The 143,062-nt window shown below is 46.5% G+C and overlaps 3 protein-coding genes across 5 annotated transcripts; 1 reads left to right on the forward strand and 2 right to left on the reverse strand.

The window, feature by feature from the left end:
* Window positions 1-11,813: 11,813 nt before the first annotated feature.
* On the forward strand, window positions 11,814-61,632 carry AGPAT5 (1-acylglycerol-3-phosphate O-acyltransferase 5). 3 transcript variants are annotated; one of them, XR_009047710.1, is made up of 9 exons: window positions 11,814-12,345; window positions 23,680-23,749; window positions 28,830-28,945; window positions 31,562-31,651; window positions 37,436-37,526; window positions 50,694-50,855; window positions 56,831-56,954; window positions 59,090-60,772; window positions 60,886-61,632. XR_009047710.1 is itself a non-coding variant. In XM_057696958.1 (8 exons), the coding sequence occupies exons 1-8, from the start codon at window positions 12,127-12,129 to the stop codon at window positions 59,313-59,315; spliced, it is 1,098 nt and encodes a 365-aa protein (XP_057552941.1). In that variant the 5' UTR covers window positions 11,814-12,126; the 3' UTR covers window positions 59,316-61,632. The 3 variants fall into 3 exon arrangements, 1 of the variants encoding a protein (XP_057552941.1); XR_009047709.1 differs by having other exon boundaries at window positions 59,090-59,913; window positions 60,359-61,632; XM_057696958.1 differs by having other exon boundaries at window positions 59,090-61,632.
* A 38,428-nt stretch (window positions 61,633-100,060) lies between these two features.
* On the reverse strand, window positions 100,061-121,673 carry XKR5 (XK related 5). Its single transcript, XM_057697412.1, has 7 exons — window positions 121,616-121,673; window positions 119,174-119,357; window positions 112,262-112,446; window positions 111,268-111,477; window positions 109,273-109,442; window positions 104,393-104,504; window positions 100,061-101,196 (listed from the first exon to the last, which is right to left on the reverse strand). The coding sequence occupies exons 1-7, from the start codon at window positions 121,671-121,673 to the stop codon at window positions 100,061-100,063; spliced, it is 2,055 nt and encodes a 684-aa protein (XP_057553395.1).
* Window positions 121,674-126,411: 4,738 nt separating this feature from the next.
* LOC130830500 (zinc finger protein 596-like) lies at window positions 126,412-130,625 on the reverse strand. The gene is made up of 6 exons (XM_057697753.1): window positions 130,614-130,625; window positions 130,051-130,212; window positions 129,354-129,480; window positions 128,555-128,650; window positions 126,949-127,274; window positions 126,412-126,864 (listed from the first exon to the last, which is right to left on the reverse strand). The coding sequence occupies exons 1-6, from the start codon at window positions 130,623-130,625 to the stop codon at window positions 126,412-126,414; spliced, it is 1,176 nt and encodes a 391-aa protein (XP_057553736.1).
* Window positions 130,626-143,062: the final 12,437 nt, after the last annotated feature.

Genomic DNA, 143,062 nt, shown 5'->3' on the forward strand with positions numbered 1-143,062 from the left:
ACAAAAGAGCCTTCTACTCTGTCAGCATCCTGCAGTGTGCGTGGTGACCATAAACTATGTATATCAAAGGCAATCGTGGCCAATGTTACTTACTACCTGTTTATTATTGTCAGTCTAGTGTTAACTGTGACGAGGACTGGTACTTCTGTGTATTCGTGGCTCCAAAAGCCGAGAGCCTACCTCAGGATGAGGCTGTGGTCTCATCACAAAGAGGCCTGCACAGCACCAACCTCACCTTGCCATCAGGTACCCACCTCTCCTCAATGTTCTCATTACTTTTTCTATTCTGCAGGCATCACTGTAAGTTGCTGCCTAGCTTATTTGTAACAAACTGAAATGTACACACAACTAATGAAAACAAGTTATTACCATATGTCAAGTTCAAATCCTTTCCAAAGAGACAAAATTAGAAAGGAAGAGTCACAGCTGAAGCGCCCCGCCAACAGCATGAGTCATATCTGAAGCGGAATCCAGGAGAAACAGGTGGCCGGATGTTACTGTCCACGGAAGGGTTGCTGCTCGCAGGGCGGCTGGGAGGCAGCTGTGGGGCAGGCCAGTGCTCGGGTATAGAGCCAGCGACCTCAATGGTGCTTGGCACAGCTGCAGAGCATGCGGGGCCAGACTGCGAAAGGCCTTGGAGACCATGAAGAGTGTGATTTTAACCTTAGAAAAGAGGAGTCACTGAAGGCTTTTCAGAGGAGGGAGAATGACGTCAGATTTCTTTTAGCGAGGTGGCGCTGGCAGCAGCATGGGAAGCATTTGAACTAGGGCGGCAGCACAGCAGTCCAGGTGGGAGCAGGTCAAGGGCTCAGCGAAGTCCCTGGTACCCGTGGAGAAGACGGGAGAAGTGACAAAAGCCATGTCTTAAAAAAGGAATTGGAAGAAAAGCCCACCAGCCAACTGAATAATATATAGGGTGGGATGTGCACCAATGAAGCTGAGGGAAGACTGAAGCATGACTTCAAGTCTTTTAACAGCAAACTGAGAGGATTCAGGGAAAAGAGCAGAGTGGTGTTGTTGGAGATACCTTCTGCTAAGAACATTTTAAAATTCTTGGACCTCCCTGGTGGTGCAGTGGTTAAGAATCCCCCTGCCAATGCAGGGGACACAGGTTCGAGCCCTGGTCCGGGAAGATCCCACATGCCACGGAGCAACTAAACCCATGTGCCACAACTACTGAGCCTGCGCTCTAGAGCCCAAGCCACAACTGCTGAAGCCCATGTGCCTAGAGACCATGCTCCGTAACAAGAGAAGCCACCACACTGAGAAGCCCGCACACCACAATGAAGAGTAGCCCCCGCTCACAACTAGAGAAATCCCACACACAGCAATGAAGACCCAACACAGCCAATACATAAATTTAAAAGGAAAACAAAACTATAAAATAAATAAATAAAATAAAATTCGTGTAGAATTTCCAGGCTCGGATGTCAAGAATGCAGATTTTTAAAAAAATGTTTGTCGCTCAGGAGAAGTAGTCTGTAGACTTGGGGGCCATTAGCAAACAATGGATGAGCCAGACCCATAGATGGAAATGGACTCACTCAAGGACATTTACAGAACGAGAGTGGCTGCTGTGGAGCGACATCTTGGTAGGCAAAGGCTGATCACAGACAGGCTTAAGAAGGTTGAGAGAAGGACAGAGCATCTGACACATGGGGACGAGGGTCTGGGCGGAGGCTACAAAGAGGAGGAAGAGATGGCTTCAAAAGCACCTTCTGGGTAAGAAAAGCACCAACAGGTATTTCAACAAATTGCAATAACTTAGGGTAAGTCCTATGATCGAGGCACTCTCAAGGGAGTGTTGAAGGGGAAGGAGGAGGGGACAAGGTCTGGGGGTTCTTTCAGCAGAAAGAAAACTTGAGCTAGGTCTGGATGGGTGAATTAGAGAGGAAGAACATTCCAGCATAAATGATGGTGCTTACAAAAATGCCAAGGTACGAAAGAGCATGGCTGTTTTAGACCACGAAAGGGGCTTGTGTGAATGCAGCTTAGTTCAGAAGGCGGCAAGCCACAGAATACGGTGGCAGAAAGGCAGGCCTGGACCAGACTGGGAAGAGCGTCACAGCTGTCCTAAAGATCACATACCCCAACGAGATGCAAGGAGGCTTAGCAGGATCATCCCTAAACAACGATCGATCGCAAACCTACTCAGAGTGGATTAGGTAGAAGGGAAGTTATCATGAAGAATCAAGGAAGTTTCATGAACCCAGTTGCTGGAAGTCAGCTGGAAATCACAGGAGAGCTGGGATGCAGCTTGGCTTCCTTCTCTCCGCCATTCTTGCAGGGCACATGAGCTGTGTGCAGCCTGCATTGGTCTCTTTGCAGGTTCATTTGTTCTTCTCCCAAAGCATCAACACATGTGTTTGGGGTTTCCATGGCACCAATTATGACCGCAATGCCACATGACTTCTGTGCTCCAGTGCTGAGTCCTGTTTGGCTTGTAATCTGTACCTGAGAGTCTGACTTCATTACCTTGGATCCAACCTTGGAGGCTGGAGAGGGGGTTCCCTTGTACAAACCCAATTCTATAGATCTGTCTCACTTAGTCGTGCCTCTGGGGAGCACTGCCAAAGAAGGGGGCATGGGTTAGGAAAGCACCCCCTATGTTCCTACATAGTGGCAGTGTGCTGGGGGGATGTAATCAATCCTAGAGAAAAAACACGGCACGTCTTCCTGGAGTGCAGATTGCCTCTTTAATTCATCCACTTTTTATTATTTCTACAGCCTGGATCAATGCCTAGCAAGTAAAGTAAAAACACAAAGTCCTACCTCTCCAGGAGCCTACCTTAGAGTGAGGGGGAGACAGATATTACATAATATGTCACATAGAAATAAATGTTACAGAATATAAAGCAGAGTAAGAAGAATTATATTAGGATCAGATTTGGCTGCAAATAACAAAAACCTAAAACAAGCTTAAAAAGAAGTTAAACGTTGTGTTTTTGTTTGTTTTGCTTATTACTTATTGGAAGTAAAAAGGCCAGGGCTGGTATGATGCTCCAGAGTATCAGGAATTTGAGTTATTTTCATATGATTGTTCTGCCATGCATGCCTGCCAACATGGCTGCTGGTACTCCAGCCATTGCATATGCTCTCACCCAGTAAGAAAGAAGGGTACACCATGCATCTTATACTCCACACACATCACTTCCTTTTACATTTCATTGGCTCGTCAAACCATCCAGGTGCAAGAAAAGCTGGGAAACAGTAATTTAGGCAGCCATGTACCTAGGTAAAAATTAGGGAACTAATTATTATAAAAGGGGAGTGTGGATATTGGGGAAAGCTAGCAATGTCTGTTACAAGGTGAACAAGTAATAACAAAGGGGCACGTGTTATTCAACATGGTTAAGAGGCTGTTTCTTTGATGCCATTTAGCAGAGACTGGGAAAGAGAGGACAAGCATGTCCATATATGGGGAGGAAAATTCTAGGCTCTGGGAAGGCCTGTCCTGCTCGAGGCACAGGAAGAACAGCAAGAGGCCAGGACGGTCGACTCTTTAAAACGACCAGAGTAACTCATGGATCAAGTGAAACCAGCTCCTGACTGCAGTCAAGAATATCATCTTCCAGGTGGGAGAGGAGAGGGCATTGGCAGGGTTGGGGGTCTGGGTTTGAGAGGTTTTGGGGAGGCCTTTCAGTCAATGTGGGGACCTGATTGGGATTGGGCAGTTAGCGATGGGGGTTCCCGACGGGTAGACGCAGCCAGGCAAGGGCCCCGAGCAAGTCTGAGGCCCAAGTCCCTCTCTGCTCCGCACACTGTGGAGGGACCCACTGCCCTGGGAAGCTGTCTGCGGCTCTGACAAGGGGCTGGCCCGGCCGCCCATCCCCTGCATCAATGGAATTTTGAGAGATTTCTGGAGACAACGACCGAGTTACTGGCTGACAACCTTATCTTCCCGGGACAAAAAGTAAAGTCAGGTTGAGGAGGGCTCAGTCCTGACAGTTACTGCACAGCTGAAGCTTGGCGTCCACGGCACAGCTGCGGTGCCTGCGGTTGGGGGTGGGGGGTGGGGAGGAGGGGGGGCTGGGAGGAGGGGGGGCACAGGCAGGACTCAGACTCCGAGATGGGAGTACAGCTGACCCTTCAACAACACAGCTTCCAACTGCAAGGGTCCCCTTATTCTTGGACTTTTTTTGATGGTAGATACTACAGTACCAGCCTTTCTCACCTTCTGAGCTGGCCCACACTCTGCAGAGCTTCTCTCTAAATAAATCTCTAAATAAACTTCTTACCTATCAAAAAAAAAAAAATTCTACAGCACCGGAGGAACCACCTTTACGTTATACTCAGATTTTCGACAGCAGGGAGCCCCAGCACCCCTAGTTGTCCAAGGGTCAACTACCTCGTGCAGAGCATTAACAGAAGGAACACCTGGGGCTGCTGTTTCTGTTCGCTCAGGCTGCTATAACAGAGCTCCAGCGACCAAGGGATTAAACAACAGACGTTGTCCCTCAGCTCTGGGAGCTAGAAATCCGAAAGCAAGGTGTGGGCAGGGCTGGTTCCCCGTGCTGCTGTGAGGAAGGCTGTCCCAGGCCTCTCTCCTTGGCTGGGAGGTGACCGTCTCCTCCTTGTCTTCCTTCCCATCACCTTGCCTTTTCGTGTCTGTGTCCCAACTGCCACTTCTTACAAGGATGCCAGTCATGCTGGATTAAAGCCCGCCCTCAGCACCTCATTTTACCCCACCCATTGCTTTTAAGACCTTATCTCCATATCCAGCCACATCCCGAGGTGTTGGGGTTGGGACTTCACCACAGGGATTGTGAAGGGGACAGAGTTCACCCACAGCAGCTGCTGTGCAGAAGACAGTGACAGGGAAGGTGGAGGGGGCTCGAGGGTCAAAAGGACATTCGAGGGAGGCTACGACATTCCCACAGGTGAGACATGAGAGCACCTGGATGAGGTGGAGAGGGGATGGGATCTGGGTGACTGTGATGGTGAAACAGTAGTTTACTGAGGGATTGGATGTGGGGTGGGGCAGAGCAGAGTCAAGAAGGACCGAGGATCTTAGCCGCTGGGAGATTAGACCTGCTGCTCACCAGCTCCTTCCTTCCTGCCTCTGGATCTTTTCACTTGCATCCTCAGCTTGATATGCGCTCATCTTCCTTCTGTGCCTCGTTCTGTTTTTAACTTAAATGTCCACTCCCTAGGGGACATTTCCTTACCTTATGATTTAAAGGAGCCACTTCACAACCCTCTATCACATCTGCCTATTTTAATTCAGTGCTTGCGCTTGTAACTTGGTCCATCTCTCACTACCGACATGGAAGTGACACTGAGACAGGGACCTCATCTTCCTGTGTTCCCAGATCCTAGACCAGGGCCTGGCACGTAACAGGTGCTCGATAACTAGCTGAATGAGCGAGGGAGCGAATGAATGGCCTAGTGCCAATGGGCATAGCAGGTGAGGAGCAGGAAAGGAGCAGGAAACATAGAATAGCCTCTAGGGTTCCAGCATAGAGGACTGAGTGGATGAGATGAGAGAAACCCACCTCAACCTGGCTTTAATGGAGGCTTGTTTGCTCATTAACTAGAAGGTTGAGAGTTGGGCTGTTGAATCCGATCAGCTGTGAAACACACACCAAGGATTAAGTCAAAGGCTTCTTGTCCTATTTCTCGGCTCTGCCTTCAGGTTGAAGCTGACTTCCTGGCTGTAGGGTCCAAGTTTCACCCCAATATTAATTCATCAGCCCCAAAAGAGGAACACTTCTGGTAGCATCTTTGGTAGAGTCTTAACAAGCTGTGTTTCCAGGACCCCCAATAATCTCCACTTGAGACTCAGCAGCCCTAAGAGGGTTGGTTCATCCCTAAACCGATTCTCGTGGAAACAGAAGTAAGGCTACTTTGGTTGTCCTGCAGGAGTGGTTCAGGAACCCTTTACACAAGGAGTTTGGTTTTGTTTTTTTTAAACCCAAGTTACACCTATTGCTGTTTACTAAATTGGAAATTAAGGTGAGAAGTTTAAAATATTTAGCAATTTCTTTCAGAAAACAGTAATAAGCCCATTGTATGTTAATATATTTTTATGGAAAAAAAATTCAAAACCAAAGAATTTTAGAAGAGTGGCACTGCTTTACATTTTTTGTTAAATCTCTTTAATGTCTGGCTTAATTGAATACAGCTGGATTCTCTGCATTCGGTCTGTTGCCATGTTTGTTTGTGGGTTTTTTTGGCTGAGGCATCTAAAGAAAATCCAGCCTCAATCAGATATGTGATTGGAAAAGGGAAGGAGTTTAATAGCCTTCAGATAATGTGAATATTATTTCATATTATACTAAAACTCAGGAACTGGTAATTTCTTAAAGGATGTTAGCAATGTGGAGTTTGACATAGCAAATTTTTGTGCCCTGCTACATTAAAATCCATTGGTCTACCTGGCACTTTGAAATAACCACTTACCCATGCCTGATGTTCAGACCCCAAGCACTCATTTATAACATATTGCTTCACCGAGTTACGCAGAGCTTCTAAATGTTGGCACACAATACTGAAAGCACAATGATTGGTATCACCACAGAACCAAAGAAATCCAATTACTGAGAACGTGTCAAGTTCATGAGAGCAAATCTAGGTTTTCCAAAATTCTAGTTTTCATTGAAAAGCTTGAGTTTTATTATCAGAAATACTATCAGTTGTTTTCCCTTGAAGTGACAGAGCTGGGTTGTTTATTTTTGATAAAATATCTGACAGAATAACCATAGTGTATCTGTTATTCAAGAAAAAAAAAAATATGTTCTATGGAAAAAACTAGCTAACTTAGCTCACAAATCACTTTCTCCTCTGAGAACTACTGTACATCCATCAGGGTGCACACATGCTTCATGCCTTCTTACGCTTTACTCACACAGTGTTAAAAGGATATGCACTCAAGGGTCAGGATTTCATAGAATTAATGTTCATTGCTTCGTCAAGGATATTCATAAGTGAAGTGAGTGGTTTTTCACCAAGAGTCCATGGTGACGAACACATGGCCACCATGCACTTTGGTATCGCTGCCTCGATGCCAAGGTGCTCGCAGGTTTACCCACCAGCATTACTCCAAATTCAACCCAAATAATGTTTCAGTGTCACTGCAAATATATTTTTTGACTTTGGACCACCCGAAATGGTCTTGGGGAGCTTCAAGAGGTCAACGTCCACACTTCAAAACAAAAACAAGAACACCCACGGGAAACCACTGCCTTACACCCAGGATCACGGCCCATCCTGAGGGAGTGGATGGAATCAACTTTCCCCAAAGTGCACGAGCTGTGATGGGAAGCGGTGGATGTCTGATCTAAATGGAAATCTTAGAGCTCAAGAAGGGAGCAGTGCAGGGCATGCACAAACATCCACTAACAGAAGGACGAGAAAATAACTAGCAAGTTATTTATTACAACCATAACCTGTAGGTGAGCAAGTAGGATACGAGACAGCAGTGAGGACGACTTCATTTAATATTCAAAACAGTGTTTAAATCTTTTAGAACAAGAATGCCTTCTCGTTTTTACAGGTAAAAATAAATGAAAGCTTGCATGGAGGCTGACCAAATAGAGGCAGAGTACTGGGCTATGTTCTGAGTGTTAGTGACAAGAAGGTATACCCATTCCATTCTTTCACACGGAGACAAGCTTCCCTTTGCTTCTACGTTCAGACAGCATCCTTCTGTTCCGCTTACTGCAGTCACTTTACAACTAATCACCTTACAGCTTCCTTCAGTTACATTCCACACCTGAGTTCATCCAGGATCAATCTGGGTGTTTCAAGGCCCTCAGACACACTAGGACCTCACAGCATTCAGGACGAACGTTCACAGTTTTGCATATAAACACAATTAACACAGTGATGTTTATTCAACTCTGCTCCCTCAGACTGCTCCCTGGAGACGCCAGGATGTCTTGAGAACTAATACTTTGTTGTCTTAGTATGATGCCAAGTTAAAAACAAACAAAAGACCTCCACGTGAGGTTTATAGAATGATTACCCTGTATTTTTTCTAGTATGTTTTTTACTTTTTAATTTTTATGTTTAAATTCTCCCATCTGGCTTTTATTTTGGTGTAGGTTGTCGTGTTTATAACAGTTTCCCAAAACACACACAGGTACTAACATTCTTTGACTAATTCATTCTCTTCCCCCATAGTTTAAATGCCACTTTCATGAGACAAAATACAAACTCACACGCGCAGCAGTACCTGAGTTTCTAGACTCTTGGTTTCGCCGCACTGAGCCATCCGCTTCCTCACTAGCAAGTGCTGTCACTGTAGCCCTACAGTATGTGTTGGTACCTACTGGAAAAATCCCTCGCTCAGTGTACTAGTTTCCTACTGCTGCTATAAAAATCACTGCATGTTTAGAAACTTGAATAAAACCAATTTATCTTACAGTTCTGAGGTCAGAAGCTGGAAACAGGTCTCACTGGAGCCGTCACGGCACCGAGCAGGGCTGTGTCCTCCTGGGGGCTCCGGGGGACGGTCCGCACCCGCGTCTTTTCCAGGTCCTGGGCTCTTCCCTCCTTCCAAGGCCCCCTCCCTCCATCTGGAAGCCAGCCAGGGCGAGGCGAGCCCTCCTCCCCACGCACATCACTCTGGGCTCCTTTCCTGCCGCCCTCTTCCACTTTTAAGGCCCCTCGTGACCACATTGGGCCCACCTGGATAACCCAGGATTCGCTCCACAGTTAAGATTGGGACTGGCAATCTTAATTCCATCTGTGCCCTAAATTCACCTTGCCGTGCAAATTAACAGGTTCACGGTTCCAGAAATTACGTGGACGTCTTTGGATGACCATCACTCCGTCTGCCATGCTCAGTATTTCTCCTTTTCAAAAATTTTTGAGTTCTTCCCCTACATGAATTTTAGAATGCATTTATTGAGTTCATACTCTTTTCTTCTTTGCACCTCCCCCCTCACAAAATAAACCTAGAGTTTTACTGAATATGTATTAAAGTCATGGTGTGAGGCTGAATATCACGCGTCCTAACAACAGACGGTGAACACCAAGCTTACATTTATCACGCTAGAAAGGCGGGTACTTTTCTGTGTAGAAAATATAAAATGGTTTTTATATTCAAAAAAAGGTATACTTTATCACCGATTTATGATAGTTACATAACAAAGTATTTATTTTTCTGAATATTTTATTTTTGTGGCTTGTAAAAATTTATATACTTAAAAATTATTTTTCTCATTCTAAATAAATATCCATGTTAAAATCCAATTTTGTATTCGTAAACTTGTGTCTTCCTTAAGCTGCTCTCCACTGCACCAGCTGATGAAGCTCTATGCTCCACAGAACCTGTTTCCACCCCTCCTAGATGAAACCAGATTCCACCTGGTTACTCAAGCCTGGAACTGGGGAGGCATTCTTCACCCTCCCTCCCCTCCTTATCACCAAGGTCAAGTAACTCTGTAGATCACACATTCTAGCTATCTCCTGCAAGAGTCACCTCTTTGCTTATTTTTCTCCATTTTTATTTGCCTCTGCAATAAATTAATCCCAGTGCCCCACCCAGACCGCAAGGGTCATGACCTCAGTGCCTCTATCCGCTCTCTCTTTATCTCTGACACCAGCATGAAGTGGTGTATGGAACGCTGGATACCTATTTGTTGAATCAATATTTCTTTGTAAAAACTTTTCAATATAGGAGGTCCAGCTAACTTCGTCTAATCTTACTTCCCCTCCCCCAAGAAAACCACTGTCATCAGTAGTTTTTAGACATTTGCATCTAGAAACTTATCGTTTTAATTACAGAAATGGGATAATAGTGCACGTATTATCCAGCAACTTGCTTTTTTCACGTAACGAGCTCATGTATGATGATACATTTGGGTCTACTTGTTTTTTTTTTAACTGTTGCATAGCATTTCATGTGTCATCTTCGCCCTATTCAGGTAACCACTCTGCTACTGACTGTTCATTTAAGTAGATTTATTGATTCAAAGGTATCTGTCCATTTGATCTGCCTGAGACGATTCCTGGAGTCCAGATCCACTTTACACTTTACAATGGTCCCGCCCATTTGCCCCCCACCCCCAATCTTAGCACACTGTTCTGCACTAGGTGGGAAAGATGTAATAACCTCAGGGCACCAAAGGATAACTTGACAATTTCTTTTAATTAAGGTGCCATTAAGACAGACATTTCCAATCAATGCCTGATTAAATTAATATTGCTATATTTTAATTAAATTATATATTGCTAACAACAGGCAGTTCAATCCAGGAAGTAACGTATTTACACATATCACAACACGGACTGACTTCATGTGTACGGGCTGTAATGTTAACACGGAACCAGCTTTCTCTCTTTATACATTTTCCTAATTGTAGAGATGCCAGGTCTCGATTAGCTTAAGGAAGCGTGAGCAGCACTGGCTGGGCACACTATCCACACCCATGGCTTTTTCCCTCCAAAAAGAAGCTCGTTCCCACAGGGCTTTACTTTCCGCAGAAAGAGGTGCCCGGTGAAAATCTTTCCACTGCGTAACGCTTCCCGTTGGCAATGTAGCTGTCCAAATAATTGTTCCTTGAGCAGTCTCCATGCACCTGGACTTGTCCCTCAAGGGGCAATCATGTTACACGACGTCAACCATGTAGAAATAGTCAAATCAAGTAGCCAGCGTCCTGGCCCTGATTAGAATCTTCCACTAACATGCCTTCCTGCATAAAGCTACACCACAGGCGTGCATTCAGGGGAAAAAAAAATTTTTTTTGTTTTTCACGTAAAGCATTCAGCACTCTTTTGACGTGCAACTATCCCTGGAAAGGATGACGCAGTAAACCACACTCACTATAGCCAAGGGGCAGTAGAAGGATTCAGGAGGCCTCGGGATCTGTTTCTACATCAATCCACAGCTGCCCTGACTTGCCAGGTTTGGGGGAAGCTCAGAGAAGGCTGCCAGTGCTTTATTCCTCGCGTTTACGCACGCACCTTCGAGAGCTACACACAAAAATGAGGCTCATCATAAACGGTCAGAGAGCAGCTGAAGAGAGAGCCAGGCCGGGGGAAGTGAAGCGAGAGCGAGCTTGGTCAGGCCTGATCAAACAAACGGCGTGTGAACAGCCCTGAAAAAGGGCGTCCAGCTCTGCGTAACCTTCGCAGTGATGGGAAGGCAGGCGCCTGCTTCGGAAACACGCCAGCGGGCGAGGGAAGGGCGGGAAAGGGGGCGCCGCGCCCCGGGCGGGGAGGAGAGGAAGAAGCCGGGGAGGCGGCGGCGGCGGGGGAGCCACCTGGAGACGGTGGGCCCGGCGCGACCACCCAGGGCGGCGGCCCTGGCAGCGCTTGTCGCACCGCCGCGCCTGCTCCGACCGTGTCCTGCCGGCGCTCCCACAGCAGGCCTGACACACCCCGTGGGCCGCACCAGGCCCCTCAGCCGGGAAGCCAAGGTCTGCGGCAGCTGCGGGGCACCGCGCGTCACCTGGGCGCCCCACGGAAGGGGATGTCGCGGCTTCGGGGCGCGTCCCGGGGGCCAGGGGCCCTCAGGTGTGCAAGCAGGAGGCGAGGCGCTCCCTCGAGCCAACCTGTGCCCAGAGCCGGACCGACGGGCACGCGGCCGCCGGGGCCCCTCCTCGGCCCGCACCTCACCACGCCCCGCTCCGCCCGCCAGCCGCTGCCTCCCTTTCTCCTCAGGAGCCGGAGCCAGGTTTGAAGCATGCGCAGAGGCCACAGCCGGGCCGTCCGCGCGGCGGGGCGGCCGTTGCGCCTCAACCGTCCGCGGCACTCGACCAGTCAGCAGGCGAGTTCTTGCCTCGGAGCCACGCCCCCGCCGGGGGGACTATGGTAACGGGCCACCAGTCAGGAGGCGCGTTGTTGGCGCGGAGCCCCGCCCCCGGCAGGGGCGCAGGGAGACGCGCGGGGGTCATGGGGCGGGAGCGGTCCTGAGCGGCCGAGCCCCCGAGGGCCGCGGCGTCCCCGTGCCCCGCGGCCGGGATCAGCGCGCCGGACGCCTCGCTCGCCCGCCCGCCCACCCTCGGGCGGAGGCCGGGCCGGGCGCGGGCAGGGCGTCTCAGGTGCGGCGGGCGGCGCGGCGAGGCGAGGGGGCGGCGGCGCCGGGGCGCGGCCCGGCCCGGTGATTGGCCGCCGACCGAGGGCCCGGCGGGGCGGGCGAGAGAGCCGGCGGCGCCCGGGGCGCGAGGAGCCGGGAGGATGCTGCTGTCCCTGGTGCTCCACATGCACTCCATGCGCTGCGTGCTGCCGGCCGCCGTGCTCCTGGGCACCGCGCCCACCTACGTGCTGGTCTGGGGCGCCTGGCGGCTGCTCTCGGCCTTCCTGCCTGCGCGCTTCTACCGGGCGGTGGACGACCGGCTCTACTGCGTCTACCAGAGCACGGTGCTCTTCTTCTTCGAGAACTACACCGGCGTGCAGGTGAGGCCCGGCCCGCCCCCCGCGCCCGCCCCACGCCCGCGCGGTCGCAGGCGCGTGTCCCCGCTGCCGCCCACGCGGCGTCCCCGGCTGGGCTGGCCTCGTCCCTCCCTGCCGTGCGGAGCCGGCCCCGCCGCACGTGCCGCGACCCCATCCTCCCGCCGGGGGCGAGGTTCCGCGCTCTCACGTGCGGGGACCCGAGCTCGCTCAGGCAGCCCGTCCTCCGCCGGCCAGGGGGCTCGCCCGCCCCCGCCTCCCCCTCTCTCGTGAGTACCCGTCACGGGGCTTGGCCAGGCAGGTGCAGACGGGCGTGTAAGTAGGGCGAGCGGTTGACCAGTTTCTGGCGTTTGGTCTGAGAAGGTGGGAGTGTTGGAACTCAGAAAGTGCGCTTTTAAAAACCGGAGACCTTCTCCTGAAACAGAGGGATGTGCCGCTTTGGACAAGAAGTACAACTTTGTTCTGCATCCTTCCCCAAGTGTGAGAGCCGGGCGAGGAAATTAATACGTTCGTTCCTGTAGAAGCTTTACCGGAGATAAAATGCTTGCCAACTTTGACTAGGCTTAAATGTGTGTCTGCTTGCTTTCTTTCTTCCTGTTACTTTCTTTCAATGTAGAGATTGGATTCGTAGATTAAATTGTAAGACAAGCAAAAGTAGAAGGCCCTCTTTATTTAATTATTGAAGTCTTACACAAAAATAACAATTGAGAATTTTCCTTTTGTTCCCCAGTTTGGGAAAAAACAACTTAATTTTTGGTTTTTCTCATATTCAGTTAGACCTCTTCGTTTTTTGGTGAGGATGGGTTGGAGTGATGGGATGGCCTTATTGTGTCTTCTTGTCATCGTCCCCCCCCCCCCCCCCCCCCCGTCCCCAGCAGCTGCTTTCACCCTCTTGTCTACCAGCTACTGTTTTGCATTTGCAGTTGCAATGCTGTTGATCTCTGATGACTGAGTTTGCCCCAGTTGGAGATTTGGGGGAAGGGAACTGGAAGCCAGGGCCTCTGCTTAAATCAGTATCTGTAAGTGTTTCCTAGAAAAGAGAGAAAGGAAGATCACTTTTCCAGACGCTGGTTTCCTAATAATTGACTTTTACACTGGGCCACATTTAAACTTTTCACTAATTCAAACCAGTCATTTCCCCACTCTGTTCTTACTTAGCCACATTTGTTTAAATGTGTGGTTTTGTCATGATAAGTATTTAATTTCACATCATATGACAGCTAGCCTGGGCTAGGATGCAGACTCAGAATATATGACAAAGTCATTTACCCTTAGAAAAAGAATTCCACCTATGGCAGGTTTTAACATTTTAGTTAAAAGCATATAACATGTCCCATACAATATAACATATACCATTGAAGTCATTTGTGTTTAGCAAGTTTTTTAATTTAAAAAACATCTGTAAAATTTCACAGTGTTTCTGAAATTGTCTATTTTACCTTATATGTGTTCAGTGTTGACCTCCAATTTATTGTTTGAATTCTCAGCACATGGTTTTTAAAAAGTGTAATCTGATGATGATCAGTGGGCCCTCAGTTCTAGGATTCCTAACAGACTTCGTCAAGGGACCCGCATAAAATAAAATTTTGAATTGTACTTGTGGGCCATCAGACATCCTTTTATAAAAACAGCAGAAATCAACACAACATTGTAAAGCAGTTATACCCCAATAAAGATCTGGACAAAAAAAAAAAAAAAACATGAAGAACCAGCATCCAGGGATAATCTTCTAAATGTCAGAATTTGTTTTTCTTTGTTTATGAAAAATTTTTTTTATTTTGCCCTTTCCCCTCCTTCTACTGGAATACACCAAAAATTGATCATTGATGTTTGCAGGCCGGAATATCTAGTGATGTGCAGCATGCCTCCTCCCTGAAACCCTCTAGGTATTTTAGTCACCATTTTCTTCCAGCTTAAATCAGCGCTTTAAGGTATATTTTACACTAATGACTGTCTGCTCATTCCCAATGACTGTCTGCTCATTCCCACGTCCCCAAATGCTGACATGATACATTATAACAGTCAAATGTGAAGTTTGATATAAAATAAATTTAGTTTTTCTGCTAACCTACTTTAAGTAACACTAGAAGCAAGACATAGAATTTAAGTCTAAGATTTTGAGGTTTATATAATGTGTTCAGTTAGAATATGCAGCTTCCCTAATAGTTCATACATTCACTTGAAAGATTTCAGGTTCCTCAGAAGCCCTCAAGGCCTTCATGTCTAGAGGCCATGTGTAACTAGTGGTTTCTTTTGTAGCACTGTGTCCCCCAAAATAGTCCTAAACTCTTAACGAGTTCAATTTGTATTCTGTATCTTGTTGTAAAAGCAGCGAAACTATTGTATTTGAATGAGACATGTTTATCTAGAATCAGAGAAGGAACCTTAAAGGTCCAGCCCCTTTTTAATCACATATGGATTCTTTCTGCATTTCTGCTGAAATGTTGCCCAGATTCTTCTCAAATATCAGTAGTTCTAAGTAGAATATAAATTGTTGCTTGTATCCTTAATTTTTTTCCCCTCTACCTGTTTATCTTCCATGTGAAGACCTTTAAAGAAGGCCTTGGATTCCTTCCTTCAGTTTAACTGGGAGTCACAGAGCCAGGCAGGTCTGGATGTGCTCCTGCATTTGCTTGAGTAGAACGACACAAACCTTTGAGAGAGGGAATTAAACATTGCTCAGTCTAAATATGACTCCAGACAATTTAAGTCTGGCCAGGGAATACACTTGTGAGAAAATCTTACAGAAATGTAATTAGAACCTTGTTTCTATACAGTCTATAAATATAACTCCTGGACTGTGGGCAAAACAGTTATTTTAGGTTGCATCCACATGAGATTTTAAAAAATACCTTATTTTTCTGTTGTAAGTCACAGGTGCAATAAAATATTCAAACACTGCAAAGATATTTTGAGAGTTAAAGTTCCCCTTACCTACTCACACCTTTCCCAGGCCTGCAGCAGTTTGGTGTGTAACTGGATTTCTGCCAAGAGCTTTTAAATAGATGTATGAATTGTGGGAAGACTCCTTGTCCATTAAGTTAACTTCTTAGATGGGCTTTATAGTAGCACTAAATATACCATACCCTGTGGGGACACGTCTTTGCTGTTATGATGGAAAGCGAAAGAAGGTATGATTCTCTATACACAATTTACTTTCCCTCTTTCATACACTTGTCTAGTTTTGTAGAACTGAGTACACTGAGAGTTGGCTCTTAAATGGAATTATAAGTTAATTTTTCCTTTAATATTTCCTCATTTTGCTCTGGTTTCTTAGCAGAGGTTAATATTAATAGACAATCCAAAACTAAGTAGTGACTTCCCAGGACCCACTTTTTATTCATTCATCTGATATTGGAGTGTGCCCCGAATTCCAGGGTCTGTGCTGGATTCTGTGGGATGGAGTGAAGAAAAACATGGAGAAGGCCCCTGTCCTTATGAAGCACACATCCTAGTGGGACACAAAAAAGCAACCAGAAAATTAAAATGTAGCTGTACTCTGTGACTTTGTTAACCAGTGGGTGGAGGTTGGGGGTTTGGGGAGACTTCCCCGAGCAAGTGACATATGCATTGAGCTCTGAAAAGGGCCAGTTTGGGAAGTATTGTCATAATCTAGATGAGAGATGATGGTCAGAGTAGTGGGAAGAGTGGGCATGGAAAGAATGGAAAGAATCCCAGGAGTATTTTAAGGTAGCTGATGGGGTTTGGTAATCGGATACAGGGTGGAAAGGAGAGGATGGCGTGAGCAACAAACCTAGCATCTAGTGAGCGCTGAGTGTGTGCCAGGTACTCTTTGTGAGTCATGTCATCCTTACCAGATAGGCATCGTTCTTCCCAAGTTACAGATGAGAGAACTAAGGCACACGGAGAGCACATCAGTAGTGGTCAAGCCAGGATTTAGTCCAAGGCAGTCTAGCTTCAGGGTCCATTTTCCAGAGATGCTTTGCTAGGTGGTATGGTTATATTGGTTGAGATAAGAGCCCTGCTCTCAGGGTATTCATACTAGGAGAAACACTGGCGAACAGGTACAGCAGAGGCTAATACTGAAAGTGGAGTGCCTGTGTTTATTAGCTTTGTGACACAAAGAAATGTGACTGCTGGATTATTCGGGAAGGCTGTATCAGTTGTTAGGAACCACTGTGAGTTTTTACTTCAAGCACGAGTAAGCAGGTGTGTTTAGGGAAAAGAGGTTCTCAATGGCTAAGTGAATAAAAATGAAGACTCCTAAGCGTGGCATTCAAGGCTGTCTAAATTCTGCCTTGGCCAGCTTTTTCCATTCATTGCCGTCCCTGTAGTCCAACTGCTGCTTCCTCCCGTGCCCCCCCCCCCCCCCAATTATCAGTGCATTCTCGAGAACATGCTCAAGTCCTTTGGACTGCTCTTCTCCGTGTACTTTCTTCCAACACGGGCAGCTTTTCCTCATCTGTCATGATCTCACCCCATCTCAGTGTCAGGATCACTTACTTGTAACATTAACATCACATAAGCATACGTTAATGTATATGTTGTCCCTTTTACAAGATTGTAGCCCCTCGGAGGTGGCAGCAAAGGGGAGCGCAACTTGACATGATCGTTCCCTTGTAGTAAAAGGGCAGAGCGCTCAGCAGGGGACACTGGTCTGTGTTTGTGTGGAAATGTGGATGAATCTCACGTGTAAGGCATGGATGGGGGCTCTTGAGAGCCCCTACTAGTTGACAACTTTTGATCTAACAGAGTCAACAGGTGGAGTGAGTCAATTTGCTTTCTTTACTTAATAGATGAAAGAAGAAACATGCACTCTGCCCACAGAAGGAAGACTGGGAATAAGGTCAGAGACCTGCTAAAAGAGAGAATTCTGGAACAGCCAGTAATACAGAGAAACCTTTGTTTGCTTGGCAATAAAAACCTGTACTTCTTGCAGTTTTTAAAGATAAGCAGTTCTGTAAGGTTTGTTTCCTCTGCTTCTTTGCATGAACTAGCAATGAAAACCCCAAATAAGCAAGTGTTGCATGGGGATTTAGAGGGCTGTGTATGTGTGTGTAAGTGACATTTGGAAGCAGAAGGAAATGAGGGGGTTGCTACCTGGAAAGGGGAGTCATGTTAAGTGAGAACCACATGCGAGGTGCCGGCCTTTCCATTGATAAAATAGTCTCTCATCTCAGCCCACAATGTAGCAGTTAGAAAGAGGTCAGTTTGTTTTTTTTCTTAAACTGAATGTGTAATGAGGTGTTACAAAATAAAATGAGCGAAGAGCTGAGGAAATATAGGTGTACTACAACTGAATACAAGTGGTTGCTTAACTGGGGGCAGGCGGGCGAATGTAAGGCGGTGACTCAGATGTGATGTAGTGAATGCCAGCTCTTTGTGTGCTTACATGGTGCTTTGCTCCCGTTCTTAATTTGTATATATTTCTGTAGGAAAGTATTTTATGTCTGTTTTCAATTTTTTCTCAGTAGTTTCTTAATCTCCTTGTGGTTAATGTTCAAAGTGAAAAACTTACATAAGCTTCTGATACATGGGAAGCCTTCTCATTTAACATTTTTTATTTGGAATTTTTGCAGATAATAATTTTGTTACAGTCAAAAGATTTTTAGATCTTGGCTGAGAAACCTGGGGATACTTCCTAGGTCTTTGCCCATTCTCTGTCAGCCTGAATAAATCAGCTTTTCAACTCAATATTCTCATTCTTAAATGGAATAGTTACTGTCATGTTATTGTGAAGACTGAGATAATATGTGAAGCTGCTGAGCTCAATGATGGTGCATCGCAGATCCTCAGGAAAAACACACTCTGTAAATAAGGACAGCGTGAGAGACAGGTGACAGATGTGTTGTGTACAAGGAGCTTTGTGATTTGTAAGGTTCCATTTAAATGTTGCATAATCATTATTTCTGTATACTGAGTATTAGACAAGTGACTGTTTATATTTTAACCTTGCTTCAGAAGGGCATCATACTTTTCCTATTCATGGAAATGTTTCAGATTGGGCAGAAAAAGACCATACTTTTGTGTGTATTATGGTAGAAATCTTGTACTTGATCTTGAAATATTTTGTTGGCACAGAAATACATTTAAAAATTCATTTCAGATAATTATAAACATCATAGAGTATGAATTACATATGCAAACTTATTTATGCTGAAATTCGTTATAACTGCATTTCTACATAATCAGGGACCATTTTTTAAGGAAGATAAACTAGATAGATGTTTCTCTTATCCACTCATCATTCAACACAGTTCTGAGGAAACAATTTCACTTTACTGGATGATAATAGTAACAGTTAACATTTGGGGGATGGTTACTGTGGTCCAGGAATGGGGTGAAGTAGTTCACATGGTCTCATTTATTTCACCACAACCTGTGGGAGCAGTTACTATCATCACACTCATCTTAAAAGTAAAAAAAATAGGTGTGGAGGGGTTAGGTACTTCTGCTCAAGTTCATATAGTTAATCAGGTGGTGGGCTAGGATTCAAATCCAAGTCTTAACTGAATTATTTCTGCCTGTGTCCTTAGTGACTATTACATTGCAGCATAAAGGAGGTAAAACTTTCTGTCGCTGGGCTTGCAAATTAAATTGACAAAAGCCAAGTTAACAGGAGAAGAGGCATACAAATTTCATTGATGTCAATATTTTTAAAATATTTTAATATTTTACATGTTAACCTTTTTACTGGGGCCTCACAGAAAAGAAGTAAAAACTAGAAGAGGCAGTTAGACTCAGCCCAGGGGGTATATATCATTGTAACAAAGGGCAATAAACTGTGGAGATAACTAGATAGAGGAAAGGTGGTCTTGGGCTCCTGGGGCTGGTGAATCATGGGAAGGTCGCTAGGAAACATATGGTAGATAAGGACTGTGTATAAGGTTTGCTGACTCATCTGGGCGCGGTCTCTGATCTTCCTGGTCCTCTAGGAAGGAACACCTTTATGAGTGGAGTTGAATGTCACCTTTACAAAGGGAAGTTTAGGTCTCCTTTTGGCGGAAAGGGGGAGGGCAGAGAGCTCAGTTGCCTGAAGCTTGAAAGGATCCTCCTGTCAAAGTGGCATGTCATGGGGTGGCATATCCTGATTCCCTTCTGCAGCATCATCTGTATCTAAGGACAGTGAGGGAAGGTTTTTCAAAATATCACATTTTGCTTTGCATGCTGAAAGTCAGTGAATGTTACTGAGATAAATGGAGAGTTTTTTTTTTTTATTTGAAGGGAAAGAATGCTGTACTTTGTGCCCCCATGGCATCGTTGGTTAGATGGTCCATTGTGCTAGACATGGGATTACTTTAGATTCCATTTTACCACCTCTTTTCAGGATACAAAAGAGAGAGTCTTCAAGTAGTTTACAAATCATGGGAGCAAATTAAAAACAAGGTGAAGGTGAGAGCCAGGCGAGAGGGCGGTGTCTACATCTAAATCCAAGTCTTCTGAAAGCCGTTTGTGCAAGATAAACAAGCTTGTTTGACTCAAGCAGAATTATAACCAGTGTGTCAGTTGCAATGAATATAATCATTCAAAGAGCGTTTTCATTGTTTCTGCATTAATAAAACAGAGAGAGAACATTGTTATTTTTCTCTAGAGGGACTTTACATGAGTTTTTTAAAAACGGAGGAACCCCAGGTTGAACAATGAAGATGATCTAAAATTGCTTACGAGAATTAGGAAGAGCTGTGCCTGCCAGAAAAGCGATGGTGACTTGAAATACAGGTACTCGTACTAGAAGACTCACAGAATGTTGCCTTTAAGAAGTCACTGATAACCAGCCGGTTTGCAAGGCAGAAATAGAGACACAGATGCAGAGAACAAACGTATGGACACCACGTGGGGAAAGCGGGGAGGGCTGGGGGGAATGAATTGGGAGATTGAGATTGCCATATATGCATTACTAATAAGAAAAAGATACCAAATTGTACACCCTAAATATATGCAGTTTATTGTATGTCAATTACATCTCAATGAAAGTTCTAAAAAAAAAAAAAGTCACTGGTGCATTTTAAGTATTTGTTTATTCCCCACCTCCTTACTTTGGAAAATACAAGTGCAGCATGTTGATTCAGTGGACATCTGTTGAAAAGCATCTGGGTGCTGGACTCTGGGAAGAACAAGGATGAAGTCCCTGCCACTGAGGAGTTTGTGGGCCTTGAGGAGGGTGTAATGTGAGTTGGAAATAAGGATGCACTGCCTGACCAGGTTTGTTGTGATGCAAAAGGCGGGGAGATTAGTGTGATACAAAAGGGGTCTGGGTTATTAGATGGCAGTGAGGAGGTAAATAAATGGCACGGAAAAGCTGATCTCCGATGACTACAGTGAGAGGGTGCAGGTGGCTTTTAGATAATCAGTCATTTCATAACTTATATGTATGGGTATTTTGTAAGTTATTAATTTTTTAAATTTGGAAAATGCTCCAGTTATTAATCATATACTTGTTAGTAAGACAGTAGTAACTGTCCTATTAAGTATTTTGAGAATCTGCACTCTTGAAACTTTCACTTCTCCTCCATGTTAGTAAATTTAAAAACAAATAACCTTTTCACTTCCATGAACAGAAAAAATTTGATAATTTTAAGTTGGAGTGAAATGCTTTTTCTTTGAAGCCTGGGAAATAAATTAAGTGAAGGACCTTAGAAATTGCATATATTTGGTACATAAACATTGTAATCAGGCATTCCTTTCTTTGGCTAATCAACATTAATTTGGAGTTCTTAATAATTTGTGTCTATTGCAGTAAGATTTGCAGTTCGTCATTTCACTTACTTTGCTTTTAGACTTTTAAATTTTTTAATATGAGGGCTAGTCTTTGTAACTTTTTATTTCTGTTGAATTCCAAACAAGTTATAGTGACAAATAAAAAAAAATACTAACGAGGCAATCAATCCAAGTATCTACTCTGAGATCCTAAATTATGTTATGTCGGAAGCTTACCATCTTCTTTTGCATCTCAATTGGAGATAGCTTTTATTCTTTAAAAGTATGAACTATGTATTTAGTATTTTCCTTCGATGGCTGTGAATTAAGATTTTTGTTCCTTCCACATTTCGCCCATCTGTTTTGCCCACCAGAATTCATTACTTATCTTACTTTCTTTTAAACACTGGGCATGTTTAACTTTGTTATTGAGATAATCAAACTAAATATTGAAAATGTCAATTGTTTTTGAAGCCATTTAGGGATGGGGAAAATGAGTGAGTCTTACAGGGATTGCAGAGATGGCCTTCCTGCCGAGCTTTTCGGTTCGTGTTTGTGTCTATAAACAAAAGTAGAAAACTGTGGCGTTTCCAGGCCAGTGTGGTATGTAGTATGTGGACTAAGCCCAAATAGTGCAGTGGTGCCGTTAACTGATCATGGGTCACTGAACAAGGCAACTTGGCTGTTCTGTGCCTCAGCCTGCTAAAGTGTAGAATCAGAGAGCTGAACTGTATAGTGGCCAAACGCTGCTCTAGTGCCAATGCGTGTGTTGTTTATATTCACTGTTGGGAATTGTATGTCATGACATTAGATGATGGTGCTTATTTTTGTGGTTTCCTTTTCACCTTGCCATGCTTGCTTTATTTATTTGTTTGTTTGTTTTAAAGTGGGATATATTTGGTTTTATAGGAGATAAAGTTTGTAACGCTGTTTCTCTATATGATCGATACTGTAGTCCTGTGAAAGATGCCCATTATTTAAACTTTTAATTTATTTTTGACAAATAAAAAATTATACATATTTAAGGTGTTCAATGTGATATTTTGGTACAGGTATGCATCATGAAATGAAGCTCAGAGCAAGAAAGGGGAAGTGGAGTCTCTTGGGTGTTTCGAGCACTGCCTTCAGCCTCAGGGCAGGCAGGTCTCCAAAGAGTGGTATTCAGCTTGAATCAGTTAAACCTCAGCCTTTCATTGTGAATGTCCTATCTTATCCAGGGAGGTCAAGCCAGAAGTACTGTGTTGTGTAGCTGCAGTGCGTTAAACCCAGTGCATCCTACCCAATGGTGTTGAAGCAATTCTGGCTCGTTGATAAGAAGGGAGATTGCTCACAAACCAGGACTCCACTTTATAACCCTGCATAGATCAAGTTATTGATTTTGGTATTTTGTTTTGGCATTGATATGCTTTCTTAATAAAAAATTATTGAGCAAAGATTTAAACACATATTACCTGCATAGCAGTGTTTAGTTTTCTGAGGAAGATATAAGAAATCTCAGTCTGAGTCCTTGGTTTCTAGAACTTTGTCATCTAGTTCTTTTCATCTACAGAGAGGTTGGCTTAATGTCCTTTTCTTTGTCCTATTGTTAAGATGTTAATGAGTAGTGTGTGATCAAAAGGTCATCTCTGTGACTGTCTAAAAAGATCGATCTGTAGCTAATTCATAATCTTGAATCATCCATGATGACAAGATACAGAAACAAAAAAGCCCTGAATAAAAAAATATCACTGTTAGGAGTCATTTCCTTTTTCTGTCTTTAAAAATATACTCCCAATTTCTTTAAATAATTCATTATGAAATATGTTAGATGTAGAAAACTACACAGAGACTCATATGAGGAGCACCTGTGTACCCACCACCCAGTGCAAGACAAGAGACGTGACTGCTAGAATGGAAGCTGACTATGTACCCCCACCCCGTCTGCAGCTTCCCCCTCCTAGAGAGCACTGATCCTGAGCTCCCGCTGTTCTGTAGGGAGATATAAAGAGTCCTAATCGGGAGGCCGAGTCGCCCCATTACTTACAGAACACAGTTTTAATCTCTAGCTTGGTATTCCGAAGACTTCTTACATTCTAGTTCACCTGTCCCTCTGGTCCACCTGCGCCAGCTCACCAACTCTGGGTGCAGCCTGTGTTTGCCCGTGATCCCGCCAGGTGCACCCTTGCTGGCCTCAGACACTGCCACTTCCATGCCTTTGTGTCTCTCTCCATGAACATTCCTCCCTTCATCCCCTCTGCTGAAATCACACCTCATGAATGCTGCTACTGCCTGCAGTGGACGGTTCTTTAAATAGACCGTACTCTCAAAATATTTGCATTACATCTCATCACAATTATCGTCTGCACGCCTGTCTCTTCCACTGCACTGGAGGCTCTTTGAAGTACGCTGTACCGTGTGAGCAGCGTTTCAGGTGTTCTGAGCAGTCAGTAGAAGTTCAGGAGGATACTGATCATTGTTTTCCCTTGTGACCATTGACCCCCCACCGCCCTCAACCGCTTTATGGACAGGAGCTGCTGACGGCCTCTGAGGCTCCTAGGAGAAGTCTGATAGCTGTTAATCGTGCATGGGGATATTCACGACATCACGTATTTGTCAGTCTTTCGACACTGTCATATTTTATATGTTACTCTAGTACATGTTTTAAAATATCAAAGTAATGTTTCTCTTTCTTTTATCTTTTAGATATTGCTATATGGAGATTTGCCAAAAAATAAAGAAAATATAATATATTTAGCAAATCATCAAAGCACAGGTTTGTATTTTATTTGCATGAAACAGGTTTCTCTACACACAGTAGAGACATAATTCAAAGTAGTGTTCTGTTGATAGATTTAAACGGATTTGTTCTTGTTAAAACATGAATTTTCAATGCAGATATTATATGTGACCTTATATTTTTATGATTTTACTTTTTTTGGAAAGTCAGGCATGTGAAAGCTATAAATTTTCCTTTTCCCTCTGCTGGGTGTATATAAGCTATTTTCTTTCCTTTTTTTTCTCTTTCTTTGAATATCTCTTTAAATAATCTCTGTATTCTTCCTTTTTTTGTTTTTGGAAGTGGAGTTTGTGGATCATAGTGTATAAACATTTTTTTTTTGATAAGCTGCAGAAAGGTTGTAATGATATTTGTGTACTCACTCGTTTCCTAAACACAGTATTAATTTCTAATGTCTGCCGTTGCTTTTGCTTCTTCAGATGTTTTGGTTTAACTATAGCTTGCTCTTCTCACAAAGGAATCACGGAAAACTCTGGTCTCCAATATAGCTCAGTATATACTTTAAATTAGGTCAGGGTACTTTTAAAAAACCTTTTTATATTGAAGTAGTTATAGATTCACAAGGATTTGCAAAAAGAGTATGTAGAGTCCATTGACCCCTTTGCAAAGTTTCTCCCAGTGATGGTGTCTTGTATAACTGTTCTACAGTAACCAAACTAAGAAAGTAACAGTGGCTAAGGTACTTTTTGTTCTCCAAATAATTCAGTCCAAAAAAATCCCACTTCATATTTTCTCAAAGCTGTAACTGCTTTTGGTGCACACTTCCTAAATTCCATTTTTATTACTTTAAAAAACGTAGTGCCCAGAAGTTCAAAGCTAAAAACAAGCTGATGAGTGGTAATACCTGATTGGAAAATCGCGAATGCCTGGGACTGTCCTCTTGTCTTCCTCCTGCCAGCACTGTTTCTTCATGGTTACTTTTATTACTGCCTGTACCTTTGGGAAGGTACAGAAGTTGAAATGTGTCTTTCTCAACTTATCTTGCTAATGATCACACTCAGTCTTCTAGGTCAAGAGTTGATGCTGCAAAGGGTGGGTAGGAATTTGATGTATCTGTATTTCCCAAACTTTATTACTGTGCCTGCTGTGACTGATTTAATTACATTTGACTTTCTAACTCTGGCCTATAAAGCAGCCTGACTTCCTCCTCTATTTTGACTGTTTCTCCAATCATATCGGGCTTTTTACTACTAACGCAGCCTTGCTATTCCTGTCCTGTTGCTGATGGCCTATGTCTACCAGGGTTCCGATATCCAGATAAAAAGGATTTGTGGGTCTAGGGCAGGGAGTGGCTCATGTACCCCAATGTCCTTTATATTTAGCCCCTGGGTAATTTCATTGAGAGTTTTCTTTTTGTTTAAAGGATTCTCTCTTAGAATTCCTGTTCAGGTTCCCTACCCACTTTTCTTTTTTCCAGGTTTCAATGGAAATAGTGTTCTAGTAGCAGAGCTTTGGTATGAGTACTCTCTGAACATTCCTGGAGGTGGGAGGAGTAGTAATAATAAGGATGATACAAAACCTATAGCCACTGCTGTTATTTGTGTGCTTACTGTATGTTGGCCTTTATATCCATTACTTCAGAGTGAGGACTTCTGGGAGAACTTTGGAAGAACACAGATTTTTCAAAATTCTTCTGTGTTTGGACCTGAAAGGGTAAAATGGGAAGTGTGAGCTCCGTAGTCAGCCCACTGCTGACGTGAAAACCTTGTGTCTCATCACAGAGAACCAGCCCGCATCCCCGTCCTCTCACCTGACCTCTGAGGGCCTGGACTTTCTGGTACCGGCCTCGCACCAGTCTGTCATTAGGAGTTGAGAAGACTACTTTTTGAATGCTTTAAGAAATCTGTAATTTAGGAATATAACTAGATAGTGATTTTAAATTACTTTGGAATTGCGGGCTTCATTTAGAATATGATGGAGGACACATAGCCTTTTCCCAAAGAAATGGGCACATAAAAATTTGCCTAGAGTTTGAGGTTCCAGAGGCTCCTAAAACTTATCCAGGGATGTGGGTCGTTGGCCTGTTGTGTCTAGGTACCGTTTTTAAAACCCTTTTGAGATATTAAAAACCACAACCGAGTAATCTGAAAATGTCCATAGCAGAAAGAGCATTTCAAGGACTGCTGTTCAGCTTAGGCCTGCTCACTCACCCTCTAGGAGGCCTGCCAGGATACAAGAGTCTTTTCTTGGCCTGGCATACTAAAGAATTGGCATTTTAATTTGTCCCTCTGTCCGCTGTTTTCACTTGATGTGCCCTTGCTGTCTCTGAATTCTTAGTCTCTTCACTTATTTCCCTCCAGAGTCAGCGAGGCTGCAGCAGCCATTATTGCTTCCTTGGCCTCCTTAACTCTCTGCTTTGGAACTCAGTACCTTGTTAATCTCACGAAGGGTTCCCTTTTCTTGGTTTAGGTGACATTTTTATTGACGAACAACACGTGTGGTGAGGCCTGGGCTGTGGCGTCAGACCCGTGTTCATAGGCTGTTCTGCAATAGGCTGCGTGACTGTGGGCAAATAACGTAGCCTCTCTGAACCTTATTGGTCAGGTGTGAGTCATGTCTGCTGGTCAAGGCGTTTAGGCAGTTTCCATAGGCTCGCTCGGGCAGCGAATGGTAGGAGTGAGGATGGCGATGGTGACGGCTAATCCCTAGGGCATGTCCCATCCATGTTAGGCAAGTGCTCCTGTGTAGCGTCTCCTTCAGCCAACACTGTGCCCTTAGGCGTTGGGAGCTGCTGTTACCTGATGAGCACAGATGAGAAAAGCTGTGTTCTACTCGTGCTGCCTGTCCTCACTGCCCTCCCCTCCTCTCTTCCAAGTTACTGGGAACAAGGGCACTGCTTGGGCTGGATCACCAGGGAAGAGTTCTTACCCTGCCACATTTCTTGATCTCGTAAGTCATTCATGCCAGAACACAAAATGTAAATAGCTGTCATGAAGGTAATACATTAGCCTCTCAGCTGTCAGTAACTCAGCTGTATTATAGTGTCTCCTATCTGAAACCTAGTTGAGAATTTTAAAAAAGTAAAAAAAAGGTAATTGAGTAGCAAAAAGTGATGACACAACTACTTAAGTTAGTTCTTAAAACTTTTCCACAAAATATTGCAGAAGTCTAAGGGTATAGCCAGGACAATTCATTACAACATGATATACTTTGTAAATTTTACACTTTCTCTTAAAAGTTATTGGAAGTTGTATCCTAAGCCATGATGCAGCCATGTGTGTTTTAATATAAAAATGTATTCTCAAATTCTTCCACATTTTAAAAAATGATTGTTCCAGGAAAAGATACCAAGTCTTGTTTTTTGGCCTTGTACCCCAAATATGTTCCAGAATGTACTGTAGCCTGGAAACCATACACTAAGTTCTCAGAATTTATTCTGAGTCTGTTTACTTTTACATTAGGTACAGTTATAACAAGCTTGGTTATTCACTTTCCAAGACGTGGTTAGAAAGAAATGATTTGAATTACAGGGAAGGGGAGAGGAAGAGGGCTTCTGTAGGAAGTTACACGCTTTATTTAGGGAGAAGTGCTAATTGCTAGTTCCATAGGGCAGGTGTCGCTGATGGATAGACACCACTGCTGAGGATCCTGCACTACAGGGGAGATCTTTGCATCCCTCTATTTAAAGTAGACATTATAGATGTAATCATCGTACCTCTTAAATCGTCAAGAGAGAGTTAACTTATGAATGATTTAAAAAAAAAGATTTAAGAGATTTATAATAATTGATAAAACGTTTTCCCAAAAGGATAATTTTTAACATTTAAATTGGCTAAATCTTCTTTAGGATATTCTGTCTAGTATGGTGCATTGCCTAAAGAATTTCACACAGCTAAAAGTTAGTCTCCCTGTAATCCTGTGGAAAACTGTCCCTTTTGGTTGAAACTTTATTGTAACTCCTTTATTTTCTTGGCTTTTATTTCCTACAGGTTTGTTGTTTTTGTGGGTTTTCTTTTAAACATTTTCCTCCTCGAATTTGCTCTTCTGTTCTAATTTCCCTGGCCCTGAATACGCTTGTGATCCTATGACTGAGTCCTTTCACAGACTCTTATCCATTTTTTTCCCAAGTATCCCATCTTCCACGTCATCTGTAGATACCAGAAAGGTCTCCCTGACTTTTCATTTTTATCATTTTCATTCTTATGAAGAAATAGGGTAGTTTGCAGCCATTTATTTTCAAATCTAGATCTCTGGTCCTCAAGACCTTTACCATTTGCTTTCTTAACTTCATTTTATTTCCTCTTAATCTCTTTAAACCATCTCTTCTGTTTGCCATCTTCTGCACCGTTTGCTACTCTGTTTCTTTGCTTTGTCAGGGAAGGGCTGCTCCCAAGGAAGGGCTGGTCCCTCTGTTCGAAATTTGTTCTGCTTGGAAGATCAATTAACAGCTTACTTCTTCAGGCTTTTTGGGTTTGCTGTTATCAACTCACTCTTGCCTTCTTATCTTTGTTTTGTTTTGTTTTTGACCTTTTAGTAATAACATATCTATGTAATTAGAGTTATAAGCAGCCTGGCTACATGTCCTTTGATTATGTAAAGAACACGTATGTGCCCAGCATAGCTGTAAGCTTCGAGAGATCTTTGTTTTGAATTCCATTATAACCTGTTACTGTGTCCTAAAAGTCATTGGTCAAGATAAAAATGTCCTTGCCTTTTGTTGCACGTATTGGTATATACAGAATATTTACTTTAGCCATTTTTTGCTTATAATTTCTTCATGTTTTCTAGACTTTAAGAATTAGAGGAGCTTATTTTATTCTTTGTTCATACTGCTTTTGGATTACTTTGATGGTTTGTGACTTTTGCATTTTATCCCTGAAATAAGCAGCTTTTCAAGAAAAGTAAAAACAAAAACCAACAAAAAACAAATCTAAAACAACCCACAGAATTTTTTTTTCAAATGTCTGGTGTTGTTTTAAAGTAATTTAAAAATTCTAACCCTAATATTTTCAAAGCGTATCCTCATAGTCTTGTGAAGAGGCTTTTTCTGTTTCTGAGAAGGGAGTGCTGGGGTCATGCAGGGTCACATGTGCACTAACGGGCTCTGTCTTTGCAGTCGACTGGATCATTGCTGATATCTTGGCCATCAGGCAGGACGCTCTCGGACACGTGCGCTATGTGCTCAAAGATGGGCTCAAATGGCTTCCATTGTATGGGTGTTATTTTTCTCAGGTAAAGTGCCTAGCATGAGTGTCAGTACATAATAAATATTCAACATATGTTATCTTATAAAAGTCCTTTAAAATTACATAATAACCATCAGGTCATGAAACTATATAGCAGGCTCTTTAATATTCAGAAGGGAATTACTAGCATTTTTCTCTTCCTTTTCTGAATAAAATTATTTGACATATAATTTTCTAAATATTAAGAATGAAATTTGTGTGGAAGACGTGCTTGTTAATAAGGCTTTAATAATTGATTAAAGAAGAGAGGCTAAAGTACGGTGAGCTGTGAAAATAATGTAATTCTGAAAGTCTTCCCCTGGACAAAAGAGATGGGTACCACCGACCCGAGCTGCCCGCCAGTCCTGTGGTCAGCGTTCCTGTGGTGTTGCAGGTCAGCGTGCTTACTGCCTGTCTCCTCTTTCGTTTTTTACTTACTTTCTTTTAAAAGAAAATAAAATTCATATATATTTCAATGAAGAGTATTTTAAACTACTGGGTGCATGTATAAATGGGAAAAGATTAATAAGTGGTGGACTTTATACTAGGAAGTGAAATTTTCTTTTGTTTAAAAAATTGTTTAAGAATTTTTCCTTTTTTTGTTTAAAAAACTTTTTTACAGTTGTTATGAAGCAGAAATAATGCTACTCAAGAAGTTATTTACAAGCAAAATATGAAGAAACAGATACTCCAGTTTTGTAATTCTAATTATTGTATTTATAAAGTATTACGTATTTTATATGTGTAGAAAAATACCTATGAACGTACAGATGTTCAGAAAACTAAACAGTTCCAAACTGCCAGCTTGTGAGCATTGTAACGTGTAGTTTAACTTTAGAATTCAGAACAGAGATCTCTTTGCTCCCTCGTCCCAACCGACGCAGGTGTTTTGGGAACCGTACTGATGTGTTAAATTTAAAAAAATAAAAGGGACAATGGAAAGTTTTTGCTCATTTAAGCCCCATGAGTGTAACTAGAGATGTGTGTGACAGCTGAGGTTGACCTCCACTCTGTACTCTCTCCTCCACCCTACTTCCATTTCTGGCTGTCTTTATTATAATGCTTACCAATTCTCTATATCACACGTGTATGTATTTTGCGTGGTCTTCACTTCTATAGCTTCCATATACCTAGGAAAGAACTCAGATGTTTTCTAATTAAAATAGACTTTAATAAGCAAATTAAATGACTGGGAGGAAATAGTATGTGAAGAATAGACAATGTCATTGAAAGCTTGGGGAGCTTCACATTGCAATATGTGCATTCTGTGGCTTGATTCTAAAGAGTTAGTGAAGAATGAGTTGATTTTCATTGGTCCCTTCAGTTTGGGTAGATGGTGACGTACGTTCTGCAGAGCACTTTGAGCTGCTTCTCTGTGCTCAGGCAGGCCCTTTCATGTGTGGGAGGAATCATGACCAGAATCTAAGGCCACCGTTTTTCTCTTTATCCTGTCCCCTCTTTGCTTCTCTTTATTTCCTTTTACTCGTATTCTTGTTTAAGACAAAATCAAATTCAGCCAGTCGGTTAATTTTACAGATGAGTTCAAATTGGCATAGAGGAGTCCCAAAAAATAGCTGACCTGTTGCAAAGTTTCAATGAAGTGCACTTAGGAGCTTTAATTAACATTACCTTAATTTTTATGAAGGTACCTGTATTAGGCTGCTAGGGCTCTCATAATAAAATATCACACTATGTGGCTCAAACAACGGAAGTTTGTTTGCTCACAGTTCTGGAGGCTGGAAGTCCAAATCAAGGGATCAGCGCAGTTGGTTTGTCTTGAGGCCTCTCTCTTTGGCTTGTAGACGGCTGCCTTCTCCGTGTCTCTCCTTTGCATGCACTTGTCTCTGTCCCAGTCTCCTTATAGGGCACCATTCCTGTTGGCTCAGGGCCCACTCTTATGACCTCATTTAACCTAATTATTTTCCCAAAAGCCCCATCTCCAAATGTAGTCACATTGGGAGGTTAGGGCTTCAACATAAGAATTGGGGAGTTTAGAGGGGTGGGGTAGGGAGGATGGGAAGGAGTTGCGGGAGGGAGGGGATGTGGAGATTTATGTATAAATAGAGCTGATTCACCTTGTTGTACAGCAGAAACTGGCACAACAGTGAAAAGCAATTATGTTCCAATAAAGAGCTTAAAAAAAAAAGAATTGGGGGAGGAGACACAATTCAGTCAGTAACAGTGCTGCATGAATATGCGTAGCAGGGTCTGTTTCCAGAATCTCAGAAGATCGTGTTCATTGAAATTTTAAGGAGATTTTTTAGTTATTCCATAACAAGGCAGTGGAGAAATTGAGAGCTAAGAGCCATCTGACTGAATTTTTGACTTTAAAAAATGTATTTTTAAGAAAGAAAGCATTTTTAACTGCCAACAAAACTAAATGTTCATGTATTTTCCAGTAAAATGTCACACAGTTTTATTTGAATTGTGTTGAAAACATAGGAGAATTTTCAGCTAATGTTCTCTAGCTGATATTTGAATGTATTAAGTATATGCGTAATTTAATTCCTAAAATGTAATTTTATTCTTCACTCTTTGGGAATAAAGTTAACCCTTTTGATGACTGGCCACTGGGTATTTTAATCATAAATACTTTTCTCCCCTCGTGTTTTTTCTGTCCCAGCATGGAGGGATCTATGTAAAGAGAAGTGCCAAATTCAATGAAAAGGAAATGAGGAAAAAGCTGCAGAGCTACAGCAACGCAAGAACTCCAGTAAGACTATGCTCATTTTTATTACTTTTCTAATCAACTCTCATTTTTTAATTTAAGAATTAAATTAGCATTTAAGAATTGTTTTGAAAATATATTATCCCATGTGTAAGAAAGAATTCAGAGTTTTGGAGACAACAAAAACCCTCTGAATATAGATAAGCAGTTATTTTTGGCCATCAGTCAGAAAAATTGCTGCAGGCAAGTAGATCCTTTGCTGGTGGTTGTCAATATTGACCTTAAAGAGGACTAACAAGAATATTTGGTGTCTTTAGTCTATAAATAGAAAACAGACCTGCGCTTGTAACCTTACACTTCAGCCACTTAAGAGCTCCTCTTCTTTAGTGTCAGATGGAGTTTTAGAAGAACAGTTGTTTTGTCAGTTTAAATTTGGATTTCTTGTATCTATTGAGTTATTTGAAAAGTCAGAAAAATGTGAATATCGACAAATGAAGAATCATTCAGTGCAAGTTGCTCCCCCCAAAAGAAGTCTCGATAGTCTCTTTGAAGAATGCTGACCGCTGCTCTGGGGCTTTGCCTGGCTCCCTGCGAGGACAGAGCACCATCACAGCAGGGGCTGCCTGAGCTCTGCTCCCCAGTGCCTTGCGTGGCTTTCTGTCCTGGTGCTCAGACACTTAGCTCACAGTTACCAGTCCTTTTCTTTTTTCATCCCCTCTCTCCTTTCCTCCCCTTTCGCCCTCTCTCTCCACCTTCACTTCGTCTCTTCTTGCTCATGGTGTCTTCTTCCCTTGTGTGCTGGGTGACCTTTGTTTGCTCTTGATGGTGTCTGGAAGATTAAGTGCAGAAGTCAGCTGAAGCATAAGACGGCAGTGCCTGCCCCCAGAGAGCACTGGTATTTGTTTTAGTGGGGGCCCTCGAGGCTCCCCTCGTCCGGGCCCACCCAAACCACGTTCAGAGCTCGAGGCTAACCGGACCACCAGGCAGTGCACCCGCGGTGGCGAGTCCACGTGAGAGCTGGGCTGCCTGCTTTACTTTCACACTGGGAGCGTAGCCTTTGGTGGTCCCTTCACTTCCGGTTCACTCTTACTGTTTCTAACAGAAGGTCTGTGGCCTTAGATTTTTGTTCCCCTCACCTTTTGAATCTGTTAGAACAAAAGTCTTTTCTGGGCTTACTTCTGCTTTCCTGTGTTTGCTTTAAGTTTGGTCTCACCATCTTGTCAGCTCTTGGATGCTTATAAGATGATGTTATATTCAGCTTTTTACGTTGTTTTCAGTAGGAAATTCAGTTCAAATAACCTAGTCTTGGGCTCCCAGGGAACATTTCTGTTTGTCAAGGGCAAGAGTCTAGTGTTTTGATGTTCACGCAGTGGTGCTGAGTAATAGATGCACAGGCTTGTGAGGGCTCTCACTTCAGGTCACTGTGGGTCCAAGCCGGTTTCTTAGAATCTCGCTGGTCGCTTCATCTTTTAGTATTTAAGGCTGTGAAACAGATACTTTTTTCTCAGAGTCTTCTTTATGCTCTTTTGTTTCTGAACGTTAATCACATAATTGACAAGGTGGAATATATTTATCAACTTCCATATGGCTTAGTATTCCTCACAGAAGTCTATGATTAATCATTAAATCAACTCTTATTATTCACTGTATTATTTGAGAGTGCAGAATTTTGTTTCCAACAATATATCTGAATTATAAATTACTAAGAAATACATCTCAATAAATATTGCTGAGACAAATGTGAGGCAGCCTGGTAGATAAGATATTGGCTCTGAAATCAGATTTGAGTTGAAATTCCAGATCTGCCGTTTAAACTTTGCTACTTTGCACATCACCTAACTTCTCTAAGCTCCTCATATGGTGAATTTGTTAATAATTACTTAATTTGGTAGGTGGGATTAAATAACATGTTTGAAAATTATGCTTGTTGTATTATTTTCCTATTGCTGCTGTAACAAAGTTTTGTACCACAAACTTACTGGCTTAAAATAACAGAAATATTGGATGTAACAGCAAAAGCCCAGGTAACAAAAACAAAGATAAACAAATGGGCCTGCATCAAACTAAAAAGTTTCTGCACAGCAAAGGAAATAACAAAATGAAACGGTAGCCTACAGAATGGGAGAGCATATTTGCAGACCACATATCCTATCCAATTGGGTGTTAATTTCCAAAAACTCGTGCCACTCACTAGTGAAAAAATGAATAACTGAATTGAAAATAGGCAAGAAATTTGATAAGACATTTCTCCAAAGAAGACATACAAATGGCCAGCAGGTACATGGAAGGTGCTAAGCATCACTTATCATCAGGGATATGCCAGTCAAAACCAGGGAGCTGTCTCCTCACACCTGTCAGGATGGCTGTTAGCAAAAAGTCAGAAGGTAAAAGTGTTTGTAAGGGTATAGAAAAGTTAGCCGATATTGTTGGAAATATAAGAATTCCACAATGGTACAGCCATTATGGAAAATAGAATGGAGGTACCTCAGAAGATTAAAAATAGAGCTACCCTATGATCCAGCAGTTCCACTCCTGGGTGTATAGCCAAAAAATGAAATTGCTGTCTTAAAGAGATACCTGCATCCCCATGCTCTTTCACAGCAGCCGAGATGTGGAAACAACCTAAGTGTCCTTTGACAGATCAGTGGATAAAGAAAATCCCCCCCCCCCCCCCCCACACACAGTGGAATCTTTTCAGCCTTAAAAAAGAAGGAAAATCCTGTCATTTGCAACAACATGGATGAACCTGGAGGGCATTATGCTAGTGAAATAAGCCAGATACAGAAAGCCGAATACTGCATGGTCTCACATGTGGAATCTAAAAAAGCTGAACTCATAGAACCAGGGGGCAGAATGACAGTTCCCAGGGCTAGGATTTGGGGGATGTGGGGAGATATGGTCAAAGGGTACAAACATTCAGTTATAAGATGAATACATTCTGGAGACATAATGTACAGTATGGTGACTATACTTAATATATTATGTACTTGAAATTTGCTAAAGGAGTAGATTTTCAGTGTTCTTACCATTAAAAAAAAATAACGGTAACTGTGTGAGGTGATAGATATATAAGTTAATTTGATTGTGGTAATCATTTCACAGTGCACATGTATATTAAAACATCACGTTGTACACCTTAAATATGTATGATTTTTGTCAATCATACCTCAATAAAGCCAGAAAAAATAATAACACTAATTTATTATCTAGATCATTCTGGAGGCCAGCAGTTCACAATGGGTCTCACTGGACTAAAATCAAGTGCACTGAGGTCCTTTTTGGAGATTCCGAGGGAGAATCCACTTTCTTGCCTTTTCCGCTTTGGAGATTGCCTGCCTTCCTAGCTTATGACTTCTTTCTGTCTTCAAAGCCAGCAAGGGCTGGTCTGGTCTCTTGTGCTGGCCATCTCCTAGGTTCCGACTCTTTTACCTCCCTTTTTCCTATTTAAGAACCTTATGATTACATTGGGCCCACCTGACAGTCTGAGATAATCTCCGTACCCTGAGGTCTTAAATCCCCCTCGCCATAACCTGACACACCCACAGGTTCTGAGATTAGGTCTGAACGTTTGGGGGAGGGCCGTTGCTCTGCCAGCAGCACTCGTGTATGCATTTGTGTGACTGTATCCTTGTTTTCTGATCGTACGCAGAGCACTTCACTCTTTGAGGAAAGAGCTGGGTGCTTTGTACCCTCCACATTTTTGTATTCTTGCCTCCATTAATGTATAGTGGGGTTTTTAATGAATTGAATGTTTCTGATTATAATTGTAGAAAACTTTTTAAAGAAGTTGTGCTGTGCTAGATTGGATTAATTTGGGGCGCAGAAGGCAGAGAGGAACTATCTTATTTATATTCTGTGCAGCTTGATATGAAATAGCTTTTTATTTAAAGAGAAAGCAAGTAATTTAAGATGTCTAGCTAATCAAAATTTATTACATTCTGAGATATTATTTCTATATAAATGTGCCTGCTTTGGAACTGTTTAGTAAACTAATAGGATTTTTAAAAACCCGAGGGAAAGGAAACTTAATGTTTTAAGAGCCTGCCACACAGGGCTTGACATTTTCACATATTTCCTATAATGCTCACAGTAACCCTGAGTCTTCATTTGGGAGTGAGAAACTGAGGTTCAGTTAAAAAGTTAAATTAACTTTTCCAAACCATAGAGAAAAGGCTGTTTTTAATAAGAAATAACCAGTTCAATAGTTGGTTGCAATTTAAACTCTTAAATAGCTCTTTTCTTTTTGAATAGACTGTTATTGTGGAATAGCCTGCTAATTTTCCATTAGATGTGAAGTTTGTGTGTTTAAAATGGTATAGCACATCTTGAAGATAGATTTTCTTATATGGAAGGTCATCAGTAAAGAAAAACAGACTCTCTGGTTCCTTCCAAATGAAAATTTAGCAGAATAGAAGTTATAAGAACAGTAGCAAAAATCTGGTACATAATTTGATTGGTTTGTGACCATTTGTCAGTTTTTTCCTGTCATCCTCACTGCTCCCCTGTCGTTGAGCAGGGATTTCACTAATATTTTCCTTAATTGAGAAGCAGGTCCAGAAATGTCAGACCCTGTGGTCAGTCTTCTCTTGCCCCAGTGCTCCACTTTTAGTCCCTCCCTTTCCTCTGCTGCCACCTTCTCTATTGCCAGGGGAACTAAAGAAGGGAGCAGGCTTTTTGTCAGCAATTTGAAAGCTGTAGCAAGGAAGTTATCAGATGAAAACACCTCTGTTGTGCTGGGCTCTCATTCCCGAGAGAAGCAGAACTGCTTTGTGTCATGGTCTTTTTGGAGGCAGTTGCTGAGAAGGCAACATGTAAAGCTGGTGGCGGGGAAGGTGGGTCCCCTAGGTCAGGGGGATTAGCTACTCGTGTCAGGTTTTTCTTCCCACCAGATGCGTCGTCATCATCATGGCAGATTTCTAAAGCAGGTCTGTTTTCATTGTAACAGCAAATTGCAGCATTATTTTCTACCAAGCGCTGTATCAAATAGATTATATGAATTACCACCTTTTATCCCTACAATATCTCAACGAGGCATAGGTACCCTGTCACTTCATTTTATAGACGAGGAAACAAGGTGCAGAGAGGATGAGTAACATCAGTTCTAAAGTTAGGAGTTTTTCAGTATACAGTTTCCTGTTTCTGTTTTTCCTTTCCCAAAGCAGGTAAGTGTAAAAGCTTAGACTAATCGATTACTTAGTAAACATCCAGCTTGATTTATAACTTAATTTGTAATTGATTTCTATAATTTATATAATTAATTTATGAAGCCGCCTGTAAATTGAGTCATTTAAAATGCATTAAGGGAGCTGTATAAAATAAGAGTACTGTGTGAATCTTTCAAAATATGAACACCTATTACCTTTTATATTGTGGAAATGTATGTAATTATATATGGTTTCCCCCAAATGAGATGTACTTATGGACCCTGATGTCTAAAATTTACACCTTTTCAAAAACCGTTTTGCAGAATTTTAAGGAGAAAAGCTCTTTCATTAACGAATTGGGGCTCTGTATGAGTCTGCATTTCGTCGCCAGTTTTTAAATTAGTGAATATTAACGTGTAATTAGAAACGCTGTTAGGTTCTTAGTAACTGACCCACAAATGAGTGTAGGACTGCATTTCAAATATAGTCTATGTTATGTTAAGACTTAATTGAATTTGTGCATTTTGGTTGTTCTGCTTGAAATGAAGGTCATAGGTCATTGAATATACATTTTTCCCCACCATGGGAAATCCTCTTAGGATTAATAGGGTTAGCATTGGTAAGTTAACAGCAGCAACGAAAACACTCACATAAAACAAACCAGATTTTCTTTATGGTTTCCCAGATGTATCTTGTGATTTTTCCAGAGGGCACAAGGTATAATCCAGAGCTAACTAAAGTCATTTCAGCTAGTCAAGCATTTGCTGCTCAAGAAGGTAAGTAAAAAATTAATTATATTTGAAAATATGATTTGATAATGACCTTGTAAATTTTTGTTCTTAGAGAAGATGTTTTATGTTTTATAACAGATGAATGTTTTTATTCCTTGAATGAATGTCTGTATCATCTCTTAGGAAATGAAGTTTCTTCTCATTAATTTATATGCATGTTATTACATATGTCTGAGAGATTAAACTCAAGTGCTTGCTACAGTACATATTCCAGTACCATGGATCTAGGTAGAATCTATCTAGGTACAAGATTCTCTAGATGGAACCTTTTTCTGCAGTGTGGTTTCTGTACGATAGATAGAGTTTCTCTTCTGTAGGTTGGCAGACCTAGAGTGGAATCTGGGTTCTGACGTTTGTTAGCCGTGGCTGCAAACTGCCTGGCGTTACTGGGCATCAGTTTGCTCCTCTCTTTAAAAAGATCTGTGGATTCTGCATCCATGGATTCAATCAACCACAGAAGGAAAATATTTTAAAAAATTTTTTTTCAGGAAATTCCAAGAAGCAAAACTTGAAAAGCAACTATTTACATAGCATTTACAACTATTTACATAGCATTTGTATTGTATCAGTTATTATAAGTAATCGAGAGTTGATTTAAAGCAGACCGGAGGACAATGCGTAGGTTATATGCAATGCTAGTTCATTTTATATGAGGGACTTGAGCATCTGTGGACTTTGGTGTCCAAGGGGTGTATCTGGGTTTGAGGGTGGTCTCAGAAGCAATCCCCTGTGGATACCGAGGGGTAATACCTACACCCATGGGTATGCCTAAATCTGCGTGAGAATTAAAGTAGAGGATAGGTGAAGTTCCTATTGGAGAATATTCCACAAAGTTGATTCACGGTACTTAAAAGCTATTTATGTCCCCAATAGTGAGAATGTTCTTAACATCCATGTTTTAGAAAATTGGATAACTGATACACCAGTAAGCTATACAATTTAGCCAAAATGGCTGTGTCCTCAGAGGCGTCTCTGCAGACTGAGTGTGGACCGGCATGTGGCCTGCAGGCTTGCTCAGCGGCACTGACTGAGCACACGCCTTGCTGCCAGGGCCTCTGCGGTCAGGAGAACCCACCGCGAGCTGCTGCTGTTGCGTCTGCTCCGACCCGCGTGCGAGTGAGCATTCGCGGTGTGGCCGGTGCCTCAGCAGAAATGCGTGTTTCGTTCCAGTTACTGTGAGTTAGCTCGCTGTGATCTGAGCAGGACGTCTCCCCCGAGACCTCCATCCGGCTGGTCTCCACTCCTTCCTCCCGTTCTGGCGCTTCCCTCCGGGTCTTCCCTCCAGGCGCCTCGTCTGCTTCACTCTCTCCTGCTTCACATGTTACTTCCAGTGTCTGACTTTGGTCTTTTTCATTTATTTCACTTTCTGTGGTTTTCACGGTGGCCTTCACCTGACTCCATAGCTGTCGCCACTGTTGATGTGACCGCTGATGCCTCATGAGCACTTTCTCCCACCCGCACCTCCCCACCTGGCTCGAGACCTGGGTTCACAGCTGCCCAGCAGAGAGCTTCACTGACTGGCTCAAAGACACATCCCAAGCGTGGTGTGTCAAATTCAGTGTTTATCGTTCCACTCATATGCTGTATCAGCTGGGCCTCTCTCCAAGTTCTTTCAGCTTTTCCTTACGGAATATATCAAGTATCCCTCTTGAACCAGCATTTAGTCTTAGATGAACATTACCACTAGCTTTGGGTTACATTCCCAAGCACATATTATTCATATAACCTTAGACAAGTTACTTTATTTCTTTTGGTCTATTTCCTTATTTGTAAATCAGGAATCATAATGTCTCCTTCATAGGGCTTTTGTGAAATTCAGTGACATAATGTTTATAGAAATCCTGGTATGTAATATATATTTACTAAGTTATTCTTACTAACTTAGAAGGTGGAGGAGAGGTACCACCACAGGTAAATCTATTAATAATGGCGAAAATTGATAGCCGATTCTGAGGGATAAAACAGAAGGACTAATAAAATTGGATATAAGAACCCAAATCATTGCCATTTTGGGCTACTTTGTGAAAGGCAAGCAAGGCTTGTGTCTCGTAACCGCATTCCTTTAAGAAATATTTATTACAAAACAGATATGAGTCCTTATCCAGATACTGGATAAGAACACAAGTATTTGATGTACAGAGTTGAGATGTGAGAAGCACAGGTGACACCCTGTGGGCGTTGAAGGAAGAGAGAACTAGCTGACACACGGGGTGTCTGAATGACTGCCAAGAGGAGGTGACATCGGAAATGTAGACTTAGGACCCACGCGTATGGTGAAGGCGGGGAGCTCTAGGTATAAGAAACAACAATACCAAAGAGTTAGATGTCTTCAAGCACAAGATGAGTGAAGAACAGCGGTGTGAGTTCAGTGTGTTGAGCTGGCGTGAGTATCAGTCACAAAGGCTCTGAACTCTAGGCTCAGTGGTCTGGACTTCACAGTCAAATGGAAGTCATTGAACAGTATTCTTGTTAATTCGTTCATTATGTTTTATTTAAGAAGTCACAGTCTTAATTCCACTTTTCTAAAAGCATGTTCTGTAACTGAGCCCACAGGATGTTTTGGGGAAAAAAAGGGTTTCGTGTGGAAGGGAGTTTAGAGAATGTTGCATTTTATGTCCTTTCCTTAGGGAGTTACAGTTCACACTTGTGTATTAGTCGCAGAAAAGATCTATTGTAAAAATGTCTTATTTGTTTAATGAACTGTTTTCTAGATTTATATAAGAAGGAAAACAGGGACCTAAAATTGTTACACAAAATTTGGGCTTTTCATGAAGTGAATGCTTAGGGTTTCAGAAAATTACAGCTCTCCTGAATTTTCCCTTCTCTAACGATTCCAGATTGCTGGGCCTGCCTTTCACAAAATATGTATTTTACTCTTTGAGGCTTAATAGTTTATAGATGAATTAGTTTGAGACTCTTCATAAAAACTTGAGTTATGAAGGCTGTAAACTATATAAATTTTCGGTTACTCTTGTGTGTCATCTCCTGTATCCACTTTAATTCTGTTTAGGAAATACAATTTTATGTTAGAGGAGATGAAAGGGAAACAATAAACTTAATATTTGGGAATTTTTTTCTTGTTACTTTTCATATCTTGTAACATTTGATGCATTTTGTTGTCATTAAATAATCATCTACATCTTGGAACACATGCTTTTGGTGAGTTGAACAGAGAGTTGAACCAGGGAGAAGTTGGCTAGAGTGCTTTAAGTCCTCGAACTGTGCTGATTTCACTTTTGATTTCTAATACGTAACACATCCGGCTAAGGTGGTACAAGTGTCAGTAGTGTCTTCTAGGAGTTTGTAAGTTAATAGGAGAGAGAAAACATGGTAGTCTTTGTTATCTGTTGGTGTGTAACACACCATCCCACACCTCAGTGGCTTAAAAAGACATTTATTATCTCCTGGTCTCTGTGGGTCAGATGTGGCTTAGCTGGCGGCTTCTCGCTCAGGGTCGGTCGGAGGCTGCAGTCAAGGTGCCGCTGGGGCTGTGGTCACACCCTGGCCCCCCTGGGGAGGAGCCCCTGTGCTCATCACACAGCTGTCGACAGGCCTCGGGTCCTCACTGGCTGTGGCCTGCGGTGTCAGTTTCTTGCCATTTGAACCTCTTGGCAGAGCTCCTCACAGCACGACCCTCGGGCGAGGATCAGGGAGCCGGTGGGGACAGAAAGAGGGAGAGGTCGTGACTGTGAGGGCATAGGGGAGGGGAGCAAGGCCGGCGCAGGCTTCTCAGAACCAAATCTCAGAAAGACACTTTATCACTTTTGCCAAATTGTCTTTGTTAGAAACAGTTCACTGGGTCCAGCCCACACTCAGGGGGAGACGACAAGGGTGTGACTCGAGGAGGTGGGGATTACCAAGGGCCATTTTGGAGGCTGCCAACCTCAATGATATTTAAATAAGAGTTTTACATAAATAGTAACGTTTAACTAGAATATGACAAGAAAAGAATAAGCACTTTAGAGTAAGCACACTTGAGGGTAAATCATTTCTGGATGGGGGTTCAGTGAGGCTTCCTGGAGGAGGAAGCACTGAGCTGGGCTGTAAAGAATCTCATTGGAAGAGGTGTTGGTTGTGGGGAGGGCTGCTTCTCAGTAGGAAAGGATGGCATGAGCACAAGCATGCCGAGTGCTCTCTCCGCTCAGTGGGTGGGGGGTGGGAGCCAGACGGTGAGAAAGGTGGGGGTGTCTCCGGCCTGAACACGACTCAGCAGGGGCAGCGGAGTCTTCACAGCAGTGATCAGACGGCCGGAAACTAGTACGCTGTTTCCAGCAGCTTTGCCTCTTACAGTGCTTTATGATGTGTGATGACTAATTCATTAATTTTAAATACACGAAGCAAGTGTCAGTTAGCCCTGGACGTTCTGTTGTGTCTCGTCACGGGTCAGATCACGCGTTCTTTGTTGAGGTGCAGTAAATTTGCCTGATGGAATGAGTATAATCCCGGATTATTGTCTGTGTGGAGAAGAACACAGAATTATTGTGTGTTTTAGCTTTGAAGGACTTCTGATTTCTTTTGTAAAATTTATCTCTGTGTGTGTGTGTGTCCCTATATAAATACTGGTGTGCTTTCTTCAGTTGGGTAAAACAAATGTTTATTTGCAAATAGATTTAATTACCGTGTCACATTTATTCAGAGGTGCCGTTTCAGTCCGGGTTTTAGGGCCGGGGCTAGTCCGTCGCCCCAGGCTGCCGTGACAAGCTGCCACAGGCTGAGCGGCTTAAACAGAAGGCATTTATTTTCTCACGGCTCTGGAGGCTGGACGTCCAGGAGCAAGGTGCCGGCAGGGCTGGTTGCTCCCGAGGCCCCTCTTCCGGGCTTGCAGACGGCCGCCTTCACGCTGCGTCCTCGCACGGCCTTTCCCTGTGTGCTCACAGAGAGGGGGCTCAGGCGCCTCTCCTCTTTTTATAGGGACATCAGTTCTGTTGGACTAGAGCCCCACCTCTATAACCTCGTTTAACCGGAATTACCTCCCTAAAGGTAAGGGACTTACCTCCCTCAAGGCCCTTCGTGGTTAGGGCTTCAGAATGAATGAATGGGGACAGGGACAGACACTTCAGCCCATAACAGGACCTTAAATTACTTTTCTGTATGTAATTACATTTAATACTAATGTTTCTAAATTTATTATTTTAAAACCAATGTAAGATGACTACCTTATATGAATACATTATATAAATATTATTTACCTGATAAGTTTAGTAGCTTACATATAGCTACTAAAATCTACTTACTTTTTAAAATCCACACTAATTTTGTGATGCTAAAACAAGTACTTTTAAGTAATTCTTAAAATAGCATAATAATGATATATATTGTAGCTTTCTAAATCTAATAATACCCTAGTCACCAATAGCTGACCATTATTGGTCTGTCATTTTTCTGTGAGTTATAAAGCTTTCTCAAAGTTACCAGAAGGGGGAAAAAATGAATAATGTGTCTCGTGGATGTAATTTTTAACTGCTAACTATTCTTTCTTTAAATTCTGTAACTGGGAAAACTTTCTGTCTGTTAGAAGTATATTTTTTTGTGGCTATAAAGGTAATTATTTCCCACCACACACAAAGGACACTGGTTTGTGAACAGTATAGCTAGAAAAAAATGTTTCCTGTTTTCTTTCCTCTTAGGTCACAACTAAATGAGATTGCTTGAAAATAAAAACAAACGAACTCGTTTTTCCAGCTGTTAAGCTAATTTTTCTTCAGGAAAATTGAAACTTAATAGCGCTTGTGACTGTGATATGTTTTGCTTCAAAACATTAATGATTTTGCTCCTAAAGTACGCCTTCATTTGAATCTGACTTAATAAACGAATAGAAAAACAAACCAAAACCAACCTTTTAAATTTAGGTGTTTAAAATTTGATACTTGTTTACATGTTTGTCATCATACCATATAATATTGACCATGGTGATGGCTGGTTTAAGAGGTGGGAGTGGTGGGTGTAGGTGTGTCTGTTTGTCTGTCTTATAAACCCTAAATATTTCAAGGCCCTGGTTATCACTATTTCCTAGAAGTATTTTGCTTCAGAAAAATATTAGCCAGAAAATATGTTTATTTATTCTTAGAGTTGTTGTGTAAGGGATGTCTGTGTTAGAGCATCATGAATTCTTAATACTGTCCTTCAAGTGTTGTGAGATTAATGATCCCTTCTTACTTGAAACTGAATGTTAGTTATTCCTTTAAAAAAGACTTACTCATATTTCCAATAAATCAGTCAGGATTTTGTTTAACTACAACCTCTCCGGGACAAAAATTAAGATTTTGAGAGGTCTGAAATATTGGTAGAGTCTTCAAGAAACTACCAAGCAAGGTATATATTGAAGGCTACTCAATTGTGTAATACTACATTTAGAGAAAAGAGAATTATTTTTTCAGAAATGCTAACATAGAACTTGTCATTTCAGAAAACTATGGTAAAACATCTAGTTAAGGAAAGCGTCAGCATAGTATGTAAATATAATAGGATTATATGGTAGAGTAGTATGATAGAAATGTAAATAAAATAGTATAAATATAATAATACTACATCGTATAATAGCATTCAATAAATATGAAGAAAATAACATGGTGAGTTAAAAACGATCTTTTTGTGTTTCTAAAATGTTTGTTTTGTTAAGTGACCAATTCGATTATTTTCATTTAAATCCAACAACCTATGATACAGTGACCTCTTCCTCTTCTGACTTCCCGAGGAAATTCATTTGGGGCCAGTCGCTGAGCAGTTCCTGCTGTTTTGTGTCGTCCTGTGTCTGTTCATCTTTGCAGTGATTTGCACAAAGCTGCCTGTTCCTAGAAAGGCCACAACATAAACCTCATGGATGTCAATTACTGTTGAGTCAAAGATCATAGATGGTTTGGGATATACAAACAGAAAAGAATTATGTTGGAAAGCCACACTCAAACCTTATATTCCCAGTCTGGAATGTTTTGTTGCTGTATGCTAGTCATTTCTGAAAAAGAACAGGAGTGAATAAAGGATGTTGAGAAGGCTTTCATATTATGTTTGTAGTGACGGTCAAGAAACCTGGGTTTTCTTTGCGTATCAGCTCCTCCGTCACCGTCTAAATTGCAGCCTCTTTATTGCACTTCTGGATCCTTCGGCCTCGAACTTCCTTTTTCTGTAGCGTGACTCCCGCTGGCACCCGGTCAGGTGGTCAGGTGGTCAGGTGGCGGTCTCTGGGGGAGTGGCGGCAGCAGGGGGCAGTGCTTGTAGATCTGGGAGAACTGGGCGGGGGGCAGGTCACCTGTCACAACACTCCAGTGGGGCGTTGGGCATCACAAGCGCTCAGGGATTTTGAGAGCTTTGCTTTACCTCCTCGAGGTCCTTTCCATACCATTTACTTAAACATTTTTACCAGAATGAATATTGCTGTTACTCCTCCTGCCTTTCGCACTCCTTCCGTGAATTCCGGATCCGCTCAAGCCTGGTCTGAACTCTCATCAGCAGTTCTCACATTGGTGCTGGAACCAGCGGCGTCAGCACGGCTGAGGCGCAGCCGCGCAGCTGACCCTGAGGCATCCCAGAGTTCTAGAACCACTGGTCTAAGTAAAATTAGTCATGTGGTCAACAAGTTAGTTGGGTCAGATTTTGGGGTTTTAACCCGAACATGTGGATCTAATACTTACTGGGAAACCTTGATTTTATACTTAAGTTTCATTAGGAAAAAGAAAACAATAATAGCAGTTCCTTACCCATGATAGGGAACAGACATGGGGAACAGGGAAGAGGCTTTCCATCGGGGTCCTGTAAGCATTCAGGTACCGTTTTCCTAATTTAACCCATTCAGTTATGTGAAGTGTTCCATTTGAACTCATTTTCCTTAGAAGCGCTTTAGATGTTTTGCTTTCCAGTGGTTGCTAGGAAATTTGGCCTCCTACATAACTTACTCTTCCCCCTGCAGCTATTAAAGTGAGCTCATAGAGGTCTTTACCGCAGCAGCCCGCAGGCGTAAGCTTTTACAACTCTAGTAGTAGAAAACAGGAGTGTTAGTGACACACCTACAGCAGCAAAACAGATGCCTAGAATTTTCATGTTATTGAGCAAGTTATATTATTGAGCAAGAGAGTTGTGGTTTTAGAACTCTTTAGGATTTGTGGAGTGCAGCTTCCATCCTTTGAATAGCACTGGCTACTGTATAGGTTTAAGGGTCCTTTCAAAACATAAAAACAAAAGGATTTTTTGGGTAGACTTCACTCAAAGTTATTATTATATCTGAAACATTATAGAAGCAAATTTAAGTGGCAAATGGCAAGCTAATAATATTTGTAAATATGGCATATTAATAAGCTTCGTATAGAAAGAGCTCTTGCTAATTATTAAGAAAAAGACATAAATGGAAAAATAGAAAAAGGACATGAATAGGAAATTTGAATGACCCACAAATGAAGAACAAAGAACAAATGTTCTTCCTCCCAAATAGTCAAAGGAAAGCAAGTTAAGTGAGCACTCTGAAACCAGCTTTTGAAGGTCAACCTGGCAAACATTAAAAAAGTTACCGCCCAGTGTTGGCCCAGGTTTGGTGGAAAAGACACACTTATCTTTCTACTGGGAGCTAAGATGGCATATTTGTTTCCCATGGTGCTGTAAAAAGTTGCCACAGACTTGGTGTCTTAAAACGATACAGGTGTGTCCTCTTATGGTTCAGGAGGCTGTCTCTGAAATGGGCCTCACCGGCTAAAATCAAGGTGCAGATGTAGTTCTGTTTGTAGGCTCTCAGGGCAAGTCCATTTTCTTGCTCAGGATCCAGTGCTGGTTTAATGCTCTTGCTTTTACAGTCTTGAAATGGCACTGGGTCCGGCAGATTGTGTAGCTAGTTTTGCCTCTACCTCTTCCTTGCTGTTTCTTCCTCTGAACCCTTTTTTTTTCCCCCCGCTTAATTCTGGCCTCTCTTTCCTTGGCCCTCCGTAACTCTCAAGGCCTTGTGGAGCTCCCCTGGGCCTCCCAGCCACACTCTGCTGCCCCCGCCCCGCAAGTCCCCTCCCCTGGCCTCGACATTCCTTGGCGGTCCGTAACCTGGTTGTTTTCTACCTTCTTCAGTAACTGGGAACGAGAGAAACATCCATGCTGTCTGCCTTCCTCAACCAGTCTGCACCGTCCAGTCTCACCTGAGCCAACAGTGCCGTGTTTAGCAATTCTTTATTGTTCTCTTGTTGACTGTTTGTTTTTCAGATTTCCCACCTCACCTCTCAAGGTTTCTTTGCCTTGAAGAAGTTATGTTTCTCTGACAAGATTGTGTCATACAATCATATTTCTCTCTCCTTATTTCAAAATCTTGATGCTGCTTCAGTAATTTCCTTTTGCTTACATCACCTGTACGCTCTTCTGTGCTAGGTTTGCCCCCAGTTTACAAGCACAGTCTGTTTCTCACATCAGTGGCGTGTGTGTGTGTGTGCGTGTGTGTGTACGTACATATATGTACACCCCACCTAAGGATTTGCTGTTTGCTCTCCCTCTTTGCTGCTAAAGGAGACGTGCAGGCCCCGTGCGTTCTCACATTTACTCCGGCCCCTCTCCACACGTTAACCCCAGTGCTCTCTGACTTAAAGTGTCACGTCACTCTCATCACTTCTGTTTGTTAACGTGCATGGAATATACAAAATCGTTGTTTCCGATCACCTTTTCATCTCTCCCTTTAATATTCTCAGACACTGCCATGACTTCAAGTGTCATGTCTACTCAGATGATTCCCAAATGTTTACCTCTGCCATCTTAAAGATCATGTTTTCAGCTACTCCTAGAGGGTTCTATCCAACTTCAGCTTCTGCTATACCACTTGACTCGGGTTTTCCTTCTTTATCTGCCTTCTGCTCTGCCACTTCCCCTCTTTTTGCATGGTGGGTACCTGCGCGCGCGCGCGCGCGCACACACACACACACACACACACACACACACACACACACACACACACACACACACACACACACACACACACACCCCCCCCCCCCCCCCCCCCCCAGCTCTTCCTCCTGGTCATCTCTTCCTGTTCATGGCGCAGCCTTGTCCATGTCTTCTAAGGCAGAAGCCTGGTTGTTTTTTACTCCTTTTTTAAAAAATTACCACATTTAATTTTTGCTGAATCAATGTATACTTGGTTTTTATAACATCACTCGACTAAAATTTCTCTTTTCAGTTTGCGTTACTTCAGTCTTAGTTCAGGACCTCATTGCCTGTGACCTAATGTCCTAAACTATTTCTGAAACCTAAACCGTTTTTCTTAGCACCTAGATATTATTTCTCCCTCGGCCAGAATCCGTGGAGTCCTGCAGATCAGTATAAGTACATCAGCCCATCGTTCTGAGCCTTCGGCAGTGTTGCCCAGTGTGCTTGTCCGTCTCACTCCTCACTGGCTCTGGACGTGTGCCCCACAGACCTTCCACACCCTGCTTCTCTATCTTGGTCCAGCCGTCGTCGGGCTTGCCCCCACTTTCTACCCTACGAGCCTCCCATGTGCTCTTTTTTCTGAGGGCTTTACCAATCAGGAGTGAGTGAAAAATATCGTTAAGTGTGAGTAATATTTTATATTCTGAGGATATTTTTAATCTAAGATATTCTGCCAGGAACTGTAGCTATTTGTTTATTTTATTGCCTCATTAACCTCTAACCTGGATGTTTATAGTTTTAGAGCGGTATCTTGTTAATATTTACTGAATAGAAAAGTACTGAACAAGACATTATAAAGGCTTGTGAGCTGTGTGACTTTGGGCTAATCATTTTATCTCTTTGAACCTTGGTTACTTCATTTGTGCGAGTCAAGTGAGATGATAATATGTGTGTGTGTGTGTGTATTGTGTATATATAACAGCTCCTCCATGGATCAATAAAGATTTTCAATGAGTATCATTTATTTATGTTTCCGAAATATAATACTAACAGCAAAATGTCCGTTATACCAGGCATCACCATGATGGCCCTCAGGGAGGCGCTTGGTCAGAAGGTAAGGTAGAGCATCCTTAGTACCAACTAGAAGTTCAGGAGACCTGGAGATGGACACGAGGCAAAGCAGGTGCTGAAACAGAGACTAGATATTGACCAGCAAGAATTAATTTAATTAGCTGCCACTTTCCTGTTTAGGGCTCAGGGGTTTTCTGTGGTTCCCTAGAGGCAGAGGCAGACCTCAGGGTGGAGGGCTGCAGCTCAAGCAGTTAATTCTGAATGCCTGTGTGGAAATTCTGATGGGTCTGTGTAGTGTTATCATGAAACGGATTTTGTAATAATAACCCAAGGTTTGGGGGCAGTGGAGCGGCCCCCAGCACATGCCTCCGTGAGAGGGCTTCGCCTTCACTTTGTTTCATGCGAGCCATGGGTATTACTTATTCATCTGCCACAAAGTTGATTATTCCAAACCTTCGTTATAACTCATTTTTAGGGATGTATTACTTTTCTGTCTTCTTATCTTCTTACCAACGTAACCTAGATTCTAATAATTAATTGTTCTTACTGAATACCATGGAGTAATCTGTAGAACTATGAACTTAATAAAATTGGGTGAGTTCCAATAGCAAAGAAGGAAGTATTAACTAATTTAATTGGCAAATAAATGTTTCCCAGCCTGGTACACTATTCAGATTTTTGTTATAAGTTTGTGAATAAATTAAGCTGTTTCTGCCCTAGGGACTTAAGTCAGATATGCGGTTGTGGGAATCTTTTTCTTTCCCACACCACTCTGCATTTTAAAAATTCTTCTGCAGGAACATCCCAACATACTATAGCTGTTCTTTCTTATGCAGCTAATTTTCCCTGGAGAGAAGCAGTAGAAAATCCAAATCAAGTGTTTTTCTAGTCTGTTTTCATGTCACTTCTTCAGAGAGCTGCTCTTTTCTGTTAAATTGTCAATAAATATTCTAATCCAGGAAAAGGGGAACAGTAGGAAATAGGAAGGGGAAAGGAACAAAGTCTTAGCATGAGCAGAGCACTAATGAATGTGTGATTAATTATTCTATATAAATTGCAATATTTTCTCAAAGAAGCTTTTAAAAGTATATGTGTGGTATAACTGATTCACTTTGCTGTACACCTGAAACTAACACAATCAGCTGTAAATCAGCTGTACTCCAATACAAATTTAAAAAAATGAAAGTGTGTGTGTGTGTATAATATACTCAAGAGAACTGAAATCCTGTGTTCATACGGAGACTCGTCCGTGTGCGGCATCCATGTGCAGTTTACATGCATGTCCATGCTGCATTGTTCATAATAGCCAAAGGGTGCAGACAACCCAGTCGTCTGCCACCTAGTCAACAGGTTAATAAAATGTGGTCTATCCGTGAAATGGAGCATTATTCAGCTGTGAAAAGTAATGATATCCACATGTTGTGATTTCATTTATGTGAAACGTCCGTAATCAGGAGATCCCTAAAGACTGTGGCAGTGGGGACAGGCGTGTGCAGGGGAGGGTTGTGTACAGTGCCTGCTGCGGGGAAGGGAGAGGTCTCCGGAGAGGTGAAAATGGTCTGGAATTTGATAGTGCTGGTGGTTGTATAGCTCTCTGAATAAACTAAAAACTACCGCATTGTATACTTTACAATGCTGAATTTCATGGTATGTGAATTAGATTTCAGATTTTTAAAATACTTTACTGAGAAACTAGATTCTTCAATTACCCTAAAAGCATCAGGCCAGTATTTCATGTTATATAGACCATATCAGCTCTTAGTTCAGATATTGTACACAGTGGGGGTCATGTGGATGGTCCTACTGCATCTCTATTTTAGTAGAAATAGAACTGAAGGAATTGCAGTCAGAAATTAGGAATTGTACTCCCAAATCTTGAGTGACCATGGGCAAGGTGCCACCCACTTTATTCTGTTGCCAGAAATGAGGATTGAATGTTTGCTCTTGTCAGAGTTTTCCAAATCAGAGGGTTTCTGAGAGGCCGTAAGCTTCTCGGCGGTGGGTTTTCCAACAGCTTACCACGGGGTCTTGTACATATAGATGTTTAATAAATGTGTATTAAATGAATGTTGACTTAAATTGAGAAGGTCGTGTGAGAGCACTGTCTAAACTTTCTTAATGTCCTACAGATATGAGGTTATACCACAAGTATATGCTGGTCTGTCTGTTAGTGGAAATGTAACAATTTAGATGTCATGTTCTACTGCCGAGACGTTTGGTAACTGATTTATGGCCACGTTGAATCCGCTTCTTTGCTAGGCCTTCCAGTATTAAGACATGTGCTGACACCGAGAATAAAGGCGACTCATGTTGCTTTTGACTCCATGAAGAATTATCTCGATGCGATTTATGACGTCACGGTGGCTTTCGAAGGAACTGTGGATGATAGAGGGCAGCGGAAGGAAGCGCCGTCCATGGTCGGTGAGTCGGTCTCAAGTGAGCCGTGTACGTTTACCAATGTACGTGTGTAGTTTATTTTTTAAAAAGGTACGTGTATCCTGGTGTATGACATGGATACAGTTTCCAAGTATATATTTGACGTACTTTTCACAGTTGACATTTCATTAGTCCTGCAAAGTTGGGTACTTCTTGGCTGTCCCACCAGTCCTCGGACTTGCGCAGTATCACGAACTCAGCCTCTTTCTACGCAAGGTTCACACACAGACGTGGAAAAGCTGCATACGTCACAGGACGGAGGGAGACGGAAGAGCACTGGCCTGTCAACACTAGTGTGCACGGTGCTCAGTGTCCATCTCCGTATGTGGTTTTCATAGACCATTTGTGACATCTAGTATCACTGACGAGAAGAAAGACCGTCATGTGTGACTTTTTCTTTTTTTCAGCCATATGCTAGGTATTAAGGACCTTTGAGCGATTGTTTACGTCAGGATAACCAGAAAAAGCTAGCGTCTTAAGAGAGCAGAATGTGTTGGTTAGGCACACGCACAGACACGCTTGATGGCGGGAGACGCCTGCCCGTGGGAATGGCCCAGGAGCCGTCCCCTCCCCAGGGTGTCGGTTGTCGGGGGCCTGTGTTTCACTTGGCGGCTGCTGGCCCTGGGATTGGCTTGCTTGTCGGGGCGCTCCTCTCAGTGGGAGCGAGCTCTCGAAGGTGGGTGTTCAAAACGTGTGCGGGGGGCACCGAGCACAGCGCCCAGAGCAGGAGGCTGGGAGAGAGGACAGAGGGTTAGACAGAGAGGGGCTGGAAAGTGGGAACACGGGTGGTGGCGGGAGGAGGTCAAGCCTGGAGCAGTCGCCTGTGAGGTAAGGCTGGCTGCGCTCAGGACCACCTTCAGCTCAGAGTCAAGCAGGACGCTCAGGCTTTTTTTTTTTTTTTTAATGTAATTCTTTGGCATATAGTATACATCAAACAGTTTAAAAATCAAAACTATATGAAGTATGTAGTGAAATGGCCTGTGTCCACCCTGTCCCCATCCACCTGGTCTCCCCCTCTCCCCCCGCAGGGGTAACCATTTGTCTCCATTCCTTGTGTATTGTATGTACAGAGTTACTGTCCGTCCCTCTCACAAAAAAGACAATAGGTCATACTTTTTTCTCTTTTTCTAACCATTGAAGGAGTCATTGACTGAGTTCTACATTTGAAGAGAGACATGCATTTTGTTATTCAACAGTATTCCCATTAGTTTGTCAAACATTGTGTAAAAGAATAACACATTTTTATTGTTTATGAAAAGCAGATACAATTCCCATATAACCTTTAAACATGCTGCCTTTATTATATCACCGTCCCGTCATAGGAACTCGCGGGCGGGCAGCGTGCACTCAGCCCGACGGCCCGGCCCTGAGCTCCTCCTTCACGTCGTTTCCTGCTCTGTGCCGCTCGCTCCCTGGATCTGGTTTCCTCGCTGTCGCTGAGGCCCTCCCGCGTCTCCATGCGGCCTCTGATGGAGGGCCGTGTGCAGGCCAGGCCACCTTCCCCAGGGAGCCCCTTCCCCTTGGCCGCCCCCATCCCATCTGCGACCTTGCCCCCGGGAAGGCTGCCCTCGCTTACGAGGCTTGCTCCTGCTTTCCCACTGCCGCGGCGCAGGCCGCAGGGAGGGCAGCGCTGGGCACGCCGTGGCTCGGCCTCCTCCCGGCTAGACCGCCAGAGGCTGCGTTTCCCAGGCTCCAGACCCAGCGCCTCCTCCCAGCGCTCCGCTTGGTCTGCACCTCAGCTGACGGTGGCTTTGTGTATTCATGACAGAACGTCTCTGTTTTTTCAAAGGTTGCCTTTTCTAATTGTCACACTCAGGAGCCATGTGGAAAACAAAATGTATCATTTCAGTCAAGAATAAATATTTCTGCAAGGAAAAATACACCAGAAGAAAACCAAAAGACTGAAGACAAATGGGGGATTACAGAAAAAAAGGCTCATTTCCTTCATGTACCAAATGTTCCTATAAATTGATGCGATCAGTAACTCAGTAGAAAAATGGATAAAAGAACAAACAGTTCACAGAAAAAATTGTTCGACCTCGTTCAAAATAAGAAACATTCAAATTAAATCGTACAGTGAGATACCATTGTTTACCACAGGCTAGCAAAGATCCCAGTTAACAGGTTCGGTGACAGGCCGTGGGTGAGACTGAAGTATCCCGGGGACTTTCATACTTTGCTGATAGGAGTGCAGTACAAGACAGCCTCTGCAGAAGTTGTCCAGGCACTGTCTGTCAAATTTACAAAAGCATTTACATTCCCACTGCCAGGGCACTATTCTGCAAATGCACCTGTGCACATAAGAGATGACATCAGTTGTGTGTGGATTTTGATTGTGAGTTGAGACCTTAGCTTGAAAAACTGCTCTTATTATTACATGAATTGATACTCTGCTCTACTTGGTCTAGTATAGATTAAGATTCACCTTAAATTTAAATTATGATGTAGGTCGGTTTAGGTATAAAATTCCATATTGTAGGCACCTTGTGGTCGAGTTTCATTAGTATTAAATGTTATCTCCATACACAGTGGGCTGTTATTTAATACTCGTATTTTATAGCCCAATTAAAAATTTTTTTCTATAAAGCTTTTAGATTGCGATATGCCAGAGGCCGGTGCCTCTCAAAGCCCTGTGGACGGATGGGGGCTCCATCAGAACTGATGGCTCCGTCTGCCTTGGGGGGCCTCAGCTGCACGGCAGGCTGCTCACAGGCTCGCCGCAGGGGGGGCGGAGCTGCGTGCTGCCGGCCCTTCTCATGGGGACCAGCGCCCGTGAGGCCTCGTGCCAGAGAGGGGGCGGCAGGTCGTGGACCGTGTCCTGCCCATTTCATGGTCAATTTCATGAGAAGGTGGTTTGGCTCAAAGCCCATCTGGGCATCCTCTTGTTCAACTGGTCTTTTCAACAGAGTCTGAGCCCTGTCGTGGGCAGTGTCCATTGGGCAGAGGTGAGACAGGGCAGTTTGCTTATAATTGATTTAGAAGTCCTGTTTCTAAAGTGGGTGGTTTACCAGAAGAGTTTGTGAGCTCAAGGACAACAATTGATATTCTGTTTAAGCATTTTGTGTGATTCTAGGTAACTTTTTTCTCTTAATATTTTCTTATATGAAAATAAAACATACTCAGGGGAAAATTACAGGTAACTCAGATGAAGGGAGGAAAACTCTACAAACTCACATGTCCACCTGCAACCCCGGTTAACCGTTCAGATGTTTTCCTCAGAGTCTTCTTTTTCATAACGTCTCTGTGTTGGCATGTGTGTGCCTTTATGTTTTTTTAATGAGATTTTGTATGTGTGTATCTTTCTTCCTGTCTTTTTTTTTCTTGCTTAATGGTATGTTGTGAACATCTTTACATGTCAGTATATACACTTACATAATTTTTGTTAAAGGCTACATAGTGTTCATTGGGGTGAATATACAATGATTTATCCACTCAGTGTTCTGTTGGATTTAGGTCATGTTGTTCTTTTTTTTTTTTCCCCCCACCAGAGGGAAGGGGGCAGGTGGTCAGGCAGGCAGTAGGCAGTGTCGAGGCTCACAGCTCGGCCCGCAGATGTCTCAGGCCCCGCTGTCTGTGCTCCGCCTTTCTCACCCAGCTCCCCGGGCCCAGGGCACACGGGACTCGGTTCCTCCAGAGACTAGACCTTGTGACATGTCTGGACACTTGGAAGACCTTCCGTATGGCCCTAGCATATCAAGATACTCCAGGGACCTGGTGGAAAAGCTATAGTTAGAGAAAAAATTACACCTTAATTTGCATACTTTTCCCTACATTCCCTAGATGTTATGGTTAATTTTTGCTCGTGCCCTGTGAAATATGCCCCAACTAAAATAGTTTTTACTAATATAGACACAAGAGCTTTATTGAAAATGGAGGGAAGTATTTGTCACTCATTTCCTGTCTTTGGTGGGAGAACCTCCTGGACATGCTGAGAGTTGATCTGGTGCTTGGATGGTCTGTGTTTGGGTGCCTGGGCAGGGCCTGGGCCGGTCTGGCTCCCCTGCCAGATGCTGGGCCTTGCTTGGTTCCTTCAGCCCTGTGCAGAGACGACAGTCCTTGCCTGTAGAGGTGCATGGAGGTCCAGTGAAGTGACGTGCACGAAAGTGTGTTAGCAACGCCACAGAACGGTGTACATTTTAGGTGGGGAAACCTGAAAGCGCCCGTGCGAACGTTGGGGTCCTTTTCTCACGCCGGCATCTTATTAGAGCGTTGCTGACACGCTGCAGGCGCTTTGGTTCATGAGCACGTCTCTCACGCCAGAAGCACAGTCGTTTCACTTCCTGGCAGACTACATCTGCACGTGGACTTGGAATAGCAAGGGTGACGCGCTGTCAGCTGGATGGCCACTTAGTTAACGGACGTGTCCAGGCCGGATGTAGGTAATTCAGTGAAGGTAGGGAAGTCAGTGTCGGCGCCTGTGTGCTTATGTATCAGAGATAGGAATAAGAGGGGCAGGTGAGAAGTCACGTGTGGCTAGCAGAGTCTAGTCACTGACACGTCGCACACGCGTGTGCGGCGTCCTGTCCGCGTGCTCCCAGCACCCTCAGGCAGGGGCTGCTGCTGTCACCTCCCTCGAACAGACGCGGGAACAGGCACAGGGCGGCCGACAGCAGGACTGGGGAGGGGTCCCTGTCCGTGCTTTTCGCCCACGCACAGGCCTCTCCTGAAGGTACTTCCTCAGCAGGTCCTTGATTTAAAGGAAAATGAAACTTGAGGAAAATTAAGAGAAAAATAATGAAAAAGTAAAATCTTCCCTGTGGCAGTGTTTTTGCACATTTATCATCAAAGCCAATTCACCCCTAAAAGTATATAAAAACTAAGGTAACTTTTTGATGGTTGAAATGCAGCACATTAGAGGCGGGACACCAGCAGGGAAGGAGCGCAGTTGTGAGCTCTCAGCAAGCAGGGGTGTGTGGGTCCAAAGGTGCAGCCTTGTGTAAGGACCAGCTTAAAGGCTTCCTCAGACTGTGCAACACACGAGTCACCGTGTCTCAGGACACGTCTCTGAACACACTTTAACTTGAGATAAAAGATGTCGGCCTCCGACTTGCGTACTCACCCAGGGAACATAGTCTTCTCTTAAATCTCGGAGCAGTATTTCCTTATTCTCCAGGAATTTAAATAAGTTAATATGTTCATGTCTCTGCAGAAAGCTACCTACAAAAAAGGGAATTTCTGGGCTCAAAGTTCTTTTTTATCTTGGAATAAATTCTGACCTCATCTCTTGTGCAACCCAGGCTGAAAAAAGGAGCGTCTACTTCTTTCAAATTAGTGTGTTTTAGGAACTGTAGTTATTTAAGGGCTCAGCTATTCCACAAAGATAAATTTGGTTCCCGAACCAAGTAGAGTATGTTAAAATGTGGCACGGATCAGGAAAGCAAGGAGCCCAGTGAGTAGAAACCACCAGCAAGTCACCGGGGAGGGGAGGCCTGTGGAGTGTGGCCTGGCCACGTGGAGTCCTGGAGAGAGGCCCTGGCCAGCTCAGCACTGGGGGCTGAGGGCTTAGGTACCTCTGTGCATCCAGTGGGAGCACCAGTGATGTGTGACGAGCTCTAGGCTTGGAACGGGGGGCTGGTGGCCCCATGCAGGTGATTGGTGGGTCTGATGGTGGCTGGCGTCTGGGGATCCCTTCAGAGGGCGGGTCCCAGCTTCTAGGAGAGGCCAGCCCCCTGATCCTGGGCTGCCTGTAGCATCTGTTAAAGACAGTTGTGTGAAAAGTAACATGTGGTTGACTTAACTCATGACCTAGGTAACTGTGGGATACTTGGAAATTATACTCCTTTAGCTTGAAACCCCAAACCACCAGTTTGTAATCTTTATTTTCTTCTAGTTTTTTTCCTTGCTAAAGAAAGAATCTGTACTTCATCATTTTTAAACTTTTTAAACCTCATTTTCATTGTTATTTTATGTAACTGTGAATTCTAAAATAATAAAAATGAAATATTTTTGTTTCTTGTTAGAATTTCTCTGCAAAGAATGTCCAAAAATTCATATTCACATCGATCGTATAGACAAAAAAGATGTCCCAGAAGAACAAGTATACATGAAAAGATGGCTTCATGAACGTTTTGAAATAAAAGATAAGTGAGTAATGGCAGTTCTAGCCCTTCAAAAACTTTGGCCGAACTAAATCACCATAGTAAACAATGTGAAACTAATGTAAACAGTTTTATTATCTTAAGGATGCCTTTTATAAACTCAAGTCTCATTCCATGCCTCACCTGTTCCTGTTTTAAACTTGACTGTTACAAGTCACTGTGAAAGATCTTATTATGGGAGGCTGTCCATTGTTATTTACCACATTTCAATAATTTGTGTGAGATGTAAAATTTTTTCAAAAAAGGGAGAAATACACAGAAAGCTTTGCACTGTTGAGATGCCCCAGACCTGCCCTTCTAGGTCCGGGGGAGTGTGTGTGTGCCAAGGACAGGCTGTCAAGCCGGCCACATATAGAGAATTGAGCTGTGGGCTGGAGGATGGTGTCCCATGTGTATGTGGAACTGACCTCAGTATATTGGTTGGAAAAAGAAGGGGCAGTTGACAGTTTCATGACCAAAGTGTCTTTTAGTATTTTGGGGCCTAAACAGTTTCTGGCGTTGACCTTGTGTTTCTCCCGCTAATAACGTGTCTTTGGAGCAAGTGTGGTTTTGGCCCCTGGCTGAGAGTTCCTGTGAGTCAGCTCCAGGCAGGGCCTCTGGGTGCCGCTGGGGGAGGCATAACTCAAGGTCAGATGAGGGGTGAGCATGTCAGTCTCCCTGTGATTTATGCAAATTTCCTAAGGTAGACATTTTAGAACTTTCTTTTTAGGAAGATAAAAACTGGGTTCTTAGGTTTAGATATAATACTTAGAAATTGAATTTTCTTGGATGAAAACTTCAGAGAATATTATTTATTTACCACTTGTTTGGCTATCAGTGGAAATTTTATCCTTTCTGTTTTTTGAAAGCTCTATTTAAACATCTATACTTTTTTCCCTCTTTTTGCAAAAAAATTGAACTATGAGTTATAGGAGGCACCATTTAAATTTCTTAAGACCACATTGAAAAGTATGATTTTTTAAAGCCTTTAAAAAATACTTCCAAAATTATGTTTATGTTCAGAAATTTTACCTGTGTTTCATTCTCCTAAAATGCTTCTTCTCAGGAAACTGCCATTGTTTCTCCTCTCCTTGCTGTACGGCAGTAAAATTCCTGTCATTAGTTAATTCCTAATTAACCCTCATAGAGTAACTTTAACAAGTGAAAGCTATTCAAAATGTACTATATTGAAAATGAAACTGGGCTTCCCTGGTGGCACAGTGGTTAAGAATGTGCCTGCCAATGCAAGGGACGTGGGTTCAAGCCCTGGTCTGGGAAGATCCCACATGCCGCGGAGCAACTAAGCCCATGCGCCACAACTACTGAGCCTGTGCCCTAGAGCCCGTGAGCCACAGCTGTTGAGCCCACTTGCCACAGCTACTGAAGCCCACACACCTAGAGCCCTTGCTTTGCAACAAGAGAAGCCACCCCAGTGAGGAGCCCGTGCACCACAATGAAGAGTAGCCACCATTCGCTGCAACTAGAGAAAGCCTGCATGCAGCAACCAAGACCCAATGCAGCCGATAAATAAATAAATTTATGCAGATTCTTAACCCCTGGACCACCAGGGAAGTCCTGTGTTTCAGATTTTTATATTGAGTATATTCTGCTATTATAACTTTACGTTTTTAAAATAAGACGGGAAAATGCATTAACTATGCTATTTTTTCCTTCGTTTACTTACTTTTATAATTCCATGGGAATCAGGGTTTTGGGGGATAGCTCTCTCCATGTTGTAAGAGCTGCTGATCTTTTCTCTGACTTCTGGTAAAACAGGAGCTGCAAGGAAGAGGAAGAGGAGGAGTAAAGATTGGGGAAGGCAGAAAGAAAGCCCACATGTGTGACAGGTTGCTGTGAAGTTTTAAGATACAAAGTTTAAAAAACAAAAACATCCCCATAAAATTACTTGAAACCATCTGTTTTTAAATATTACATGTAATTCATATGCATTAATCATAGAACATATTTTAAGATATTTTTAATGTCTAGAAACTCCAGTTAAACCAACTCTCTGGGTATTTCCTTATAAGGACCTAGAGTTAACTCCTTCAGCATAATAGCACCCAATAAATATTTGTTGAATTAAAATATTGAAATGGCTAAACCTGAAAGTTACAACGTTGTTTTTCATTCTGGCCATAGATTGCTTATAGAATTCTATGATTCATTGGACCCAGAAAGAAGAAACAGATTTCCTGGAGAAAGTGTTAATTCTAAACTAAGTCTCAAGAAGACCTTACCATCATTCTTGATCTTAAGTGGTTTGACTGCTGGTATGCTTATGACCGAGGCTGGAAGGAAACTGTATGTAAAAACGTGGATTTATGGAACCTTAATTGGCTGCTTGTGGGTTAGTATTAAAGCGTAAACAAGCAACTGTCTCCAGGCAGTGGGATGCGCTGCGCTGTTTACTGCTGGCCACTGCACATTACATCCGATTGTTCCTGCGTATAATGAGAAGTGTAAATAAAGTCTTGTTGATTGAACATTGGATAAAATAGAATTTCTGACTAAAGCCGATATGCCGTTGGTCTTGGGCAGACATACACAGTTTTACAACTTTAGTCCAGGAGCTGCTGGAAAGAGAAAAGATAAGCAGAGTTTGTGTTATACTTGGCGTTTCCTACGAACTGATGTCAGCTTTAGAAGGCTGTTAGCGGTGTATCATCTGCTATTGTGCTGTAATTCTGGTAGCTGCATTCATGAACTTTACTTTGCAGTATATTTCAGTGTATTTGTTATTTTCAGTTTTTTACAACTTGACTGGTCCAGACTCTTATCACTAAAGTATTTAGTATCTTGCAGCTGTGTAATATTTTGCCTTTTGTTTAATTCCCCCAAGCTGATGAAAGAAATTGTGGTTAAGTATCCAGAAGGACCCGAGGAGTGATCGTGGGGAGGAGCTCTGCTTGGCGTGGGCTTTCATTGTGCTGTGTTATTAGCTGACTTCACTTTTTATTTGCAAAGTAATTAACATCTCTAATATTTACTGAAACAGCTTCATTTGCACACCCTGTACTCTCTACGAAAGAATAATGTGTAAAATACAAGAATTAAGTTCAAGTTAAAATTGTGACCCTGATTCATTATAGCAGAACTTTCAATTGCTCAGCTTTTTGAAGATTTAAGCTAAATTCCTAGGACTTCATGACATTTGTGCCATAAGTACTTGAAAACCATAAGATTTCCTGTTATTTTTACATCAAAATAATCAGTGTGAACCTTCGTTGGACCTGAGTCCACAGGTCTTGGAGGTGACGGGAGCTCTCAGACACCTGACTAGATTTACTAGCATGTGCCTTTTGCCTGTTACTCTTGGGTTTAGCAAAATATTTAATCCCCAACTCATTTTTTATGTCATCATGGTCGGTTTCCACTGTATTTGATTCTTTCCCTTCGGGTCACCCGCAGAGGTGCTGTTCACGGCTGGCCCAAGGGCTCATGGGAAGCACTGTGTCGCCAGCCAGCGTCTGTCCTGATGCAGTTGGACCATTTGAGCTCCCGTGAGCCGGCCCACCGTCCGCGGCAAAGGCATTCTGTATTCGTCTTATGTCAAGAAATCACCTTCCTCAAGACAGTGAAGTACAGACTTAACCCATCAGGACGGAGTGAATGTGTTCCGTTCCCGTTAGCACTGATGGGGCACACGGTTCACATCAGCTGAAAGGAGGCGTGTGTTTCAGGAACCAGATCACACAATTCTCAGTCATGGAGCCATAAACCCCTGGATGAGGACCTTGTGTAAAGTGCGATCTGCTCTATTTTTATGTTACAATTCAGGCTGGATTGCTGGCGAGTCCTTTAAGATACCAATTCCACTTCCAGGTAATGGATATTTGTCACAAAATTGTATCAGTGCCCCAGATGAGACACAGCAATTAAATCATGAAAAACAAAATGAAAACAATAATAAAGGGAAATTCTATCTGATTTTCCAGAACCAGAGTAAGCCATTTCAAGGAACCGTCCCGAAGAGTTGGTGGTATGCATTGGTTTGTGTATATTAGTGTGTGTGTACGCACACACATGCCCACAGGATACAGTTGGCCTCGTTATGAATGGGGGTGCAGGTAAAACTTTTGTTCTCATGCCAAATTGCAATTTTCTCTTACCCTGTAAAGTGCAGTTTAGATCAATCCCTTGTCTTTGTTAAATACTCTTTTTAACAGTCCTAAAGTTAGAAACTATTTCTAATTCGATCACAATAAGTGAAGTTGTGTAACTTACTTTGAATGTCATGGATACGTTCTAAATTTAAATTTTAAGAAGCAGTACCATTGGAATTATGTTGATTATAACTGATTTGAAGAAGGCCAAGTGAACCGCATAAGATCACTTGAACAGCATGTTATTCTTATAACTATCCTTATATTCTTCTTACAAAAGGTCTATAAAATATTAGTTTAAAATTTTTTTGTATCAAAATATTTGGAAAATTAGAAGCTTCTTTTTAACACGTATTGATATGACTTGAATTATTATTTTATGGAATTAAGAGCCCCTATGAATCTTTTCCCATAATATCATTTAAGCTTTTGTTTGTGTTACTGTTGATTTACAGCTTAGTTGTTACTTGGTTTATCTTTAAAAGAATGCAGTCAATGTGCATGCTTTTCTGTTTTTCACAAAAGGGTGTGTTTGGATGAAAGTCAAAGAAAAAATAAAACCTTTCATTGTCTCTGTAATGTCTGTGCTATTTAACGTTTTGCGACCAAAAATTCACCAGCAGTCTGTTATTACATAAAATAGGCTTTGTGGCTGGCCCTGCGTCCTGAATACATATAAAACTACAATAATTTTTCTAAGTATCAAGCAAGATTTTTTTTTAATACATTAAAATCTTCAAAATTGTGAAGCGGTGTATTAATTTGGTTAACTCATCCATATATTGTACAAGATGTATGGCAAATATTAATTGCTTAACTGTTCTGTAATTATTAGGACACCCCACTGAAACATGTCAGATGCCTGAAGTTAGCCAGGTTGGCAAGTCAAGTGCGAACCTGACGAATCCCTGCCTCCCACGCACTAGTGACTGCTCTCCTGTGTGCCGTTTCCATGTGGCTTGTTTCATTTAGGGTGGCGCGCTCCTCCTTTACATCCAGACGACGTAAACTTCATTGTTTCCTTTGTAATGTTTTATGGTTTATCCTTATGTTCACTGAATAGGTCCATGTCAATAAACTGATCTCAGTAAATTGACCATTGAAACAAACAATGTATAAAATTTGCCGATCGAGGATAGGCGCAGAGTAACTGCCAGACATACGTCAGACTCACGTTTGAGAAGATGGAGAAATGTCTGTCTGGGATTTCATGTGCACAATTGCAAGTGTGTATAGTAATTAACCCTCATAATGTTTTTATTGAGGGTGTCAGATTGAGGAAGCGGTGTCCTAGGCACCGATTCCAGATTTCACCTTGTAGTAACTTACGTATCTTTACTTATAAGTAGGTTGGGTGGAGGGGCAGTTTTTATTATGAGTTACTCATACTTTGAGATTAAAGATTGGCTAACTTGGAATATTATGTTACCATTTAGTGTAACTGGCATTATAATCACACTAACTTAATCTAACCCCTAAGCATTCAAATGAAAATCAGTACTTGGCCAAACTGACATTTGGAAACATTCAGATATTTGATCATATATAGGTAAAATCTCCATTGACTGAATCTGAAACTTTGTATTCCGATATTTTTGGAGTGCCATGTTTGTAGTCACTAATTTATGTCAGTTTAGAGTTGTTACAACTTGACATTATACCTAAGATTTCATTGACAGAAGTAAATCCATTACTTCTCCCAACTGGGGAGTCATTCTTGGGGTATTCATGCCTGAGGTCAGAGAGACAGATTCCTGGTTCTTATCCTGAGGAAAAAAAGCTGTTTTACATAAAGCCACTCTAAATAGAAAGCTCAGTAACTTATACTGTGTTGAAGAAATCCGATATGTGGGGCAAACCTCTCAATAAATGTTTACTGATGGTGACAAGACAGGTCAATTATTCATCCAAATAAGCAACGATTCATGATCTTATATGTGACTGTGTAAGAAAGACATGTTCTACAATTTTATTTTTATAAATCTTTATACCAAAAAAAAAAAAAAAACGGAAGTAGAAGATGCTACTGGTATTCTGCATGTGTTCAGCAGGAGAGAATATTTACTAACAGTCGTCTCCTTATGGTATGTTCAGAATAAATCCTGACTTATATTCTTGGGTTTATTGGTGTTTCATTAGTTCAACAAAAGTGAAAATGTAAATCTCAAAAGTTAGTTCTTCAATGATGTAAGTGATGGTAAAGGATATATTTGATGATAGTTATATATATGTGATATGTAGGGATGTTTTATTGACAAGTACAGCAATAGAATACTACATATTATTTTAAAAGCTCATTCTGGTTTGATCCTTGCCAAGACTTGCTGAGTGCTTACTGTACGTCAGGCAGTGTGCTAACCCACAGGCAGGATCTCCTCTAATCCTCGAGTAGATCCCCTCATAAGAGATCCCGGGATCAATGGGCCGTTGAGAGTAACAAGTCTGCAGACAGACTGCCAGGTTTGGAATCCTGGTTTTACCACTCAGTGTCTGACCTTGGGCAAGTTAAAATTTAAAGTTTCTGTGACACAGTTTTTTCATCTGTAAAATGGCAGTAATAATCGTGTTTACCTCAAAAGAGTTGCTGAGGAGTCGGTCAGCTAGTGCACCTGAAGCACGATATGTAGTGCATGGAATGTAACAGGTGCTAAATAAGTCTCGCTCTTGGAAGGCCGCTCCTGCTCCCAGTGTTACAGATGAGGAAATTGAGGCTCTGAGTTCGAATAAAATAATACAAAGTCCCATAAATAATACAGAAAACAGTACTCTCCTTTTCTGCTCAAAGAAGATGTAACGCAGTATTTCCAACTACTGAAGTGCCTTGAAAGGTGGATGCTCACGGCTGTGATCATAGTTACTGAAAGGTTTCAGGTTTTGTTTTAAATCTAGATCAAATAATATAGGGATTACAAAAGGAAAGATTCTCCATCTTTCATAGGAAGATCTCACGGTCTCTCCACACTGACTCCGTGTCGGTCCTGAGAGCTGAGGCGGTGCTTGTCCCCTAGGTTGGCCGCACAGAATCCTTCCCACGTTGGTAGAGGTGATGTGCCACGGCACATCCAAAGGGCGTTCCTAAGAGCAGCATGGAGGAGAGTAATGTTTGAAATGATCCCACTTCAGGCGCCTCACTAAAGGAAATCCCAAACCGGGAAATAATCTGTGCTTTATCCCTACACATTCATAATCTCAGACCAGTTACCTTCCCTTCAAGCCGGCCTTTATCTATAAAAGGAGAATACTTACTTACCTCACAGAGTTTAGTGAGACTCAAATGAGATAATAGTTGTAAAAACGCATTCTTACAGGGACTTCCTGGCGGTTCAGAGGTTAAGACGCTGCGCCCCCAATGCAGGAGGCACGGGTTTGATCCCTGGTTGGGGAACTAAGATCCCACCTGCTGCACCGCACGGCCAAAACAAACAAAAAAAACAACATTCTTACATTAAGTTCATGAATGAGATCATTACAATTCTTCCTAAATTATTTCACCTTTACTTGCTGTCCATACTATGTGAATAAATAATTATTTTCTGATGCACTTTGGGACTGAAACTCATGATTATTAGGAATATTTGTCATTGAACATTTTTGAGTCATTCAGGATCATAGTTGTGTTGTGTCCACGCATCCTTGATTTACTTTCCATCTGGACAGTTAACCAGTTTTCATTTGTTCATGACTGTCCTCATTCTTTTCTCTCCCTCGCACCATCTTTTAAAAGGTCTTTGGAATTGAGTTGCAGGGAAGATGGCAGAGAAGGTTTTGTTTTTCCCACTCACCACCTCATCCTAGTGTCTCATCGCTGGTCAGAATGGATACCAGTAACCGCTGTTGGAGATCATTTCCTACCTGTATAATGGAAACCGGGATGAAGAAAGAAAGAACCCAACCCAGAAGGAAGAGCATTTGCACACTGAGGACAACTGGACGTAAAGGAGCATTTCCCTCTCGAGCTGCTGTGCGTGGGGCGTGAGGAGCTGACGGAGGGCGTCCTAGATCCCTGGGATGCGGCTGAAAAAGAACTACGGGGCTTTGTCCTTTGCCTGCTCTGGCTGATTTGATTTCATCCTTGGTGGTGGTGGTTACAGTTTGACCTTCTGGTTGACAGTCAGGCAATATCAAGAGCTAGTAGCACAGTTATTGTCACTTAAAGGTTTCGGGGGTTGTGATTTTCACTCTTCCCCAGATTTTCTAAGCCTGCAGCCGGCATCGTGCATTCACCCCACAAATAGTCACTGAGCACCTGCGAGGCCTGAGCTGACAGTTATTTCTGGAGGTGACTATGCGGGGTGTAAGGGAAGCTAGTGAAGAATCCAGCAAAGCCAAAGACACCGTAGGAAGTCGGTGACACTGGACATGGCCACTCTGCCACGACCCTCGTTCAGGTTTCAGCAGAGCGGGATGGTGCTCAAAGGACCCACGTGGACAGCAGCTGTTGGTGACGCCATCCGTTGCTGGCATGTTCTTCTGAGCGGCGACCCTCACCTGGAACCGGGAGGAGTAGAAGCAGCTGCTGCTCCGACCTCGGGAAGCTTGAGGATGCTCTGACCTCGGGTCACAGCACCAAACGCTGTCAGTCACTCACTGTGTGCCTCTTCTAAGGGTGGCTTTGCGTGGTTCAGATGGTGGAGACGAGGCTCTTTAGCGTCCCTTCTATCTTTTAATGCTTCTTGTTTGGGAAGAAGATTTGGGAGGGAGTGGGGTGGGGTGAATGGGTAAGAGCATGGATTCCGGAGCCAGGCCACTGGGGTCTGAATCCTTCTGCCCCCGCCAGCTGGGCGACCTTGGTCCACTTCCTAACCTCTGTGCCTCCGTTTCCTTAATTATAAAATAGTAATGATGAGGACGGTCCCTACCTCATAGGGTTGTTGTGAGGACTAATGAAATAACCCACGTGAAGTTCCTGGATAATAAAGTGCCCCCGTACAGCGCCTGTCACGTTCTAAGCACTCGGCATTAGCTGTTGTTATGACTAGTGTCCTGACACGTCAGAGCCACAACAGTGGCAGCCACCTCACTGCCCACGAGTCCCAGGATTAAATTGGAAGCTAAACTACCTGCAAGTCTGGTATAGCTGTGCCTTTTATTGTAAACCAGCATGAATACTTTGTCCATATGTATGTCCATACGCGGCTCTGCTTTATACTAGAACTAATAACATTCTTGTTTCAGGTTTTTGGTATGTTGGCCTCATTTGACATGTGACAAACTCAAACTTGACATGGTGAAATGAAATAAAGGATATTAAAAAGATCAACCCCTAATTAAAAAAAAAAAAATCAACCCCAAAATGTATCCCTCTCTTCTTATGTGCTAATGTCTTTATCCTTTTTTTTTTTTTTGTCTCTATTCTTTCCCCATTCTCTTTCTAGAAGTTGAGGTAAATAAAGGATTTTAGATCAGAAATGAATCCAGTACAGCGCATCCCTCCATGTGTCCTGTTCTCCAGTAACTCCTGGCTCTGGGGTTGTCTTTGACATGCTCTCCTTCCTGCACCCTGCCTGCCGGGCCTCTGCCTTTATCAATTGTGTCACCTCGTTTCCTGATATCGTTTATTACTGGCTGCTGGCCTCACTCCAACATGCGTAGTGTCTGGCATTGGTTTCTGTTGGACAGACTGGTCTACAGGATGACAGAGCTCGGGGCTGGTGGGTCCTGAGACTCCCCCCCAGTTCCCGGTATGTTAGGCGCTCAGCAAGGTTTGCTAAACTCCCTCAGTAGATACATATCTGAGGTCAACATTTTGTGGTTAATCATCATGACTTCAGATTGAATATCAGTGGAAGGCTTTTTAAAGCAGTTGTGTCTTAATTTTGTAGTCTGAAATAAATTCTTTTCAAAAGTAAATGGGGGCTTCCCTGATGGCTCAGTGGTTAAAAGTCCACCTGCCAATGCAGGGGACAGGGGTTCGAGCCCTGGTCCAGGAAGATCCCACATGCCGCAGGGCAACTAAGCCCGTGCGCCACAACTACGGAGCCTGCACTCTAGAGCCTGCAGGCCACAAGTACTGAAGCCTGCGTGCCACAACTACTGAAGCTCATGCACCTAGAGCCCCTGCTCTGCAACAAGAGAAGCCACCGCAATGAGAAGCCTGTGCACCACAACGAAGAGTAGCTCCTGCTCACCACAACTAGAGACAGCCCAAGTGCAGCAACGAAGACCCAATGCAGCCAATAAATAAATAAGTAAATGGCATAACCAATATTTAATAAGTGACAGGGAGGGTATGACTTGGGAGGATCACCCAGGAATTGCTGATGTTCAAGACAGTAAAGCACAACCAAGGAACAATCTGAGGCAAGTACGACAATATTGGACATATTCATTCTGCACTGGGCTTACAGTGGACGCTATATCACACCATTTTCTGTGCGGAGAGGGACGATTTTTTTTTTTTTTTGGTAGCTTTAAAGTTTTCTAAAATAAAAAATGTTGAATTTATCAATACTAGGCACATAGGTTATTTTGTTTAGCAATATGATCTGAACATGATTCCATATGCTATCATGATGACTAGTTAAATTTGTCAACACTTTTTCTTCATTACTAATCAGTGAAGTCTTAAAATCTGCAATCATTGAAAAATCCTCTTTCTGGTGTGTCTAAATGAATGTAATCAGTTACTGTCATGTGGTGCAGTGAGTCCAGATAGTTATTGGGTATACGTGTGCTATTGCATCTGCTTCTAATGAAGAGCTCAGATCTTGTTACTTCTGTCTGCTCCTTTCATTCTTCCCAGAGGGAATTACTTGGGATGAATCGTGTTGAAAGGCAGTGTGTTTATAGTGGCCTCGGAAGACATTAAAAATGCTGAAAACAAAACAACGAGATTTTTTAAGAAGATTGCAGTTGATTTCCAGAAGCGCATGGGAAACCAAAAAATTCCCCCTGAGCTGTTAGAAGGACAACCTTGTCATCTCGTGAATAATGTCACACTGCAGGTTAACACTAATAGTTACAGTATAAGGTCAGTCTCTGAATAGCTCAAGGCAGTAATACAGTTGAGAACCCTGAGTTGGAAAAACCAAGGAGAGAGAGTCAAGCGTCCCGGCTCACTTTACAGAAACAACGATGATGACCAGGGAAGCTTGAGGACTTGATCAGATCTCACAGGCAGAGGGGTGGGCAGCAAAGGGAACCAGAGCCAGTTTGAACTGTAATCGTCAAATGTCAATGGGACTTTGTTAGAAGGAGTATAATTTGTACAAAAGAATGAACCTGAGTTCATATTAACGACATATAGGTGTGTATATAGGTGCACATGTATAAAAACATATGACTCACAACCGATGATAAGGCTTCTCAGGCAATGCTGAGTTTCCTCTCTTCATCTTTAATGTTGAATCCAGGACCCTGGGGACCTTCTCTGAAGAGTCACGCATTTTGAGCTGGTGACCTCCTATTCTGTTTAACGGCACAATAAACTCTTGAACCGACCTCTGTCCTGGGGCCTCCTAGTTAATGTGGAGACGGCTGACTTTGATACACGACTTATCCTTGGGTTCTCTAATTTGCTTCCATGCCCAATTACTGTGTCTCTTAAACCCTCGTAGAAACCTTCACTTACTAAAGCATGCTACACTTCTGTGCATAGCCATGCGTACCTGTCTCTGCTAGACTAGGGCAGCACTGGGTCTCTACCCAACAATATTTAATCAATTGTTGTAAATAAAGCACTTTGCAGTTGACAAAATTCTCAAAGTATCAGCCGTACCCATATTCAAATGAAAGCTCTGTTTATGGTAATTAGAATAGCTCATTATTGAGTTTTTACTATCTGATAGACTTTGTGCAAAGTGCTTTTCATGCATTCTACTTAAGTTCTCCCAATAACCTTGGGAAGTAGATTGGGGTCCCCAAATGTCCCATTCATAAGAACGAACATTTACTACCTTTAAAAACTCTCATCCAAAAGCAGAGCTGGGTCCTAAGAGATGCCTGACATTTGCTTGTATGTCCATAGAGGATGAAACAGGTCTGCAGAGACAAGGCCAGTTGGAAAAACACCTCCCCTGCCTCTGGGAGGCCAGGAGTTTACCGAGTAAAAGAAGTTACCAATAATTTCTTTTGAAACTGTAAACATGTAAGAAAAGAAAAGGACTAGTTCATAGATAGCATTGAACAATACCTTAGATTTTCAAGTTAAAAGTTACTTTGAAGCCTACCTCTAGATCCCCTGAGGGTAGCGGTGGGTTCCTCTACAGTCACAGACTCTGGGGTGAAAGGGAGGCATCGAGGCAAGTGTATACAGAGCAGGAACCCCACCCGCGACTGTTTGACCCCGCCCCGGTGGCCCCTCAATGGCAGGAGCCTTGGGGGAGGCCACCACATCGTCCTTGCTCTCGCCGTCAGGGCGGTGAACCATGGCTCACTGTCTTGGTCGGATGTGTCTGCAGCCCCCACGCAGCACCTGGGGTCCTTTTAGGTGAGGGACGACCTCCTGAGGCCAATGGATAGACGCTCGGTGGACAAGGCTCCGGGGACCCCGCGGGGCCTGCTCAGCCAGACGTGGGGCAGACGGTGCAGAGGTGCCTTTCAGGTGAGGAGCCGGAGGCCACCTGGGTAAGAAGCTTCCCGGGGCACCTCCTCCGAGGGCCCTGGACCCCAGGTCCTGACTTCCGGTCCTGCGCCACGTGTGCCACGGGGACAGTGACAAGGGCGCAGAGGCCTCAGCCTGGCCGGGTGGGGGGCGCGAGCGGGTCTCCCCAGATGCTGCAGCGGCCAAGGGACAGCCATCCCGGGGCAGTGGTCCCCCTGGGCCAAGGCGGCAGAGTGCGGGGTACAGCGAGGGCATCCAGGCACGGGCATCCTGTAGCCCCGCTGGGTCCCGGCCTGGAGGGACACTCGGGACTCCATCTGCCGGGTCTGGGCCCCTCGGCATGGGCGCAGCTGTCACCAGGGCCCCAGCCGCCCTGACCAGCAGCCGCTCGGCCCAAGGATCCCGGACACCAGGGTGGGGCTGGGACCAGGGCTGCCCCACGCTCCTCAGCAGCCCCGGGTCGGGGGAGAGGTCCTTGTTTTCCCAGCGGGAGGACTCAGCTCCCAGAAGTCACAGTGTCACCCGAGGCCACCCCAAGACTGATGAGGAGCGTTCAGGCCTCTGAGCCCAAAGCCCGGCCCTTCCCATGCTCGGCGCCTGGGCTCTGCCTGCCGGTCACTGTCATTTCACAGCGAGGGACTGGGAGAGGTCAGTGGGGTCCGGGTGACGGGAACATCCCCGGGCCCCCTTACTCTGTGGGGAGCTGGCAGGACCCTCGGGGAGGTGGTCCCGGGGCCGCTGGTCAGTGCCATGTGCTTCTGCCCCACAGGCCCGAGTCTATGGCTCTGTCCCCTCCCCTCCAGCCCGTCCTGCCTCTCCCGGCCGGGTTGCCAGGCTGCTCTGGGCATTAAGGTTAAACTTGGGAGAGGGCAAAGGGGTATATGATGTGTTCTGCTTAATTCTCCACATCCCTGAGCCTGGACCTCACCCGATCCCCCCAGGGGAAGCCCTCAGCCAAGATTCCTGCCAACGTGAAGCTGCGCGAGTGTTTGGCATTTTCTTGAATAACAGGAGGAACCGCGCGACAGCCCCTTGCCAGACGTCAGTCCCACTTGAAGGGACAGGGATGCCTCTGGTGACACTTCTGGAGGACATGCCGGTGGCCATCGGCCGTGACGGCCTAGCCGTGAGGGTCACACTTGGTCCTCACGGTTCCCACCGGGCCGCCTCTGCCCCACGGGCGCTGTCACCACACAGCCCACGGGTGACCCGAGACCTGTGAGGTGTCAACTGTTTCCCGTTCCCAGGGAGCACTCAGGCCTCGCGGAGCAGATGGGTCTTGAGCTAAACTCGCGCAATTACAGCAAGAAACGCTGTCGTTTGCGCGTGCTGACAGTGCGGCTGGTGTTTGACATGTTCAATCCTCACCATGTTATGAAGCAGGCGTCACTGTTCCCACTTTACAGGTGAGAAAACTGAGTCTCGGGGCTGAGAAGGGACACGCCCAAGGCTGTAGAGCCGGTCATCAGGAGAGAAGCCTGAGGGGGCAGAGAAGCAGAGAGGGAAGGCCGGCCCGGCCAGGAGAGCACGCGAGGACAGGCCGGGTCTGCGGGTGGGGACGGCGTGGGTGGCGGGAACACCAGGCGGGGGGCGATGGAGGGGATGCAGCGGGTCAGGCCTGGGATGGAGGTGCGGGGCTGGGGATTCTGGGTTACCCTGCTCATCCCGTACAAAACCCCGACCGGACAGCTGTTCGTCCTGTTTTTACAGCTGAGGCAAACGAAGCCACACGGATTAAATAACATATGCAAAGTTCCCGAAAGAGTCGGGGCTGAGCCAGGCCCAAATCTCTGTGTCCGACCCCAACACGCCCCCCATCCCCAAGCCTCTGATGAAGCTGGGTGGTGAGGCCCCCAGAACCGCCGCCGGCTGGAAAACAGGAGAGGCGGCTCGGGTGCCCTGGCCTCTGCACGGCTTGGCCCGGCGCCCGTGGCTCTGGGCTGTTTCCCTCGACCATGGGAAAGTTGGTAGCTTGAGCTCGTTGGCATGGTCTCTTTCATCTGGAAAAGCCCTGCCAAGCCATGCCTGACGGAGAAGCCCTTTGGCTGTGGGCTGCACGGGCCTGGGCAGGGCACCCGGGTCGGAGCCCGCGCGCTGTTGTGAAAGCAGGCTGTCCTCCTTCCCTCTCTCCAGGACGGACCTGCCCTGCCCGGCGGGACTGAAATCAGCCTCAACGCAGACCTGCTCCTTCCTGACGTCAGACATCCTGCTTTCACGTTGTTCCTCCTGTTTACCTACGAAGTGTCTCCCTGCAGGGCAGCTTGTGGCTTGGACGACCAAGACCTCATTGTACCAGGTCAACCAGAAACCCAGCAAGGACAGGCTGGGATGTGCACATGCTCCTTCGGGGATTCTCAGCCTTCCTGTGCTTTGGTTTGGTGTCTGCAGAGAAGCTCCTGCTGTGTGTGGGGGTGTGTTTGCGGGGCTGGGCGTGGGGGTTACATGCACAGAGAGGAAAGCAAGTGAGGACAGTGAATGATAAGTTGCTTCTGTCCCGCTCTGCCACAGGTGACCCCAGGGGCAAAGAATGGATTGGGGGGGCAGGGGCGAGTAGATCCACATGCACTCCAGTTGGGTGTCTGTCTGCCAGGTGGTCCCATTCCGTAGGGATGGTCAAGGTGAAACCTGGGGAGAAGCCGCTGTTTGTCCCCAAGAAGGAGTGTCTGAGGGGCCCAGAGGCGCCCCTGACTCTCTCTTCCCATGCCCCCAGCTCTGCGCACATCCCCAGCCTGGCCCAGCCCGATCCACAGACCCTCTTGCTCTCAGAAAGCCTCGAGTGTCTAGTCTGTGCAAACCCACTGGTGACCTGTCAGCCCTATTTTCTAGGGCCTGTCGGCCTCCACTGGGAGCAAAGTGGACCCACCGGGTGAGCGAATGAATACGTGTCAACCTCCGCGCCCCCCACCCCCCCAGGTGTGCCAGCTGTCTGTGTGTCCGCGCCTGATTCTGGAATCCTGGGGATTGCTGTGGGCGGAACTGGGTCCCCCCAGGTTCGTATGTTCAAGCCTAACCCCCAGGATCTCAGAATGTGACTGTAGTTGGAGATAATGTCTTAAAGGTGGTGATTAAGGGAAAGTGAGGTCATTAGGTTGTGGCCCTAATCCCAGAGGCCTGGTGTTCTTATAAGAGGGCTGTGTGCACAGAGGAAAGCCCAGGTGAAGACATGGCTGGAAGACAGCCCTCTGAAAGCCAAGGACTCAGGAGAAACCCTCCCTGCCAACACCTTGATCTTGGACATCCAGCCCCCAGAGCCATGAGGAAGTACATTTCTGTTGCTTAAGTCACGCAGACTGTGGTACTGTGTTCTGGCAGCCAAGCTAACACAGAGATCAACAAGACAGCATCGCTGGCTCAGAGACTCCCTGCCCGCAGAGGCCACTGACACCACAGAGGCATCTGGTTCATCAGAAATGCAATGTGCTCCCCTCTGCTGCTCCACCCAGCTCCGGTGCTGCTGGGGCCGGGATACTGTCTCAGGTGGGTCACGTATGCACGGCACCTGTCTAGACAGAAGTGAACTTGAACGGAGATGCCCTTGAGGCTTTCAAGTCTCCCTTCCATCCAAAATTGCTGAGTTCTATATACTTTTTATTGTTGACATTCTAATAGCAACTCAACAACTCTCTCTCCGTCTTGAGATCCCTTCCGGTCCATTAGAGGAGAACAGTCACTCTGGAGATTCTCTGAGGACTGACTCCTGTGCTGCTCTCTGAGAGACTCCCCTAGGAGTTGAGTTAAATGCTTTTTGGAGGAGTGATATATTGGATGGATTTGTTGTTTTACTCTTTGAACAAGTGAGAGAGAGTGATACTACTTACACCCTCGAATGGGATTCTCCTTTCCCTTGGCCGATAATGTGCTTTATCCTTGGCAAACTCCTACACATCTCTCAAAACCCCACTCACGGGTTTGTCTCCCCCAAGTTGAGCTGACTAGTCCCGTCTTAAAGCTACCACTCCTTGTTAAACCCACTGACCAGGTTGCTACAGGCGGAATGTCTGCATCCCCCCAAAATTCATATGTTAAACCCCTAACCCCCAACGTGATGGTATTTAGAGGGGGAGCCTTTGGGAGGTGATTCGGTTACATGAGGTCATGAGGGTGGGCTCACGTGATGGAATTAGCGCCTTTAAAGGAAGAGACCAGAGCAGGGGCTCGCTCCACCATGTGAGGACACAGTGAGACGGCGGCTGTCTATGAACCAGGAAGCAGGCCCTGACCAGACACCTGATCTCAGACTTCCATCCTCCAGAACTGGGAGAAACAAACGTCTGCTTTTAGCCCCCCACCCCCACCCCAAGTCCGGGGCTTGGTTACAGCAGCCCAGGCTGTAAGGGGAGGTGGCGGATGGGGAGCCCTGGGGGAAGCGGGTCTCATCTCTGCATCGGGCATGGGCGCTGGAAGGATTTCATTCAACACAGAGCGAATTAATGAGCTGCCAGGACTCAAGGAATCCTGCCTGGGGGCCTGGAGCAACCTAGGAGGTTATGTTGTTTACACTTTAGGGCCTTATTGTTTCTGTTCATGTTACTTCAGAGGCAGAAGAAGCACACACACCAGTGATATATTTTAGGAGGTGAGGAAAAGCCACTATCCCACGTGTGATGAGAAGACCCTTCTCAGAAGCCATTAAGGTGATGTTGCGGGAAGCTGGAAGTGTTGCTTCTTCAGACCTCTGCCCAGGCCTTCCTGTTCCTCCTGGGACCGCAGCATCTTGCGGGCACTGAGGGCAGAGGATGTGGGAGTCACAGCCCCCCTGCGTCAGCTCCCTAGGTCCCCAATCACAAGTCACAGCCGAGGGCCCGGAAGCACAGTTCTCACGGGGTGAGCCACGCAGGCGGCAGCTTTGGGGGCCGGAGATGGTGCTTCTCACCGAGAGCATCCCAGCCTCTGCGCCCCAGGAATCGTTGTGGCCCCAGACGCTTCCCGGACTGGCTTCCAGATTCGGTCCCTTGGCACGTGGCTCCTTTCCTCGCTCCTTTTGAATGTCCCTCCCGGATGCGGCCCCGCTGCCCGCGCCTCGCCTCTAACCTGCGCCCCGGAAGCGGGAGCTGCCCCCCGGCCCCCCGCGGGCGAGGCGCGCGGGCCGGGCTGGGGCGCCCTCTGGTGGCGAGCGGAGAGATGGCTGTCCGGCCGCGCGAGGCGGAAGCGGTGCGGGAACCCGCGTGGTTAAGCGGCGAGTGTAAGAGCCTGGAGGCGGAGGACAGACAGCGGCAGCGATGACACACCGTCCTGTTAACACGCAGGGACGCCGTGGCTGCCCTGCGGCCAGACCGAGGTCTTGGGTTCTCTCCCCGGGCCCTCCCTTGGCCCAAGGGTGACTGGCTCCCTGCGGCACCCCCGTTTCTCTCCTGCCTCCCAGCTGCGGGGAGAACGGGACTGGGCTCTCCCATCCGATCCGCCTTCTGTGGGGGACCAGCTCCCCAGCTCGTACAGCCGCGGTCAGCCACCCCTGCCTCAGGGCCTGGGGAGAGATGGGGTGGCGGGTCCCTGGAGGTCTGCTCCTTAAACCTCCCTGGCCCATCCTCCGGAAAGTGGGTCCCTGGGTGTGAGAGGAGCCCAGAAACTCACTTTGTTAACCACCTGATTCTGCCACAGGTGGTGTTTGGATGTAGGAACGAGGCCCGTGGAGGAGGGGAAATGGCTCCATGTGGTAAACGCCGGGGGCAGGAGGTCCCCCGTGCACCGCTGACCTCATACTTTCAGCCAGAACCCCGCTGTCGCAGTCTCGCACACCAGTAACCTGGGGCCCACTCTCCAGTTAGGATACAGCCCTGCCTTTGGGGGGCTGGGGCTTCCTTACCTCCGGAGAGACCTGCTATTTCTGGGGTAGGTGGTGGAGCCCAGCCGGCACGTGCTGGAGAGACTGGTTTTCCGTCTGTGCAGAATACCTGTGAGTAGAGATGTCTGCTTTCTCTTTGGGCACCAGAGGAAGAGTATTCACGGCAGGGATAAAACTAGGGGACCGTTTCCGAGAGCTGCAGAGAGGGGAATCCCAGAGAGCCTGGCCTCGGAGGCCTGCGGTGCTCGGGGATTTCAGAGGCCAGGAGACACGGAGGAAACACCCTTCAGTAATTCCCCTTCCTCAGCCTAGTGGAAAATCGTGCCCCGAAATGCACACGGCAAGATCTGAAGAAGGTCTTGGGAAGAAATGCACTGGGGAATGTTAGGGCCCCATGTGGAACCTGCAACAGACCCTGGTTCTTGGGGTTACTATTAAATGTGTTCCTTTCCAGACTGAACAAAGCTGGCCTAGATGGGGGGGATCATGAAGTGGGGGCTTTTGCCCCCACATCCGGTGTCCGGTGGTCGTATGAGCCCGGACCCCCTGCCCTTACTAGTGGCTCGGGGGAGGAGTCTTTCTGAGTCCTGGTTTCCTCATCTGCAACCTGGAACAGGTAAGAGTTCCTTCCACGTCGAGTTGTTGGGAGAATCAAGTGAAACATGCATTGGGGCTGGCATGTGACTGTTTGATAAATCTTCGCTGTTATGACCTGAAGACAGTATAACTCATTCAAAGAAGTTCGAGGAAATCCATGTAAATTTTAAGCTGCTGTTTTTCTGTGACTGGGAAGCTATCATCTTTAGGCTGAAAAAAAAAAAAAAAAAACCAAAACCATGTTATTTTTCTTTTTTGGTTTGGTTTTCCATGAAAAAAACCCCAGCTCTCCCCCAAATTAAATGAGCAAATGAACTAAAGGAAATTTACAACTACAGGGAGTCATTAAATTTCAAGGCCTCCCTGGGGGCTGCAGAGAAGCCGTTGCTCCATTGCTGCCGCCCGTGGAATCATTGGAGAATGCCCTTCCCGGGACTGGACAAGATGATGCAGGCCGATTTTCCATCTGCAGTGCTGTAAGGACAATTCCCACTGGCCACTGACCAATCGGAGGCCTGTGACTCGGTGACTGCTTTCTTTCCACATGGAAAAACCGCATTTAATGGGAGAGACCACGGTCGTGGAATCCTTTGCGTCTCATGATGGGCAGAAGCATTTCCTAGTTCATGTCCCTGGAGTCTGACCACCAGCAGGCATGGATCCTGTCGGAAACACGAAAGTCCATCTGCTGTCACCAGAGTTTCCCCCAAACTGCCGCCCTTCACCTCCAGTTGGGAAGCAGCTTTCGCATCCTTCCTCCTGGGGCTGCTCCCCGGAAATGAACAGGAATGGCCTTCGCACAGCGACTCGTGGAAGGAGGCTGGATCCGGTCTTAAATCCTGCCGGTTACTTACTGCGTGATCTTGAGAAATTCTTTTTTCAGCCTCCGTGTATTCATCTGTAAATGAGGCAATTAAACTATCTAACAGAATAAAGCCAATGCGTAGGTACTAGTGGAATGTGAGTATGGGGGAGAGAAAGGGCTGACAGGCTGGTGAGGATCAGGGTTCAGAGGGTTGTGGAAACCAGAAGAGCAAGCTTGTGGAACATTTGTAACCGTATGTCAAAGGCATATAGTGAGACAGGTCAGCACCAGGCGTTCTGAACCTGCGCATCCAGGAGGCGGAAGTCTATTTCCTGGAGACGTCCAGAAAAGTCTCTGAAACATTAGACACGTTATATGTTAGAAATATATAGGTCCTCAGTGTGTTTCACGTACATGATGATAAACACGTGCAGCGGGAGGATGCTGTGAAGACACGCGGGAGACACGCAATCCTCCGTGTGAAGCTGGAGGACTGGAGATGGACCCCCACAAGCCGAGGGACGCCGGAGCTCACCAGCAAACCACCAGGAGGGCTTTCAGAGGGGGTAGGGCCCTGCTGACACCTTGAGTTTGGGCGTCCAGCCCCCAGAACTGAGAGACGATACATTTCTGTTGTTTCAGCCCCCAGTCTGTGGTACTCGGCTATACGAGCCCTGGGAAATGCACACAGGTTTGGGGTGGGAGGTTTAACGGATTTAATGAGGATTTCTAATTCAGAATAAAATTAGATGGAGGAGTTGAGATCTTCTTAGGTCTGATCAACCATTTTTTAATTTAAGCTCTTTATTGGAATATAATTGCTTTACACTCTTGTACCAGCTTTTGAGGTACACCAAAGTGAATCAGCTGTATATACACATATATCCCCACATCCCCTCCCTCCTGTGACTCCCTCCCACCCTCCCTGTCCTGGCCCTCTAAGGCATCACCCATCATCGAGTTGATCTCCCTGTGTTATACAGACCGATCAACCATTCTTATGGGTAGCGAAACTGTTGGACCAAAGAAAATCCTACTGCCAAACGCAGTTAACCCTACTTTCAGGGGAAGTTTCTAAAAACAGATACCCAAGAAAGCTGGCTGGGCAGACCAAGATCTAAGAAGTGATGGGATTCAAACGTACATCATTTTCTAGATGAACTAAAACCAATAAATTAGAAAATTATTGTTTGCTTCCAAAATACTAGCCAGCCACTCAAAAGATATAAAGAATGCCTTTAAATAGTAAGTTTGCTAAAGAATCAAGATTATCTTGTTACAAATAGTATTTTATCTGTATACATATTTGAGTTGGGTGTCTAGTATATTAAGTGCTGAACGAGTCATTCAGTTCAGCAGGGATTTGTCACAGTCCCCATATGTACATATATATATTTTACATGCATATATATAATATACATAATATATATATCTCTGTTGAGTTTCAGCTGCTCTCGTCTATAGAAAAACAGCAGAATTCCTTCCACATGGTAAGGCTAAAGCTTTCTGTACTCAGGAAACATAATTGTTCCAGTTATTATGAGTACCAATAATCATAAAACTTCATTTCCAAAAGCGTTTGATACAGACCGAGAAGAAATTCCGTTAGGACAGGCAATAGAACTGCTTGAACCTTCCAGCTGGCATGGTGAATCCTTTCCTATAAATCACAGAGAACAGAACACTTTGTCACCCAGTTATGACTTTTTCTGTGAAGACAGAATTCTTGTGTTAGATCAGAATTTGCCAACGTGCAGCAGGAAACCCCTCAGAAACGCCCCCCGCCCCAGATCGCGAGGCATCAATTTCTATTTAGTCTTCTAAAGCAAACTGAGGAGACTCAGCCTTGTCTGTTCTGTTCTTATCTGTGTCCATGCAGAGAGAAAAGTTGAAATAAAAGATTAGGAGGTCAGCTCTCTGCTCTTTCCACCTGGGTCATGTGCTGATAGTCAGCAAATGCTAAGATGGGATTTGGGGTGGATGGCCATATTCTATATGCTTCGGGGAGTTGATAAGGATGTGAGTCTATTGGTGTGTTCATCTGACATTCATTCATCCATCCATCCAATCATTCAGCCATCTGTCCATCCATCCATCTATCCATTCATCTAGCTGGCATTTCGTAAGCAATTTCTCTATTGTTCCTGGTACTATGTTACCATCAGATAGTGTCTTTCTGTCTGTCAGCACAGAAGGAAGTCCTTGCTGAGCACCTGTGGGCAAGAGTGGACTGTCCTTCGGCCAACGGAGTTGCCCACTCTGGGCCAGCCAGCTTCAGCAGAGATGTTTTTCCTCAAGTTCTCCACTCACCACCTTGAGTGGTTCTGTCTGGATGAAGGAAAATGGAACCCCCTCTGGTGTCTGACAAGGTTCTCTAAGTGTTGGCTGACAAGAGACTTGTGAGGCTGCTTCCAGGTTACTCATCTCCCAGGAAGGGCAGCAAAGACCACAGCTTTGTTACGAGGCGGCCCAGGAGGAGACGCACCCGTTGTGGAACGATGGTCTAGACGAAGCTCAGCGAGAAGGTGCCATCCCCGAGGGTGCCAGGGATGCTACCCCGTGCAGGACTCTTTCCCAGAGGGAAGCTAATGGAAGCTGAGACGGGGTGCGGTAAAGCCATCTTGAAGGTAGGTCTCCTGGTGCCTTGAGTGCCACAGGGACCCTGCCATGGTGCTTCCAGGGGCATTTGGATGTGCCTTTTGACGCTGCTACTTTGACGCAAAAGAGATGATATTTTCTTATATGTAAGCCACTGTGCGGAGGATAGACGGGACTTCACACAACGACAGAGACTGTGAAAGGGCTCACTTCTGTAGTGCTCCCCACAAGTGGTAAAGGCTATCTCACTCAATTGTCTTAGTAGTTGTTACTCTTTTCTCCATCGTTTTTATTTTATGACTTTAGTTTTAAATGATGTTATTGACATGTCATTTGCATATAAAGTTCTTTGTATATTTAAGGTGTACAGCTTGATGTTTTGATATACGTTTGTATTATGAGAACATCACCACAGTCAAACTAAAGAACTTATCCTTCACCTCTGCACAGTTACCGTGTGTGTGTGGGGGGGGGGGGCGGGGGTGAGGTGATGTAAGGTCTGTCTTAACCATCGTCACCATACTGGGGGATCTCAAGAACTCCTTCCTCCTGCATAACTGAAACTTGGTACCCTTTGACCAACATCTCATTCCGCCCCCCGCTCATTTTTTTAAATAAATGACATCAGAGAAGCTGTGAGAGATTAAAGACCTTGCACAAAATCACAATGTTACTAAATCTTAGAGCTGCCAAAGTCATTTTGGTTTTTAGTGTAAGGCGAGATGAGGTGAAACAGTTTCCTAGTTTTTATCCCAACTCATATCCAACCATATACATAAAAGCATTTATCTGTAGAGGTGGTAGAAAGGACTCGGAAACCAGTGCTGTACAGATTTCAGCCGTGGTGTGCCAAGCTGGCTGTCATCTAGTGTGTACCCTTAATAAAGCTCCCAGTGTCCTCCTCTTTGCTCTGTTTCCCAGGATGGGGAGGAATGGCTGCATAAGGAGGAAGGGGGTTGGGAGGAAAGGGACCACAGGGCACACACATCCCCGGAGGAGGCTGGTACCCAGATCCAGGTAGAGGGTGGTGCGTGGTGAGCTGGGGCTGGTACCACATTGAACTTTGCATGGCCTGCTGCCTGTGGTACGTGCTCTGGGAATGTGAGGAAGCCTTCCCCAAAGACCAGTGACCATGTACCTTTCTTTCTTTTCTTACTTACTTAAAAAAAATTATGGTGCGACATACACAACATAAAATTCACTCTTTTAACCATTTTCAAGTGTACAGTTCAGTGGCGTTAATTATATTCACATTGTTGTACAACCATCACCGCCATCCATCTCCAGAACTTTTTCATCTTCCCGAACGGAATCTCTGTCCCCATTAAACAAAAACTCCCCCTCCCCCAGCCCCTGACACCCACCTCTCTACCTCCTGTCCCTGTGGAACGGATTCCTCTAGGGACCTCGTGTAATTGGAATCATACAGTATTTGTCCTTTTGTGTCTGGCTTTTTTCACTTAGCATAACGCCCTCAAGGTCCATCTGTATTGTAGCGTGGGTGAGAATTTTCTTCATTTTTAGGCCTCATTAATATTCCATTGTATGGACGGACCATATTCGTTCACCTGTCCGCCGTCTGGTGGACACAAGTTGTTTCCACATCTTGCCTGTGGTGTATCTTTCCTAAGACCTCACTCACCCCAGGACCGAGTGCTGTCAGGTTTGTCATCCTTTTCAAAGATCACCATGAAAAATTTTGATCTAAAGTTGCCATTTATGAAATGATGCTTTTTCCTTAAAAATGATTTTAGTTCATGGAACTAAAAAAAATATGAAGAGAATGATAAACCCATCATTTGTGAGTGGAATCCTGTCTTGCGGGGCAGTGGGATGGGTGTAAGTGGGTGGTGATGACCTAGTTCTCGGGTCAAGCGGTGGCCTCACCTCAATCACGATTATGTACACACCCTTTTTTATATATAAAACACAAAAGCGGTAATTTGGGAAAATTTTCTCCAGCCTAGTAGTTTTCCACGTTGGCTCTGAGGGGAGGTGTAAATGGTGGATTTGGCTGAAGTTCACCTAGCTTTGTTTCAGGAAGTGACCACCCCAAGCTCAGCAGCAGGCAGGCGGGACAGGGAGGGCTGTAGGGTCTCTTCCCTCCCAGCTGTCTCTCCCCTGGAGACCACTGAGCCTCCAGGACCCGGCAGCCAGGTTCAGGTTCAGCCGGGGGCTGGGGTCCTCCTGGAGGGTCAGCTCCAGTCTCTGTTTGCTTCGGCAGGTGGCCTCTGGGGTCACCCGTCCCCATCCTGTGACTGCCCACGTGGCCCCAGCATCCCTCGGTCCCATCACTCTCGCCCCGCGTTCTTGGCCTCAGGAGAGAAGAGGGACCACCACAGCCCTGGCAGCACTGGGACGAGCACGTGGTCTCCGGCCCTGTCCTCCTCCACAGCCCAAGTGCCGGCCCGTGGGCAGGTGTGGTGCTGGCAGGAAGCTTTCTCCTTGAGGACACTCCTCACTCCTGCTTGCAGCTCTTTGTACAGCCTGCACCTCCTGCTCGCTACACCGTTACCATGTTTGTGGGCTGTTAGCCTTCTCCTTCCCAAGGCGGTGAGGTTCCGCAGATCCAGTCCTGCATGCCTTCAAATATCAGTCCCTCCTGTTGGTTATCTAGCCCAGGGACCTCTGCTCAGTATTCTGTAATAACCTCAGTGGGAAAAGAATTTTAAGAAGACTAGATACACGTATATATATAACTGAATCACATTGCTGTACACCTAAAACTAACACAACATTGTTAATCAACTGTACTCCAATATAAAATAAAAATTAAAAAAAAATCAGTCCCTCCTGTTCGCTCATTGTAGGGCTTTGGACTGTCTACCATGCACTCTCTCTCTCTCTCTCTCTCTCACACACACACACACACACACACACACACTCTTACACACACACACGCACTCCTAGTCACTCGCACACCCCATGGAGGCCTGCACTACCTGTTCTCTCTCTCTCCATCTCACACTCCTGACTGTGTTTCAGAGTCTGTACAAAACTCAACCCGGATCCCTCCAAAGCCAAGAAAACTGAGATCTGCTGAGCCGACTAGAATTCTCCTTGTCAAACAGATAGATTTTTAAAGCCACAATTCATTCGGAGGACTCACCTCCCACAGGTGCTGTCGTCATGAGGATGACGTCATTATTCTTAGGGACCAAGCGGTGATGTCCAGCGTCCTAGGAGATGCGACAGCTCAGCACTAGCCTGCGAAAGACCACGGTTCAAAACACGCGGTGCGGTTTCTGCTGAATGCCTGTCCCTGTTGCGCCATCGTAACGTCAAATAATTGGAAGTAGAGTTGGGGACCGTCTGTGAACACATCCGTAGGTAGAAAAATAGATGGATGAACGCTGTTCTTTCTCCGTTCATCCACTGAGGGACTCAGGGTGTTCATGTGTCTCAGCTGTTACAAATCCTGCTGCACTGAGCGTGTGGTGCATGTATCCTTTTAAGTTAACGTTTTCCTTTTCTTCGGATAAATACCCAGCAGTGGGATTGCTGGATTGTATGGTGTTGTGTTCAGTGTTTTGAGGAACCCCTGTACTGTTTTCCATCGTGGCTGCACCACTGTACAGTCCCCACAGTGAATAGATTCCCTTTTCCCACATCCTTGCCAACGCTTACCGCTGGTCTTTTTGATGATGGCCATTCTGACAGGTGTGAGGTGGTATCATTGTGGATTTGACTTGCAGTTTCCTGATGATTAGTGATGCTGGGCATCTTTTCATGGACCTGTTGGATATCTGTATGTCTTCGTCGGAAAAATGTCTATTCAGGTCCTCTGCCCATTTTTAAAATCAGATTATTTGGTTTTTTTTTTTTTTTGCTATTGAGTTATATGACTTCCCTTTTAACTATTTTAAGGGCACAGTTCAGTGGTATTAAATACATCCACGTTGTTTTATGTCTATTATCACTATCCGTCTCCCGAATTTCTTCTCCTTTTAAACAGACTTTGTATTTTAGAGCAGATTTAGGTTCACAGTGAAATTGAGGGGCAGGTACAGAGAGCTCCCACACACGCCCTGCCCCTGGGCTCGGCGAGTTCCGCGCGGCTGCTTCTTCTCTGCTCCTGCCGCCAAGGGTTTAACGCAGGCACCGCAACGGCCCCGCCAGCCGATGCCATTCTTCCTAGAAGCTGCCGTGGTCCCAGCTCACGTGGGGCTGTGCTCCAGCAGACACCCAGACCCCCGCCAGCAGGAATTTTCGGTTAGGTTTTGTGGGAGGTATTCAAAGGCCTGTTTGTGCGGTTATCTGGCAAAGATCCCAGACCCCATGGAGGCCTTTTAAACTGGGGAGCTGGTGGGAAATGAAGCCCTGAAGGCAATGACCTACCTGCAGAGAGTGAGACCAATTGATTAGAGAACCAAACATACAACTCTGTTTACGCCTTGTCTTGATGCTGACCAGGCGGGGCTTCAGGAGCCAGGGCCTCCGGGCGTCGCTGTGGAAGCTGTATTTTGCAGCAGGCGTCTGGCTGGCGGGGAAGACAAGCTAAAACCCAACGAGATGGGGCAGACTTTTCCTGCTGTGTAGGAAGGGGTGATGGGAGCTGGTGGTGGCTCAAATCTGAGCGCCTGCCCTGCAGTGAGAGCGGGGGGAGGTGGAACGGAGTTAAGGGCTGACAATCTAGAGAGGAAGAAACTAACATCCCAGAGCTTTACTGCTACAGTATTTCAATTTCGTTTCTTTCTTTCTTTTATTTTGGTAACTAATATTTACTGTGAACCTCACACGCCAAACACTGTGGTAGGCACGTTCCTTGTGTGACCTCAAAACTGCTTACGACCTCATGGCAAGACAGGCACTAGCGTTCAGCCCACTTCCTGGATGAGGAGACTGAGGCGTGAGGCATGGACCCCGGCCGAGGTCACAGCAGGCCTGCCTGACACAAAGCCAAGCATTGCCCTGTGCGTTTGGCTACCCCTCGTGGAGGTCGAGGTCCTGCCGCTCAATGATCCGTTTATTTTCCACCCTGAGTTTATAGATGTTGTGTACACTTCCAGTTAAAAATAGAATCTTTCTGGGAGACAGCCAAAGCATGATGAGAAAGTATCTTGAAAATTGCCAAGTGTCACAAAGAAGGTATTCGAAACAACCTCATTAGGTATTATTGCACCAAGTGTTATTGTTCCTATTATTAGGATGCAGTGGGCATGTCCTAGAATTGCTTTTTTTTTTTTCCCGAAGGACTGACTTGGGAATATGTGGGGAGGGAAAGAAAAAAAAAGGTTTCTCTGATTAGCTCTCCAGACAGAGGATGTCTAAGTCTTATGCAGCAGGTACCTGTGCTAAATCCAGATGCAAATAAACCTCGTTGAAAGAATTTGCCTTAAAAAAAAAAAGGTGCTACTGCCCAGGTGGCACAAGAATCTTGACCCTAATTTTCAAGCAGGTTGTACTACATCCAGTATGTCTTCTATGGGACAAACATACGGTGATGCTTTAACTCAAGACTTGAGACAGTTGCTAAAAGAATTTGATGAGGATGTAAATCTGTCCCCTGGAAAGAGAACTGTATTCTGTTTAAGGAAATTTTGAAAATATTCACATTTAACATACTGATCACTGGATAATAAATTATTTTAGAATGTCGTTTGCCTCAACCCTTTTCCCCACCGTTCAAGGAACACGGGGGTCTGTCTGTTTACATTATCTTCATAATTATTGCAGAAACGCAATGAGACGGGTTGCACTCCCCACCTCAAGAGCAAAGCCTGGAGAAGTAAAAGCAGAGAATTGGTTCCCTGTGTTGAATCATAGCAGAAAAGGAGTGATGGCCTCAGGATGAAGTGCAGGGGTTGGAAGGGCTGGCTATGGGGAGCTTGTGGGGAGGGAAGAGTTAGTGTCCAGAGGGCAGCATCTGGGCCTGGGGACAGGGGGGCACAGCCCAAGCAGGAGCTGCGGGAGAGGCAGGAAGAGAACCCGGTGAGTTGTGGGGGCGGGGCGGGACGTCAGCTGAGCTGAAATGTGCGTGGTCCCAGGTGGGGGTCCTGGGATGGGCACCGAGTGGGAGTGGAGAGAGCTCTGAATGGAAAGGGGTCAGGGTCCTGATGCTGAGTCCACCTTAACTCCTGCGACTCTGGGCAGGTAGAGTCACCTCCTGCCTCCAGGTAGACAACATCCAGGTACTTGTCTTTCAGCCTTGAAAGGGGAGGGTCGGGTTTGCCGGCCCCATGGGATCTTTTTCTAGGCCAAATACATTCTTTGTGTCAACTGGAGGCTGTGCGTTGGGTTAGGGTCAGGGTTAGGGTTAGGGTTAGGGGGAGCTTCAGGGGGAGCCTGAGGCTGTCAGGGGACAGAGCTGGAACTGGAAACGTGGCAGGGAAAGGAGAGAGGGGGGTGTGAGGAGGCGGCAGGGCCGGGGAAGGGTTGGAAGCAATGTTTCTTTGTGTGGACCCTCAGGTGTTTTTGGAATCTTAACAGAAGCATCCAGAGAGAGAGGTGGTGGGGATGATTCCTGGAGGAAGGTCCAGAGGAAGCAGAAAGTGATGGAGGTGCCAGGGTGGGAGATGGGATTTTATAAGGGACAGGAAAGGACCGGACAGGACAGAGAAGGGAGGCTGAGCGAAAATCGCAACCCTTTTCAACGGGAAAACATGGGAAATTAAGGGGGTTCCCCTCCGATGGGGTCCATCGGTGAGATGAAAGGGCGGAGGAGAGTGTCAGGGTCCGTGCTGTGGTCCACATCGCAGGGAGGAAGGGAAGGTGGGTGAAGCCTCTCCAAAGAAGCACAAAGAGCCCCACTGAGAGCGAGAGGGTGGATTTAGAGCCAAGCCGGTCTCCTGCTTTGCAGGTTTTCCCCCAGAGCCCAGGTAACGGTTATCCGTGTTTAAGGGTGAGTTAAAGTTGCCATCGTATCTCGAGTTTCTGAGCCACAGCCTGCCTGTGGGGACCTGGGGGCGGCGGGGAGGGGCTTGGGTCCCTCAGCAGCTGCACACGCTTCCTCAGGGGGAGGAGGAACACAGGGGGTCCCTCCCCAGCTGCTCTTCAGGGGCTTTCTCCTCAGGCTCTGGAGATGCCCACCGTGACAGGGGGGATCCGCTGGGGCCTCCGTGCTATTTCATTGCAAAGACAAAGACATGGACAAATCATTTATTCAATAAAGGTGTATGGAGTACTTAGGGTATTAGAAGCAGGCAGGGTTCTGAGTCTCGGGATGCAGTGCAGGGCCAGGCGGGTGTGGCCCTGGCCGCCTGGGGCTCACACTTGACCGGAGAGATCAGAGGCCACGGCTGTCACCTGTGCAGGGCAACGGCTCCCAGGAAGGAGAAGCTTCAGCGGCTCTTCCTCAGCCCCTGCTCTGAGAGTTCGTTACCGTTCCTTGCGGAGCAGGCACAGATTCCAGAAGAGCAGCAGATTCTCGCTCGCTCACCCGCTGGGCTCTGGCCAGGCTCTGCTCTGACTCCAGACAAAGCTGGTTTCCATCAGGGGGTGCTCCGCGCATCCAGGTGCAGCGGCTTTGACCCGCGTCCTTTCAGCTCAGCCGTGTGGGTGAGGAGGACAGGCGGGCAGGGGGTCACAGCGGTTTGAACATACACGCCACCGAGGGTGTCACCACCTTCCCTTGAAGAAACAGGACCATGGCTCCGCCCCAGGGCCTTTGCTGAGAGCCTTTCCAAATGTCGGGGGACTTGCTGGAGGTGGAAAGGAAGGAAGGCACCAGGCGCCCTCACCACCATAACCCCCGACAGGGCAACTGGGTAAAAGCAGAGAAAGCGGAGAGGGGGTCGCCTTCCCAGCGCGGACTGGAACGGGGCCTTGGGGACCAACCACAGCGAGGGCACCAGCCAGAGCCGGTGTGGAATCTCGACTGTGATGCCCGAGACCCCTTTGTCTGGGCAGCAGCAGCGCCACCCGAGCTGGGAGCGGGGATGCGGGGGAGGCTGGAGCCCCAGCCAGGGCCACTTGGACTTATCGTGTTTTCCTCTGACCCTGCTGCGGTCCCCACCCCCAGAGGCCTCTATTCTGGAGGCTGTGCTCTCTGAAGCAGCTCCCAGGGGAATAAGCTTGCTCCCAGGGCTGGAAGACCTTCCTCTGTGTGTGATGCTAGAAACATCCCAGCTGCGGCCGGAGGAGGCCCCCCCAGGGCTCGTCTGTGCTTCCTCGCAGACCCGTGGAGAGTGAGGTCCCTCGATACCTGCCACCCGGGCCCTCGGGCCTCTGAGGAGGGAGGGAGGAGAGGCTGTCTGCAGTGCTGGCTGAGGACAAAGCGTTTCCTGTGCACTTTGCTGGGCATGTTCTGTGAGACTGGTTTGTATTCAGTGGGTATTTTCCTTGGCCCGTCACCAAAACAGCTTGCCTGGGGGTGGAGGAAACAAATTTGTTAACAATTCTCAGAAAAAAAAGAGGCCAGGGCGGGCAGCGGGGAGAATCTAGAGGCAAAACCCCAGGGCAAAGGCCAGAGCCAGCCAAGTGAGAGGCCCTGGTGCAGGCCCTGCTTTTGCCTCCCATCCGGCCACAGGCCCTCAGGCCCTGCAAGGCCTCCTCCCCCAGGAAGCCTTCCTGCCGGTCTCCATCCTGTGCCCAGCACTCTTTGCCCTGCAGGACGCATCCTCCACAGCGGTCAGCCGGGTTCCTCGCTTTGATTGGCTTTTATGCTTAAGACAGTGCAACCCTGCTTCAAGGTGCCTGCGCTCAGGCCACTGGGGTCAATGTTCCCCAGGTCCGGGGCATCTTTGACTGGTTTGTTTTTCTGAATAGTCTTTATTTTTTTAAGAGCAGTTTTATGTTCACAGCAAAATTCAGTGGAAGGTGCAGAGATTCCCCATAGATCCCCTGAGCCCCTACACAGGGCCTTTCCCATCCGCCCCGTCCCGGACCAGAGGCTACATTTGTTTCAATCAGTGCACCTCCATCATCGCGTCATCATCACCCAAGGTCCATAGCTGACTCTCGGTGTCGTGCACCTTGTGGGTTTGGACGAATGCATAGCGACGTGTACCCAGCGCTAGGGCATCCTACAGAGTATTTTCATCGTCCCGAAGATCCTCTGTGATCCACCCCTTCATCCTTTCCGCCCTCCCAGCCTCTGATGAACACTGATCTTTACCGTCCCTATAGTTTTGCCTTTTCCAGAATGTCATAGAGTTGGAATCATACAGTATGTAGTCTCTTCACACTGGCTTCTTTCACCCTGTCCTGTGCATTTAAGTTTCCCCCGTGCCCTTTCACGGCTTGACAGCCCATTTCTTTTTATCATTGAATAACATCCCATTGTCTGGATGGACCGTGGTTTATTTATCCATTCACGTACTGAGGGACACCCTGGTTGCTTCCAAGTTTTGGCAACTGTGGATAAAGCTGATGTAAACATCTATGTATGTGCAGATTTTTGTGTGGACATAAGTTTTCATCTCCTGTGGGTAAATACCAAGGGGTATGACTGCTGGATTGCATGGTTAGAGTATGTTTATTGTGTGAGACAGAGCCAAGGTAAGGCTGCACCGTTTTCCACTCCCACCAACAATAAATGAGACTTGCCGCTGCTTCATGTCCTCACCAGCCTTTGGTGACGTCGGTGTCTGGGTCCGGCCATTTTCCTAGGCAGTGGGGTATCTCACTGCTGTTTTAATTTGCATGCCCCACATGACGTGCAGAGCATCTTCTTTCACTTGCTTATGTGCCTTCAGAGCATCTTTTCTCCCACGCAATGACAGCGTCGCACAGGGCAGTCATCGGGATCTGAGCACTGGCCACGCTCTCGCGTTCCTTATTCCTGAAATTAGAAAGAGCGCTTCCTGAGGGCAGAGTCTGTGTCTCCTAGCTTGGAGCTTGCCCCGAAGAGTCCGGGCACTGCAGGGCGAGGAAGAGCCCACCTGCCTGAGTGATCACGGAGAGGCTACTTCACCCACCTGAGCCTCAGGCTCATCATCCGTGAAGTGGGGAGACGCCTAAGATCTTCCTTAGAGGGTTGTTTCCAGTGGTAACTGTGCTGATGTATACAGTGTAGCTGGGAGCCTGGCACACAGGAGACCAAGGGAAGACTAGTGGATGGTGATGAGGATGGTTCAGTTCGCATTTTGGAGGAATGGCCAGATTCCATCGGCCCAAATAATAGCTGAGCTGGGACGGGGGAGCTGAAACCATTCTCCAGGGAATCTGAAGCCAGCAACCAGGGTCCCTTCTCATGTTGTTTCATTATGAATATTTTTTTCTAAAATGGGGGCCTAGGAGTTTTGGGGGGTGATGAGTAGATAGAAAAGATTAAGACAAAGCAACCAGGCCATGGCCAGAGCTCAATAACCTCCAACTCCCGAAGCAAGTATTTGAATGGAAAAACACAGTTTTGACTTGAGAAATAAATTTAGAGATTAAGAGAAATTACCTAATTTGGGGCCTTCCCCCAGGAGTCAAGCTCAGATATCAGCAAAAGGGTCAGCTGGTTCATAGAAAACTAGTTCCCGCGTCCCTCGCTCACTTTCTCGACTCCAGCCAAGGCCCGTCCTGGCCTGGCCTCCTTCCTCACACCATCAACACACAATTAATGAAAGGCTGGAACGGGCCCAGACAGAAAACTTGTTTAGAACACTTCCTCCCTACTTCACCAGCACAAACATCTATTCTGGGTTTGGGCTATTTTCCAAGTTGGGTTACATGATAATAAACAAGTTTTGTTTTGTGGTGAGTGAAATTTTAACTGGGTACTTTGCAAAACACAATTAAAAAAAATTATTTGGAGAAACTAATAAGTGGAAAAGTTCGAGACATAAAGAATTGCATGTGGTTATAAAAATGTTTTTCTCTAAGCTCTGTTTATACCTTGTCATTTGGAAAGACCTGCTTGGACATATTTCTAACCAGGAATATATGTTTCCCATAGATGTTGGGTCTTTCTTATATAGGCTATCAATAGTTATCTATCTTATTTTAAGGATAAAAATGGGAAGTGAAAAGTTCAAGAAATCAGTGAGCTGACTTAAATTTGCTGAGAAGTTCAGAATTCATGACCGAAATTTACAAAGTAAATCAACACACTACGAAGAAGTAAATTAACCCAGAGTGACAAAGTGAAAGGACGGTTCCCATGTAACCTCATAAATTTCCTGCCTGATGCATTTCAAGTCTCTGATTTCTAATAAAATTCTCATGAGAACATAGTATTGCTCCATAAAAACTCCTGAACTCTCCCCATGAGAACTGGCTGGTTTATAAGGGCACATGGGTTCAAGGCTGTGGTTTATTTATTAAAAATTTCTCAGTAAATATATCATGGTCCACTGGAGAGGGCCCCAAGATCATGGGGCAGCCGTGTGTCATTTCTGCTGTCCCCAAGTATGAAGAAAAACAAGATGAAGCACGTCAAAAGCTCTGAACCAGGAAAAAAAACTGTAATTTTTTTTTTCCCCTAAAGAAAGTTCTATATGAGCTGCTCTAGGCCTTTATCTTTGGCCCAAAAGGCCTCATAGGAATTTCACCTTTGCCTTACAAGAGAGTCTGCATGGTTGACAGTGAGCCTGCAAGGCACAGAGTGGATCTTGGTGTCCTTTCCCTGCCATGGGGCACCCCTCCTCAGGTATCCCATCTGGGGCATCCCACCTGGGGGATCCCTCCTGGGGCACCCCTCCTGGGAGCACATGGCAGACAAAGGCGACCAAGTGGTTATTGCACATTTCAAGAGATTTCAAACATCTCAGAGAAAAGACATATATTTAAATGTAGTCATGAGGATAACGAGCTCATGGCTTGCTCAGCTCTCCCCCCATGCTCACCACCTGAAAAATAATCTTTACTAACCTGTGGTTTTCATCTGTGCCAAATACTTGGCTAAAAGCTTTATGGGTCTTACCCCACTCGATTCTACACAAGATCCTTTAACAGGGACTAGTACCATCACCCTCATTTCAGAGAGAGGGAAACTGCACATGGAGAGGCTAAGTTGCAGGGATCACACAGCCCACAGGGAAGGAGCAGGGACTTGAACCCAGCTAGGCAGGCTGCATCGCTGACCACTAACCACCAGGCTGGACATGGAGGGGATGCCCACCAAGGAGATGGCATGATTCCTGGGAGACTTTCAAAGTTTATCCTACTCACTCCAAGATCCTCTTTAAACAAACTCACAGGTTCAGATCTAACATTTGCAAAGCATCTGTAATGGGTTAAAAATTGTGCTGACCTATTCACAGCTGGGCTGCATCTGACCTTCACAGCCAGCAAAGGAGACAAGCCCTCTGCCTTTTGTGTAAGCATCTTCCCCAAACTCCAGTACTCAAGAGCTGCACCTCAGGGTTCCAGCACCCGGCACACACAGGTGCTTGATGAAACGTTCAGAGAGAGAAAAATAGGTTTTGGTTCATGGCTAAGAAGAGAGAATAATTAAGAATTTTTAAAAAATAGACCTTGAGAGATGGAGTAGGAGGTTAGGATTAGCAGACACAAGCTTTTATATATAGAATGGGTAAACAACAAGGTCCTACTGTCGAGCACAGAGAGCTATATTCAGTGTCCTGTGACAAACCATAATGGAAAAGAATATAAAAAAAGAATGTTTACGTGTGTATAACTGAATCACTTTGCTGTACAACAGAAATTAATGCAACATTGTAAATCGACTGTACACCAATACAGATATATTAAAATTGAAAAAAAAATAGGCTTCTTTTAAAGTTTGATTCACAGCAAAATTGAGCGGAAGGTACAGAGATTTCCCACATAACCGCTGCCCCTACACGTGCACAGCCTCCCCCGTTATCAAGATCCCACCAGATGGTACACGTGTCTGACTGATGAAGCGACCCGGGCACACCATCGTCACCCAAAGCCCATAGTTTCCATTGGGGTCACTCTTGGTGTCGTACATCCTGTGGATCTGGACAAATGTGCAGTGATGCGTACCTATCATTATAACGTCATACAGAGTAGTCTCACTGCCCTAAATCCTCTGTGCTTCACCTAGTCACCCTTCCCTCTGCCCCCGTCCCTTGGCAACCACTGATCTTTTTACTGTCTCCATAGTTTTGCCTTTTCGAGAATGTCACACAGTTGGGATCACACAGTATGTACCCTTTTCTTTCACTTAGTTGTATGCATCTAAATTTCCCCCATGTCTCTCACGGCTTGATAGCTCATTTCTTTTTAGTACTGAATAGTATTCCATTGAGCGAGAAGAGCATACTTTCCATCACATAGAAATGAAAAGCCCTGGTAGGTCCATGGGATTTAGCCTGAACCTGGGAGCTGGGGACACCACAGAACCGGTGGCACATCCCGGAACGCACTGTCCCCGAAGAGACACAGAAATGATTTTGTTTTTCTTTAGTGACAGTAGCAATGGGAGCCTGACTCATGGGTCCGCATGATTAAAAAATCACCCCCTTGGCCCCATCATATAAAATGCGGGCGAGGAATTGTGTACGTACGTCTCATGAATGAACTCTGTGGATAAGTCATTTCACACGTGTTGACTTCAAATTTAAGGGCACTTGCTATCGACAGTGGACATTGGTTGTACTCCTTTTATGGGAAACAGCTCTGCCCTTAGCACTTAATTACCTCAATAAACCCTTAAGCCTACAACCTACAAGGGCATGGCCTCAGCTGCTGGTAACGTGTCATGAGTTAATCAAGAGAAGAAATGTAAAGGTCCTGCACAGTCTTTCGGAGCTGCTGGTGGCATCCACGCGGGGCATTTGTATGCATGCCTGAAAGCAACGGATTAAAAAAACCACCAACTAAACTTCTATTTAAAGGGATGAAAGATGGAGCATCGAATAGAACAGGGGCTCCAGGCGGAGATGCAGGCTCAGGGAGGGGCAAGGGCGCCACCTACTGAGCCCGTGCCGCCCTGCAGGTGCGGGGAGCAATGAACAAGTCCTCTTGTCCACTCGCTGCCCCTTGTACCCAGGGTAGAGGATCCTGTGAGATCACAACAGCATTCGCTCTTAAAACAGAACATGGATGTAAAGTATGCTTAACTCCATAACATACACCTATCGAAACAGTCCCGCACAGCACGTGTTCGTTATAAACGTCAGGAAGATCTATGGCCGTTTAATGCATTAACATGTCATGGGATGTTGATCTCTGCATCGAACGGGCTTTTTGCAATTTAGAATTATGGCTAAACTTTGTCATGAATTAAGCAAGAGAAGAAGGCTGTTGGCCATTCATTTCAAACCCAAGTCAAAACTAAGGCAGATTAAGCTTTTTAGCTGATAGTAATTTAAAATAAATGACTCAAGTCCTGAAGGTTTTTATAACCTTACAAAATGCAACTTGGACCTTTGTCTACCTAACTTCATTACTCAGATTAATCACATTGCTTCCTGACTGCTGGGGAAAAAAAATTATTGACCTCCAAATTCTTCAGACGTTTGAGAAAGGAAAGCGGGGTCTGAATGTCTAAGGAAAACTTTATCATTCACTTTGCAATAGCTGTGATTTAAAGCAAACACAGGACCGGCAACTGAATCAATCTCTTTCCCTCCAGTATTCCTAGAAGTTCTGGGGTTATAAGAGGGGAAGCCTGGGACCTAACGTTTTGGGGTTTCCTGTTTTGTTTGTTAGTCGTTTCCTGTTTTGTTTGTTAGTCGTTTCCTAGGGGCCATTTTATCATCGGTCCTGACGATCACCCGATGAACCTACGAGGCCCGAGGAGGGTCTCTGCTCCCACCTCGCAGGACTCTGCGGAGGTTTTTGCCCCTCGAGGCTTACAAGGTCACACTGTGGCCAGATGCCCCGAAATGAGTTTCTGACTTTGGAGCAAGTACTGTAAAACTTTTTAGTAAAAAAAAGCTTAAACCTCCATCAGGATGCAGGATGCATTGTTTCTGGAGTAAATCCGTATCCGGGAGAGGGGGGGAGAGGAGGGGCGTCTCCCTTCTTCCATGGTTTCAGGAACAGAGGACCCCCAACCTCACAGGTTGACTCAGGCTCCATCCTCTCTGGAGGGCGGCTGGGACACTGGGCTTGGGAAATGGGACGAGCAGACTGTCTTACCCCTGTCCCTTGGGTAAGACAGTTCACCTCCACTGGTTTTGAGGCCATACACAAGAATTCTGTCGTTAACCAGACCAACTGACAGTATCCCCGACTTACACAAGAGGAACCTAAGGCTCAGAGGGATGAACTGATTTCCCTACAGAGAGTTGGCTGGAAAAAGAGCCGGGAGAGGACCCAGGTCTCATCTCTCACTCCATCTCCCCACCTCAGTGCTTCCCTCAAAGGCACAGCTGGCCAAAGCTCACCTCTTCAGCAATTGATCAAACTTCAGGTATAAGAAAAAAAAAAACAACCAAATCTCTGTTCTTTTGTCGAATGTCCCATCTTTTCAAGTGAATTAAAGACAAAATGTCGCCTTGAAATCCAAAATTTTCAGGTCTGGATGACATTCTCAATTGACAGTGGATGGTTATTTTTTTTAAATTGGTCTGTGTTCTCTTAGTTTCAGCTTAAAGGACACACTAAGAACAAAAATCCAAATTGTTTATTCTGTTCCCCTCTTTCCATTCCCCAGCCCCAGCCTTGCCAATTAGTAAACAAATCAGAAAAATCCCCAATGGGCTGGAAACCTGTCCATGGTTTGCTCCAGCTGGAAAGAATTGTGTCCCACCAAGATTTAGACCCCATTTATAATGGAAACCCTGACGGGCAGTGTTGTAATTATAGTCTTGCCATAATGAATGTATCTCTGTGGTCAAGTCTTGGATTTTTCCATGGTGTTTTTCCATGGGAGATTTCCTCCCTCAGAGATGTTAACTTAAAATCTGGATTATAGCTTTGACTTCAGAGCAGGACCTCTCCTGGCATCAGCGGAGCTTAAAGTCAACCATCATGTTGGCTTTGGTCGTCAGGATTAGCAAGGGGGCCGTGGCTCAAATTGATTTCTGCAAGATTGATGGGGGTGGGGGTTGGGGTTTGGTGCTGGAGGACTTTATTTCGGGAAAGGTGCACTTTCATCCAGATTTTTACCCAGGGAATGTTTTTTCTCTGAGTGGCTGCAGAAAGTAGAAAAAGTGACTAGGGTGAACAGGTATCAGGGTGACCAGCTGTCCTGATTGGCCTGGGACTATCTGGTCTTAGCCCTAAAATCTCACATCCCAGGAAACCCCCAGCCTTAGGGAATGGTTGGTCATCTTAAAAAGTATGAAAAAGTGAATCAAATTCCGGAGGACGGAAAAGTTAACAGTCTATTTTATTTTTCAGCCATGCTGCACAGCATGTAGGATCTTAGTTTTCCAACCAGGGATTGAACCTTCACCACTGCAGTGGAAGTGAGAAGTCTTAACTGCTGGACGGCCAGGAAAGTCCCTACAGTCTATTTTAAAGAGACCAAATGGGACTGAGCTTTAAAGTAAAATCCTTTCTTGGTGCTTAAAAAAACTTGTGTCATCAGCCTTTAGCTTGAGAACTGATTCAGGGAAGGTCTCAGAAGGAATGCAGAAATCTCACGCTTGGCACAGCAGAAAATAATATGAAAAACCAAAGACACGCCACCCAGCCTAGCAATTTCTTACGCTAATCTATCCTCGGGTCTCTGGAGGCGTGAACAGAAAGAACAAGGCAGTTTTTTGTGTGCAGGCCATCCCAGGAGATGCTGCTGGGGCCCCCTTCCTCCAAGCCTGTCCTGCAGGCCCTCGACTGCTTGGCAGACACCCTTCTCTCTGCTGGAAGAGGAAAAGGATGCAGGAGAGAAGGAGCTCAGGGGCCAAGATGTGAGCTAGGGTTTCCCCTCTGGGCCCCACACAGGGCCCTGCCCCAGAGGGTGGCTTTCTAGGTCTTCTCTTAGGTCACTCTGATGGCCTTTCCAAGGACTATGAAAGCCTCTGACTTTCAGGAACAGGTAGGCTGACAGGGGTTGGAAGAAAGGAAGCAGTATTGAATCAAAACTAAGGCAAACATGGCCAACACAAAACCCCAAAACATTAGACACTTCTGCACAGGGGTGAGACCACATGTGTGTCAGACCTCTTTACTGACTTGTAAAAAACAGATGTCTCAGGGCACGAATATTAAACCCATCTTTGGACTTATAAATGCTGAGAACTCAGGGTATGAATAGAAGCTGTTTCTGGATGTATAATTTCAGAGCCTCTGGTAGGTGTGTGTTAACTCTTTCTGCTGTTACAGATCCTGTAGCTACGAGGTCCAGGAGTGTGAGATGGAGAAACAGGACAGGAGTGAAGGGAGGATTCTGACCTGCTGGGCAGATGACTGCTCCACCCTCACCCCACAGAACTTGGGCTTGGCTGTGTGATGTGAGCAGGCGTGGCTGTGGCCATGTTCCTACCTGCCCATCTGGGAGTTCCTGGCTGGTGTGTCTGCCGCCCCTTGACCCCAGGATGTGGAGCACATGGGACCTTGGCCTGCAGCCTGAAGAGGGGACCAGATGACCCGCAGACTCGAGCGAAAGATAAGTGCTTGTTGTTTGACGCTGCTGAGATGTCACGCTGTTTGCTTTGCATCCAAAGCTGACGAATACACCTGCTTTTAAAGAAGGCGTCTCATGACATCCTATCTGATTCTTTCCCCCTTGGACCACCCCCTGGGTGTTAGAAAAGGTCTTCACAGTTGTCAAAGGATGTCAGAGGAGGGCAGGAGAGGTAAAGCTTCCATTCTTCTTTTGCTTCTGTTGTTTTTTATTGAGGTATAAATGACATATAACCTTATATTAGTTTCAGGGGTACAACATAATCATTAGCTGTTTGTACATATTGCAAGATGACCACCACAGTGATACGACCCATCACCGTACACAGTTACACATGTTTTCTTCTTTTTTCTACTTATTAATAGAAGTACTTGCAATGAACTTTGTCACTATGCCTGCAAAGGCCATAGATAGATATGAACCAGCAGAATCTAAGTAAACTAGACAGAATCTAAGTAAACTAGACAGAATCTAAGTAAACTAGATAAAAATAAATTGTTTTATTTTCCTTTTGCATGAGGGGTGAGGAAAACAGTGAAAAGCAGACACATTTACAAGGGCCATGTCACGGCTTGGGGGCGCTTGGTTTAGAGGCAAGCGCTCTACAGCTTGTGAAAGAAGCTGAGAGCATCTCTGTGGGGAACCAGGCGGCTATCTTCAGTGCCCCATCCCAGGCTGGCCTCCCGCACTGCTGGGCTGGGGCGCCCACTTTTAGAGACTGCAAGGAGGGTCCGTGTCCCCTGCCTTCCCGGTAGGTCCGGCCCTGGAGTGCCAGTGGGGAGTGGGGACGTGGCATGCGTCCCCTGGGCCTCCTCCTGTCCGGTCACTGTGAGCTGGCGTTGGTCTTCACCAACAGCACAGCAGACGCAGGAACCCAGTGCAGCTAGAGGTCCCTCCTGGGTCTGGTGGCAGCCCCTCCGCTTGCCCTGAAGGGCAGGAACAGCAAGCTGCGGTGCTCCGCAACCCCTCCTTGGCTCTTGGATCGCCACCCACAACGCTGCAAACAGTGCCCATGTCAGACTGTCCATCACCCTGTGGGCGTGACCCAGAGGCACTCAGGTGCTGAGATATCCGAGGCCTCTGCTAAAAAGGCAGGCACGCGCAGTTGCTTTACAAAGACCCGCTCCCCAAATGGTTAAGATGCTTTGCTTATGAGACGTAAAATCCCCAGTCATTCAGAAACATCTAGAATTGCAATTCCACTTCAGGGTGTTTGTTGAATGTCTGCTGTGAGCTGTCCATCAGCCAGGCCTCACCAGGCAAACAGCTGAAGAAAACAGCCTGCCACAAGGTGCGAACGATCGTTACAGAAACATTCATGGAAACCAACCCTAACTTCCTGCAGGCTCTGGTTAGCCGGCTCTCCCTCTTTCGTGAAGGTGGCCGCGAGGGGACGTGCGGACAGTCTGGAGCACTGAGGGACACTAGGAGTCCTTTTGTTGCTTCCTTATGTAGCTTCATGGGAGAAGAAGGGAGTGAGGTAGCCTTTAAAAAATCAAGAAAAGCAGGTGTGACAGCAAATATAAGATAAATGCCCTTAGAGCACACACCGTGGGGGCAGTACACACTTTCAAAGTTCAGGGTGACGGCCACTTACTGAAGCATGAATGCCGATAGAATAGATCCAATATATGACCCTTAGCCTAACACGCAGCTCTTCAGCTACTACTGATATTCTGAGGGAGGAAAGAGCAGCTCCTGACACCCGGAGCTCATGTGATGCTGCAGCCAGGCCAGCGGTTCTGCTGGACACAGAGGACCTCGCAGAGTATCCGCCTCAGGGGGGTGACGTGAAAACAGTGATAGACAGAGACAAAAGCAAGGTCACCTCGCATCCCGCACCCGCGTCTACCCGAAGGGGCCACGGCGGCTCCGTCCCCAAATAGGGCTTCCTTCTCGCTCGGGTCCGCCCTCGCTGCAGGGGAGACGGGCTGCGATGCCCAGGCACGGAACTGCACCCGGTCCAGAGCGAGCCCTGCTTCCCGAGGTCCTCTCCAAATTCACCCTCCACCGCCCCCACCCTGGGTCCTTCCTCACGGCCTTGTCCCAAGACGCCCTGTGGGGTGCCTGCCCCCTGGCCGTGATACATCATAAATCCAGCTGGTTCAAGTGCAGGGGGGTCCTGGTGGTCCTCACCTGGGGGCACTGGCACTGCCGACTCCAAATGTCACTCTTGTGCTCCGTGGGTCCCGACCACGGAGATTCAGACGAGGAAGAGGAACATAAACGCTCCGGCCAACAACCCGTTTTCTCAAGGTTGCGACGAGCATGCAGTTCTTGGGGAGCCTTTGGGGTGGATGGGAGAGGCCAGACGTCCTGCTCAGACAGCTCTTCTCCTGCCCTCGGCACAGTCACTGATACTGTCCTCCCCATTCTCCCGACAGATTCTCTCCTTGCCCCGACCCTGCTCAGGCCCCCCTGAACTTTTCAACCAAGTCCACCTCCACGTTCCTCTCTGCGTCGTCCAATTTTTGCAGGAATCCTGCTAAGTCAGTGTTACCAGAGACTCCCCCCGCCCCCCGCCGCCCGTATCCGTATCTGATCAGATTCCTCATCCCCTTCCACCCCTCAGGTGATGTCTGACCTCCCTGGCCCACCTTCAGCAAGAATCCCGTTGGGTCAGTTTAGCCAGAACCCCCCTTTACCCCTGATGTGTCCTCTTAGAAATTTTCTATCCACGAAGCCCCACCTGCTCCTGGGCTGTAAACCCCATCTTGTCCAAGCAGAGTTCAGAGTCGAGCCGGTTTTATACTGAGGTCTCTTCCCCTGTTGCAATCGCTCCTGAGTAAAATCTATTTTCACCACTTTAACTCTGTCCAGCTCTGGTTTTTCTCTGACTCTCCTTCCACTGGGCAGAAGCCTGAGGGGTCCTCAGGTTTAGCAAGGAATATCATAAAGTAATGCAGTTAGCATACACGTTTAAAAACTTGATTAATAACCACTTAGTGTCAGAAGCTAGCTGTAGCAAGAAAAGCCAGAATAAAAGAGGACTCTGGGTTCCACCTCAGAGTTTCCTAGGAACCCCTGGGGGAGAAAGGATCTCGCAGTTTGTACACGGGAGCAGTCGATGTGGACTGCAAGCCTTACTCGCACGCCGCACACTGTGGCAGAGGAGGATGCCCACGCACGCGTGCGGCACGTGGGGTTTGCAGGGGAGCTTATCTAACCGGGCTCCCTCGCTCTCCAGCTGGGCGGACAGAGGTCCAGACGTGATGCACACCGGCTGCGGGGTCAGGGTTGGGACGCCTCCTGTCCAGACGCCAATGGCCGGCTTGACCCGCTGGCCTGTTTCATCCACTGTGACTGCGGTCAGATGGAGAAACTCGTCTCGGCCTTCAGCCTCTCCCTGCAGCTGCTGTCTCCGTGGGTGGACTCAGACTTGGGGGTGGACGTGAGGCAGGGCTCGTCTGCGGGCCGCGGGCTCACCCTGGGCCATGACGTCGGCGCGCCGGGAGCCGCGGGATGCCTCCGGTCCGCGGTGGACTCCCGCTGCTCCCCCTGCCCGGAGCCCCCCAGGGCTCTGCCCCGGCGGGGGACGCTTCTGCCGGGGCCGGGGCCCAAGATGGGGCTGATGTTGGCCATGGTGGCGGGAAAGGGCTTGGTGGCCGGCAGAGGCGCGGCGGGCCGGGCCGGGCTGCCCTCCCCCGCTCTCCTCCCGGAGAGGGACGTCGGCAGAGCGGCCCCGCTGCCTTCTTGGTGTGCGGACGTGGCCCCTTCGGCGGTGGCACTGAAGTACAGCGTGGCGCCCTCCTGTCCTTCCCCGCCACGCGGCCGCCCCCCCGCGCCCCTCCCCTGCACCCTGGACGCGGCCACGGCTCCTGCCTCTGGGCTGCCCTCCTGCAGCGTGGCTGCCGGCTTCCGGGCCGGAGCTTTGTCACGGTCATCGCCGGCAAAAGAGAGGTAAGTCGAGGTTTCCCACAGGTCAGCCTCTGCCTTGGGGACCACGTGAAACCCAGAGCCTTCCTCTGAGGTTAGAGGGTCGTGGGGTGACGATGGGGGCTCTTGCCGGGATGATGGGGGCTCCCTTTGCTGGTTGCAGCGTTGGCTCAACCCCCACGCAGGGGAGCAAAAGCAGCCAGGATTGTCCTCTCCAAAGACCGCGTTGATCTTCGACACGTTTCCTGTTTTCAGGGCAAGCTTCACCAACAGCCAGTGGTGGTGGCTGAGGAAAGAGGCCTCCCCGGCCATCTGGCTTTCCAGCCCAGCCTCTGGGGGACCCCGCTGTGGGCTGGGGGGCCTCCCCAGACCTGTTAGCTCCTCACTTTCCTCTCGGCAGGTCCCCAGGCTCTTGGGTCCCTCCCCAGCCGGACCTGAGGCCGGGGGAGAAGAGTCTCCCTCTGCTTTATCACCCCCTGCAGTGCCACCGGACTTCCTTACAAAGCCCTGCCAGATGTCTGTGGACTTAGGATGTAGCAGGCTGTAATAAATGACCAGCGAGACACTGCCTGAAAAAGAAGAAGGAGAAGAAGAAAAGGAGCACAAGGTTATGTTCTTTGAAGTCCTGCATCCTCCCTGTGGTTTGCAGAATCCCAGGTTCTGGAATTTTGAGTAGAAAATGTAATTTGGGATCTAAACCAGGACTCTTGTTGGAGCATCAGAACTGGATATTTGGGGGGAATTTAAGTCTGCTTCAGCTCCCACAGGCTGCAATTGTGTCCAAACTTGAAAATCTAAGAACAAAGTTTAAGTCCTGTGGATGCTGACTTCTTTCCTCGAGGGAGGCTCCAATTGTGTCCTCTAGATGTGTGTGTGTGTGTGTGTATGTGTGTGTGAGACAGAGAGAGAGGTCTGGTAGAAATGCTAATTTTACTTTCAGAAAACTGGGTCAAATATTCAGAATTCGACCATCCACACACTGGCTGATGGATTTCAAAGCGAGGGACGGGGAAGGCAGGGAATTACTTCAAAAACAAGACCCAAGCAGAGGCTAAACATGCCCATCAAAAAGCCCACAGTAAGGAATTTCCATGAGCAGCAGCAGTACTTCCTTTGTGCACAAACATCTTAATCACATTGTTGTCAGGTTCATTTATTTTGATCAGAAGTGTTGACTACGGCAATAATTTACTTAACAGAGCGTTCCAGTAATCCTCCCACGTTATTTCCAGCTTCCTGTTGTACTGGACCAAGCGCCTGGTTTCAGGGCGCTCGTTATAAACAGCATGAAACCTGACATAGGCGGGGGGTGAGGGTTAGGATTGGGGGGTGACATCGCAGGGGCCAGGAAGTCGCAGCAAGGATGGAGCTAGAAGGGACCTAACAGACGTCCCCTGGCATCTTCTCAGAGTATCTTCCGGGGAATGGAGATGGAATTCCTATGGGATGGGGGGCACGGCTCAGGCCATTTCTACACATTGTTCCGAGTTCTCACAGTCGGTGGGAGGAAAGTACTGTCACCCTTCTTCTGCAATGAGCCACCCGAGGCCAAGAAAGGGGAGCTGACCCCCCCAACCCCCGTCCCCATCCTGCAAGTCCCAGGTACATGTGTTCAAAGAGGACAGACTTCCCTTGAGGCCTGTGGTTCACTGGGTTCTTGGCTGCAGCCCCAGCCTGGCATACAGTAGGTGCTCAGTAAATGTTCATCAGGGGAGCTCAAGATGGGAGCAGGAGCTGCTGCTTTAATGCCTGTGCTCCTCTGACTATAATTCATGCCCCATCTTCCCCCTGAAGACTCCCTCCAGCGCCACTGGGGAGTCGGGGGTTCTGGCCGCCCCAGGAAGCCGGGGAGGAGGGCCGGCGGGCCTGGCTCCATCTGAGCCCTGCGTGCCGAGCCTCTGCCCTGGCTCTCTGCTCCCTGCATCCCAGGTCAACCCACAGGGAATGAAAACATCTTCTCCTTGGAGCAACACTGCAACCCAGCGTCACAGCTCCCAGGAGCACAGCACATGTTAGGAATGGAGTCAGCGTGTATTTTCCAACTGGCGTGTAAAAACATGTAAAGCAGATGGGGGGGCGGGGCGCCTCTTTAACTCCGACCCCGCTGTGTTCACAGGATTCAGGGACAACTGGAAAATCCAAACGAGTGGTTTGTCTGCTCAGCTTTGCTGTCCCTTCATCCCAAGTGTCACGGTGTCCACGCGCCTGGGAAGGACGGCCTGAGCGGTGCCGGGAGCACCAGACGCAGTGCCGTGGGAGAGAGCCAGCCTGGGCACCCGGTGTCCTCAGTTCTGTCACCACCTGCATCCCAGCGCCCTGGCATATATATCATCTTAAAAAGAACCGACCAGCTGTCCTTCAACGGGCGAATGGCTGGCCCGCCGCGCTTCCTAAACCACGCACCAGCCCTCAGCAACAGGGAGGGCCACGGAGCCCACGCCGGCCTGGAAGAATCGCCAGGGAATGGTGCTCCGTGGACCAAGCCGATGCCCGAAGCCACAGGTTGTACAATTCCAGCTACAGAATACGGCTGCAATGACACACTCGTAGAAGCGGAGGACAGGTGAGTGGTCGCCAGGGGTTACACAGGAGGTGGAGGTGGACGTGGTTATAAAAGAGAAGGGTCCTTACGGCCACGGAAATGTTCTCTCTGCGTCTTCAAAATGTCATGTCAATACCCTGGTTCTGATGTTCCGCTTGTGGTTTTGCAGGCCGTCACCACCAGGGCAGGGATGCAGGGACCGGCTTGCTTTCTTCATCTCTCCAAATGCTGCAAACTCCAGGGCGGGTCCTCTCCCTGCTCAGTTCTGCCCACATGGGCCAGTCCAAGCCCCAGCTGCTGGCCAAGGACCCTACTCCCCGACACCCCCACCCCTCTGTGTGAGGGGCCAGGGCTGCCAGTGGTGCCCCCCCTCCCCGGCGCCGCCTCCAGGATGCAGGAGAGCAGAGGGAAGGCTTTGGGGCGAGGGCGGTGAGTCGCTGCAAACAGCAGGGGAGCCTCTGCCCCGGACCGCGTTTCAGAAGCACAAGGACCCACATGAGGTGTTTGGTGCTGTGTTGGAAGTCTAGCAAAGGCCTGCAGAAGGAGGGAGCCGCCACCCCTGGGCCAGCGCACGCTGCGGAGGGCTGGTAGGAGGAGCAGGCCAACAGCAGAAGAGCCCACGTGGCGCTGTTAAGGCGGGTTAAGACGGTGGGCGGAGCCTGGACCTTGGACATTCACTCCTCATGAAACGTAACCGATGATCTTAAACTGCCAGGCCCTGTGCTAGACGCCGGAACTGGGGTGGCCGTGCATCCCAGCTCTGCCACTCCCAGACCGCCGACCTCGCGGCACGGCTTAACTTCCTCTGCGCTTCACACCAGGTTGGGGGGAGGTCAGCCCCCTCTCCTGGGGTTCTTGTCGAGATGCAGCACGTGTGTGGGGTCAGGAATTTCCCTGCACGGCCCCCCGCCCCCGCCCCATGCCTTTATGCTGGGAAAAGAGAGGGAGGTCGCGTCCTTGACCCCTGCCAAGGCTCCGGGGAGGGTCGCACGCCCGAGGCAGCCTCGCCTCACCTGGGGTTCCGGTTCTGAGCACGGCCAAGCAGGGCAGGCCAAGGCTGACCCAGTTTCCCGGGCCCCGGCAGTGCAGGGAGTTTCCCTGGTCTCCAGCCAACTGCTTCGGAGCACCGCTTCCTACCCTGGGAGTGAGCTCATGGTAAAGAAGCGAGTTGCGGTGGGGGGTGGGGCGGGGGGACGGGCTAGGAAGGCGACAGGGGGTCTCACCGATCAGAAATCCGGACAGGACTCCTGCCACGGCCCACAGGCGGGTCCACGACGCCCCCTGGAGAAAGTCCGTGGCCAGCAGCACAAGGACGGTGTTCTCAAGCAGCATCACCTAAGCGACCAAACGGGGAGTCAGTAGGCGGGCAGGTGCACGCGGCCTCGGGGATGCTCCTGTCCTGCGACCTGCTGCGGCCGCCTTCCAGGCTGGGGGCTCTGTCCTCGTGCCCCAGGGGCTGCCGCGGCTGACCGGGCCCTCCTGACAGCAGGGGCGGGGTCGAGTGAGCCTCTCTGGCAAAAGGGGGTTCTCCCTCTTCTCCGTGCAGCTCATTCCAATGTCTGCAGAACCGTAAACGCACAGGAAACGTTAAGGGCAGAGCTCACGAGGCTGCGGGGCTCCCTTTGGGGGGTCAGGCGGGGCTGACAGACTTTTATTTGCTACCTTCTATGTCTCATAATCTCATGTGAACTGTATGCACGTGGTAGTTTCATTGTTAGGACAATAATTAAAAGTATCTGCAGGGCCAGAGTCACAAACGTTCATAACTTCAGAATTTTTTTTTCAAATATTTGCCTCTTTCAAGGTAAATCTGGCCCCTGGCCACCAGGTGGCAGCAGGGAGGCACTGGCCCTGGCTGAACCGGGAGCCTTCCTCCTTGGTACCTCCCATCCAGGCGGGCTCATGAGCTATGGCTTCCAAAGCTAATAATTAAAAATATAAATATAGATGAATACAAAAATATTTTAATATAGTAATATAATATAAAATATATTTCTTAAAATGAGTAAACAAACTGGACGTAATACAAAGACAATGTATTTAAATACTGTATAGGAGACATTTTTAAAAACCCTAAGTTGTAATACTGTTATGCTAAAAGTCTTCCAAAGTTTGCCATAGTCATTCACTGGCATCATTTTAACTATAGACAGGTCAAATAAGGAGAAAACAAAAAATGACATTAGGGGCTGCTTAAAAATCCTAAGAATACCCACCACCCCGTGCCTTAGGCTCTGGGCAGCTGTGTCTCAAGGGTTCCGCAGGCTTCATTCAGGTACTAAGTGGCACTGCCCAGCAGCCCAGCCTGCAAAACTTGGAGGTGCCCTCTCTCTACTGCTTAAAACAACCACATCCCATCAGCCGTCTGGTCCTCTTGAGTCAAACTCTTAAGTTTGTATATGTAAAAACAAAACAAAACAATTGCAGACTGTGAAAAAAAAAAATCCATCTCCTTTTTCCTGTCCTTACTGCCAGTTCACAGTTCAGAACCCGTTACTTCCTGGCTGGGCCCGACTGGAGCCTCTGTCTTCATCCTCCTTCTGCAATTCCTCCTCCGCATCACTGTCAGGGGACCCACAGATCAGACCTTGTCATCCTCCCTCACACCTCTGGGAACAGCCCCACCTCCATTCCACTCAGGGTGGAGTGTCCACTCCCTGACAATGCAACAGTCCTGTTGACAACGTGTCCTGACTCTCCTGTCCAGGATCTAGGGTCATCTTCCTACAGGCTGCCCCCACGAGGACCGTGACTGCTGATTTTTTTTTTTTGTCTTTTTTCTCCCCCCATCTCTTTATTGGAGTATAATTGCTTTATACTGTTGTGCCAGTTTCTGCTGTACAACAGTGAATCAGCTGTATTTATACATATATCCCCATATCCCCTCCCTCTTGAGCCCCCCTCCCAACCCCACCCCTCTAGGTCATCACCGATAATCGAGTTGATCTCCCTGTACCCTGCAGCATCTTCCCAATGATGTTATGCGTAACTTGACTGGGTTAAGCGATGCCCAGACGCAGGTAACATCACTTCTCGGTGTGTTGTGAGGGTGTTTCGGGAAGAGATGAGCCTTTGAATCAGGAGTCTGAGTAAAGACCACCTTCACCCATGCAAGTGGGCTTCGTTCGTTTCTCCAATCTGTTGAGGTTCCGAATGAACAAAAAAGTAGAGGAAGAGGCAATTCTCTTTCTCTCTTCTTGAGCTGAGACATCTATCTTCTCCTGTCCTTGGACACTGAGCTCCTGGTTCTTGGTCTTCTGAACTTGGACTGAATGACCACTGGCCTTACGGGTTCTCCGGTTTGCGGATGGCAGACTGTGGGACTTCTCAGCTTCCATAATTGCATAAGTGAATGCCTGTAATAAATCTCCTCTTACATCTCGATACGCATCCTGTCGGTTCTGTTTCTCTGGAGAACCCTGGCAAGTGCAGCGACTTCCCACTGACAAAGACCCTCTTCTTGACCAAACAACTCAGACATGCTCCTCTAAGCCCACTTTGTGACGAGACCTCCACCTTGGCGTATAAAAAAGGCAGACTTGTAGCAGAAGTGACTTTGCCCACCTCCCCACACTAAGAGACCTGAACCAACACTACCGCAGTTTCCAACAGCTCAGGGCTGCATCGCTAGCGTGAATACCCCGCCCCAATGAAGTCCCTGCCTAAGGAAGCTCGGTGCTGCCAGAAGAGTTTACGGTTCCTTCCAGCCAAAGCCTGGTAATTGGCAGAGAGGCCCCGAACCCCCTCTTAGGGGCAGTTACTTTTGAAAGTTTGCAATTTATCAATCCTTTCTCTGCCCCTTTGAAATGTAAATCTTTTACCACCCAGGTCTGTCTTCTCCAGGACCTGAGAACCATCCCTGTGAAATACAAACATCCTAGGAGACAGCTCTCCCAGCCTGTGGGCATCTTGCTCTTACGTGTGTGAACACTGCCTCCTGTCGTGAAGATACGGGAAGTGTGTTTCTCATCCTGAAAAATGCCAATTAACACCCCAGATGGTGCAGTCACTCCCGACTCTGCTTGAGACCACGGGGTTCCCTGCCCCCATGCTCCCTTTAAAAGGTGCAGTCACCTCTGCACAAGGTGAGGCTGGGGTCAGTCCACGCTGGACCCCTTTCCTTGTTGCAACTGACTTAACAGAATCTGTCTGCATCGCCTTTAACTGGCGTCCGGGTGTGTCCATCTCGATACCGTCCACGCTGGCCTTCCTGTGTCCTCCCCCCCTACTCTGTGGCCTTCATGTTGCTTCTGCAGCTTTTTGCCTCCGCACTTGAAACGTCCACAGCATCTAATTTCTGTCTTTCCTCCTCCATCACTCTGGTGATGAAGGCAGCTGGAAGGAATTAAGCATTTGTTTCCCTTCCTTATGTAACAGCCCCTGGGACATGATCTATGGATCTGCTGACAAGGGTGTGAACGTGACAAAAACAAACAAAAGGAGCAAACGTGAAACGTCTCCTTATTTAACCGTCCAGCGTCTCAGGGCGCCTTCGGGCACCAGCCCGTGAACACGCTGCCCCTGCTGATGGAGGGTGAAGTTAGCCCCCTTTTATTCACGTGCGTGTGGGCAGCCCCCCACACTCAGCCCTCACCCCACGCGGTGAGATGGGCTTGTTACTCCCGGTTTCCAGACGTGAAGACTGAGGCTCGGTGGGGCTCTGTGGCTCGTTCAGCAACACAAGTCCTCTTTGGTCTGTGGGCCCCATGGCCTACGGGGTCCCCAAGCTCTACGGGGCCGTCCTGTACCCAGGAGGGGACCGCACCGCCCACCTGCTCCTGGACAGGAGCTGTACCTCCGGGATCTCCCCTCCGCTCCAGCCTCCGCCCTGGAGCATCTGCGCCCCTGAAAGCCTCTTCACCTTTTATTATTAGTAACAGCCGCTATTTGTTGGTTATTTCTGCCCAAGTTGTTTATTATTTGTTTAATCTTCACAGGGACCCTGAAAAGCAGGCAGGTCTTACATCATTGTCACAGGGACACGAGAGATGGGTGGCAACGTTCCTGATGTGCTGATGAGGAGACAGGTCCAGAGGGTTCCAGTTCTTGGCCACCGCTGGCAGGCCCCGCCTAAGCCCACCTGATGCCAAAGCCTGTGCTCCGAAGCCCACGGCTGGCCCTCTGTCCTCTGCCGCTTGCCATGCGGTGCCACCTCCCCTTTCCCGCCAAAACGGTCCCTGCAGTGTACTTAGTTGCCTTACACTGCCACCCGAGCGGACGGATAATAGGCGGGCCAATGCATCTGATCTGTGAGATAATCATGGGGTCTTCTGTGGGCCCTCAGCTCAGCTTTTCCAAGATTAAACTGATGTTTTATCCTCCCTTAAAAGCAAAAAGTCCCTGGTCATCCCAGCAGGAAGTGACCCTCCTGTGAGATTCAGACACTGCTTTCTCTGCTAGCACTTGTCCGCATTCTCCCTCTTTTTAGAAATTATCTGGGTACAAGCTTCTCTCCTCTACTGGACCAGAAGCAGCCTGCAGACCGCCACGATGTCACCTTTGTGTGTTTCACACTATCTAGGACCACGGCCGTAACTCAGTAACCGAGATGGTTAACAAGGACATCGTGTATACGACAGAACAGAGCTGTAATGATATTTATCAGATGGGCCAACGTAGAGTGGCTGGAAAACATCGCCACGTACGCCACAGTCCTTGCCACCGTAGCTAGGTGGAAACAACTAGACGTCGGGTCACTGTTTTCAGAGCCCATCTCTGTTCAAGGCTCTAATTCTCCGGTGGTCCAGTGGTTAAGAATCTCCCTTCCAATGCAAGGGACACAGGTTTGATCCCTGGTCAGGGAACTAAGATCCCACATGCCGAGGGGCATCTAAGCCCACGCACCGCAGCTACTGAGCCCGTGGGCCACAACTAGAGAGAAGTCTGCGTGTTGCAACTAAGACCCGACATGGCCATAAATAAATAAATAGGAAAACAACTAAAAAAGATGGATAAAACATTTTTAAAAGGCCATAATTCTTTTCAGACTTTTTCCTAAAATGAAGCTATTCTCTCTTAATAGATATATGTGCACAAGCGCACACACGCACGTTCTATGCATACAGTAAAAGTTAGGATTAAGAAAACCGTCATCACTACTTGCCGTGTAGAACGTGGCCATCCTGTTTCTGGAAGGGCTGTCCCAGAAGTTGAGGTAGCAGAGGATGTACACGGCCCCTACGAGCAGGTTGAACAGCCTCCAGTGGCAGGTGCTGTCCATGACGTCACTCTGCTGAGCCACGAGCCAGAAGGTCATCACCAGCCAGTGAGCACCTGGAGAGAGTGGCCTCGGAAGTCAGGGTCCATTGAGGGGAGGGGGGGGAGGCGGGGGCAGGGATGAGGACACCAGGGCCTGTCACCCTCCTCTCTGTTCTGACGGCATCTGACTCAGCATCCAAGGAGATAGATGAAAACCCAGAAGAGACTCAAGTGGCACAGAAAACCCACAGTTTTTGTTTCTGCACAGATCACCCCACCTGATCCTCATAAAGGGTAGCTGACCTAATCTGGGGATGAGAAAACAGACTAGCTTCAGTAACACTTACCCGATACTATGTGCTTATGCCCTTTTCGTTCCAGAAAGTGTTTAAGGAGGCAGTTACACAACTGATTGCTCACTATTTTTTTTTTTAATTTTATTTATTTATTTATTATTTTTGGGGGGTATACCAAGTTCAATCATCTGTTTTTATACACATATCCCCGTATTCCCTCCCTTCCTTGACTCCTCCCCACCCCCGCTCACTATTTTTAAAAAAATATTTATTTATTTATTTGGCTGCACCAGGTCTTAGTTGCGGCATGCAGGATCTTTAGTTGTGGGATCTAGTTCCTTGCCAAGGGACTAAGCCTTACCCCCTGCAATGGGAGCACGGAGTCCCAACCACTGGACCACCAGGGAAGTCCCAGATTGCTCACTGTTTTTTGCATCCCTGCTTTAAGAGCTAACAAACCTCCACATCTAAAGGAAAGATCTGTACGCAGTCTAGCTGTAACATCTGTTCCTATATTTTAGGAGGAATAATATCGGACTGGAGTTTGAACTGAAAGTTTTTTTGAAAAATGAATTTAAAAAAACTAATGTCTCTTTAGGAACACTATTTCTTTCAAAAACCTCTGTTCTCTGCCAATAAATGTATCCTCACTTGCTCTAGGCTCAAATGTAAATATCTCTCAATGCCTCTAGTTCCTGCTAAACAAGAGGACACTGTTCCTTCTTGCAAAGGGAGTGCCCTGAGGAGCGGACGAGAGTCCTCTCTGGGGAGGGACACAGGCCCCTGCACCGTCACGTAGACTCCCCGTCATGACTGGTCAAATCAGGTTCAGCTAGACTAAGGGCTGGGAGGGGGTTTGGCTTCAGTGGAGCTGTCCTGTTTGAAACAGAGAAAGTGGCCAGAACTCAGCAGCATTCGAATGACTTGGATGGCTTTTGCAGGCTGTGAGCGACAGCACAGTATGTACTGCATGTTCTGTACCGGGTCAGGGCACGTGACACCCTGCACATCCCTTCTGTTTAAGGGACCGTTTCACTAAGGATTTGCAGCCCACGACACAGAACGTGGAGCCCTCACAGCAGCTGAAGCCGTGCTCTGGCGTTGGCTGGTCCTTTGAGGGCTGGGCTCAAGTGGGAGCGTTTCTCCAAAGAGAGCCTCCGTACATTCCTCCCCTCCCCGGACACTCACGGCTGAGTCTATTCGTCCACGTTCTTGAACCTGGGAGGGCCGAGACTGCTTTGCCGGGCAGAATTCAGCAGAAGCCAGGCTGATCCAGTTCCAGGTCAGTTTTAAGAGGACTGGAAGTTTCTACCCCCTTTCTCTTGGAATTCTCAGCTGCCATGTCCGAACGCAAGACGACTTTGCTACAGACATAGGGTGCGGGGGGTCCTGGGTGCCAGCTGTCTGTATGGCCAGCCCAGTGGCACCTCTCTGTAAATCCAGACACCTGCTGACCCACTGTGATGGTGTAAGGACCGCCCCCCCCACAGGCTAGAACCCCCAAAGGAGCCCAGTCAGCCCTCAGAACCCGGGTTGTTGACCATAAATGGTTATTTTAAGGAATTACGCTCTGGGGCAGTTGTTGGAACACAAGCCCAGCTTACCTGCAACGACCAGAGCCCAGACGTGGTAAACTCGGAAGAAGAGAACCAGACTCAGGACCCGGGCTCCCACCATGCCCATCCTCCAGAGCTGCTGGCACCCGAGGGCCGTCCACGGCATGGAGAGGTGACCCGGCTTCATGGAGCCCACGGAACGCGCATAGCTCACCAGGGCCCAGGACAGCGTGGACCAGGAGCACAGGGCACTCATTCCTGGAAGGGAAGCGGACACCCTAGTATTTACAGGACTCCTAGCCTCTTAACAAAATCTGACTTCTCAGAGGGCATCACCACCTCCACGAAAACACGCATGCCTGTATCTGCCCTGAAGAAAGGAGGACGTGCAGGAGAGATGTCCTCTGCTTAACACCTGGGTCCTCGTCCCCCAGGTGGGCTGGGCCATCCGTGCGTCCACCCTTTAAGAAAAGCATCCCAGGCACTGCTCCTCGAGCACCTCTGGCTTATGAAGGAGCAGATCCTAAAGGCTCTGCATGTGGTATTTCATCCCAAACGTACTTTGCCGCTCGATCTAGATAACGGATCTTTAATCAAAGAAATAAGACTAGAACTTGAAATGGTGCCAGGCCCATAGGGGAAAGCCTGCACCTTGGAGAGAGTACTACTGGGAGATGCATGTTTGCTGGGACCTGAGATGTGAGGCTTGGGCTGCACTGAGTTAGTCCCGTGAGAGACAGACACATTGATCTCACAAGAGGCCACGCGTGGTACCTTCCCAAGGCGCTTTCAGGGTCATCTGAGTACCTGCAGTTTCTGACCCATGGAGCGACCCCCACGAAGGAAGCTGACCCCCTGGGAACTCATCACCCCAAACAAAAGCCAGTTTTAAGCATCCCCTTGTGTAACATAGTGAGCTTGTCGGCCCTAATTTTCCCACACAGGGGACATCTTAGGTCGCCAGGTTTTGCGAAATAAGGCATTCATTTCTGTCGCTCATGAGAGGTCGGTCAGTCTGTGGCTGGTGGTGGGAGTCACTCACCTGGCACGATGCCCGTGAAGTCCGAGGCGAGGAAAACATATGTTTGAAGCAGCAGGTGGGGCCCGACCTGAAGCAGGGCTTCCAAGAGGCGCAGGGCCGACAGGTCCGCCTCCTGCAGCAGCAGCTGGCCCCAACGGGAGGCCTCCACCTCCTTCCAGAGAACAGTGGACACGGCATCCCAATGCCTGAGGAGGAGGAGGTCCAGGACTCACACTGTGACAGCTTCCACAGGACCCCCTGCTCTGGCTTATCAGGCAGAGACCGACAGCTTCCTCGGGATAAACCGATCACATCTACACACCGAGGCCCTGAGCTCTGACACCAGCCTGAAGACGGCACTTCTAATCCACGTGCTGCAGCAGGTAAGCCTGCCCGGCCAGGCCCGGCCAGTGCACCACACTCTGCCCACACGTGGAAGGGGTCGGGAGCCTGGACCAGACGCGTTTGCTGGGGCTCTCTCTGCGTCGTGCAAAGTTTGGCGCTGACCCTGAACCACTCCCGCACCCCAGGGCCTCTCAGGATGGGAATTAATCCCTTTCCACTGGACAGCAGGAAGGGCAGGGTGCTATCCTGCGGTCTGCAAGACCAGGCTGCCCTGGCCACAGGGACACACCAGCTCCTCCAGGCAGGGCACCTTCCTCACATCCAGGAAAAGGAGTCAAAACAAGAGAAAAAGAATTAGGATATGTTCCAGTTTCATTCTACTTCCCCCCCAAACCCACCCTGGGAACCTTTTCTGATGCTCGCCTCTTATGACAGCCGTCCGGAGGGGCCATGGGTCACCGTCCTGTGCCACCTGGAGGGTCGCGCATGGAGAAAACACCACCACCCCCCAGGCACACGTGGGCTCTGGGGGCTTCACAGCAGCTTCCCAACCACCCGCCCAGGAACCAGAACAAGGTGATCCTACACCTGCCTGTAGCCGGGGCAGCGTGCCTGCCAAGTCCACGTGCGATTGCGAACTTCTGTCCAAGGTAAGAAAAACTGGAAATCATTTTAACTTACCGACTCCTGAGTCAGAGCTGGGTGCGCCTTTCAAGTCACCCCAAAAGGCCCCTCCCTCTGATCTCCGGCCAACAGTTCTTCAGCCAGAGCAGAAGGGGTCCTCTTTGAAATGGCTTTATTCAGGGTACCAAGGGCCCAGGAAAGACACTTCAGAAAGACAGCTTTCCTCTTTCATGTTTTGGATCCTGGAGTGACCTGATTCTTACTGAGTCTTTGAAGCCGTGATCTCTGACCCATACATGGTGTTAATAAAAAGCTTGTGAAGCCAAACACGGTAGCTTCCCTTTTGGTCCTGAATCCTCCGTTCTGGGGACGTACCAGTCCCCTTTCCTGCCTTCCCGGCCGCCTCCACTCAAGCCATGTGCATCCTTGGTGGGCTGCTCCCGCCTGCTGAAGGCTGCAGGGGGTGCAAACGAAATTAAACACCTTCTCTGGAAGCCCAAGATCCAGTTGCGGAAAGAAAGCCGCACACATGTGAAATGTTTTAAGTAGGAAGAAAGATGTGTCAAAACGAGAGGGATGGAAGGGGTCCCGGGGAGAGAGGAAGACAAGGAGGACAGGCACGCGTAGGACGGGGACCAAGCCTGAGGGAGGGAGCACTGTGGGGTCGGGGCAGGAGAAGGGCTGCTGGAAGGGCGGTCCATTCTGGGGCCGGACACAGGAGGAGTCGGGTTTCCCTTCCGGACCAGGGGGAAGTGGAGAACCAGCGGGAACGCGATTCACCCGGCTCTTCTGAACCGGGTTTCTGGACCTGTTGCAGGGGGAGGAACTGAGATCACGAGGGTGGGGGCAGGTGAAAGTTGGGGCGCGGGGGTGGGGGAGGGAGGGGGAGGGGCAGTGGTGGGAAGGGATGGGTCCCCCGCTCCCATCAAACTCCCGCTAGATCCGTCCTCGCGGTGGCTGCCTCTTTCCAGGTCCTCACCAGCTCCTGCCCGGATTGCTGGCCGCCTGCCCGGCCCTCGGACTCTTCTTTCTCCGTTCCGCTGCCTTTCCTCTCTCTAAGGGCCGCATGTGACCGGGGTATTCCTTTATTCCTCTACTTAAACCTTTCCAGCGGCTCTCAAACCCCTTACCTGGTGGACAAATTTCTTCGCCGTCCAGCCCAACCTGTCCCCATCCACATTGCTCTCGTCCAGAAAGTCCTCACCGTGCGCTCACAGCACGACAAACTCCTAGTTTCCTAAAAATACCATTTCCGGCAGCTCCTTGGGCCTCTGCACCGGCTTTGCTGTTTCCTGGGTCCGAAGTGCCTCCCCCTCCCACGTGGATTAAGATCCACCTCCTTCCTCGGCCTCACGCAAGGCTCCTGTGCCCGGACGGTGCTGCCAAACGCGAGCAACACCAGCGTCCCCAGGTAGGCTGTTTACAGACAGGTTGCCGGGCCCCGGGCCCAGAAGTTCTCATTAAATAGATGCGCTTGGAGGACTATGAGACGTCTGCTGTGATGCCATGTGGGTCCAGGTGCAGCTCTAGAATTTGCGTTTTTAATGCGTTTCGGGTGATGAAGACATCGCTGGTCCAGGGATGCACCGTGGCAACCCTCCCAGCGCACTGCAAACATCCCCCTCTTCTTCTGATTCACTGTTCCAGCTTTGTTCCCGATCTGGCCTCAGACTGCGTCTTAATCATGTGTCTCCAGTCCCTTTGGTCACACGAGGTTAGTAAACGTGAAAGAATACATACCGAGCGTATTGAGCTGTGTTGATGATGGTGTAAGATTTCTAGCTGCACTAAAAACAACATGGACCAGAAATTGACGTTTGTTAACTGCTGAATTAAACTAACTTGGTCTTTGGACTGAAGTTTCTCAGCAAGCTCTAATCCTCCCTCACGAACAGCTTAAATAAAAAACCAGACTTATCCACGTCACCCAGAATAGTCTATCATAGTCCCACAAGGTGAAGAATAAGTAAAACTACTCTCCATCTTAACACTTTTTGGCGACGTGAAAGCTGAGATAGTGAACAACTGGGGTTTCTGCTAGGGCTGTACATTTTTTTTTCAGCTTTTTAAAATCGTGGTAAAATGCACATAACATGAAACTTACCATCTTTACCATTTTACCTGTACAGTCAGTGATATTAATAATTTAAATTTAATAATTTAATAGATTATTGACAATTTGCAGTAACAGAATGGTGGGCAACCATCACCACCATCCATCTCAATAGCTCTTTTCATCTTATAAAACTGAAATTCTGTTCCCATTAAACAAGAACTCCCCGTTCCCTCCTCCCCCGGCCCCTGGCAACCACCATTCTCATTTCTGTCTCTATGATGCTGGCTACTCTACGTAGCTCAGGTGAGTGGAATTAGACAACGTGTGCCTTATTGCATGGCTTACTGCGTCATGTCCTCAGGATTCATCCATGTTGTAGCGTGTGTAAGAACTTCATTCTTTATTTCCACTGTAATTACAGACCGCATTTTGCTTGCCCATTCATCCATCCATCAGTAGACACTTGGGGTGCTTCATGTTTTGGCTGCTGTGAGTACTGCTGCTATGAACACAGGTGTACAGAGATCTCTTTGAGGCCCTGCTTTCAACTTGTTTGGATATATACCCAGAAGGGGACTTGCTGGATTATATAGTAAGTCAATGTTTAAGTTCTGTAGGAACGACCACACTGTTTTCCACAGTGGTTGCAGCATTTTACGTTTCCACCAACAGTGCACAAGGTTCCATTTTCTCCACAGCCTCACCAACACTTGTTGTTTCCCATTTTTTGTTTTTTGGGTTTTTTTTTGATAGTGGCCACCCTAATGGGTGTGAGGTGGTACCTCATTGTAGTTTTGATTTGCATTTCCCTAATGGTTAGTGACGCTGAGTATCTTTTCCTGTACTTATTGACAGGGCTATATTCTACAAACTTTTAAATATTAAATTTATATCCATCTATGTTAAGCTTGCCTTACATATCCTGAAAGCTCACCTCAACACTCCCTGTAACAACTTTTATCTTCCACTAAAGAAAAATTTCTAAACCAAAACTAAGGATGAGATGGGTTAGGTGTTTGTCTGTCACCTCGTGCTGAGTTTACAAATGCATTTATAGGCTTAAAATTTTTTTAAATGTCGGTAACATATAGCATTAGGGGGAAATATAAAAACAAAATAGAAAAAAGTAACTGATTTGTTTAAACAAGTAGTCACTAATGTCAGGTTCTCTTGAACAGAGTCAGACTTAACACGAACATTGTTTGTATTATTCGGAATTTAAAAAGGAATAGTTTATGCTTTAAGTCCTTGCATTTTTTATAAGCCACCATACTTCACGAGGCTTGTGCTTGATTGGCTTTTCTGTTGTTAGCAGATCCTTCTGCATCACAGTTAAGATCCCTTTTTAAATGCTACTTAGGATTCTGCAAACAGCATTGTCTTGGCTCCTCCTACAGGTGCTTTAGCTGAACTGCAGTTTGCTGAAAGGCTTCTTTGCTGGCCCTGATTGGGAATCAGTCTTGCAAACTCCGTGTGGATTTGCTCAGACTCCATTACCTAGTGTCTCCTTCATGAGAACCCAATACGCTGGTTGCAGGATGAAGAATAGTTGAACTTTCAAAGCTTTCTTCTACGGAAGTGGATTTCCATTTGTTTGGTTTATTTTTAATCACAGAAATATTGCAAACCATGTAGCTTCTTATGCTTGCTACAAAACTCAGAGCCAAATTTGTGGTTCACCTGGAGTAACCGTGCCTTCTGGCGTCAGCTTCTTTTCCAACATTCCTTCCATATCCTGACTTGTCTCACTTCTTTTCTTTTTTCTTGCTTTTTTTCTTTTGGTCCTTTTAAATTTTATATATATATTTATATTTTTATATTTTATATTTATATATATTTTTGGCCCTTTTAAATTTTATATATTTATTTATATTTATATATATTTTATATTTTTATTTTTACATTTTATATAAATATATATTTTATATTTTTATTTTACGTATATTTTTATATTTTTTATATTATATATTTTATATATATTATATTTTTATAAATATATATAATACATGTAATATATATATATAATCGCCTTAACTTCTTTTTTAAAATAAGAGATACAGATGACTAGTTGTTTTTCCTAATTTCTAATTTTCATGTCTCTCTTCATTTACCCATTTTAGTTTTTAAAAAAATATATTTAGGGCTTCCTAGGTGGCGCAGTGGTTAAGAATCCGCCTGCCAATGCAGAGGACATGGGTTCGATCCCTGCTCCAGGAAGATCCCACATGCCACGGAGCAACTAAGCCCGTGTGCCAAAAAAAAAAAAAAAAAAAATATATATATATATATATATATATATATATTTAGCATTCATGACATCATTGGAGAAACTTGGGGAAGATGAGTGTGGGTCAGTGTTGGACACCAGCATGACAGTGGACACATGCGAGCCTGACGCCGCCCCATCTCTGAAGAAGCCACTGGATCAGATGGGACCATGGGTCCCCATGGAGACCCAGAAAGCAGATTTATCTGACAATTATTCAGGAAGCTTCTCTCAAGTGACTGGCACTGACTTCAATCTTCTTTTGAGCTATGACATGTTTGCTTAGGGGAAAGTTGATTCATTTTTGCAATAGGTGGTCTGTCCTTGAGCTTGCATACTTGATGACTATAACGTATGTACCAGGTGGTCCCTGGAAGGACCTGAGCCCTTAATGGTTTTCATACCAAGCTGGGCAGAGAGAAGGTCGGCACATGTGGCTAGCTCCCAGTACAGGCTCCAATCCTCCCTGAGTCTGACGGGAAAGCCCCCTCTGCTCTCTTCCCACTGGTCAGAGTCCTATCTTTTCAGAGGAACCACATGGCTTGAACACAAAGGCCCAGCTTTATGCAAAACTGCTGTGGCTGAAAATGCTTTTGATGCCTTTAGAGATGCAGGGTTCCAGCTCTGAGGGCCCCAGTAAAATTTGGGTGGTTGGGTGATGTCTTTATCAGAAGCACCCTCTGTCTCCAACTTGAGATTCATTCCCTCCTCAGACACGGCTGGGAAATCAGAAAAGTCACTTCAGCTCCTCCAAAGAAAGCCTTGGGCGTAGCTCAAGGGCATAAAACCCCCAGCTCACATCTCAGATATCAGGCTGTGCTGCTGTTTTCTGCCCTTGAGCATAAAACAGCCAGCAGCACAGCCCGAGATCTGAGCCTTGGCAATGACTCCTTGGACGACCTTCCCACCCTCGGTGTCTACAACTGCATGTGCTCTTGAGCTGCGGGGCTTCACGGATCTGATTGCCCATTTTTTTCCCTTTTAAAATTCCTGGCAACTCTATGGGATGGTGACACAGCTGAAAGCTGAAATTTGCCCCAGTGTAAGCTCACTGCCATGCCTCTCCCGACCCTCCTGGAATCCAGGTATCCCAGGGAAAGTAACACCGACCTGCACTGGTGGACCACATGCGCACCTGCTGAGCATTAGGCCCGTCCAGGCTGCTTTTTTATGGAAAAAATTGGCCCGGGAACCCACATGGCTTCTTCTTGCAATAACAGCTTAATGCCAATATTACAATTAATGCCGACTCCACTGCCAAGTCGGTAGTTAAATCTGTGCCACCCTCTTGGATGGGGCAGTAGGGGTTTGCAAGGACCAGCCCTAACTGAGTCACATTTTATGGCTCTAAAGGCTTGACCAACTGAATTGAAACAAGAGCAAACAGGATTTGGCCCAAGTCAAGAAAAAGCTTTTGAAGGGTCACAGCTCCCTCCCAAAGGAGCACCCTAAGGATGCTCAAGGACGTGCAGGCTGGGCAGAGGGACCGATATCAGAGCCAAGGTTCTAAGAGGTGACTGCGGACACTCTCCCAAGCCTTCACGTTTGCGACCCTAAGGGTGGAATGCCTATGCGCAGAAGAACCCGCCTATCGCACGTATGAAATCACACTTCAGGGGTGAAAGGGGCTGCCTGTTCTTACCGCTTCCACACACCAAGCTGGAGGACGTGTAGCACCACCAACGAGCAGTGACCTTGATGTCCATCTTCTCGGAACCACAGGTAGCTCAGGCCCTGGACCAAGAAGCCAGGCAGTAGCACAGAGAGGGCCAGCCAGGCCCAGAGGCGGCGGCCTATGGTGAAGTAGTAAACCACGGTGCAGAGGCCTGGGAAGGAAGAGGAGGGACCAGAGGGTCAGTGGAAGGCTGGACGGAGCCTGGGTAAGCAGGCAACGCTGCATCCTCACAGCAGGCAGGGTGCCTGCTACACCCATTCCGGGAGAGGGCAGGGCCCACAGGCAGGCTAGATGGGAATGAGGTTGAATGAAAGTGCCAGAGCTTCCCAAAGGATCCCAAAAGGTCAGACACCGTGGTCGTATAAAGGGACCGTTGGATTGCATTGGGCAGCAGGCACAAAAAACACCTGGCACTTAGTATGTGCTCAAAAATGTAAAACCTCCTTCCTGGGGATGGCTTCATTTATTCTGTTTTTGAGGATTGCAGGATATGGTCGGGCAGTGGAAAGAGACCGACAAATCTAGGTTAGGATCTGCCCTCCCTGATGAGTGACATAGAGGTGGGTGCTGCACCTGCCCAGTACTAGTAGGTGCTTGGGACTCACGGTAATTGTTTTAACAGGACTCTTGCTTGGGTTTCCCTCATGTTAGAGTTTGACGTGGATTTATGGGCACATCAGACTGTGAACTGTAGCAGCAAGAGAGCACTGCCCCAGGTACCGACGGGACCCTGCAGGTCTGGAAGGGGAGGCAGGGCTAGGCAGCCATTCCTCGGTCCCCAGGCTCTGTCCCTTGCTCTAATCACCTGGCACACAAGGCAAACCAGGGCCCCCTGGCACAAAATGCCTCTGGGGGAGTCACCGCCTGCCCAGTCGGAGGAATGCTGAGGCCCGGGCGTCCCTGGCTGGGAGGGAAGGAGGGGCCAACGTTTACGGGACCACCTGGGGTGGGTGTTGAGACCCGGGGTCCTGTCTCATCTTAGCCCTGCTCAGCGGGGCGATGGACCCGGGAGCTTTGGAGCCGATCTCAACCTGGCGCCTCCTCTGAGCGCCTCTGAAACCTTAAGGCGGGCGCGCGCTGGGGCTTCCTGCAGCGACCGCAGTAAGGGACCCGGCCAACACGGTGGGGGGTGGGGGTGGCAGATAGCTCCCAGGATGAATTTCAGAGCCCGCGCCCGCCGGGGTCCCCAACTGCCTTTGAGCTGGGGAGGGGCGAGGAACCCTGGGGGTCTAGATGCTGGAGCCCCATTAAATCCACCATCTGCGGGGACCCCGCGGAGGAAGGCGCGGCTGCAGGGGGTCGGGTGGCAGTGGGCGGAGGCTCCGCTCCGGCACCGAAGGAGTTACAAGTTCAAACGGCAGAGGCGCTAAACCGCTTCCGCCTCGGCGGGCGGACCGCGCTCCCCGCACCTCCTGGGTGTCCCCTCCGGGCCGGTTGCGAACAGCCCTCCAGAGCTCCGCGGGAGCCAAGCCCCGTCCCACCCCAACCCGGCCCCAGGCGGCTCCCCCCGCCGCCCAGACCCCCAGGCCGGCCGGGTCGTGGGGAGAGCAGGGAGCGCCCAGGCCCGCGTGCAGCGCCCCCGGCACCTGCCGCACTCTGCCGCGTCCGGGAGGCCTTTCCGGAGGGGCGGGGGACACACGTGCCCAGACTCCCGGACAGGATCCCGCATCCGCTAGGGGGATGCAGGATGGTGCCTCCGCCGGAGGGGTCTCAGCACAGGGGGGACCGTGCGTGCTCGGGGGTGGGGGCGGGGGGAGGGCCGTGCCTCCGCCGGGGAGGGGTCTCAGGCACGCGGGAACCATGAGTGCACGGGGCGGGGGGAGAGGGGAGGACCGTGCCTCCGCCGGGGAGGGGTCTCAGGCACGCGGGAACCATGCGTGCACGGGGCGGGGGGAGAGGGGAGGACCATGCCTCCGCCGGGAAGGGGTCTCAGGCACGGCGGAACCATGCGTGCACGGGGGTGGGGGCGGGGGGAGGACCATGCCTCCGCCGGGGAGTGGTCTCAGGCACAGGGGGGACCGTGCGTGCACGGGGCGGGGGGAGAGGGGAGGACCGTGCCTTCGCCGGGGAGGGGTCTCAGGCACAGGGGGGACCGTGCGTGCACGGGGGTGGAGGCGGGGGGAGGACCGTACCGCCCCCGGGGAGGGGTCTCAGGCACGGGGGGGACCGTGCATGCACGGGGCGGGGGGAGGGGGCGGAATGCGTCCTCGGGAGGGAATCACGCATCCCGGGGAGGGTCGTGCATTCGCGGGGATCCCCGGGGGACTGGGGTGCCGCCGTGTGTGCCCTGGCGCGCAGTGCAGGGCGCAGGCAGGGGCTGGCCGCCGGGACCGGGGTGGCGTGTGGGTACCCGGGCGTCAGGGTGGGTCGGGGTGTCGGAGGGGTGAGCATGGCCTGCCCCGCACTCACGCGCGCTCTGCTCGGCCGCCAGCAGCAGGGCGGAGAGGCTCAGGACCCCCGCGTGCATCCTCCGCGCCGCCGCGCCGCGCGCCCGCCTCCCGGGCCCCCGCCTCTTCCCCTCCCCCCGTCGCAGGTCGGGGAGGGTTCCGGCCGGAGACCGGACTGCAGGAGGCGTTTCGGCTGAGCCGTTAGGCGCTAAGTGTTCTCTTCTGGTTTCTCCCGAGTAACTAGATGGGACGGAGCGGGGGCGGGAGGCAGCGTTGGTTGTCCGGTTCCTAAGGCGGGAAGGTACGGATTAGACCCGGCCTCTGGATGTGCGCGGAAGCGGTTCCTCTGCTCTTCCCCAACCTTCTAACCGGCCCTGGAAAAGTACTACGTGAGAGTTAGGACCGCAGGTGGGTTGGTTAGCAGGAGGTTAAACGGGCCACCGCCTCTGGAGCCGCTGAAAGGCAGTCTGGTTAACCATTAGACAGAGAGCACGTGGAGGTCAATGGAAGGAGTTGACTTAGAACCGTTAATGGGTCTTTTTGAAATCTTAGAGGGGATGTAAGCTGGCATGTTCTCCTATAACTTACTCTCAACTCCATCCCGACATCTGTCCTCACAAAAGGTTTTTTTCCACGTAGGCCTGAGGGTTAATCAAGATTCCCATGTGCAAGAAGTAAAACTGCCCACTAGAAGACCTTTCCCTAGGACGTACATCTATCTGTCTGTCTATCTATCTCTATCTATCGTGTAATTTCAAGAAGAAGTAGTATTTATGCACAGTGATGCTGTTGATGAAGTCGGGGTCTTTAATGTTTAAAGCAGGCAGATTAACCAAAGTATTCCTTCTTTTTATCTGGGGGAGCTTTCCACCTCCATCCTTAAGTCAAGGATCTTGCTGCGCTGATCCCACTGGTTTTATGAGATGGAGTAACCCCTCCTTCCCTTCAAAAGCCCAGTGGTAGATGCAGTTGAAGAACTCACTATCTTGAAGGAAAAATACAGAGTTGGGTGATCCGAGGTGACCCTGTATAACAAAGTGAAGCTACAAAACTTGTGATTATTTTCCATTTACCAAAATAAAACCACAAAGTGAGAAATCTTTGGTTCTTCCCTAGTTTCGATGTGATTTTTATAAAATGCTTAACTTCATTGAAGGTAATGTTCATTTATCCTAAGAGGCTTCCCTGCCCTCCCCATGCCCAGTTTTCCACTCTTTTCAATGCATTTCTGGTTTTCTCATCAGAACTTTGAATTCTGATCTAGGTTCTCTCCCCATTTCAGAGTCTCAGTTCTGTGATACAGATGATCAAGTCCCCTGTAAACCTCTTGAGTCTCTTCCCTCTAAATCAATACAAGGCAGAATGTTTAAGGTCTGGATTTCCATACCTGCAGCCTCACTTTCCCCAAAACCTCATTGTTAAAAGGCCCACTCCCCTGTTTACCGAAACCTCCCCTTTTATTGACTTCCAGTCCCCAGGTTCTCCTTTTCCTGGTTGTCCTGCAAAGGGAGTGTGTTCTAATGTGTACGCATTGGGAGCAGGACTCTCTACTAGAAGAGGAATATACAATTGCAGACACGTACAGAAATTGGGATTGGGAGTAAAGGAGGAATCGTGGTATTCCATACTTTCCTCAGCGTTTCAAGTTGTAGAAAAAAATGTGTCCCTGAATTCCTAGGTATTATTTAAGGCGAAAATATGTATCCCACTTTCATATGTTAAAAGAGCCCAGTGATTTAAAGGTCAGAGGAGGGTCTTTCTCCTGGGACAGCAGCAGTTTGGATAGGAGCTACAGGCACTGTCCTCTGCCTTGAACTATGGGAGGGTTTTTGGAAGGAAAGGTAGAAAATGTCATGCGGAAAGGGGTTTACTGTCCCAGGAGAATAGCCTCAGCTCAAAAAATAGTGGTTCCCGCCCCAAATCACAGCCATGGGATGAAATAGATGGTGACAGGGTGGTGGTAGGTGATCTGCAGAAATCTTGGAAGCTAGAGAATTATGTACGACTGAAGCATAAACACCTGACCCCACATCTAAGCCTTTTGAGTTAGATGGAAACAAATCACCACAACTTCCTTCCGCCTTCTCGAGCCCATGGCTCTGCTGTGTGACTTTGCCGCTTCTCTCATTAAGAGTTGCTCCTTTTTCTTCACCCTGAATTTGGCCAGCCTGTGATTTGTTCTGGGCGCAGAATGTGGGAGAAGTTATGTGGTGGGAGTTCTGAGCCGAGCCCAGTGGCCCTGCATCTGCTCCTCTGTCTCTGTCTGTCTCTCTGAGTGTCTCTCTTTGTTTCTCTCTCTGTCTCTGTCTCTCGCTTTGTCTCTGTGTGTCTGTCACTCAGCACGGGAGCCTGTCCTGTGAAGAAGTCTGGGTCAGCCTGACCAAGACGGCCCTGATGTCCCCCTAATGACTAAACTTCAGACAGCTTTCTTCCTGACTCCAGACCCCTCCCCCAATCAGACAAGCTGCCAAGCTGCACCACCCCCACACCTCCATGTGAGATGCTGCCCGCCTGTGGTCGTCAGTGTACAAGAACGGCTCTGAAATCCCATCTCCCTAGGAAGGCCCAGGACACTCACATGCACAGCTCAGTGAAGATAAATCCCAGTGAGGCGTGCATGCCTCTGAGAAAGGAGTGTGCACATCATTCCTGGAGGGCCTAGCCAAGGCACAGGCCCTGCCCCCAGCAGTACCAGGGCCTTCCCTCCTGGAGACACATTGGGGCAGCAGAGGGCATTGCTGGTTAAGCCACCACATAGGTCTCAGATAAGGTGGTTGCCCAGAATTATAGCTAAATTCAAATACATCTCGTGGGTAAAACACGTGTTTTCTTAGGCCAGCAATAGAATTGGTTGGTCACCCTCCTCGCACAGGACTTGTTTTCCACCCTGACTGTCCCGCAGAACCCCTTGTGGAGGTCTTGAAAAGTAATGATGGATCAATATCATCCTCGTATGTGTTCCCGTAAGTGGACTCAGGCCTTTGTTTTGGGAATTGTGCTACTTTGTGCTGTGCGGCAAGCACACAAGTCATCCCAGTGGATATCCTGCAAAAACTTACCTTGAGATTTAGGTTTGATATTGGTGTGTGTCAAAGAATAATTTTCCAAGTCCCACAGACAAAGTGGGGAGATCTACTTTGTGAGAACATTCATTTTTCTCTTGGGGCAAAGTACATTGCACTAATTCTTCTACACACTGGATTGCATGATGGCTCATAGTTTTTCGGGGCATTTTATATTCCTGGAGGTTTACTGCATGAGCTTATGTGGGAGAACAAGGCTGTGTTCCTGTTTAGTGAGACTGCTGGATGCATAATTCAGGACTCAGCTGAGTAAGATAGAGAGTGTCGTCACGGAAGGGACTCGTCATCCACTTAGCTCAAAGGTTTGGGGACAAAATAACAGAGATTTCTGCCGTCTGGGAGGACAGAGATGCCTGTCTCTCTAGCCCCAGGTGGTTTCCATCTGCAGACATAGGCTGAGGGGCCTCAAAAGATGTAGTACGAGATGTCTTTGAGACTTCCCCATGACCTTGCCTGACCGGGGTCCTGACATTCTGGGAAACCTGGCCAGTGGAGTTGAAGATCAGAGCTGGGCCCCCACCAGGGTCTGAAGGGGTAGGGGGGGTTGGGGGGGGAGATGGGGTTGGGGGGACGTTGGAATGAGTGGAGCTGCGTTGTGTGGAAAGAGCTCTGGAGAAAGAGGAGACGCAGAGAGGGGGCCTGCTGAGTCTCTGCCCACATCCCAAGAGTGCAGACCTGAATCCCTGTGTTTACATGGGCGCAAAGAAAACCACACACCGACACTTAGCTCCTTTAGCCACAGACTTTATTGTTTGAATATTTGCAACTATTATGCGATATACAAATTTTAATTTCTTCCAAGCTCTACATCATATACTGCTAGATCTCTTCACTCTCCATTTTATGCCACATTTTCATGAAAAGGTATTTCCCCAAATCACAACTTGCCTGATTGTGTGTTAAAGGATTCTTTTAGAGGCTCCCTCTCCCACACACATAGTCATTTTTTTTCTGATATGAAATCTAGCTATAGCTCCACTTTGATTTTTAGGGTGGCTACACCCTCAGTGTGAAAGTTTAATGTTGACTAAGAAATATGTGATCACTGAGGACTTCCCTTCCTTCATGACACTGAGGGTGTGTTGTACAGTCTGAATGCACACGTGTACCAGAGTGGGTGCTCTATGACTAAAGGATTTCTCCTGACTTTACATTGAATAACTTCTCCAGGATGAATTATTTATAAGTATGCTTTGGCATTGCTCAGCATACTTTGGTATTTCTCAAGGGTTGTCATGTTTGTTCTTATTTTATTCTTTACTTTTTCACTGAGTTTCTTGTGCCCATCAAGCTGGGGCTTGGCTGAATGTTTGTTAATGGTTATTATAGTCCTAGTGGTTCACCACATGGAGTTGTCTCATGTTGACCAACAATTATCAAAGAAGGACTAGGGGTTTGTTATCCTCTGCTCAAGTCCTGCAGGGTCTTTAGAGCTGGGAGCTGTTGCTGAAAACACCTGTACTGTATTTACAGAGTGAGTTCTGCTAAGTTACCTGAGGTCAGGCCAATGACTAAAGGCTCTGCCACAGAGTCAGGGCACATACAGATCCATGTCCACAGGTGCGGCCTGTCTGGACTGAGGAGAGTGATGCCTGAAGGAGCCTCCATATTGATTACAGACAGAGTTTCTTTAGTGGGTGTGAACCTTGGTGTGGTTAAATGCTAAAGCTGTGGCTGGTGTACCTTCCACATTCCTCACGTGTATGATACTATGTGTCGTCTCAGGTCTGAATGACTACTGAGGGCCCTCCTGACTTTCTCCCCAGTGCTGGGTTCCTTCATGTTGTCTAAGGGAAGAGCCATGACTGAAGTATTTCCCACAGAGCAGACATTCATAGGGCAGCTCTCCAGTGTGGGTTCTCTCATGTTCTTTCAGTTTAGCATGTTCATTGAAGGCCTTCCCACACACAAAGCATATGTGTGGTTTCTCTCTAGTGTGAATTCTCTGGTGCTTACGAAGCCCAGAACTATGACTGAAGGTCTTCCCACACTCAAGACATATGTGTGGTTTCTCTCCAGTGTGGATTTTCTTGTGAGAACTAAGGCCAGAGCTTTGAAGAAATGCTTTCCCACACTGCTGACATTCATAGCACTTCTCCCCCGTGTGAGTCTTCTCATGTTGTTTCAAGGAAGAACTCTGACTGAAGACTTTTCCACACAGATGACATTTGAATGGTTTCTCTCCAGTGTGAATCATCTTGTGTCGTCTGAGGCTAGAGTTGTGACAAAATGCTTTCCCACACTGATGACACTCATAGTGCCTCTCTCCTATGTGAGTGTTCTGATGTTGTTTTAAGGAGGAATTTTGATTGAAGACTTTCCCACAGAGATGACATCCATATGGTTTCTCTCCAGTGTGAATCATCTTGTGTCGTTTGAGGCTAAAGCAATTACTAAAGACTTTCCCACATAGAGGACATTCACATGATTTACCTCTGGTGTGAATGTGATCCTGTCCATCAAGGAAGGACCTTTGACTAAGTGATTCTCCACACTGTTTGCTGAAATTACTTTTCCTTCTTAAGCAAATTGATGAATGTTGAGGTGAAGATCGAGGAGTGAATTCATCATTCAGATCAGTGCATCCAATGGGATCTCCTTGGGTATGAGAAACCTGCTTTGGGAAGGAGATATGAGGCTGTTACTGATTTGCCCAGGTCCATGCAGACACTCATCCCTCTGCATTTACACCCTAGAGCACCAGTCAGTAATAGTCTCCTGTTAAGGTATTTCCAGTGTCAGCTGCATACACATGTTGTGTTACTCTCTTGGAGGCACAAACATTCTCCTTTATAGTTTTCCAACCTCAGCTATCAGATTAGTTTCGAAGACTTCAGTGTGTTTTAAAGGCTAGGAGATGAGCAATGTTTGTGTAACTGACTTTTTTCCTTAGGTCTCATGTTGTGGTTTTGAGCTCATATTAATTTCTTAACTTATTTCAGCCCATCCAAATTTGCCCAGAAAGGAATAAATCTCAACTTACATACAGGCAGTTTGCTCAATCACCAACTTATCTCAATTCCAGGTCTTTCATTTGGGTGACAGGTGCTCCCACCCATGAAACTTACCAATGGCAAGGTGGGGGATATGTGCTTCCTGTAGACACTTTGCATGAATATCACTTCTTGTTGCCTGAGGGGACTTTCACTACCTAAAGAAATAGAAAAAATATGGATTTTAGAATGGCATTAGGGAAATAAAAATGTAGGCAAATACCAAGGTCCATGTGAGTATCTTTCAAGAATTGGCACTTAGTTAAAGAAACTGCATATAAGAGGAAATACTCAAAGTAGTAGAAATACTTTAAAAGTCATTGTCTTGGAATTCCCAAGCTGTCCAGTGGTTAAGACTTTGCCTTCCAATGCAGGGGTTGTGGGTTCAATCCCTGGTGAGGGAGCTAAGATCCCACATGACTGTTGGCCAAAAATCCAAAAGATGAAAAAGAAGCAATATTGCAGCAAATTCAATAAAGGCTTTAAAAATGGTCCACATCAAAAAAAAAATCTTTAAAAAAAAAAGTCATTGTCTACTGGAAAAAAGGCAGGATTAAAATACAGAAATGTAAAGTGATGAAGAGACACTGGGTCAACAAATGATGGAAAACACATTAAACAGGAGAATTAGGACAAGAATTACTATGTGGAACTTTAACTGCAGTAAGTCCACAAGTACCCTTTTCCCTAAAGAAAAGAAAATGGCAGGAAGACACATTAATTGTGATTGATGTATGCACAGAATGATGACAACATGAGGAATATGCCCCAATGTCCTAACTTCCATACCACTCTCTTTGCGAAAACTTCTGCTTTGTTTCTAAGGACTTAGTCACTCATTGAGCAGAACCTCTTTGCAATGAAGCACAGGCCCCTGATGCTTACCTGGACTCTGGCCTCGGAGGCGTCCTATTGCTTCACTCCACAGGTCTTTTCCTGGTTCCAGCTGGGAGATCACATCTGATTTGCTGATCTGATACCCTGTTTGATTTGAAAAAAAAAAAAAAAGTGTGGATTTTGAGCCTGTGGTAATTACCTTTTGCTGTGCTCAAGTCCAGGGGAAGGGAATGAGGAAAATAATGAGATAATTGAAGGTCCGTGCAGACAACAACATCTTCAACAGACAAAATAGTGAAGGGCATTCACCAAACAGGAGGAAACACAGAGCAGCGCAAAAGTTCTGTGGGCCTCTAGCGGCTGATGCCTCTGCACATGTTCAAAGAGAGATTGCAGAATCCTTGGTCTTTCCCAAATGGGAAAGATGAAAAGACTTGACACTGGACTGAATATTACTTTCAAACAGGATCCAGTAGGGATACACCTTACAGGAGTAATCAAAATTATGTCATACACACGATCCTGGTCTCAAGCCTTCATGGAGTGACTAGAACAGAAGAATCATTTTAAAAATATTTGATGCATTTATTTATGCATTAAAATATCCACTGAATCCTCTGCTCTGTTCGGAGTGTAGAGACTGAGGAGCAACAGGATGTGAAATGTGGCCAAGATCACTGTTTGTGTGGAGATGAAAAGGGCCATGCAAAGAACATCTTCCTTCTAAGCAGTTATGAGGACCATCAAAGAGTCAGGAAGCAGTTGGAGTGGGACACAGGGAAGCTGTTCAGTGACTGCATGAATGGAATGGACACGGGTGCACATACATCCGTGTTGACAGACTCACCTATGGAGACCAGGTGGGTGATGCTCTCCAGCATCACGTCTCTGAACAGGGCTTTCTGGGAGGCATCCAGCAGGGCCCACTCTTCCTGGGTGAAGTCTACAGCTATATCCTTGAAGGTCACTGATTCCTAAAATATCAGGGATATTCTGGTTTAGACAGAGCAGCCCTTCCTCTGTCCAGAGTGGGAGGGTTGAGCAGGGGAGGTGCTGGGACTGGGTGAATGAAGGACCAGGCTCTGTGTGGGGCTCCCCCAGTTCTCTGTCAGCGCTCGGCTGTGTCTGCTTTTCAGGTACATTCACAGCCACCTGCACACTCTGACATCGTGAAGATCTATTTTACAGAAATAGCACATGAACTGTGTTATAATCAATACAATGTGGAAGTTTTTCCAATAATCTGGTAATTGGGACTTCCAGACTGGTGATTATCAAACGTTCACTTGAAAATTTATAACTCAATCTCTCTTCCCTCTTAATCTCAAGGAACTCTACAGACTCAGGACCAGGCAAACAACCATGATGGCTCCTGTGAAAATATGACTGTTGGTTGAAATTATGTCCCTAGAGGAACCTTGGATTCTCCAAAGAGAAACTGCTTTTGTTATTTGTCCTGAGAGTTGAAACCTCGACTGTATTATTGTATGAAGAGTTTGCTGCCTAGCAAACCCACATTAAATACACAACCCTATCCCACTCACCATGAGAGGCCAGAGCACCATGAAGGGGGGCCTCGCGATCCCCGGAACCGAGCAAGATTCCCACAGCACTGGATACCGGGAGGTGCTCTCCTCATGCTGCAGGAGGCAGGTGTTCTTCACAGACTCTGAGGTCAAATGGCTCAGCAGCACAGGCCGGGGACTCTGGATTGAAGGACAGACCCAGTCTGACCGTCCCTGTGGTGGGAGGACCCCCACTCTCGACATTCTCAGGGACCTTGACCTTAGTTATCATCGATTGTCTTGTAATCTAACCTCGTCTCTGTGCTGAAGGATGAAAGAAACCTACTTAGTGGTTTTGTTTTCTCTGGTTTTTCAAAAATCTACAAGAGAACCTAATTTTATTTTGACTACTGTAGTGTTTCTCCTTTCTGTGCACAATTAATTTCTAAGCACAATTAAGATAATACTATTCCCTTCACATTCCTCCAGTTATCAAATGTGACTAAAAGCTTAATTACTAAGAGGTGTGATGTGTGAATGAGGGATAGATTGCTGACGGCCCTTGGGGTGCAGCTTCAGGAGAAGGAGGCGTCCCTACTCACCAGGGGCTCCATTGTCAACAACTCAGTCTCCAGCACTCTTCCTCGGGATTCCATGCACAGGCAGTCTAAGCCCTGAGCAGGCAGAGCTGAGGATGGAGAAGAAGCCATGAGACGCCAGTCCTGGGTACAACTTCCAGACCCACCAACCTTCCCCTGGGTGGGACCCCAGCCCAGCAACTGGAAAGCAGTGGTGCAGCCTAGGAAAACTATGCAGTCTCTCCTCTCCCAGATGCCATGTAAGAAGCTAGAGCTGTGGTTGCTAATAGAGAAAGTCAGAGTTCAGGGAGTTTGCAAATAATATGCTGAGCAGCGACCTTGTGTGATCAGCCTGTAGCATCCAGAATCGTTCAGTGTCCTCCTTGATTCTAGCCCTGGGGAAGCCTGACTCATGCCATAGGTAGTCTGTGGTTTCCTCCTGTGGTTTCCTCCTGTAGGTAACCCTCTGGAACCCCCAGGTCATCCTCCTGCCTGTGCACCCACAGTGGTTCTCTAGTACCCTGGCAGCCCTCTGGAAGCTCACTGCCTTCCAGCTCTCCCTCAAGCCTGACTTCAGTTCTCTCCTCCATGGACGTGGATATCCATCCACCAGGGACCTATTTTAGGATGGAGGTAACTCGAGGACTTATTCCACTTGGAGGAATCCTGGCACCCACCTTGCCAGCCTAGTCCTCAACATCCCCTGCACCAGAAAGCAGCGGGAGTGCACGAGTCATACAGCTACTGTCGTGGACCATCTCAGTCCTCTAGCTCAAGGATGCTCAGAAATATGGAATGGCTGAGGTTTAGGAGGAAATTGGTTTATTTCTCAATTTAAAATTTCACTCAGAGATTTCAAAAAGTTTCATATATGACAGAGTTTCACATCTAGAAGAAGGAGCAGCTGTCATTTAGTTTTTCTCAGTCTGTGTCCTGTGATCAAATTCCTTTAGGGTAAGAAAGATCACCTGGGTTTTACCTGTAATGTGACCTCTAACATTAATAATCAAAAGCTGCTCCCTGATATGTATGTCTTCATTTTGATCACCCATGTTTGGGGGGAAACCCCTCCTTATATCCACAATCAATCCCCTCATTTTATCCCATCTTTCTTGAAACACAAATCTCTTCTAAAGATATTTGCTCTCAAGTTCCTGCTCTCCTATCGTCCCTTCACAATCCAAGTGAAAGTGCAGTGATCAGTTTTTTCTATGAGAAACAAAGAGAAGCCCTGGATTAATGCCAGCATCTGCTAACTGTGGATAGGAATCCAGTATCCAGGACAATTCACAATGCCTCAAACACACTCAAGGAAAAAGCAGTTTGGTGATTGGATTACCCAGAGCACCCAGGAAAATCCAGGTGGGAGGGATTATCCAGAAAAAGCAATCAAGACTTGACCATAGATTACCTTCGGTTTTGCCTTCAAGACTAATTTCAGAGTGAAATGAAATGTTCTTTTTCACTTTTTAGAATTTTTCTTCTATTGATAATAGGAATATGTGAATCCCTATGGTATCCAGGGAAACCCCAGGCATGTGCAGAAGAGCATGGCACCTAGGCAATGCTGGCTATGTCCAGAGGTCAGAGTCATGGGAGTCAAAGGAGGTTAACATATATTAATTTGGGGGAAGAATTAAAATAAATATCTCAAGAGATTTATTTATCTTGAGGTAATTACTTCAACACAAAAATCTATCTCAAGACACGTAAGAAATGAAATGAAGAAAATCACTTGATGAAACCCATAAAAGGAAATTAATTCAGAGAAGCAGAAAATGAAGTATTTAGCAATAAATTAGTAAAAACATCAGATGTAGATCAACGTGCCAATACAACTTTCCAAGAGGAAGGACATGCTCTAAGTGTATGTTGTGTGATACAGAAACTATCACACACTTGTGGTGACAGAAGAGTTGAAATCTGGCTGGCACTACCAAGGATGCAAAGTTTAGCTATTTAATTGCATTAATTTAAATGTTGTAGCTGTGTGTGGCTGGTCGTTACTATATTGGAGAGCACAGATTAGGATCGTAGGTTAGGCAGATAAAATAAGTAGATTCAAGACAACAGTGCTGGAGCTGAAAAAAGAGAATGTGAGCAGTCAAAGGTAGGAAATGAGAGGCCAAGAAGTGTTGTCACAGTGGGATTCAGAGACCCTAAGAGGCTGCTTTGATAGGACAAAAGTGTAAACACAGACAGGACTTGTAACATTTTCATGCAATGAAGCCAAGTCACCTCGCACAGTCGGGAGGACTCACCAAAACCCCACCTGGAGGAGCTGGTGAAGCCAAATGGATTCCAAGGCAGGTTCCACAGCAAGCAGTGAATTTCTCCTCCTCCAATATCCCAAACTGTCCAGCTTCTTCTCCTCCAGACAAATGTATTCCTTTGCCTGTTTTCCTTCCCTTTATACCTGGGTACCAGTTTATAACCCCATCTGGGCTACATTCCAGGGATCTACCCTGTCAGAAAGTTGCTGACCCTAATAGGGTTTCAGTCTGTGAGCCACACCCTGTTCAATTTGATTGGATTTTCCAGACTAATGGGAAATCGTAACCCTCACCCTGAGTGGGAGAGCAAAGATGTAAGAACGTTGTCCAGAGACAGTGAGAAGGTCCATTCATTCCCTTCTTCAGGTGTCAACACCGTTGAGTGTGTTCTCTACACTGGAAACCAGTCTACATCTTCGGAATAACAGGGCATCAGATACACTGGGATTCTGTGGACATGAAGCTGGGATTCCCTGGGAGAGGCACGGAATGAAAAATAAAAATGCAAGATGAGGAATTGTGACCATGTGAAATATAAATAATGAGGTGACCAAACAGGATATATTGCTGGGATGCAGAACGTGAGTCTCAAGGCACTGGCCGCACAGGACTTTCAGGAGCATGTTAGGAATCTATCAGCTATGCAAAGACAATGGCAAGACAATTTTATACTTTATTTCTTGGTGAGTGGGAAAATGCATACAAGTGTTCCTACATAGTAAACTACTGTAAGTAATTTCCTTCCATGTCATCCACAGTTGCTTTATACATTTGAGTGGAAATCTTATAGGTGTGGAGTTGGCTCTTTATGCTTAAAATTCCTGGTTCCCAAATGGAAAAAAATTAAAGCAGGGGACATGGTGAGTATTTCATTGTGTCTGAGGACATTTTGCTTGTACCTCAAACAATGCCTGGCAGCCCTATTATCTCGTGCATTTCAGGTCTATCTCCCACACTCATTAGAGGGTATTTCACCTCAAATTAGTATAGTAAGGTAAGTCCACTCTACTTCAGTTTTTTAAAAAAGAATATTTTAAACCTTCACCAGTACCCCTCAGTCTCCAAGGACTCATCCTTTTCTCTTACATTCATCAGAATATCTGTAAACTATTCCCCAAATGAAATATTTTGGATGTGGATTTTCACCACAAGACGTAGAGGACTCTGTACTGTCATTCATTACTTATGCCATCTCTGGCCTATAAGGCAAGGAATTGCCTTTCCTCTCAGCTCGGGAATTTGTGTGTTCTTGTTCTTTCCTCTTCACTCCTGCCACATCGGGACGTATGTTATAATTTAAATTGAATATACCTTATTTTATTTTTCAAGTATGGTTCATTTAAAATACTGTAATAGTTTCAGGTGTACAACATAGTGACAATTATTTTAAACATTATACTTCATAACATATACACTTCATTTAAAGTTATAAGGAAATATTCCCTGTGTGGTAGAATTTATCTTTGTAGCTAAGATTTGTTATTTTATACATAGTAGCTAGTATCCCTTAATCTCCTGTTAATTTTCCCCTCCCCCTTTTCTCTCTCCTCTGGTAAACACTACATTGTTCTCTATATCTGTGTGTCTGTCTCTGGTTTCTTTTTTCATTTCTTTGTTTCCCTTTTTCTTTTTGGATTTCAATTACATGTGATAACATACAGTATTTGTCTTTTTTGGTCTGACATTTCTCTAATCATAAGACCCTCTGAGTCCATCCATATTGTCACAAATGGCAAAATTTCAATTCTTTTTATGGAAGACTAATATTCCATTGTATATACCCACCACTTGTTATTTATCCATTCATCTCTTGATGAGTAAGTTGCTTCCATATCTTGGCTGTTGTAAAGAACACAGTTATGAACATTGGGGGTGCATGTATCTTTTCAAAATAGTGTTTTTGTTTTCTTGAGATGTATACGTGGGAGTGGAATTGTTGGATCATATAGTAGCTCTATGTTTAGCTTTTTAGGTACCTCCATACTCTTTTCCATAGTAATAGGCCAATTTATATCCCCACCAACACTGTACCAGGATTCCCTTTTCTGCATATCCTGGAGGATGTTTTCTGGTTGCAGAATTTCTTATGAGGGCATTCAGATAGATTTGGTTTGCATTTCTCTGATGATTAGCGTTGTTGAGCATCTTCTCATGTGCCTGTGGCCATGTGTGTTTCTTCTTTGTAAAATTTTCTGTTCAGATCCTCTGTCCATTTTTCAATTGGGTTGTTTGTTTTTTTGATACTGAGTTGTATGAGTTGCAAAACAATATGCTTTATTTTAAACTACTCCCTCTCTTTGAACCCTCCTCTTATCATTTAAATACACTGTGATATCACTCAACTTTAAATTTGAATTTTAAAAAAGAGCTAAAATTTTGAAGTCCTTTTATTGCCAATAGCTGCCCTCTCATTTTTTAAATCCACTCTGAGGGCAGAGTCCATCAATTGACGTTTCTCCTCATCTCAAATGATCTTATTTTCTGTCCCCGTTAATTCATGGATATTGTTCTTTTATTTAAAAAATAAGTTTTTACAACATAAAAATATAAATAGAATGAATCAACTTTTATAAACTGAATTTTGTTCCCCTCTCCCAGATTCATATGTTGAAGTTCTAACATTTAACCGGTCAGAATGTGATGTATGTGGACACAGGGCAGTTAAAGCTATGATTAGGTTAAGGTGAGCCTTTAGGGTGGGTCCTAATCCCATCAGACATTCTTTGCTAGAAGCAAAGCAAGAGACTCTGCAGAGCTCCCTGCCCCAAGGATAGAGAGCCGCTAGCTGAAGGCACAATATGTCAGCGGACCTGGGAAGGCCCGAGATGCTATGTTTTTAATAAGTCTTAGGTCTCCCATCTCCTCTTTCCTCTCAGTTACATATGCTTTAATGAGTAAAAATGGATGTTAAGATGATCTTCAAGGCTTAGAAGTAAAAACCACATACAACATGTCTTATGCAGTAGAATTTATTAAAATTGAAACAAAACAAGCTTTAGAATAACATTTAATGAAATATATGGGGAAAGCGGGGGGAGGGGTTGGGATGGGGTGAATTCAGGATGGGGATTGCCATATATACATTACGAATAAGAAAAAAATATCAAATTGTATACTTAAAAAAAAAGATTATTAAGGATTGTATTTGTCTGCTAGGGCTGCCATAACAAAGTACCACCAAATGGGTGGCTTACACAGCAGAAATTTATTTGCTTCCAGTTCTAGACATTGGAAAGTCTGAGATTAAAGTGCCTGCAGGCTTATTTCTTTTGAGGCCTCTCTCTTTGGATTATAGAGTGCTGTCTTCTCGCAGTATCCTCACATCGTCTTTGTTCTGTGCTTTTCTCCTCTTCTTTCTCTAATTTCTTATCTTTTACAGCTTTATTGTGGTATACTTGATGAATAAAAATTGAATGTACTTAAGGCATAAAAAAAAATTAATGAAACATAAGAAGCAGAGCCGTAGGAAGGTCCCCACCGTGACTCACAGTGAAAGACTCCACAGAGGCCACGAATCTCAGCTCAGGACAGGGCGCGGCTGACCTTCTGCAAAGCGCAGAGTCGGGCCCTTTAGCCGGACATTTGCCTCCAAATACAGATTTCTACCGTAGCTCCCTATTTACACAACGGTTAGAACTTACTCCTAGAAGTTGCTTCAGTTGCTTAGAATGGATTAGATGGACAAACGGCTTGACGTGCCAGTGAGCTAAGTGCCATTTGACAGATGGCTGTGATTCCATCAGGAGAAGGTGCCGTGTGTGCACGTGTGTGTTCCCAGGGGTTCCCTGGTTTTCCGCCCGCATTTTGCCCACCAGGGGTGGGGAATCGCTGCTTCACCAGGAACAGCTGCTCCTGTGACTCTGGTCACAGTCACACTTCTCAGGTCACAGTCACCTCCGGGGCACCTGGGGCTGGAGGACAAGTCTCAGTTGCCATTGGTGTCTCCCTCCCAGTCACTCTCTTCAGAGGAAGAAGACACCTGAAGGTCATCGTAGAGGACGCTCCGGGGGCCGGGGGCAAAGTGACCCTCAGGCTTCTTGCTGACGGGAGGGTTCTGAGCAGGAGGGGCTGGCTGCTCAGATCGGGGCACAGACAACGGAGCTGCCGTGTACCTGCAGCTCCACCAGCCTTCGCATTCTCTCACGAAGAGCATCCTGAGAGGTTGGCCTGGAACGTGGCTGGTGGGTGGAGGATGGTCTGTGGTACAGGCTTGGACATGACTGGGGCAAGATCTGTGCAGTGGAGGTTGGAGGTCAAGGCGTTGCCCCTGGGCAGGTGTCTTCCTCATCCGTTGGGGTGTCGCTGTGGGTCCACGTCCAGGTGTCCTGAGTGGAGAAGGGAGATTCTGGAAAGCCCCCAGATCTGCTGTCAGAGTGCCCTTCTGGGGAGTCTGGACAGGGCTGAGTCTAGGTTTCTTTGGGGGCTTCAGACACGTCTGGGTGGAGAGCTGGGCAGATCTCTTGCCTGGGGCCCTCATGCTGCTTTTGGAGTCCTGGACCAAACTTCTGCTGATGAGAGACACTGCAGGGTGGACAGATTTCATGTCATCTTCCCTGATAAGTGGCCTACTTGGGTGATCCGGTTCCTGGAGGGATTTCCTCTGGGATGTCTGGATGAGCATGGGCATGTTTGGATGCTGTAGGAGAAGACCAAACAGAAAGGCCAGACGTGAGAATTTTCTCTCCATCCAGTAAAAATGAAAATTAACCAAAAAACATCTCAGAGGAATCAATTTCATGTGATAAGGTACTCAACCTCAGGGTGCTCAGGAAGAAGAAAATTACAATATCACTTTGATACATTCATGCATCAAATAGGCAAATAGAAAGATTCTGACAATGTCTCTTGTTAAGTAAGTGGAAACAAGCTTTTTGTCTACCCTCTTCTCAGGACTGTGTACAGCTTGGTGTTTTGCAGACACCTTGGTGGCAAAGTGAGTTTTGATGGCCAGTTTTGGAGGATGAATCAGAATTTACAGATTCGTGTTCTAACTTAAAGGGTTCTACTTCTGGAATGCTGCTGATAAAATCACTTCCATTTACCAAATGGAAGCATCTTCTTGCCACACATGCAAGTAAGGATCAAAAATCAAAGAAACCAAGGAAAATGACACCTGAAAAGTACCCTAAATGATTACATGGGTCAGAAAAGAATGTGAACAATTCCTTCCCTTCGAAGGGGACTGAGGCCAGTTGGGTAACCCCAAAGGGAAAGAACGGAAAGCAGGAGAGACTGACCCTCAGGTAGTGGCAGGATTCTGTGCCTTCCTTCCAGGACTGCTGCTGCCGCCCTTGGGGTCTCCTGGGAAACCGTTGGAGGAGTTTCCGCTGCTGCTCCTCTTTCCTGCAAAACAAGCCATGCAGAGGGGCAGAAACTCAATTTCCTTGTCACCATTGGGACCAACAGTGCTGTGGCCCAGCCCCTTTCCTGGTGTGGGGGCGACACCAGACCCGAATCCCTGTGCCTCTGTGCAGATTGCCACCTTCCCCCAACTCCAGGCATCCCTCCAGGCTTTCCCAGGAAGTCCTGCCTCTTCATCGCCATGGCTTTGGGGCCTGTCAGGTGCGAAGTTGCATAGGTTCTCCACACCCCGTAGTGACTTCAAGGCTAATACGAGCTTCTGAGTGTGGCCCCTCAGGACATGGCTCCTGTCTCTGTCTCCCCACTTTCCCTGTCATTTCCAGAAATGGCTCAGCACCCAGTGTCGAGAAGGCGAGGAACATCTCCAGCGATTTCAGCCCAAGACTTGGGTGCCACCTCCCCCATCCCTCACCTTTGCCTTTCATCCTTCTCTCTCTCAGCCGTGTTTGGGGTCCTTGGGGTCTGCTGGGCCTGCAGCTTCCGTGGCTCCAGGTTCTCTTTGCCGAGTTTGGAGCCCAAGGGCTGGGGGGCCAGGGCCCCTTGCCAGCGCTTCATGGGGCACCTGAGGCTCCTCGCGTTGTGCCCAAAGGCTCCGCAGTCCTTACACTTCACCTGGGAAGGGGGAGAACAAGATCGGTGCGTCAGCAGGAATCACAGGCTCGTGTCCAAAGGGAACACAAGGACAGATTTAGAGGGTTCAATACTGGTTCTGGAGAAAGGACAGAAGCACACAGTCCCTCAGGTGCCAAGAGCATCAGAGGAGGAAGGCTGGCAGTCTAAGTGTGAAAGACTTGGATAAAACCAGGCCAGACATCACCGTGAGGAGGGGTCAGCTGGTTCCCCCCCGTCTCTGAGTGGCCCGGTCTGCCTGGAGATGGGGTCCGAGGCAGCTGTCTTTGGAGAGGAATGGACAAGTGAGTTATGGACCCAGAATATTCCAGGTCCAAACCCTGTCTCTGGAGTCCACGCCACCCCCATTCCCCGCAGGTCCAAGCCTCCACTCACCCTGGAATCTTCATCCTGCGGTGGCGGGACCATCCGCCTCCCTGGTCCTGGGTTTTGCTTCCTCATTTTCTGGGCTTGAAAGAGTTTGCTGGGACCCTGCTGTCTGTAGCCACTGGCCATGTTCCCACACCTCTGCGGTGATTCACGCCAATCTTAATTTTTGGGTTTCCTCTGTAAAAAGGAAGAGAAAACGTTCATACTCACACAGAGACACAAGTCACCCCTGCCCACTCTACCCCAAATGGGGTCATAAAACCTCATGACCAATAAGGAAATACAGGTTTCTGACAATTTGACTTCTCTGCCCAGATATTTTTCCATTCTTTCAAGATTACCTACCCACAGATTAGGACCCAGACTTTGTTAGAAGTTATAGGCAGAAATGTGATTGTGGATTTGCATCCTCAAAAGTTTAAATTTAGAGATTTTGGTTATGTGTATCACAATGCAATCTAATAAATAAAAGTGAGACAAGGTTTCCCCACATGTGCACAAATGATTATGCTATGGAAAGGCTACATTTAATATTGAGGCACAGACATTCGAAATTCAAAAATAAGTTTGATAACTTCTTGAAAATTGGACTCTCCCGTCTGACATCAGAGAAGACAATTTTTAAATACAAATTCACTTAACAAAATTATCTTCTCCTCTGCTAGCTTAGAGGATTCACAACTGAGGGTCTGACCTGTTTTCTGAATCTTTCATCCTCAGTGTCTCATTTTTACCTGGTTAATAATAATGTGAAATACATGCTTCAACTAAGGATGAACAAATAATTTTTAGGCTTTCAGTGCCTACAGACAATCCCACCAAGTTTTCATAACTGCTCCTCCAGTACCCCACATCAATCAGAATTCTGGGCTGCTAAATTGCTTAGAATTGGAATCTTCATGTATTAAGAGAATTCAGAAAGATATATTTTATCAGCCGCTGTTCTCAAAGTTCCTATTGAAATTAAATGATCTAGGTCACTATCTGGCACCATACCTAAAACTCAACTCAAAATCCATTAATGATTTGAAGATACCTGAAATTGTAAAACTCCTAGAAGAAAGCAAAAGCAATATGCTCCTTAAGATAGTTCCCAATCAACAGAAAAAGGGGTAAGGAAAAAATAGCATGTATGTTCAATGGAAATCTATTCAGCCATAAGAAAAAAGTTGAAATCTTGTTATCTTGCAGAACACGGATAGACTTTATTGTTATGATGCTAATGAAGTAGGTCAGAGGCTGACGGCAAATACCAAAGGACTTCACTCATGTGTAGCATAGTAAGAACAAACAAAAAAGAAAGAAACCAAGACATCAGTGAAAAACCCAAATGACAAAAACAAACACATAGATACACAGAACAGAGTAGTGGATACCAGGAAGGAAGCTTCAGGGGCAAAGGCAGGATGGTAAAGGTGCTCAAATGTGTAGTGACAGCGGGAGATGAAAAGTTTGCTGGTGAGCATGTGTAAGGTTTACAGAACTTGAAATGTAATATTGTGCAAATGAAGCAATCAATATTAACAACCAACGTTAATTTAAAAAATAAAATTATAAAATTAAAGACACCTTACCCTATTGCCAGGTCAAATCACTGCATATCTTTTTTACAGAGTTCTTTTTCTGAGGAATATATTGAACACCAAATTTAAAGCAAATTATCCTAAGATGCAGCTGTGCTCCTCTCTGTCAGGAGATTATCAGGGAGATGGGTGGAGGAATGCCTCCACTGGAGAAGATGCAGCTTTGAATGTGGCTGACGGAATGGGGGAATTTCCCTTTCCGAGCTGACCTGATACTGCTCCAAGGTCACATGACCTTGTTAAGGGTTTCCGAACCAATCAACATCACCTGTTACCTTTGGTCTAACCACGTCTGAAGACGTGTTAAGAGAAAGAAATAGTTTGTGATTTCACTCATGTGTGGAACACAAAAAACCAACAGACAAAAAGAAAATAAGTAAAAAGAATTTTAAGCAAGAAAAAAATTGACCTGATAACAAACACAAAGACACACAGACCTGAGTAGTGGAAATCAGAGGAGAAGCCACAGGCAGAGGCGAGGTGGACAAAATGGGAGGCTAAATGGTAACAGAGGAAAAGTGCGCGTTGGGTGCCGAAAAGGTGTACGGTACACAGAAGATGAAGTGTATTGCTGTGCACATAAAACTTTACTAATATTATAATGGAATGATACCTAAGTTTTAAAAAATTATAATTAAATTGAAAAGAAAATAAAGAATCGATACCCAACTGCCTGCAGCCACATCACTACATAATTTTACTCTTGTCCTGCTTCCCTGAGGGACCAGCTGAACACCAAATTTAAATCGCACAACCTGAAACTCAGCTGGGTACCTTTTGTCTGTCAGCAGATGCACAGAATGGTGGGTGCTGGACACTCTCCACCTGAGGAGGTGCAGCTTTGAAGGTGGCTGAGGACAGTCAGTGAGGGAATTTCCCTTTCACGCTGACTTTATACTACTGTAAGGTCACATGACCTTGATGAAGTATTCTTAACCAGTCAAGATGATGTATCTCCTTGAATCTATCAATGTCTTGAAGACACATTTAGGAACGAAATATCTTTTGAATTCACTTATATGTGGAACACTAAATACAAGTTAAAAAAGCAAATAAGGAAAAAAACATTAAAGAGGAAAGCAAATGACACAAAAACAAAGACATATATTCACAGAACAGAGCAGTGGATATCAGAGAGTAGCAGCAGGGGGATGACCAATGAGTAAAATGAGTCCACAGGATGGTAACAAAAAACAAGTTTTTGCTGCTGAGTAATTTTATGCTACACTGGGGTTGAAATACATTTTTGTACACATACAACTTATCTAACATTTTGACCAAATGATACCGTAACAAAAATAATTCAATTAAAAAAACTAAAGTATCTGTGCCGCATTGCTTAAACTATATCAGTACATATTTTGTCTACTGTCCGATTTCTCTGACAGACAAGCTGAACACCAAATTTAAATCAAACAACCTGAATCTCAGCTGGGTACCTCTTGTCTGTCAGTAGGTGCTCAGAATGGTGGGTGCTGGGCACTCTGCACCTTTGAAGGTGGCTGAGGACTGGTCAGTGGGGGAAGTTCACCTGCACACTGCCTTTGATTCTGCTCCAAGGTCACATGACCTTGATGAGGTTTTCCTTAACCAATCAAGGTCATGTGCTCAGAATGGTGGGCGCTGGACACTCTGCACCTTTGAAGGTGGCTGAGGAGGGGCAGTGGAGGAAGTTCCCTTTCATGCTGACTCTGAAACTCCTCCAAGGTCACATGACCTTGATGAGGTTTTGTTTTTTTTTTTCTTTAACCAGTCAAGGTTATGTATCACTGTTGATATAACAATGTCTTGAAGACAGGTTTCAAAAAGACAAATATCTTATGACTTCACTCATGTGTGGAATGAAAATACAAAGAAAAAGAGCAAATAAGTGGAAAAAAAAGAGGAAAGCAAATGACACAAAACTAAACACATATATTCACAGAAACGCATCGTGGATACTAGAGAGGAGGGGGCAAATGGGATGGCCCACTGACTAAAATGGGTCCACAGGATGGTAAAAGAAAAAAAATCTAAGTTTTTGATGCTGATCAGTTTCATGGTGTACTGGAGTTGAAATATATTTTTATACAAATAAAACGTAATATTGTAACCCAGTGATACCCTAGAAAAATAATTACATTGAAAATTAAATTATTCATGCCTCGTTGCATAAAGCCACATCTATACATATTTTGTCTACGTCCTATTTCTCTGGGGGATATGCTGTTCACCAAACAAAATCAGACAACCTGAAGTCCAGCTGGACACCTCCTAT

The sequence above is a fragment of the Hippopotamus amphibius genome, chromosome 10, assembly GCF_030028045.1.
Source record: "Hippopotamus amphibius kiboko isolate mHipAmp2 chromosome 10, mHipAmp2.hap2, whole genome shotgun sequence".
In the NCBI taxonomy this organism is placed as follows: domain Eukaryota; kingdom Metazoa; phylum Chordata; class Mammalia; order Artiodactyla; family Hippopotamidae; genus Hippopotamus; species Hippopotamus amphibius.

What these genes read in the sequence shown, in the direction of transcription:
- AGPAT5 (XM_057696958.1), top strand. Translation starts at nt 12,127, where the DNA reads ATGCTGCTGTCCCTGGTGCTCCACATGCACTCCATGCGCTGCGTGCTG. An exon ending in ACAGCAACGCAAGAACTCCA is followed by an intron (nt 31,652 to 37,435) that starts GTAAGACTATGC and finishes ATGGTTTCCCAG; the next exon opens with ATGTATCTTGTGATTTTTCC. An exon ending in GGAAGCGCCGTCCATGGTCG is followed by an intron (nt 50,856 to 56,830) that starts GTGAGTCGGTCT and finishes GTTTCTTGTTAG; the next exon opens with AATTTCTCTGCAAAGAATGT.
- XKR5 (XM_057697412.1), bottom strand. Translation starts at nt 121,673, where the DNA reads ATGCACGCGGGGGTCCTGAGCCTCTCCGCCCTGCTGCTGGCGGCCGAG. An exon ending in CAGCTTGGTGTGTGGAAGCG is followed by an intron (nt 112,447 to 119,173) that starts GTAAGAACAGGC and finishes CCTCCTCCTCAG; the next exon opens with GCATTGGGATGCCGTGTCCA. An exon ending in GGATGGCCACGTTCTACACG is followed by an intron (nt 104,505 to 109,272) that starts GCAAGTAGTGAT and finishes TTGGTCGCTTAG; the next exon opens with GTGATGCTGCTTGAGAACAC.
- LOC130830500 (XM_057697753.1), bottom strand. An exon ending in CACCCACCTGGTCTCCATAG is followed by an intron (nt 128,651 to 129,353) that starts GTGAGTCTGTCA and finishes CAAATCAAACAG; the next exon opens with GGTATCAGATCAGCAAATCA. An exon ending in AACAACATCAGAACACTCAC is followed by an intron (nt 126,865 to 126,948) that starts ATAGGAGAGAGG and finishes AAGATGATTCAC; the next exon opens with ACTGGAGAGAAACCATTCAA.